The 144,179-nt window shown below is 46.9% G+C and overlaps 1 long non-coding RNA gene across 1 annotated transcript; it reads right to left on the bottom strand.

Moving 5' to 3' along the window:
* Nucleotides 1-58,103: 58,103 nt before the first annotated feature.
* On the bottom strand, nt 58,104-127,566 carry LOC136383316 (uncharacterized). The gene is made up of 3 exons (XR_010747389.1): nt 127,515-127,566; nt 76,533-76,574; nt 58,104-58,346 (listed from the first exon to the last, which is right to left on the bottom strand). It is a non-coding gene; the product is annotated as an uncharacterized lncRNA (long non-coding RNA).
* Between the last annotated feature and the right edge of the window lie 16,613 nt (nt 127,567-144,179).

Below are 144,179 nucleotides of genomic sequence, written 5' to 3'. Positions count from 1 at the left end.
GTCCGGGCTCTGCCTCCTACTAGCAGGAGAGTCTCAGAGCCTCATATTTCTTATCCATATTATGAGAATTATGTTCAAAATTCCATGCAAATTACCAGTGCTGGTGGTAATCATATATATTTAGCATTTCTGTTTAATATGTACCATTCCATATTGAGTTGTACTTCTCTCAGTCAACATACAACAAGCATTTTTGGAGGGTCTTCTCTGGGGAAGACATGATAGTCCCAGGAATACAATGGTGAGCAAAATTTCAGTCTTGGTGCCTCCTCTGTGGGACCTACAGTCTAGCTCTTTCTTGGCCTTATATCAGGACATAGAAGACCTGCATTCACTGCTCCCCCACCCCTCTACTTGTGAGCTTGACCCTGAAATGGGGTAATAGTTCCACCTTACTAGGTGAAAGGCTAGAATTTCCTGACCTCAAGTTCAGTGTTGAGAGCACATATTCCACAGCATTCTGCCTTTCACAATCCTCCCCGCCCCACCACACTCAGGCAGATTAAGAGAGGACAGTTAGAAGTTGACTGAATAACTGTCTGGGTGTGAGTGCATCCCAATGTCACAGGATTCTGTTTAAAAAATTTTTTTTTTGAATTTATGGGGGTGACATTGGTTAATGAAATCATATAGCTTTCGAGTGTATCATTCTGTAATACTTTATCTGTATACTGTATTGTGTGTTTATCACCCAAAGTCAAGTCTCCTTCCATCACCATTAGGACATTGTCTTTTGATATCTGGTCGTGTTTTTGACACTTTGCTGTCACCTCAACTCTCCCTGTCCTGGTAGTCTGCTCTGTGTCACTGCCCAAATGCCTCCTTTCTGAATAGGGCCAAGGGGCATCCCCTGGATGAAAAAAGAAGCATCTGTCTCCATCGTCCACGACTCTGGCAAAGAAGCAGTGTAAGCCTGTCTCTGGGGAGAACTGGGCTGCAGCATCTTTTGTTGAACGAAGCACCTTTCCGTAAAGAAACAGCAGCAAGATAAAATGACACGTTGCTAATGATGTATTTTATGGACTGCCATCTGTCTCTGAAAAGGTCAGAGAAAAATGGCAACTTGGTTGCAAGTGATTGGGTGGTGGTGGCGGCCGGGGGACAAATGGCTCTCATCGGAACATGACAAGGAGCCTCGGTGACATCATATAAATGCCCTAATTGGGAAGTGGTCAATTGAGCAGGCCTGACGTCTGAATTTGATGTGTCAATAAACAAGCTCAAGGTGAGATGCTGGATCAATACCGCAGGACAAGAACCATCCGGCAAATTTACTGCAAAGTAATTGGGTACAAAATGACTCAACTCAACCTTCACACTGCAGAAAAGCAAAAAAATGGTTGGCCCACCAGCAACTGTCCCTACATGTCAGTGGTTGCTTAGAGTGCTTACCGCCTGCTAATGGCCCGGGGCAAGGGAGCCCTAAAAAGGAGAGTGCCGAGCCCCCTTTATGAGGATGCTGACTTCAGCACAGTCTCACAGTTGGGGAGTAGAACCTAGATGCTTCTACCAGGACAAAATGTAATCTTAAATCTAATCTAATATGGTAATTATAGTTATTATATATCTACTTTTTCAACTCTGATTAGGTTGCAGAGCATATGAGGCATGGAAGACATCTTCCTATCTCTACCTCTGCCTCTAGCTCTGGCCCTACTCCCACTTGGGACCTCTTCATTGTGCCATCTCCTCACAACCCAGCGACCAAAGGGCTCACCCCTGGCACACCTGGGGGCCTTGGGGACCCCGTGGTAGGTCAGCTTCCGCCCTGATGGGTCAGTGCCCTGCCCTATCTGGGGCACAGTGCGGGAGGAGTTGAGGAGTCAGGGGTCATCACCTATACCACTGAGCTCACCTGGCTGCCCCTCTCCAGGGGCAGAGAGTGCATGGTGCCATATCACCGCCATCTAACTGCTGGGAGAGATGGGGGCTGCTGGCTGAGGTGAACAGGGTCTCGGGGCGAGAGGAGACGGGAGACCTGAGCTCCGGGGAGAGGGGCAGTGTCTGTGGCTGACAGTCTGCTCAGTGATGCTGTCGGCCTGAGGCAAGGCACTGAACATACTCCGGGGCCCAGTGGCCACCTCAGTGAAATGAGGGTGCTGGGGACCACATGGGCCAGTTCACAGAAGGCGTTTAGAACGTACCTGGCTCTCACGTGGTGAACTTCTGAGACAGCTTGTGTACTTCATTCAATACTTCTCTTATTTTATGCAAGCCTCACAGCAACTGTGTGGGAATTTCATCACCAGTATCCCCATTTTTATGATATGAAGACTGAGGCTGAAAGGGACTTGCCTGCGGTCTCATGGCCCATCTGTGCTAGTGCCATCTGGGACTGATGCTTCCCCTCTGTGCCCAGTTTGTTCTCCATTGTTCTGCTGATCTGCAGGTGCCAAGGAGGCATGAGGGGTGGAAGCAAACTTGAAGGAAAGGAGGACCAGGGAATTGGAGAAGGTGGGCCAAGACCAGAGGTGGACCACTGACCTCTTGGTCATAGGTCCGATCTCTCTGATTTCCAAGATTGGAGATGCCAGGACAGAAAGGACAGGTGGGAACAGCAAAAGCCAGTTATTATCTCAAAAAATATTATCCTTCTGCTTATGTGGATTGTTTAGCACAGAACCTGGTATTTATTTGGTAAGAATTCTGTAATTGTTAGCTTTTGTGAGATCATGATCATCATCACCATTATTATTATTACTATTTTATATTGTTAAACTTATGTAAGAGTAAGACAGAAGCTAAGTGACAATTATAATGATGCCGAATGGGCATGTGCAGGGAGCCAGGGAGCAGGCTGGGAATTCTGCAGGATTGGAGAAGGCTTCTGGGAAGAAGCAATGGGTCTCTGGCCTCATCTCTTACAACTTCCTGCCAACTCGCCATTCCTCACTTCAACTTCACTCAATTCTGAAATCCCAGACTCATCATCCTTTTTCACCGGACCCTCATTGTCTTCCTTATCTCCTTTCCCTCACCTGGTTTCAATCTCTACCTTGACTGCAACCTCACAAGAGACCCTGAGCCAAATCTATCCAGCTAAGCAGGCCCCAGATTCCTGATCCACAGAAACTGTGAAATAGCAAGTGCTAGTTGTCTTATACCACCAAGTTGGGGGTTCATTTGTTACACAGCAGTAGATAACCGATACACTTTCACATTCTCTCTTGACTAGAATGTTCATTATCATTCTAGCACAAGATTTTGGACCCAAGAAGTAACACAGTAAATGAGAGCAGTGGCCAGTGGCTGAGCGAGGAAGCCGGGAGATCCAGGTTCCTGGCGAGGTTCTGTCATCACTGTGCTGGGGGCCTTGGTCAAGACTCTTCCCTCTTTGTACTTCAGTCTCTTCATTTTTGGATAAGGGGTTGGACAAGACAATTGCTCAGGTGATTTCTGGCTTTAACTTTTAGTGGACGTTTGTAAAAATGCTTTCTGATGCACCCCAATTTGGCAGTGGCAGGCACCAAATTTCACGATGATATGTCTAGTTGAGGCCCCCTCCTCCCTCTTCCTCAGGCTGCGTGTGAGGCCAGAGGGGACTGGTTTGATCACCATATCGAATCCTAAGTGGGGCAAGAGAACCAGTCAGAAGATGGGTTGGGCCCTTACAGGCGACCTCTGACCTTAGAGCTTTGCCTGCCCCTTCCAAGCCCCTGCTTGCCAGCTGGAAACATTCTATGCTCTCCCTGGCTCAGTCCTGGCCTCAAGCTTCAGGTGTCCTGGGCTCATCAATCACCCTAGTTATTTTCTTCTCTGACTTAAGAGGATTATCCAGACTGGCTGTTTCACTTGTCAGTATTATGCTGTGACGCTTCCCTTCACCAGCCCGGCGGGGCCTGAGCACTGGGAACAGGCAGGCTTTCTCTCATGTCAGATGGCGCCACCGCCACCCTGTTCTGATGTCTGAAATTTGGTGATAGTGCCACAGGATCTTGGCAAGGAGGGATGGGACTGAACGAGGGGCTGGAGGTTCCTGCACGACAACCACGTCTGGATTTCCGATCTGTTTCTTTGGTCTTCGTCTGTATCATCACATACTTATCCCTCATTCTGTCAGAAGGGAATTTAATAAGAATTGGGAGTGTCCTTGTCTCTAACCTGTAGGAGGGGCCCACAGGACAGAAGAGTCATGGCTCCTACTGTAACTAATGTGTGCCTAAAACTGACACACCGGAGACAATGATCAAGAGTTCAATAAAATATATGAAGTCATGTATCAATGAAGGGAAATTTGTGCACTTTATTTGGGATTAAGTCGGGGTTATGGCGTTATCTGTCCTGGAAGACTTTCTGGAGGAGGCAAGGGGAATATATTCTCTCCAGGACGAGGAGGCAGGGGACTCCTGTCCTGGGGCCAGTGTGACTGCTGGGGGCCTCCTGCACAGCACTCCCCACGCCTGCATTGCTGGTGCAGAGCCCAGAACCTCTCTGGGCTCCACAGGAGGTGGCTGGCTGGCAGGCTGATTCGTCATGGAAGCTTTGCCTGGGGCCATTACCTGGGACCACATTTCTTTAGGAATAGACAGCCTCCCCAGGAATTTCATTTCTGCTCAAGTTTGTGTTTTCACACAAGACTGACTTTCCATCCACCTTCAAGTGTCCTTCCCCTTTCCCATTTCACGCTCCTGTCCCTAAATAATGTTTGCATTTTCTATTAATAGGACTGTTTTGATTGTGGCTGGTCCGAGCTGACCTACTTTCTCCAATTTTTTATTCCAGAAACGGTGCTGCCTGACTCTCGTAGCACCGTCTACTATTCATCCATTTATTCCACCTGTGGTTCTGGGGCTCCTGCTGTTTAGACTGCGAGAAACACGATAGAATACAGTCCCAGGCCTCGGGTGGCTTAGCCTCAAGTCAGATGTACACACCACAGTGATCCGGCCAGGTAGGCAGTGCCGTCTGAGTGCTGGCGGCAGCACTGCCCACGTGTGAGCACATCCCCTGCTCAGACCAGGCCAGGGGCTCAGCGCTGGGCACACCCTGGGAAGCCTCAGGAAAGGATGGGAGTTTGGTCAGGTGTAATATTTTTCCAGAAAGAAGTTTCTGCAGGAGTGAACTTCGCTTCCAATTTATACCTTCATAACTCTTCAAGGAGAGGAAGCAAGGGCCCAGGGAAAAGATTGTTAGCTGGCTTGCCACCCTCTGATGCCCCCAGCCTCGTTGCCAGAGACAGGTGTGCCTCCACTCTCTCCACCTGCCTGTCCCGCCATTTGGATTTGGGTCGCATGTTTCCTCCCGGTTGTCCTCCCCAGACCAGACTCATGCTCACCTCTCTACTTCCGCTCACGTAGTCCTTCTGCATGGAACTCCTTTCCCCTTTCCTCCATCTCTGTAGTAGATTTAAGAAACAGCTCACTTGCTTTTCATGCACCCCTCTTTTTCCACACTTGCACACTTCCCTGCCTTGCTGAGCAGGGCCTGGCTGTGACTTCTTGGACTTCATGCAGACAAACTGTGTACCCCACCTCTTTGATGAAGAGCTCAGCCATGTGACTTGCTTTGGCCAAGGGGATGTTAGCACATACGATGTTAACATGCATCCTTGCGATTCAGCTATGGCCATGAGAGCATGCCCCAACTGACCTGCTTGTGCAAACCAATGGTGGCTGTCCTTTATTGCAACCTGCAGCTAAGAGCCAAGCCCAGCCAAGCCCAAACTGGATCAGTGTCCTATAGTCATATGGATCAGAGTGAATAAATATTGTTTTGGGATGGTTTGTTATGTAGCATTAACATGGTAATAGGTGACTGATAAAACCACCAATAACAGAGTCTCTGTTTTCCTATCACTTTAGGATCCCAAGTTGCTTCCCTCAGGAAGCACTCCCAGATTGACCATGCCTACATCTCTGTTCATCTGCTCTCTGCCACTCTAGCTCTGATTCCCTTTCTGTTAATCTCGGAGGGCACTTTTTCCATCTCCCACATGGCCTTCCTGCCTTTCTAACTGTGCTGTGAGCTTGAAGAGACAGGACTGGGGTGAACATGTCTCTCTCTCTCTTTTTTTAGTGACTGTGTCACTTTAGGTCCCAGGCACATAGCAGGCTCCCAGTGTCATCCAATGCCTCAAGAAAAGCTTGTGGTGGTTCTAACATCTCTGGGTTCTTTTCCAGGGACTGGCTGGGGTCCCAATGTCATTAAACCATTTAGTATCTAGCCCGTGTTTCTCGAATGCACAGAAGCATTTAGGTGCAGGCTGGCTCCCACAGGTGTGGCATTCAGGGCAGTTAGGAATATACCTAAACACTTGGCCTGCTGGCCTCATTAGCCATCTGAGTTTCAGCACAGCTATTTCCACTGCTGGACTGATTCTCAGGAAATACAATGTACCCAGGGTTACCGGGCTGCATGCCCGTCTTTATGGGTGTGGGGAAATAACCATTTCCTAGACAATTATGCTGTGGCTGTTCTCTGAGGAGGCTGGTGTCCAAAATCATTCATCCATGTCATCGACACAGTATTGGAGTTAGAGACAACTTCCCCTCTTGGCACATCCCTGCCATGGCCCTGCCATGGCTCTGCTGCTTCCATTGACCGATGGTCCCCAACTCCCTCTAACACACAACACACATGTCCTTGCCTGCCAGAGGTCTCCAAGGCCACATCCTCTGGGAAGCCTTCACTTCACCCTCAAGCAAAATCTGTTCTTCGTTTTTTTATAGGCCTTAATTTATTCTTCTTTTTGGACACTTAGAATTACATTGTATTCTAGATATTTGCACAGACACCCTTGATCTCCTGCATACTGTGAGCCCCTGCGGGGGCGGGGTCCCTTCAGTGCCTAGTGTATTTCCGGGTGGGCAGGAAGTGCTCAGTGCTCCCACGCTCACTCTCCGGGCTTCTCGTCCCCGTGCTGCCCACGCTTCCCCCACGCCAGCGTGGTCCCCGGGCAGTCTGGTCTCCTTGAACTTTTCTCCATCTGGTCCTTTGCTTCTGAGCTTCCCTTTGCCATCCAACTTCTTGTCACACATCCCACTGTCTCCAGGCCTGGCTAAATGCCTACCAAATTGCTAGTAACACAGTTTCAAGTTCATGATTATTACCTGGCATGTCCCCTCAATGCCCTAAAACAAAGGTAAAAGTTTCCAGTTCCCAAATAACACTGGTGAAGGAGAAATCACAGTGTAGGGGAGGGGCTGAGGGATATCATAAAGGGGTCTTGGCCATATCGCACCTTCAATTTCATACCAGTTGGCCTTTTAAAGACAAAGTACACCGTCTGTGTCAAAATGGCGTCCAGTATCCCAGTCAGAGCTCTGGAAGCACATCCCTCCCAGGGGAGGATGCTGTAAATATGCCGTGGCGGCTTCCCAGACTAGCGGACACTCCTGCTCTGCGTCTAGTTTTCTCCGAAGCCTTCCACCCAAGGCCAGGGTCCAGGGTAGGAGGATAAGGAACCAGGGGAGAGAAACTAACAACCCCTACTCCCTTCTTCCTGCCTTCTCCCACAACTATTCACGTGTTCCCTGTCATGTGCTAAGTAAGCCCCACGGGTGTAGAGTGGTGAATGTGGTGAAGAGACCCTTAGACAAGGCTGTTGTATCCATTAAGAATTGGGCTCAGCTCTGCACAACAGAAAGCTCAAGAGACTGTAGCATAAACAAGGGAGCAGTTTATTTCTCTTGCTTTTGAAAGAAGTCCAGAGGTAGCAGTATCAGGCTGGGATGATGGCTCGCCTCCCAGTCGTCAGGGACCCAGTATCTTTCTGATTTCTGGCTCACCATCTTACCTCATGACTGAAATCCTCAAGGTGGCTCCTCACAAGATGGCTGCCAGAGCTCCAGCCATGAGGTGTATGTCCTGGGCAGCAGAACGAGGAAGGGACAAGGGCAAAGGGAACACCTTCCCGCTGAGACTGTGGGCCAGGCTCATTTGAGTAAAGAGAAAAGGCATTTAGTGGAGGGTTTCTAAAGGGGCAAGGGTCAAAGATCGGTGTATGTAAGTCATGGTCACACTTGAATGAGAGGACTGAAACTGATGGGTGGGATTCCACAAAGACTTTGAAGATTTGCGGACAGCAGAAACCCAATCCTTGTGTTGCAGAAAGACTCAAGTTATGATACTTTGTAGATGGTGGAAGGAACTAAAAATATAGTTTCCCAGAGGGTTGAGATGAATTTCTGGATGAGGGAACTATTGAGAGATATTAAAGGATGCTGGTTGTCAAGGAGGTAACTGTTCCTCCCTTTGGAGCCCAGGGCAGAGGCTGCCTCCAGGCTGAGGATGGTTTTTCTAATGATAATTGCAACAGACTTCTAGATTGCCCGCTGGTGTGACCGGCTAGGAGGGAGGGCTGCCCATGGAAGAAGCTAGCTGCTTCCAGATACAGGCAGATTTCTGGGGCTGACTTGCCATCATGTAACGTAAGGGCTGGTGGAAGGGAGCCTAGAGACCATGAGGGAATTCTGTCCTTTATAGATAAAGTAACTGGTGTCCAGAGCTCAAATGTGTTGCCTCAGCTTACCCAGCTAAAATGATGGTAGAACCAGGACTAGAATGTAGGTCTCCAGGTTTCCAAGAATTGTGTGGAAACATTTCTAAAAATAGTGGAGGGGTGAGTAGGCCCCATGGGACATAGGGAGTGGTTAGGAGGTAGGGGTGAGCTCAGCCAATGCCAGACACCCCCTCTCGGGTCAGCATCACCCGCAGCGGCATGGCTGTCTCTGCGTCTTCCGGTACCTCCACTGCAGCTGAAGTTCGCCCCAGGCTCTCGAGAAGGAGGACACCCCCTTGCCGGACATTTTAATATCTCTTTCTTCTGCCTTTCTCCTTTGCTCTCCCACCCGAGCACCATCCCCCTCCTTCTGCCTCCATCATATTGAATCAGCAGGGTGTGAAATATAATAAAGCATTGTACCGTTCAATCTGTCGGCTATTCCTTAAAGGTGTACTCTAGGTAAATATCCCCTTGGCCTGTGAAAAATGAGCTTACCTGCAACAAATGACTTTGATGAACCTCAGGAGCCGGCCCTCTATCATTCTTTTCCAATTGGCTTCCCCAGCCAAGCATGGTTTCCCCGCACAAATTTGTCTTGCTGAAGGAAGAGTTTCTCTAATTCACTTCACTCCCAATGCCCCGCTTCCCCGCCTGTGTGTCCCTTTATCCGGCCACCACGCTCAGAGTTGGCTTTCTTCCAGAAGCCGAGAACTCTTCGTACAGTCATCATCAAATGCCTCACCAAGTTGATCAAAGTCAGAATCCAAATTAATCAGTCCTTCCACGAGCCCTTATTGGATGCGGCTGACTCGGTACGGACTCACTCAGGGTTTGCGAAATGGTGTCTGCCTGTGAGCCACCACTTCCTAGTCGGTTACTTTGAAAACCGGGCGACTTCGGCACCTCAGTTTCCTCACGTAGGAAATGGAGACAGAATACTAATACTCGAGCTTCCTCTTTCATTGGGTTGTTGGAGTATCAAATAATTTTGTACATGTGAAAATGCTTTGAACAATGTCAATCAATATCCACATATAAGCCTTAAGGCTTATTATTATTATTATTATCATTATTATTGTGGCTCTAAATTCTTTAAGGGGTGAAAGAAAAGTTTGTTCATCTATTCAACAGAGTTTACAGAGTGTCTACTGTGTGCCAGGCATTGTGAGAGGCACTAGGGTTTAGTTTGAGAATAAAAGAAAATTCCTGCTCTCATGGAGTTTAATTGTATTCTCTTCAAACTGGTTGTAAGGACAAAACCAATAAGAATTAGGACAAACTACAAGACAAAAATGTGTACTGTATATTGATGAAATAATAATGTATCTTTAAATTTAAGTATCCGTTCTCTGATTACCTACTATGTTATGATGTGTAATTTCAATTAATATCAACTAACTATACAAGCAAAGTATTTTCTTCTCTCTCTCTTTTTTTTTTTTTTTGTATTTTTCTGAAGCTGGAAACGGGGAGGCAGTCAGACAGACTCCTGCATGCACCCGACCAGGATCCACCCGGCACGCCCACCAGGGGGCGATGCTCTGCCCATCCGGGGCCTCGCTCTGTTGTGACCAGAGCCACTCTAGCGCCTGGGGCAGAGGCCATGGAGCCATCCCCAGCGCCCAGGCCATCCTTTGCTCCAATGGAGCCTCAGCTGCAGGAGGGGAAGAGAGAGACAGAGAGGAAGGAGAGGGGGAGGGGTGGAGAAGCAGATGGGCGCTTCTCCTGTGTGCTCTGGCCGGGAATCGAACCCGGGACTTCCGCACACCAGGCCAACGCTCTACCACTGAGCCAACCGGCCAGGGCCTTCTTCTCTTTTTTTTTTTAGCGAGAAAGAGGAACAGACAGGGACAGACAGGAAGGGAGAAAGATGAGAAGCATTGACTCATAGTTGTGGCACCTTAGTTGTTTATTGATTGCTTTCTCATATGTGCCTTGACTGGGGGGCTCCAGCTGACCTAGTGATCCCTTGCTCAAGCCAGTGATCTTGGGCTTCAAGCCAGCAACCTTTGGGCTCAAGCCAGCGACCAGGGGGTCATGTTTCCCACGCTCAAACCAGTATTCCCGCGTTCAAGCCAGATGAACCTGCCTTCAAGTTGGCGACCTTGGGGTTTCAAACCAGGGTCCTCAGCATCCCAGGCCAACACTCTATCCACTGTGCCACCGCCTGGTCAGGCCAAGCTAAGTATGTTTGCAGCAGTGAACCCTGAGGCTGGGGGAGGGAAATAATTTTCCTTAGGTCATGACAGAAAGCTAGGATGGAGGCTGAGGCTCTTGGACTCCCCTGGGCTGCCTCTCAGCCTTGGGTCTGCAGACCGAACTTGCTCTGTGAGTTCAGTGTCCATAGCGCTCATGTGGCTGTGGTGGTCAGAAGAAACTCCAAAGAGTTGCCTACCACTTAGCTTTGAAGGGAAGGGAGACTTCGCAGCCGTGTGGTGGGCTGAGGAAGGCAGTCCTGAGAGGCGGGGAGCTGGGGCTGTGGGAGAGATTAACCTAAGATGGGAGAGGGAGGACGGACAGAGCTGGATCATGGAGGGGCTCCAGGTAAAGCCCAGGGGAGCATTCCTGTCCAGATGAGGGAGGTGGAGGGCATCTTGTTGTTCAAATAAGAAGTGGACCCTTTTCTTGCCCAGCAACATTATTTCTCAGCTCTCATCACAGAAACATAGGTAGCCTGTCACTAACTAGCTGAGTGATGCTGGGTGATGGTAATTCATGTTCTGCCTCTGGGCCTCAGTTTCCCCATCAGTAAGAGGAAGGTGTTGGAAGGGAGGGATGCTGAGGCTCCTTCTAGCTCTGAGATGCCTTGATTCTGTGATTCCATAATGAACTCAGAAACATATACATATGCGGATCACAGCCATGTACCTGCGAGGGCCTTTTTCCTTCTCTGCTGTTGTAATTTTAGATGAGTGCCAAATGCCTCTTTATTCTCCAATATAAAAACATCGAGAAGATTAAGCCGCAGCCTGTCTCATAACAATCAGGGCATCCAATTCCAGCTTTCTGATGAAGCCACCACTGTTACAAGAAAATTGGAAAGTTTAATATTTGCAAAAAACAAACAGTCCCCTCACCCCCCTTGAATGAAGCTGAGTGAAGACTTAGAATCTCTCACCTCAGGTTGTTGATACCTGGAACTTTATTTTGGGTCATCTGAGAATCCTGGAAACATGCTGTGGTTACAGCCCTTGTTTGGGAATCATGTCTCCCTTGAGGGTTGGAATCAAGTGATAGACCTGTGGCCTCTGTAAGAGGTTGAGTCCCTAGGGTTAAACCTTAGAGAGAACTCACACAGCTCAGATTAGTTACAAAAGAAATGTGAGCCGCCCTGATGGACCTCGTATGTAAAACGATGATTGATGATGATGATGAGATGGATTATGGTCCGACACATTTAGTGCTTGCTGTGCACCGGGCAGGGTCCTCAGCACTTGCATTAATTCATCTAATCCTGACAACCCTCTGAGGTGAGTGCTATTATCATCTTCATTTTGTAGAGGAGGAAGTGGAGGACCAGAGAGGTTAAGAAATTTGCCCAATGCCACACAGCTAGTCAGAGATGCAGTTGCAATCGGAATCTGGCAGCCTGGCTCCAGAGCACTGTTCTCCCATGATGCTCTACTGCCCTGTCAGATTCCAGCTCTTGCTGTCAGGAACCATGTCCCACCTCTCACCCTCACTCGTCTTTCTTCTTCAAGCAGCTCTGCATCACATACAAGCTGAAGGAACGACTTACTCACTTGGGTATCTGACCAGTAGACACCCTGTTCCACCACTGTTGGGTACTTACTAGTGCCAGGTGCTAGGAATGAGGGATGAACACAGGCTTCCTCAGGGAGTTTCATGTGCCAGTGGGAGGAGACAACAGGCACAGTGTGCGGAGGGCAACATGGGCATGGGCAGGGAGTGCTGCCCTTTGCAAGAGGCAACACAGAACGGGGCACCCTCCTGCCCCCCTTGCTTCTCGCCACCAGGTCTGCTCTCTTTCCTCGTTTCTCCCTCTGGCAGATGCATCTCCTGTCTACCCAACACCAATTCAGCTCCATCCTCTTTTTCACTGCTTTAAAACCTTCTTCTGTGGGAGTGGTCATTGGCTGAAGCTGTGGGGGTCAGGAGGACCACTCAGGGAAACTGAGCTGAGTGAGAAGAGAAGGGACCTGACTCAGAACCTTGGGTGATGAGCTTCCACCTAAAGAGTAAGCAGACCGGGAGGAAGAAGAAATTGGAAAGAAGTGTTTTGAGATAAAGAACCAAGATTGTGCAGTGTTAGGCAGTCAAGATCAAAATTTGGATGGGGGTGTGTGTGTTGAATCATGATGGGACTGAGTGGAGTGGAGGGTGAGGAAGGCCCTGGGGGTTCAGGAGTGTCACTGGCAATGCCAATGAGAGCAGTTTTATTAGTGGGTGAGGTGGCACTGCACCCAGATGACAAGGGATTGAGATCTTAGAGGAACAGAAATTCCAGGCAGTGAGAAATTTTCCCCTAACAGGAAAGAGGGATTCAGGATGTTAAGATGATGGAGAAAGCATTTCCCAAAACAGGAGCCAGCTGAGCACGCTTTAGGACCATAAAAATAAGGAAAGCCACTAACATTCACTACGTGACATCTTTATTCTAAGTGTTTTATAGATGTACCCCCTTTCATTCTAATAACTGTATGAGTTGGTGCTGTTATTGTTCCAACATTCAGACATGGAAATGGAGGCACAGAGAGGATAGGAACCCGCCCAGCTGCTAAGTGGAGCAGGGACTCAAATCCGTGCAGTCTGACTCTGCAGAAGGGGAAGGATCCCCTGGGGAGAGAGATCGCAGATCTTCCAGAGCTTGGGGATGATTGATCTAGCAACGGTCTGGAAGAGAGGGGAAGGGATGGGATCAATAGTCCAGGTGGAGGGGCGCACCTTGGCAAAGTGAAAGAATACGTCTTCCTTCGAGACACGAGGGAGGATGAGAGGATGGATGATAATGATGCAGACTCTGAGGCAGAAGGAAGAAAGTCAAGGCAGTACATATTAGATGACCTTGATCTTCCCAGGAAAGTAGGGAGCAACCTACCCTAGTAAAGCTGGTCTTCTTTCTCACCCACTTCTTTTTATTCCTTCCCTGCCCAACCCCCTCCTCCTGTTTTCACCTGGAAGAAACAACCCAGGTCCTAGCCTCTCATTTAAGTTGGACATTTATTTGTAAATGGGGGATTAGGCTATTGTGAATAAACAGAGGAAGGGGAAATAAAACATTGCCTGAGGAAGGATTCTGAGAGTTGGGGAAGAATGTGGACGTTTGAAAGAAGAGGTAAGTACTGTTTTGATTTTATTTCAAGGACCACTAAGGGGGGCTGCCAATCTTGGAGAGGCATGAAGTTTTGTTTACTGCTCCCAAGAAGGAGGGAAACATAGACATTTGGAGTCTGTAGGTTCAGGCTCTGGAGTTAGGAATGACTTTTGTGGTGGGTGAATTAGAAAGCAGAAACATTTTTAAAAAATATTTAACTTTTCAAAAAATTAATGCATGCTAATAACAGAAATTTAGAAAGTAAAGAAATGTATACAAAAGCTAGAACATCATCATTACTATTTTGGATTTTTTTCTTCTATCATTTTCTTTATGCAATAAAAATTTTGAAATTGTACCCTATTATGTTCTTCTGTATAATTATAGGTATTTTCCCATGTCCTTAAACCTTCTATTAAACCTACTCAAAAGATAGAGGCTGGGCAATTAAAATAATTAATTGGTAGTTCTTTTAGTTACATGGTTCATAAATGCAAATGTGTTTTTTCGTTGTTGGAGAGTAATGCTCCACAGGGAGTCACTGCATTCATTAGCTCTTTCCCTGGTGCTGGACAGCAGTCTGTCCCCAGGGGTTTGCTCTGGTGTCCATACTCTGAGGAACATCGCTGTGCACAAAGCTTTGTGTGCAGTTTGACTATTCCCTTAGGATAGATTCTTAGAAGCAAAACAACTGAGATGAAGGGTACGACTATGTTAAAGATTGTTTCTAGAAGGTTGACTTCTCTCTGTTGGCACCCCACCCACAGGGGCATGAGGAGAGTGTAAACCTTGGGAGTGTCCCAGATCTGGAAGGCTGAGGTTGGGAAGGACTGCACTGACAGGCTGATTTGGACTTTGAGCTCGGAGCCAGTTGAGAAGCTGTTTGTTACTCTGCTCTGGGTAGGAATGGCCCTGGAGCAGGTGCCCTGGGCTCAAAGTTAGAGACCCAGAGTAAGTCTTGCCCGGCTGGAAGCAAGGGCAGGGTGCTGGGGCTGCCCGTCAGTGCCTGCTGCCAGGGAAAGCAATCCTGCCCCCGCAAAGGATCAGCATCAGCTGATGTGCAGCGGCTCTTTCTCTCACAGTCATAAACCTTCTGAAAGTCTAGTAAGTGTGACAAAGTCTCTCCCTGGACACACACGTGCATGCGCGCAGAAACCCAGTCTTCAATTTCAAGGGATTCATTGATCCACAGGGGTCTTGAGGTTGATGAACACTAGGTTAAGAACTTCTGCTTTAGAGACCATTGCCGTTCTGGCCTCCTTTACAGATAGGTTAGCCCTTTGGGGAGCTCTTTCTGTACTAGAAATTTCAAGCCATTTTCAGGATAAACGTACTGGTCTGAGTCTGCCCTTCTCAGCCAAAATCCTGCATTGATAGTACCTTAATGTGAATAAGGGGGGAAACTTTTTCTAGTTCTCAGAACTGGTGGTTAGGTACAGCATGTGGATAAGTGAGGGGAGAGAGCATAGGAGAGAAAACACACACGCATTCACACGTATTCTTAGACATACACCCCCACAAACACACACATATTCCCATGTATTTATATACTTTCACACACATACACATCACTCTCAGATCTATACACACATACATGCACATTTCACACACCCACACCACACATATAGATTCCCAGGGTCACGGGGACATTCCTCCTGTCCCCCTAGCTTCAGACCCTCTCCTCCAGGGCATCTGGCTCAGTGCTGGGACTTCTCTTTGCTCCTTCCCTTGGTCTTGGCCTAGAACCCCTCCCCCTTTCCCCCTACGGTACATAGACCCTCCTGAGTTCGAGCGAATGTAAAAGAAGCACAGGAGGAAAGTGGTAGATAAATTTAACAAGCATTAAAGTTAATATATAATTTAAATATGTATAAAATTATTCCGCACATCGATTAGAAAATGGGCTGTTGACCATTTCAAGGCAACAATCAATTTCAGAGTTCACAGGTCAGGTCAAGTTTCTTTCTAATGATCTACAAAAGCAGCAGCATTAGAGAGATAATGAACTCCACGGGCTCACAGACGTGATCTATGGCCGGGTGGCGAGGCTGCCCAGCGCAGCCAGGGCCGGCTGCCGACCAAGTTCTCTGTGGGCCTGTGTAAAAGCTTGGCCGGGCGACAACCTGTGATGTAATCAAGGCAGCCTCTGGGATGACTTGCCTTTTTTCCGAAGCCCACGTGGTTGCCGAGCCCTTGGTTGTCAATGGGCAGATGCGGTGGAACCTCGTGAATGCGGTTTGCGGGGGCGGCTCTGCAGGTCTGAGCAGCAGAGGTGGGCGGGGCCTGCCCGGGGCTGGCTGGCTCGCGGGAGGGTGTGGGCGGGGGAGATGTGACCTCACTGCTGGTCTGTTCCGGGGCTCAGGCCACAGCTTGTCGACAAGTGGGGATCCCTCAAATCACTGAGTGGTTTTACAGCCGGAGGTGGAGGACTTTTTCCAGGGGTATCCTTTGGTCCCTTTATAAAACTGAGAGGGACCAAGATTTGGGGAGAGGGAGGGTGGAGACGGTGGAATGATACCCTGGCCCATTGACAGTGTGAAGCAAAGGCATGGCGGGCAGCGAAGGCTGGCCCTACATACATGGCTTCCAGGCCCCTTCGGAGCCCGGGAGGGCAGAGGGAACCAACCTGGCTTCTGTCTTTGAACAGGCTCAGGAATCCCAGTCTGCCTCTGTCATTTCCAGCTCACATCCAAAGGGCAGGTGGACTCAAGGCAAGAGACCCTATACCCCAGAGCTTCCAATTTCATCCCGTTGTTCTTAAAAGGCCTTGAGATCTTCTGATGTAATGAGATTTCCTAAAACTGTCTGCGGGACTCACTACACCTGGGTTGGTCCAGCCTCCCTGCTGTGATCTGCAGGGCAGTGAGGAAGGTGCTCCCTCCCTCCCAGACAGCTCAGGCAGCCGGTTCTTGATGCCTGCAATTCTCCCATTAGGGCCACATTGACTTTATTAATCATCACATTTTCTTTCTTTTAAGATGTCAGTCTGTCCTGTAAGTCACTGGTTTACATGTCCAGAGTAGGTCAATCTGGTGATAAGATGGGAGGGAGAAATGACAGCTGAGGAAATGGGGGAGCCAGAGACTAGCTGTCTTCTATGCCATGTCAGGGTCCCCCGAGGGTATGCAGTGGCCACGAGCCTCTGGCAACACTCTCTGGGAACCAATGAAGAAAGTGGGAGGGAGAAGAAGGGAAGTGGAAGAGAGAAAGGAGAAGGAGATGGAAGGAGGGGAGGGCAGGTTGAAAAAGAAAGTCACTCCCAGGCTGTCTTGGTCGCTTTCAAATCTCCATTTGTACATGCTGCTGCCTGGTCCTTCCTGCTGCCCTCCCCCTGCCCTGTCTGTCTGTCTTCCCTCAGATCTCCTCTCTGCTCATGGAGTGCTCCTGAGCACCCCTCTATTTGCACCCCATCAGGCCCTGTACGTGCATGCACACGATCAGTGGGTGCCGTGATCAGTGTGTTTCCCTCCCTGCTTTACTGGAAGTTCTCTGAAAGCAAGAACGAGTCTTTTTGCCTCTGCATCTCTGGCACGCTTAGTGAATGGCATCCCATGGTTGGTGCTTAGTGAATATGGAACCAAACACAGGCAGGGCAGCCTGAGGCTGGGTTTCATTCTATTCCGCAGATGCCCGGCCAGGCCTGGGGTGAACAGATCACACCCACAGAAGCCAGAATTGAGGTCATTCTTGAGGGGGCATGAGGGCAGGAGTCCAGATGCTTCCAGAGGGCCAGGCCCCAGCTAAATGACACGATATGCTCTCCATCCCTCTACAGCAGTGGTCCCCAACCCCTGGGTCATGGACCAGTACCGGTCCACAGAGAAAGAATAAATAACTTACATTATTTCCGTTTTATTTATATTTAAGTCTGAACGATGTTTTATTTTTTAGAAATGACGAGATTCCCTCTGTTATATCCGTCTAAGACTCACTCTTGATGCTTGTCTTGGTCACATGATACATTTATCCGTCCCACCCTAAAGGCCGGTCCGTGAAAATATTTTCTGACATTAAACCGGTCCGTGGCCCAAAAAAGGTTGGGGCCACTGCTCTACAGCACATTCCAAAGGATGGAGTGAGGCTATAAACACCCAGACAAGTCTGTTGGGAAAAGAGCACAGAGCGGCAAGCAGCCCACGGTGTGTGAAGCAGAAGAGGCCTGTCCCTTCTGTTCTGTGCTAATGATGGCAGCAAGGATGGTGGTGTTATGGTGTCTAGAAGCTCAGGAGACTCCAGATTTCCCCCTTGCTCCACTTGGCAAGGCTTCTTCCTGCACTCCTCTGTCCTCTTGAGGCCTCGGGGCTTCAGGCCCCCATCCTCAGGGGCAGCTGTGACCCTGGGATGCACACCGAGTCTAATCCCTGCAAGACAGACCCAGGCAGCCTCTAGAACAGGGGTCTCAAACTCGCGGCCCGCCGAACAATTTTGTGCGGCCCGCAGACTAATCCACGAAGTTCAAAATATTTTGGATAAAATTAAGTAAGCCTAGGGGCCTACTTGTATTTTTCATTTCTCTAGCATCCTAACTAGATATTAGCTTAGTTAAAAGCAGTTGTGATGCGAACTACAGTTTCTGGTCATTTTGTGACACTGAGTAAACTGCATGTACGATTGTGCTTGTTGTACTGATTTTTTTTTTGTTTTCAACTGCAGTGAGAAAAGTGTTGCGTAACAATTGCCTTTTGTAGACCTAGTGAGGCCCGCGGAATGGCTGTGATCTTGCTCTGCGGCCCACATGCTGAGTTGAGTTTGAGACCCCTGCTCTAGAAAGAAGTGTGGGAGAGACAAGAAAGCTTTTAATAATCCTGAAAACGCTGGAAACCAACACCCAGGATGGCCCTCTGGAAGCAGCTGCTATTGAGGATGTGATGTCAGGGCACCACAGAGGGATTTATTGTAAAGTTTCCACTGAGAACGGCAGCTTTGCCCCCTCCCCATCTCCCTCCTGTGCTCGCCACCCCTCTGTTGACGCTACACATGCTGGGGAGAGGTGCTTCGAGCTAAATGAAGACTATGCGCCCTACAAAGTGGTGGGGATGACACACACCAGTGGCTTGGCTCGTTTATGGCCATCGTTACAGGAGGTGTAAAGAACAACCCCACAAACAGGTTTGTAACTACCTTCTTCCCTCATTAATCTTGTGAAGTGGAGGAAGCAATGTGTGCACATTGCTGAGTTAATCAGGCATGTAATTAGCACTCAGGTGCTCCTGATTACTCAAATTTAGCTTTAATGCCCTAAAGTTGAGGGAGCTGCCTCATTGCCCACGATCCCCAACTTCCCCTTCCTCTCTCCCCTCTCTCGTGCCCATGGAATTTGATGTTTATGGCATTTGTGAACGCTTACGGAAATTTATGTAACTGTTCTGAGCGCTGTAAATCATGTTCTGACATGGAAGTCCATGATCCTGGTGCTTGGATGTCAAGGAGCCTGTGGGAACCAGTTGTGGGAGAGGTTGGCTTTCCCTTCTATTTCAGACTCTTACATGAATTAAGTGGCGATGTATCCTGTTGTTAATTCAACGGTAGTGGAGCCTTGGTTATAAAGCCGTCTTTGTAATCTGTGTGGGGAACTTGTCTACCAGGTGACACCATGTTCCAGCAAAGTGCTTTTGCTTCAGACACAGATACATGAGGACTTAGATCACAAACACGCCTCTGAGGTTGTCATTATGTAGACGGGGAAACTGAGGCTCAGGCTGAGAAGTCATTTGTCTATGATCACACAGGTAATGGTAGAGTTAGGACTTGTCACTGTTTAAGGCCATGTGGCCCTTACTAGACTCTTTGAGTAAGATCTGACCCACCCATTCTAAGTTCTAGTCTAAAAGAGCCATTTTTCATTATGTGAATAAGCCCAATGAGGCGGGAGCTGATACACCCATGGAGGGGTCATTCTATGGGGTTGGGGTGTGGTGGAAGAAGAGATATTTGGGTTTTGCTCTAAATAGAAATGTCTTACTGTGCCCGTAGGAGCTTAAAGGGGAGAATATGAATGAGTAAAAGTAATGCATGATAATGAATGCTTCGGGTACAGAGAGCATCTTATGCATGGGTGTGGGGAGTTTAACCATTTAAGACGGCATAGTGACTATTCTGTGCTGTTCAAATTATGTCTCCTAGAAAGAAGACAGAGACAGGTGGTGAAAGCAAAGCCAGATAGACTAGTTTTTTGTTTTTTTTTACTACTTCATCTCTTTTGGACAAAAATTACCAAGTGACTTTGGAGTTTTGGTTTCTAAAGCCAGCTACCCCATCATCTAAGTGTGAGGCTCTGGCCTCAGTCTTTCCTTCCAGACTAATATCCTACAACTTCCTTGTAAATGTCTTCCCAGCAGGCAAGCAATTACAGACAGACCTTGGAGATACTGCAGGCTTGGTTCCAGGCCACTGCAATAAAGTGAATATTCCAATTAAATGAGTTACATGGATTTTTTGGTTTCCCAGTGCATATAAAAGTTACATTTATACTATCCTTTTGTTTATTAATTGTGCAATAGCATTACATCTAAAAACAATGTAGGCACCTTAATAAAAATACTCTGTTGTTAAAAAATGCTAACCATCATCTGAAACTTTAGCGAGCCATAATCTTTTTGTTGGTGGAGGGTTAAGTCTCTTCCATGTTGATGGAAACTCAGTATCTACAAAATGCAATAAAATGAAGCACAATAAGCCAAGGTATCCCTGTAATTATCCCAGAGCATGACTTACCCTCTTTTCCCCTACCATTGTCCCAGTCTGTCCCCTCAGTTTTGGAATGCTCCTTACTAGCCCAGCCTAGTTCAATTCAAATCTCACCTGTGCCAGGAAGCCTCTTCTGACTGTATTTTGTGGAAAGAACCCCAGGGACCTAGAAGACTTCATTTTCCCAGGATTTCGAATGGGGTTGGCATGACTGCCTTTCCCTGCTAGCCAGGGAAAGGCCTCTGAGAGGCACGTATTAGGGAAAGGGTGGGAGTAGAGAGGGACCAGAAAGATAAGGCCAGGACACAACTTTGCCAGGTCCAGACATTTGAATTTGAATTAGTACTATAGAAGTGTTTCCTAGAAAGAATGGTAGCTGCTGACAAGGGGCTTCTTCATGGAACAGAGCTATTCTTAATCAGCTTGGTATTAATTTACATGCGTTTATTTGCTCACTTCTAAAGGGTATAAGAATATGTGTTTGGCTTATCTCCCTACTGCAGTTATTCAGAGTTGGAGTTTTCAAAGCTTCATGGGTGGGCCCTGCATGCTGGTGCTCAGATTTCTGAGCAGTGACTTGGATTTTACATGTCTGCTATTACAAACTCCTCTCCTCTCTTCTTTCTTGCCCTGAGCTTAGATCTGGAGGCAAGAGGCGATCAGGCAATATCAGTGATGGGAGATTGCTTGACCCAATGCAAAATAATGCCATGCATGCCCCTAGGTAGCCCACTGTGTCTGCATCTCTTTAGAAATGTACAGTGTTAGAGCCATTTAATTTCACCAGCTCCCGGGTCCCAGGAGTTTGAACTGCATCAGAAAATTTCAGTGTGGTCTGAGATACCCAGAGCTCCCGCTTTCTCCTGTTATGACGTGCAGCTTCTGTTCTGTTTTTATGTAAAATGATGACAGCAGAGTTTCACTCCACCTTAGGACAGGACACGTCTCTAAGCCTCTCTTCTCTGAACAGTATGTGCCCAAAATTTATTGTTTGGGTGCTCATTGATGGCCCTGGTCTCCCATTCTTAAATCAGCTCCTTTCGCTAAAGCACACTCTTTAATTAAAAGTATCCTCCAGACACTGTGACGGCTGCTCCTTCCCTGGTCAGCAGCAGCACAGCCAGAGGAGAAGCGGGGAGGTTGAGGGAAATGGCTGAGGCCCATCACTAATGCTCGCCTATTCCTACTGTCCAGTCGTGGCTTCCCTGTCGGTGAAACAAGCAGGATTAGCGTTTAAGTAAAGCCGGGGTAGTAATTACACTCTGTGTGACGGGGATGGCAGAACAAGCAGATAAATCCCTGGACAATTATTAAAATGGCCCAATGCATTACACAAATTAGAACAGGCTGGGACTTTTGGGGAGAAGGGAGGGGAGTGAAGACCCAGTGTTTAAGTGTTCTTGTAAGCCATCTAAGATATTAATGTTGCAAAGCTCCTTATGAATATTTAAGAACGTCAAATGGAGCTTTGCGTGGCCCCGCACCCCCACAGAAGCCTGGAATACAGCGGAGCCCACTTCAAGGCAGAGCTCAAGTCCCCGCAGACTGAAGGCGGATGGGGCAGGGTTGGTGCGTTTGCAGGGAAACGCTTCTCCTGGGCCAGTGTCATGTTGTGGCATTATATCCACAGTGAAGAGGATTTAGCTAAAGGCTCAGACAACTTTTATGGGTGGGACTCCCTAGGGATGATTAAAACCCATTTCCTGCTCCCCCGTGATATTAGAAGGTGGATGTTGTCCCTGACTGGGTTTTGACACAGAACCGATGAAGTCTTCATTTACCCAGTCTGCTCAAGGCCAGGCTGCACAGACCCTCTTGGAAGTGGAGTCAGGGGACCACTCAGCTCACCAGGCAGTGATTTTTCAGAGCTACATTCGGGTCCCTTTTAGGCCATTCCTCATAGGAGACAGCTGGCTCCAGGTTCTTCCCAGGACTGAACCGAGTCCCCAGATAAAAGGGCTGAGCTGCTCTCCTTGTGGTGGAGTTGTTCCTAGAAACCAAGTGAGGCGGCATCTTTGCCAGGGTCAGACCCAGTGCAGTCTCGTGCTGAGACTGGAAGTGTGGGCTCCTCTCCGGTAGGTGGCTCGAGGCAGAATCAGGGAGTCAGGAGAAGGGTATTAGGTAAGGACTCAGAAGGTTTTGGTTCGGGCTTCAGCTCAGCCCATGGTCTTACACTTGGTCCCACTTTTCTCACCTGTCAAGTGGGAATAATATTCTCGGTAGGTCTGCCCATAAATGGAATGATGGATGTGGGTACATTGAAGGAAAAGAGTGCTGTAGAATGTCAATCCTACATGTGAACAGTACTATCCATCTATTGTTCTCTTCTATTTGCTGGTGGTTCTGCTTTACCCCACTTCATTCTGCCTCCAGCTAAAGGGAAAGAAGGAAACGATCCCGTCCCTGCCCTCTGCCCCCTGTCCTTTGCCATCTGCCCAGCCCTACCCTTCCAGACTCCTGTCCACTTCCTTTCAGGATCAGGGCAACTCGGAGGCCCAGGGCTCTGTGGCACAGGTTGTGCCTGAGTGCAGGGATCTGACAGGACCCCAGAGGCTCCCTTGTTGCACATTCACGTTGGGGTAAGAGAAGGAGGAGACGCCATGCCTGCCGGAGGGTCACGCCCCAGACAGAGGGAAGGGAACACAGCGTTAGGGGCAGATGGACAGCCTACACCAGTGCCCATCAAGGTAAGCCTGGCCACAAAGTGGTCTGGACTTGGTCCTCTCCACAGTCCAGGTGGAGAGCAGTACTTGTCTCAACAGGTCCCAAATGCTATCAGCAGCGCACAGAGGCCATGAGTTAGCAGCGTGTTCATTTGCTCAGAATTGCACAACAAAAGAACTCCTTTATCTCATTATTTTTCACATTTTGATAAAGATTACTGCTATTTATTGAGAAATCACATCGCCGCCTGAGAGATTGATACTCTTCTCTCCACTCAACACAGAGTTCAGGGGGCCGGGCTCTTCTCAGGAAGGGTTTTCTGCCAGGTCCGGACTCTGTGACACCCACTGGAGCCCCCATGGACACTTCCTGCCTGGCAGAACCACACAAGAATCTGTAAGCCATTCATTATCATTAAGTCTAAACAAATCAAGCCCCAAAAGCCCAGAGTCAGCAACTCGGGTTCAGATCATCTCTCCTTACTCACTGGCTTGTGTGACCTTGCACAACTTATTTATCCTGTCAGAGCTTCGGTTTCCTCATGGAAAATGGGCAGAGGGGGATGAATGAAAGTGCCTGCCTTTGAGTTCATGGGAGGATTAAATGAGCTAACACCTGCGAGGTGTTTAGCACGTGGCACAGGTTGCCTGCACGCTAGGTGGTTCTTGTCTCTGTCGCGGGTCTGAGATTTCTCTAGCAGAGATTCAGTCCACTGAGACCTTAAAACTCAGACACCTGGCCCTGGCCGGTTGGCTCAGTGGTAGAGCGTCGGCCTGGCGTGCAGAGGTCCCGGGTTCGATTCCCGGCCGGGGCACACAGGAGAGGCGCCCGTCTGCTTCTCCACCCCTCCCCCTCTCCTTCCTCTCTGTCTCTCTCTTCCCCTCCCGCAGCCAAGGCTCCATTGGAGCAAGGATGGCCCGGGCGCTGGGGATGGCTCCTTGGCCTCTGCCCCAGGCGCTAGAGTGGCTCTGGTTGCAATAGAGTGACGCCCCGGAGGGGCAGAGCATTGCCCCCTGGTGGACGGAGCGTCGCCCCCTGGTGGGCGTGCCGGGCGGATCCCGGTCGGGCGCATGCGGGAGTCTGTCTGACTGTCTCTCCCCGTTTCCAGCTTCGGAAAAATACAAAAAACAAACAAACAAACAAACAGAAACTCAGACACCTGGAGGAAAAAAAATCACCTGCTAAGCCTTTATCTGATACCAGTATTACAAGCCTAACATCATGAAGTATGTGCTAGATAACCTCTATGGAATCTTTCAGCTTTGCGATTTTCTATTGAATGTCTTAGGGCAGTGGTCCCCAACCTTTTTTGGGCCATGGACTGGTTTAATGTCAGAAAATATTTTCATGGACCGGCCTTTAGGGTGGGACAGATAAATGTATCACGTGACCGAGACAAGCGTCAAGAGTGAGTCTTAGACGGATGTAACAGAGGGAATCTGGTCATTTTTTAAAAATAAAACATCATTCAGACTTAAATATAAATAAAATGGAAATAATGTAAGTTATTTATTCTTTCTCTGCAGACCGGTACCAAATGGCCCATGGACCGGTACCGGTCCGTGGCCTGGGGGTTGGGGACTACTGTCTTAGGGTGTCCAGGACCTTTTAGGAAGCAGGCACAAAACAGGTGCCCAGAGGCATAGAAGGGAGGAGTCAGGAAGTGAAAGAAAGCCTGTTGCACGAAGAGGATGACCTAAAGGAGGACCGTGTTCCTGCAGGTTCCTGGGCCCATCTGGTTCCTGCAGAGTGGCCCCGTTAGGTGGGCTTTGTTAGCTGAGGCAAAGGCTGAACAAGCCTGACTTTCCCCCTGAATTACACGTGATTTGCATTACTCTTTGTTAGGCACTGTGTTAAATACTTTGTCATTTAACCTTCACTCACCACAACTATCACCATCCTTACTTTGTATTTGGAGAAACCAAAGCTCAAGGTCACACAACTGGGAAGTGGTGGCAGTCTGAACTAGAGCTGTGCTCTTCAACACCGCTGCCCGCTTTACAAGTGTTTATGGACACGTGATGTTTTCAGCCTGGCTCTGGCCCCAAATTCACTTTGCGCTTGCAGCGCCCATGTGATTTCTGTCCTCTATACCCTCATCATTTAAAAATATTTAGTAGCTACCAGGTGCCAGGTGCTAATGGAGTCTATGGTTGGAAAAGATACTACAGATCCAAAGAGCTCAAAGGGTTGAGTTGGGGTTTGTGCTGGGACATCTGTACTCTCTCAACTCCTTCTTGTATGAGGACCTGCACATATTCAGAGACTGAATACAACACAGTCATGAGCCCAGGGGCCAACGCGTCCTTTCTTCAAATGAAACTAACTGGCTTGCAGGTGTGATGGTGGTTCTCTGAGGATTATAGAATCCCAGATGTACGGAGCTGGAAGGAAATCAGCACTTGAGCCAACTGGGCTGACCAGGCTATGCTAAGGAAGACAAGAAAAGTACACACCTGTAGAGGAAGGGCACTTACACACGTGCACAGTACAGTTCATTTCATTCTTGCTTGGAAAACCCATATTCTTTTCTTTTTGCAATACGAATCCCATTCATCTTAAAAATTTCAGCCTTCATTCATTTCCTTTTCCTTTGAATATGAGGGGCATTTATAATCTGTAGATACCCACATTATTATGCTCTTTTGGTGTTCTCTAATTGTTCCATGGGGAAGACCTTTGTTTCTAGTAGACTCTTGTATTTTAGATGGTAAGTGCTTTGAGGGATGGGGTTTGTGCACCAGCATAGTGCCTGTCCACAATAGGCACTCAGTAAATAAAGGAATGAGTGATTGGAGAGACAATGTCTTCTCTTCTCTTGAATTTTCCATTGGGTCTAGCACAGGATTGAGCATATGGTATACGTTCTTTGATACTACTGACTCTCCACAGATTAATTTTTTTTAAAGAAGCCTCATTCCCAGTACCCAGAGACCATGGAGTATGCTGTATAAGTCCTGATACAGCATACTCCACGGTCCCATCCTATTTGCCAACGATTGGAGCTTGCTAGCTTGTGCCTTCTACTAAGAGAAGTATATGTGATGGTATACCTTCTTGGAAGGCAAAGATGTAACTTCCTGATGGGTCCAGTAGATTTGGGGGAAAACAACCATAAAACACAAAACCATTTATGGAGTTTTTCCTTAGAATTCCAATGCGGGAAATTAAACCAGATTGTGTTAGTTAGAAAAACCATGGAGTCTTCGAGGTGGACTTCTCAGATGTCTTGTAGGCTTTAGATCCCTTCCTCACACAAAAGCTTACCTGTAAGCCTGCAAGTAGAATTTGAAGCTTCTCTGATTGAAGTAGAGTGTGGTGTCCAGACAGCCTTGCATTCTTTCTCCTGGATAGGCTCTGAGAACCTCTAGAGCTTCTTGGAGAATACTTTGAGACTCAGTGTTGCTGTCTGAAGGGGACAAGCATCGTTCATTTTGTTGACTCAGCATCTAAACAGGCTTTCCATCCTGGGGGAACATACTTTTGGGTCAGGCTAAATTTAGGACTGTGGGAGCACTTATCAAAGGTATTTAATTCAACATGCTAGCTCAATCATCTCTAATATAAAGATTCTGAATCTGAATATTTTTTAGGTGGCTTACTGAAATCTGGAGTCCATAATGGCTCATAAGGAATGAAAATAAGATACCAGAAGAATTTGATATAAAGAATCAAAAGAATTAGGTAGACAAGAAGGTTGAGATGGATTTATCACATGCAACCTGCTCACCCATCCATTAACTGTATTTCCTAAGGCGGCTGGAAGATGCTTCCTTTACCAAGCCACTGGGAAATCTCACAACGGGGTGTGCCAACATCTTTGGAGAGAGTCATAGCAGCTCTTATCTTTATGCTGATAGTTCTGTAGCTGAAATGGGATCCCTGATTTCATTAGGGATGCTAGGATTCCCAGGGGAAGAGACCAAGGAATGACACTTAAAAAACCTCCAGAGGCAAGGTGGTGCATGTATTATTTAATGTTCTTAATTGCAATAGGATCCATGCTGGCTGACTTAAGCAGAAGAGAGATTTTATAGAGGCATATTAGGTACTATAGAATGCACTGGGGGAGGGGTGACTGGAGAGCAGAGCCTGGGGCTGGGGGTGGCTTGAATGAGACACAATGGCTCCTTGGCACTGGTAATGCTTAGGACTGGATACCAGACACCCTGCACTCTCCTCACATGCCTGCTGGATGTCAGCTCTGTGGCATTTGGCCTCCTCTTCATTGTATTCATGTCCTAATGCAGTGTTCACACACACCTGTCTGATTTGTCAGAAATGACGCCACAGACCTGCGATCTAACGGTGAGAACTTTCAGCTGGTCACATTACTCACAATAGCGAATTTTGTTTTGTTAGCAAGGAAAAAGTGGAGAGTGGCTATTGGGTAAGCAGCTAATTGTCTAACACTGTGTGGACCCATAGCAGGCAGCAGGCTAGCACGCTCTGGGTCTCTGACTCAAGTTTAGGAATGGTTGAGGAGCTGTTGTTCTCTATACTCGGTGACTCCAAAGGGGGCTTTATTTTCTAGGTCTAGCACTTGTCACTTGTTTTTGGTTTGTTTGTTTTGATTATATGGCCTAAGAAACTTCTTAGAAGACTATCCTTACATTTCAACGCAAAAGGCTTCATATTCAATTAGCCACTCCAAAGGCAGTGATAGGTGTAGAGACTGTCCTGATTACCGTGAGCCCAGGCACCTCTGCAATGACTTCATACGAATATGGAGTGTATACTTGGGGAGTATATAAAAGTATATACCACAAATCCTACTACTGCCTGTCTTCAAAGAGATCTGGAGTCTTTTACTAAGATAATGGTGGGTTGGTGGGGAGGGATACATTTATATCTCTTAGCTATTTCAGTGGCTCTGAGCTAATTTCTGGGATCCAGTGTATCACGGTGGTTTAATGGTCAGAGGGATATATTATGAGAGTAAGGGGTAAATGGGATTTTGACATCATAATTGGTCCAGTGGACATCAAGGTTAATTTTATATTATTTTTTCAGTTCCTGACTGCCTAGTTGGAATATATATATATATATATATATATATATATATATATATATATATACACACACACACACACACACACACACACACACACACACACCAGAAAAAAATATTACATTCATTCCCTAATTCCCTTAAGGGTTTCTTTGTTAGAAAGTGCCAAATGGAAGACTTAAATTAGTAAAACAAAAGCAATAGCCTATCCCTGGAGGAAATGATTAAAGCCTCAAAAGGTACAGGGATGGTGGTTCCTATCACAATCTCATTTAAATCACTTACGTGTCCAATGCAGTAAGCAGATATTTCTTAGGGAATGGCAGTAGATTATTATAAACGTGATGAAGTGGGCTCCCATCACAGCTATTCCCGATGTGGCTGTCATACTGAAGAAAATCGCCCAGCCTGACACTTAATCTGTAGCTATTTATATGGCTGTTGGCTTTTAAAAATTCTGTTCCAATAAGAAAGCACAGTTTGCTTTTACCTGGAAAGAATTGCAGTATACTTTATTGCTCCAAGTCTCCATCTCTATATCACAATTTGGTCCATGGAGATATTTAATCATCTCTTCATCCTACATCAGGTTGATTCAGCATATTGACAACATCATACTGATAGGACTCAGAGAACAGATGTACGTATTGCAGCCACCTGGATAAGATACACGAATTCCAGAGATGGGGGGCTGAATTCCATGAAAATATAGGCACCTCATGATCAATAAACTATTTAAAATGTTTTTCTTTACTATTTTTTGCAATGTATTTTAAATTAAGTTTTATATAAATTAAATCAGTATATATTTTTGCTCATAATAATTTGTGTGGACATTGCCCATTTCACTCCTACCTAAAATGCCACAATCTGCTTAGCTGCGCTGTCCCATTAAAGCTTAGGTTGTTACTGGCTTTTTTCTTTATTCTAAGTACTGTTGCTATAAATGTCTTCATATAAATTGCTTTTTTTTTTTTTGGTTTGGGTTATTTCCTCAGGGTATATTCCCTAAAATGGAATTACTATGTCAAAGGGTATGAGCAGTTTTATGGCTTTTGTTACATATTGCCCTATTGCTCTCCAGACAGATTGAACCAATTTACAATGCTACCGACAGCACACAGGCATGCCGTTTCCCCACAGTCCACCGACTGGGTTTCATGGGTTTTATTTATTTTGGTAAAATTTAATATCATGTAATGACACTGTAAGTTGTATTCAGCTGCATTTCTTTCATTGTTAGGGAGCCTGTGCCTCACACGACAGGACACCATTCTTTGTGCTACAGTTTGTTCATATTAGCCCTGTCTCCCTGACAAGTTTGTCAGCCTGTTCGTGGCGAAGATTGTGCGTCACCCACATGCCTCTGCATCCAGTCATCATCTAGCGAGTGCTTATCCTGTCCCACTCCAGGCACAGTGCTAAGCTTGAAGGATCCCGGAGAATAAGATATAGCCCTTCTCATCGAGGGGCTCTCCTTGTAGTTCGAGAAAACAACAAGATCAGTGATTATCACTAAATGGGACTTAAAATGTATGCAAAGTGCTAATGGAGAGAAGCGGGGCACAGGAGGGCTTACCTATGTTGTCCTCAGAAGAACCATGGAGTACTTTGAAGAGAAACTATGTTTGTGTTCAGATATACCACTTAGGGAGGGTGAATCAAGCATCAGAAGGTAAGTAAAAGTTAGCGAGGGGAAAAGGAGTAAAAGATGAATTATGCTCTTCAAGAAGAGGGATCAGCATATGTGAAACAAAAAAGGTAAGAGTACTCTGTGACCTCTAAGAGAAGAATGAGCCCGGGCATGCTGGGAGAAAGCTGTCAAGTTAAGTGACTCTGATAGGATGTTTTTGACTCTGAAGCAAAGAAAGCTCTGACTGACCTCATTGAGTGAGATAAAGTTGTCATCTCATCAAGCAAGAACTTCTGTGGTAGGGCTGCTCCAGGGATGGCTCGTCCTATGGCTAGACAGCGCCATGAAGGACTTAGGTTCTTGCCATTTTTCTGCCTTGCCATCCTAGCGGGCTTCCTTCATGGTTACCAGATGGCCACATCACTGTCCTAGGCATCTTTGGTAGACAGAACAAGGTGGGATAGAAGAAAAGGGACTATATCTTTTTGTGTCTATTCTGAAAATCAAGGAAACCTTTCCCAAAAGCTCCACAGAGGACATCCCCCTCCTTGGCACACACTGGCCATACGCCCATCTCCCAAGCCAAGAGCCATCTAGGAAGTGGCATAGCCTTGACTGGCTTATATTTTTTTAGAACTTATTTATAAATGGAGACTCGAATCACCTTCCTTGAGGGTTGGGACTGAACAAAATCAGAGCTTAGTTAGCAAAGAAGAATGAGGAAAGGGATTTAAGGAAATAATATTTGTAACACCTATAAGTCTGATGATTTACTGATTTTCCCCTCTGAATTATTTCCTATGGAGACCTTATTATTAGTCAGTTTTGAGTCATGTAGAGTCTCACTAGTAATAAGAGAGTCATAACAGTACCTCTCAGACCCTGCTCCTCACCCCCAGTAAAACAGAGGATGAAAAGAAATAGAGTTGTTAAATAAATGTTCATTGCCCGCCCATTTTGTGCCAAAGACAGTGCTAGGTGTCATGGATGCAGCGCAGAATAAGATACAGTACCTAGTCCCTGCCACCAAAGAGCTCACGAGGACTAGATTGGAATGGGTAAAGGGGGTTTCATACACTGATATACTGATAATATAAAGTTACAAACACAATGATCAGAGCAGTCATTTATTGAGTATCTGCTCTATTCTACCTAGAACTTTACCTAGTTTTTCATGTAAGCTTTACCACTACTCTATTTCTTTCTCCCATTTGCCATGGAGAAAAGTGAGCCTCAGGATTAAGTACCTCGTCCAAGTCCTCACAGCATGTACAGGCAAGAGCAGGAACTCAGACTGAGGTCTTCCGACTTAGAGCCAATTCTCTTAACTATCCTGCTATCTCATCTCCGTGTCATTAGCCCAAACACCAAAGTGTCATGCTCATTTTGTCAAGGGCAGGGCTCTGATCATTCTGCAAAGTGCAACATGAGTTGAATCATAGAAAGCCAGACCAGAAACCAGATGAACAAGGTTGGGGAGGCCTTCTAGCCATGGGGAAGAACACGTGCCAAGGTTTAGAAGCATAGAAGAGTAGAAGGTAGGGCACATTAGGGATTGGGACTGAAGAGGTAGGTGGACCAGATGGAGATAGGCTAGTATCCTGGGCTTAGAGGTTTAGATTTTTTTTTTTTTTGTATTTTTCTGAAGCTGGAAATGGGGAGAGACAGTCAGACAGACTCCCGCATGCGCCCAACCGGGATCCACCCGGCACGTCCACCAGGGGTGATGCTCTGCCCACCAGGGGGCGATGCTCTGCCCCTCTGGGGCGTCGCTCTGCCATGACCAGAGCCACTCTAGCGCCTGGGGCAGAGGCCAAGGAGCCATCCCCAGCGCCCGGGCCATCCTTGCTCCAATGGAGCCTTGGCTGCGGGAGGGGAAGAGAGAGACAGAGAGGAAGGAGAGGGGGAGGGGTGGAGAAGCAGATGGGCGCTTCTCCTGTGTGCCCTGGCCAGGAATCGAACCCGGGACTCCTGCATGCCAGGCTGACGCTCTACCACTGAGCCAACCGGCCAGGGCCCAAAAAGACATTTTAGAGGTAAAATAAGAGGATCTGGTGATTGATTAGATTTGGGGTGAAAGAAAAAGAAGATTTGGTCCTGGCCGGTTGGCTCAGTGGTAGAGCGTCAGCCTGGCGTGCAGGAGTCCCGGGTTTGATTCCTGCCCAGGGCACACAGGAGAAGTGCCCATCTGCTTCTCCACCCCTCCCCCTCTCCTTCCTCTCTGTCTCTCTCTTCCCCTCCCGCAGCAGAGGCTCCATTGGAGCAAAGATGGCCCGGGCGCTAGGGATGGCTCCATGGCCTCTGCCTCAGGTGCTAAAATGGCTCTGGTTGCAACAGAGCATCGCCCCCTGGTGGGCAGAGCATCGCCCCTGGTGGGCAGAGCATCGCCCCTGGTGGGCGTGCCGGGTGGATCCCGGTCGGGTGCATGCGGGAGTCTGTCTGACTGCCTCCCCGTTTCCAGCTTCAGAAAAAAAAAAAAAAAGAAGAAGATTTGAGGGTGAGTCTCATATACCTGATTAATGATGTTGTATATTCAGGTATCTCTGTGTTCAGAAACTCAACTCATGTTAACTTAAGCAAAAATAAATGTGAAGATACCTGTAGCTGGGAAGAAACTGACATAGCTCCCAGAGCTGAAGGAAGAGCTGTAGGGATGGAGCAAAGGCTCAGTCAGGCTAGAGTCTAGGACACTCTCTGGCTCTCACATTTGCCTACAACTGCTCAGCTCTTTCCATGTGCCAGGAAAGATGACGCCTAAAAGCTCCAAATATCTTTGCAGCTTTCCATCTTTGCAGCTATAGGCTCACCCCAGACCAGTCCCTATACCCAGGGAAATGAGGCATTGTAGAGGTCAGGCCAGGATAAGTTTCTCAGTCCTGCGGACAGAAGAAAGGATATGGTACAGAATGCATTGGGTCACCCAAGATAATAGGTTCACTTCAGATGCTGTTGGCCAAGAAAGAAGGCAGTGAGGGAACAGCATTAATTGCCTTTCAATCCAGTTCTGATTTGGATGTATGCGATTCACAGCATCAAACTACCCAGCCAACTCCAAGTGCCATAATAATTTATTGAAATCAACATGCTGGTGAGACAGGAGCCTGACAGACAGCAGATGGCTCCTACACAGAAAGGCTAATCAATTCCGACAAACAACAGCCATCATAAAAGAGTGCAACATACACAGCATGCACACACATCTAAACAGCTTGGAGACAAAGGCTCCTGCTTGGCCCAGCCAGGAGAGGGAAACAGCCTGGGTGAGGCAGCATCGTGGGGAAAGCCTGGTCACTTTAGCCCCTCCCCAGCTCACCTTACCTCCTGCGGGTCACCCACACAGATCCGCTCCACTCACACTGACTCTTCAGGCTTCCTCAGACCCGCCTTGGGCTTGCCTACCTCGGTGCCCTTGTTCACGTCCTTCCCTCTGCCTCCGTCCATTCAAACATCCCTCCTCCATCCCCAATATTGATTGAGCACATGTTCTGTGCCAGGAATGGTGCTAGGTATTGGGTGGTAGGTTTATACAGGTAATAGACCTGGTCCCTTCCACAATTACAGCTCAGGAGCATGACAGACTAGTAGAGACAGTTCATTGTTTCTGTTAGAGATCAAAATACCCACAGTGCTCTGGGGCATAGTGGTTGGGTGTCTAGCCCAGTGCGTCCCAGAGGGACAGGGTTGTTAAAGTTTGTCTATGAGTTAACCTCAGAACAGAGAAAGGAGAAAGGGACATTTCAGAGGGAGAGAGGACAGCATGTTTAAAGGTCTAGAACTGAGAGGAAGCATGGAGCACTGGAGGAACTATGCAGACTTCAGCGTGACTGTAGGGTTTTTAGTTCAAGGAAGGCGAGGCAGGAGGGCGTGAAGGTCTTGCTGGGAATGCCTAGGATTCTAAGCTTTGTCTGGGAGGGGGGATGTTGGAAGGTTTAATGGAGTTTAAGTATTTTTGAAAAATATCAGACTGATCGCAGGAAGTGGATGGATTGAAGGTGTGTGAGGACAACAAGGACACAATTGTAGTGATCCAGAGAGTTGATAGGTGTTACGAAGACCAAGGTGACAGGACTAGGAACAGAGTGTATGGAGTGAGGGAGGTAAGTAGGGTAGGGGCATTGAAGGGGTAGGCAAGGGGGCGTCAGCGAAAACTCAGAGGCCTCTGGCATGAACCACCTGGTCTCGATGCAGATGTTGTTGGGAAGGCAGAGAAATGGTTTCTGCCCTTGCCCCCTTTCCTATGGAATCCCCCTCTTTCTTTCCCCCTCCTGGTCTGATTCCTGGATGGCCCAGGCCTGAGAAGATTCCTGAATGCAGCCTCTACTCCATGCAACAAAATTTGTTGAGGAAGGGCCTCTTCTGTACCCAGCACAGAGCAGGGTCCGATGCAAAGCCAATCTCTCAGCTATCGATTTCACTTTTCATTCTATCTAAGGCCCAACTTCAATGACAGCTGTCCTTCACAGTCTTCTGTTCTCGCCTCCACCCAGTTCCCATGGTTAGACCTCTATGACATCCCATTTCACATGCAAGTATCGGTATTTGTTTCACATCTGTTCCTTCAGATAGGCTTGGAATTCCCACCCTTGCTCTTCCTTATCCCTCTGTTGTGTGAGCAGTATTTCATAGAGTTAGCACTTACCATTCGGAACCCTAACTTCTCTGGCTGGGTAGCACTGTTGTTATTTCTTAGCCACGAACAGTTGCTAACATTGGGGTCAGACACAGACAACTCCTCTGAGGTTTTTAAAGCTTATAGTTGTGGCCTGTGGCTCTTAAGACTCTGCCTGATTACCTGATGCCCTCAGATGGGCCTGGATGGATTGAGGGAAGGCACTTTGACCTGGAAACGTGATGCTTTGACGATGCCGTAGGAAGCAAACACCCAGCTCTGCGCTTGGGAACGAGACTTGTGCCTTTAAGACCTGTCTTGGGAAATCAGCCCGAGCAACATAATTGCAGTGAGATTACCCCAGATCACACCCACACATTCATTATGAGATTCCTTATTGACACCTTGACAATTTGTTTCTGAAGACATTATTGCATATTCTTCCCTCTGGAATAGATACAGATGCATATAGACACATGAGCCCAAACATAATGTATATGCATATCAGTGCATTTTTATTATATAATTATACGAGGCTATGAATCAGTTTTCATTTGGAACTCTTGCTTTTATAGTTCAAGAAGTTATTTAAAATCAAGAGATAGAGTGGCTAGAAGAACTAAAGATGAAGAGTTGGGCTGGGCGAGCCAGTGAGCTTGCCCTTGCCCTTTGGGAGCCGCTCCTCCGCCTGCCCCCTCAGTCCTCCTGCCTTCACTATTACATGTCTCGCTACCAGGGGGGACTCAGTCCTGGGCAGCACCCACGAGAGGGGGGTAACCGTGGAGCAACTCCAAGAGGAACCTCCTCAGGGTCAGAAGGTACCATCTTGGGCCCCTGTTGACCCTTCTGTTGGGTCTGGGAAGTCTTATGGCCACACCAATCTGCATACACTGACAAAGGGACGGTTGGCTGACTCATGTACCACTCAAAGTCCATGAAGACTAAGCAAGGTACCTTAGAGCAGGGCTGTCGAACTTTTTAAAGTCATGACACACATGAAAACAAGAATATCTGTATTGCACATTGTAGTAAACTGCAAAGGATTTGGGTGTCTCTTTGGGGCTTGGGGAAAAAACATTCCATTTTCTTTAATTATAAAAAATGGAAAATAAAATACAGTGTATTAGGAAAGCCATTGTGTGTTTAATTAGGATAAGACATTTTCCTGGTTTTAATGAGATACCTGAGCTTGCTTCCTTGCACGAATGTAACCGTTTCATATCAGGGTTTATGTTTGAAGGGGCGACACCCCTTGCCTAATGAAGACTCTTCGAGTGATGATCTCTACAAATTCTTGGTAGTCATCCTTGATGAAGAGACTGTGCACAAGTGGATGATAAAAAATTTAAAGCCATTTTTATAGCCATTAAAGGTTCATAGCAGTTGAAATTATATTTAAAGAATTTAACAGCCTTCCTTTTCTTTCATTGACAAATGGAGTGTTGAAAATGTTCGCAATGATGCAGGTGGGTTTTAAGTCCAATGGAATTTATTCACATCAAGGAGTCAGAAGAATGTTGGCACTCAGATTTGCAGAATGTGGATGTGTTGCTGGAGGCTTTCCTTGGCAGCTAGCTTGGATGACCCTTGAAAGGTACAACACTGCACACAGATAAAAGTTTATGACATATGAGTTCAATCCAGGGCCATTGGCACTAGGCCTGCCATTAAACTCTACCCAGCATCTCTGCTCCTTTTTCTCCTCCAGTTGCAACATTTTGGGCTTCACATGATGCCCCTTGGTATAGGAGCTGCGTCAGTGTCTCTATGACGGTGGCCTGTGGGGCTCACAGCCGGCCGCTGGAGCAGGTGTCCTGCTGTAGGGTATCTCCTTGGTTATTCTCACTGCAGCTCTGAAATGCATCATGGGTCAGATGCTGCCTGTCCATGGAGACCGCAGGGTAGACTGTCAGATCCCGCCCACCTTGAGTGGCCTTCTGAGGAGCCACAGACAGGTTCCTTGTGGCCATAGGAGACCCTCACTGGGCACTCTGTCTGCCCAGGCCTTGCTCTGCTTGCTGTATCTAATGCTCTGTGAATCACATCCCTGGACCTTTGCGCATACTTTGCCCTTCCTGACGTCTTTCTCACCTTCTGTCCTCCTTATTAAATCTTACCCGGTCTGCAAAGCCCAGCTCAAAGCTCTTCTCTTCTGCCAAGTTCTACCTGACTATGTGTCTAGAGCCCCACCTCCCTTGAACTTTAGAGTCTTTGCTGGGGCCGCCCTACACTCCCAGTAATTTGTGCTGCATCTTAAAATCTAAATGTACTCTGTGCCAACTGAAGAGCAAGCACCCAAGTACAGCTATTGCTCCAGGAGCCCTGGTCCCAGGACTCTAGCAGAAGAGACCAACTCCTGCTCATTCCTGTCCAATGTCTTTTACATAGGAGGTGCTCAATTTATACCATCTGATGGATTGATAGGAAGCAACCTGCACATAGTCAGAATGGCTCATAATGATGCTCTTTAATAAATTCTAACAAAACCAATGATTTTCAGCGCCAGATTTTTGCGCAGCATTCTGGAAATACCAATGACTTCTCAGAACACAGAGCTTGAATTACAATTGCCAAGACATGCCAATGTTCCTTTTCTCTCCTTGTTGAATTGTCAGAGAAATGCTTGATTCAATATGATATTATAGGCTCATTAGAATTTTTTAAATACCCCTTACCAGCCAGTCTAGCATTTTCATTCTGTCCAAGGGACATTTCTGCAAAAGGTAGGACTGTAGAAATGTGAGTTATTTTTACAAGGAGAGAGTCCTCCTTGTAACTGACTCTCCCTGGAGAAGACTTTGCCAACTGGACAGTGGGAAACACCGCAGGGCCAGCGAGGTGATGCTTAACAGCCCAGACAGGGACCCTTTAGATAGTGGATCTTGAAGTTCTGAGGCCAAGCTTGCCTGGGTTTATTTTTCTTAATTTACGTTTGTGATTGACTTATGATGTGCACTGGCACTTTGAAGAGATTCGAATAAAACACAGTGAGGGTTCAGGAGAAATGTAAATGGCCTCAAAGAAAAAGGAAAGGAAAAGAAAAAAAACAACGATCATCTTTTTTAATGGCTGTAAAATGTGGGAAGGATAGATCATGAGCTCTCTGCATGAGGCCCTCGTCGGATCTCAATCCAGTGTTGTAATTTAGACATGACTTTTTATTTAATTTCTGACTGAGAAAGGGAAATTAGAAAACAGCATTATCTCAGCTGCTTTGTTATAATGAACAATATTTCACTGTGCCAGCCCTGGAGTTACCTTCAGAACTTCTTTTATGAGGCGGATGTTGACTCCGGTTCTAGGAGAGCTTGAATTTTCCCACACACTGGTCGCTTTGAGGAGCAAAAAACGGAAGTATGGTTTTTAATTAGGAGCTGGTTTAAGGGCCAGGCAGCCCGCAGGCTGCAGGTAGGGGAAGGGAACAGAAGACAAGACCAGGCGCTGGAAGGCACGAAAACCTGGATTATTAGGCTGCGTTAGACTTCTTTACCTGTAAGTAATGGTCTGCTTTTAATATCCCAGCAATGTTTATTTATTTAATTTTTAAATGGGAGGGTGGGCGGATTTACCCAATCTGTAATTAACCCTTGCATCTGGCCAAAGCATTTCTGCCTTCTGCCCCTTCCACTCCCCCTCCTGGGCACTAAATACATAATGGTCTGATAAATATTTAAGCAGTGATGAGGGAGATAATGCAAGTAATCCATTAGAGCTGCCTGCCTTGCCTGGCGCAGGGTGTTCATGGGGGGTACCTGGGTGCTAAAGTGGACAGAGTAAGTGCTAAGATCCCAGACTGAGAAGCAGGCTTGCTGACTGTGGGGCCCTGAGTGCCGAGCCTGGCTGTGGGGAGATCCAGGGGCCTTTTCTCGCCCCTTTGCCCTTCTTGCTCCTTGGCCCCTAGCCCGTGGGTCAGTCTCACTGCTGAGTGGGATGGAGCGGGGCCTCCATTTTGGATGGGGCGGGGTAAGTGTGGGATGACAAGAGAGTGGCCTTCCCCAGCGAGGTGAACTGGGATGTCCACACTTTGGCTATTGGTGCTTCAAGGGCAGCCTGGTGCAAACCCTTATAACCACAGCAGTCCCAGGTGATGCCAGTTGTTATTAATGGTGCTCTTTTTCACCTTCAGTGCTCCAATTTGGACAATAAGTCATATGGTCATCCCACCTATGACCTTCTAATAACATGCTTCAGACTGATGGAGGGGGACAGGAAATAACAGCAGCAACTTTCCCCATATAATGCACACCACAACTAGGCGTATGCATGAGTCAAAACCCAACGCTTAACTACAGAAGCCCTTCACTCAGACACTCACATGTGCGTGTGTGTGTGTGTGTGTGTGTGTGTGTATGCACACACACACAGAATGTTGCCTCTTGGCTTCTCCTAACTCCACTTGCATCTCACTTGTATATCCCTCCTGGTTCACTGCAGTCTCTCCCTCAGTTCCCACATTGGTAAACAGGCCTATCTCTGTGGGCTGCCTCAGGGGATACTGTGGGTCTGATCCATCAGGCCTCTGCCATAGCTCCCAGCTCAGTGTCGACTACATCTGTAGAATAAATCAGTCGTGATTGTTTGTGGTTATGTTAAATCTCCCTTATTTTCTCAGAAGGCCTTCAACTTCAGCAAATAATTTTTATCCCTCTTTATCCAGGGCATCATTAATAGACCCAAATACACACCCACACAAACTCCCCTTCATACACATATAAATGATCATATATGAAAACACAATACTTCATGCATACTTGCTTTCAATACTGCCTCTCCACCCTCAGAAAATAGAAATATCAAGTTCTTCATTTTTTATGAATTCATCTCTGCTAGCTTTTCTTGTATGCTTTCTTTGGAATAAGGAGTAGACAGTCAAGAGTTCAAGATATTCCTTACTGTCTACTCAATCCTTTTTGTTCCCTCTTCCCTTTCACTCATCCTGTCCTTCATTTCTTCACTCACTGACTCATTAATAATCAGTATCTGTATACTATGTGCTGGGCTAACCTGATTCCTGGCCTGACTTCAGACAAGCCCTTCCAATGCCTCAGTCTCCCCAGAACGAGGAGGAGCTGAATGTTACATTGCTGGCCCTAGAAACACCACCCAACACTTCCCTCCTAGACAGAGCTTCCATAAATCCATGTGTCTGCCTCCTCCCAGCTCCCAGGGGGTAAATCTGGAGCATGAGGAGGGAGGGGGCCTCCAAGGGCTTTACACCCTCAAGCCTATTTGTGTATTGATTTCCCTCCTGCCCCCACCCCTTGGTCAGCCTGTGCCTAATGCTGCTCAGCTCTAGTCCTCTGGGGAGAGCCCAGCTGCCCTTCCCTTCAGGGTCAAGGGCCCCTATGGCCTTGACATCAGCCTGCTCCCTACAGGAGTGCTCTTGGGGCATTTAATTCATGTCCTCGGTCCCCACTTCCCAGCAGTGAACCTGCCTGGACACACAGGTCTTCATGCACTGCCAATGACTCAGGGGTTCACCCAGCTGCTGATCCTTTTCCTCACTGCTTGATGCAATAGCATTATTCACACACATACACACACACACACACACACTCATACAGACACGGACACATATAAAACTTGCATGTATATAGCTATGTACAACATAATGCATTAATTAATTCATGCATGCAGTTTGCAAATGCAGTTATTAAAATCAACACATTTGCATACCTATAAACTTTGTGTGCACAAAATTGTGTATATACACACACATATATATGCAACACACACATAAGCATACACACCCTAAAATCATAGAAAACAAGAGACAGCAGCCTTCCCACATCTTCAGGATTCCCGTGTATGAATCACTCTGTGACATGCCACACAGAATGCGAGGAGTGAAAATGCACGTGTGTGTAGAGATGTGCACACCTGATATCGTGGATGCATGCCACTATTTGTCTCTGTCTTTAATACCCTTGCCCCTATGTTTCAGTTGGCATCGTAGGCAGCTGCTTGCAGCAATTAATTTTTTTTAAGACTGTTTTTAAAAATAGTTTTAGGTTTCTAGCAAAACTGAATAAAAAGTACAGAGATCTCCCAAAACCCCCGTCTCCACACATGCTTAGCCTCCCTGTAATCAACATTCCCCACAGAGAGGTGCACTTGTTACAACTGATGAGCTTGTCACATCATAATCACCCAAACTCTATAATTTATCTTAGGGTTTATTCTTGATGTTGTACATGTTATGGGTTTGGACAATGCATAATGATATGTGTCTATCATTAGAGTGTCGGAGAACTTTCACTCCCCTGAAACTCCCCCATGCTGTGCTGACGCATCCCCCCCTCAACCTCTGGCAACCACTCATCTTTTCATTGTTGCCATAATTTTGCATTTTCCAGATGCCATGTAGTTGAAAGCATACAGTTTAGTTTGTAGCCTTTTCAGGTTGGCTTCTTTCACTTAGTAATATGCATTTAAGTTTCTCTATGTCTTTTCATAGCTCATTAGTTTATTTCTTTTTTGTGATAAATAGTATTTCATTTGTCTGGATGCATCAGTTTATCCATTCACTTACTGAAGGATATCTTGGTTGCTTCCAAGTTTTGGCAATTCTGAATACCCTGTGTGCCAGTTTTTGTGTGGACACCTCCTTTGGGTAAATACCAAGGAGTGTGATTGCTGGCTCGTATGGTATGAGTGTACTTAGCTTTGCAAGGAACTGCCACACTGTCTTCCAAAGTGTCTGCGCCATTGTGCACTCCTATCAGCAAGGAGCGAGAACTACATCCATGCCAGCATTTAGTGTTGTCAGTGTTCTGGATTTGGACATTCTAATTGGTGCACAGTGGTATTTTATTGTTGTTTTAATTTGCATTTCTCTCGTGACATATGATGTAGAGCATCTTTTTTTCTTCTTCTTTTCCAAGTGAGAGGAGGGAAGATAGAGAGACAGACTCTCACATGCATCTTACCAGGATCCACCCAGCAACCCCCATCTGGGCCAATGCTCTGATTATCTGGGACTATGCTTGCTACTAAACTATTTTTAGCACCTGAGGTAGAGGCTCTATGGAGCCATTCCCAGCACCCAGGGCCAATGTGCTCGAACCAGCCGAACCATGGCTGCAGGAGAAGAGAGAGATAGAGAAAGAAGTGAAGGGGGAAGGATGGAGAAGCAGATGGGCGCTTCTCCTGGGTGCCGACTGGGAATTGAACCCGGGACATCCACATGCCAGGCTAACACTCTACCAATGAGCCAACTGGCCAGGGCTAGAGTGATGCATTTTTGCCATCTCTATATGTTCTTTGGTGAGTCGTCTGTTAAGATCTTTGCCCCATTTTAAGAGTTCTTTGTATATTTTAGATAACAGTCTTTTATCAATGTGCCTTTTGCAAATATTTTCTCCAAGTCTGTGGCTTGTCTTCTCATTCTGTTGACATTGTCTTTCATGGAGCAGAAGTTTCTCATTTTAATGAAGTCTGGCTGATCAATTGCTTTCTTTTTTCTTTCTTTCTTGGATCATGCCTTTGGGGTTGTATCTAAAAGCACCCAAGGCCATCTATCCTGTTCACAAAAATTAGGGGATATTTTATCACTTCATATTCATTTTGAAATATCCCCTAATTTTTGTGAGCAGTATAGGTTTTCCCCTATGTTAGCTTCTGGGAGTTTTATAGTTTTTGTACTTTACATTTAAGTCTATGATCCACTTTGAGTTAGTTTCTCATGGGGGCACAGTGTCTTCACCAAAGGTAGACTTCCCAAGTAACAGGATTTTAGGTATTAAAAAGAGGGAAGTCAGTATTCCCTAGAATCTCAGCCCTGGACATGCCCTAGTAGGGTTCCCTTCCCAATGCAGACACCAACAGTTTCTTTCATGGTGTCGAAGAAAGCTCCACCTGCAGCCAGAGGGGACCCATTGCTACGAACCAAAACCAAAGGACCAGAGAGCAGGCATGGGTCTGGAGCCACTTGGTGAGGTCAGGAGTTAGAGAAAGTTTTCTTATATGTCTGCCTGTCGCACCTGGATCAATAAACAGGTTTTTTTTTTTTAATTGTTATTCATTTTACAACTCAATAAAGCTTAATTATAAGGAAGCAGAAAGGCAAGCAGAAGCCATGCTCACATAATATCGTATTCTTCGCAGCAATTCCTGCGGGGCCCTCGTACTTGCATTGCAATGTAGAACAAACCAAATTACGGGGACTATTCAAAATTCATTTAAAAACATCATTGAGGAGCATCATAATAAAAACACAATGAAAAAGACAAGCTTGGGTTGTTAATTTGTAGAGCCGTGCATGTTCACGGGGTCTGTGTGCGTGTATACTGGTGGGTGTGCGCGCATGCACGTGGCCTAATTAGCTTTACTGGGAACAGCCGGGGGTGAGGGCTGGCTGGACTGGCACGAGGGAGCCTGGCAAGGGCTGGGCACTGCGGGAGAGTGTCTGCCTCTCCGTCTCCTGCTTGGGAGCGAGGTGATGTGGGGACTTGAGTCCCAGAGCAGTGTCTGGAGTAACTGGGATGTAGATGGAAGTTGAGGGGTGCCTGGGGGTTCGGCTTGGAAGAGGATGTTCAAAAAGTGCAGATTCTGCCTCTCACTCACCTGGCCTGCTTGCCCCATCTGCAAACAAAGAGCCCGAGCTCTGATTAGCTCTCATCCCAACAGAGAAACTAGGGAGGTGCTGGTGGCTCAGAAGCATTTAATTGTGTGCCAACTGCCACCTTGCCAGGGGAGCCATGCGCCTGTCACTCAAACCCAGCTAACCCACATGCAGGTGCCCACTCAGCCCGGGTTCTAGATTGAGGGCACCTGACCCAGGTCCTGGCACCTGGTGTCTCCTTGGACTTGTCCCTGCAGCCTCTGTTGAGTTCTTCTTGGGCTCATCTTACTCGACTTCTAAAGCTGGCCATGTCAGCGTTTTCCTCACTAGTTTCCTGCTTCCTCCCTCTCTCCCCACACCTGGAACTGCTCTGGCTTATCCTTTTGAAGCCTAAATCTTAACATGCTGGAGCAAGACTAGTCCCACCCCCCCCATCCAATTTTGCCACTTTTTCTATTGTGACCTTGAGTCCTTTGCTTCAGGCCTCAGTTTACTCACCTGGAAAACAGGTGTCATTAAGTATGCCTTCCCTCCCTCCAGGAGTGCTTTCCAAATTAATTAATTCTCTTAATTAATTAATTAAGTAAGTAAAGCGCGTTGAGATACTTAGACAAAAGGTGCACGAGAAGTGCAAATTATTATTTATTCTTAATGAACCTTTCTTTGGAGATAATTTACTCCCGATTCTGAAGGGAAGCACAGTGCACCCCAGGGGAGGAGGAAACGACAAGGTTGGTTTTCTTGTTGGTTTGGAGGAGTGGAAGGGGAGGGGGATGATTGTATGTGGTTATTCTCTCTGTAGGCTAATAGTGGGAGAATGAGCCCCGCGTTCTCTGCACCACCTAGTTGTGCTGCCTGAGCTGGGTCTGTTAACCCGTGAGAGCGCGAAGGCAGACAGCTTCAGATAGACTGGTTTCAGATTGAGTCACGGTTTGGTTTTAAGGCTGGGAAGTCACTAGTATTAGAAAGAGAGAGAGAGAGAGAGAGAAGAGAGTGAGAGGGAGGAAGGGTGAGACAGAGACACACACAGAGGGGGGAGAGAGAGAGAGAGGAAAGGTGTGTTATTACCTGTCGCGGGGACTGAGGAAAGAGGAGACATACTAGAAGTCTGCGTGGGGGCTGTTGGCTGTTGCATGTGTATTTTCCAGCCAGGTCCTGGCCCTGTCGGCACCACCTAAGTTCCCTCCCAGCGCTGACCCTCTCTCTGACTTTCCTCAGGCCAGGACCTTAGCAAAAGTATAAAGTCTGCACTTTTCTTCCATGGGGTTCCTGCCCCCCTGTTCTGTCACCAACCCGATCTCAGATCATCTGAGACCGCCTGTCCCCAGCCTGGCTCACAGCCTGCAGGTCCTCTTTCCCACTCCCTTTCAGTTCCTCATCTTGGGAAGTGCAGCTGGGGTGGGAGGGAGAGTGGGAACGGAAAGGGCCTGAGACCCAAGGCAATGTACCAGGTTTGTGTCACCTTGGGGGTGTCTGCTCCTCCACAGAGCAATTTCTGTACAAGAGGACAATTGAGAGTGCAGTGGTCCTCTGGTTCCTTCTGGGCCCGGAAACGGGCGAGGGGACGGAGGGAGGAATGGGAAGGAACTTAAATTATTTCCTCTCTGCGCTTTTGTATGGTTTGACATTTTCCCAGCGAAGATGCATGCTTTTGATTATCACATCCCCTTTCTCAAGAAGATGAGCAAACAGCCCAAGGAGGGCGCTTACGGCATCGACCAGAGGACGGGGGTCGTTCTTCTCCTTGACAACCCTGATTCTCCCGACGCCACCGGCCTGCCGTGGGGGCTGCTCCTGGGATGGTCTGTGAGGACAGGGGCTTGGTCAATAGGACCAAAAAGAGGGGACATGAGCTGCCAGCAGCAAGCGGGCAAGAGCCTAGAAATGCAGATACGAACGTGCCTCCTGAATCCCTTGCAGATGAGCGGACTTTTGTAAGACATTGAAAACTTTCCTAAAGGATACAGAGGGGGCTGGGGCATTGGGTGACTGTGGTGCATGCACGGTGTGAACTCCACAAAGCCGTGGAGGATATGCTCCATCAGCAGGGAGTGCGCCCCGCTCTGAGCTGGTGTCTGATCGCAGCGCAGGATGAGAGCCAAGAAGCAGGACCACTGCGTGGGCTCCGGAGGCAAAGGGCCCACGTTTGAATCACAGTTTTGCTACTGGCTTGCTGGTAACCTTGGAGAAGTTTCTCAAGCACTTTAAGCCTCAGTTTTCTCATCTGTTAAGTGGGGCAACAGCAGCGGCTACCACACAGAGATGGTACATTAGGGCAGCGGCTGCCATATGGAATGTGCTATACGTCCATCCAACCATATGATTGCTCTTCCTATGGTGTAGTGTTCCTGCAGGCAAGGGACCCGGCCCGCCTGGCCCAAGCTGAGTATGCAGCGCGAGCTTAGGCATGCTGGTGCTGACTTGGGGAGGGAGGAGGGCGCCTTCCTGGGGCACCTAGGAACCCGCCCTTCTGAGGAAGTGCGTGTGGGTGTCCAGGTCTGTCGAAGTAGCAATTCTGCACAATGCCTACTTTTCAGGCTGTGCCCCACAAGGTCCCCAGGACCCCAGCCTGATTTCTAGAGGGGCCCATGGCTGCAGGCAAGTAAAGAACAACCAAAAGCTATAGGTCTTGGCAACCACAATTGTTGTAAGACACAGCCCCAGGCAGGAGCCACTGCCTCAGGAGTGTGGAAGTGAGCAGGGGGCGAGGGCCAGCTCAGGGAATGCACAGGGGCTCCCGGAAGGCACACCCACCCCTGGGCTAGCCAGAGATGCCCCTGGGAGTCTTTGGCAAAAATCTGAGGAGGCAGCATTTGCCAGAGGAGAGGGCAGGATCAATGCCAGAAAAAATGGTGCACTTGTTAGAAGGAACAACAACAACAAAACCCCACACAATGTTCTGTACGATGCTGCCTGCCTTCTAAGGGGAGTGGGCCCTGTTTCCAGAGAGGCCCTTGGTCCTTACACAAGGTTCCTCAGACTCTTGGCTGAAGGATCCTTTATTTTTCAATATGTCACAGACAGATATTTTTGCAAGAAGCAGTAAAAATGGATTACTAGAAAAGTGAAATAAAAAACAAATGTGCAACATACAAATCCCCCAAATCCCATATTTTTGTTACTAAAGTCAACATACAGAAAATGACTCTGTCAGGTTGCTGGAAATTTCTAAATGTTCACTCTCAGTTACTGTACTAACCCCTTCGCAGACCGGTGTGGGAAGTTTGCGGCCTGGATTGGGTTCCGGGTGTCAGCTGGACATGGACTCATGGAGGTGTGCGGTGCTTGTGGCAGCAAGTACTAGGCAGGGTGGCTGCCTCTGGGCGGAGGGAGTGAGCAAAGAGTAGGTTTGCTTGCGTACACTGGGGGGGGGGGCTTAAGGGGGTTAGAACATATAAATTTATTGTCTCACATTTCTGAAGCTAAAAGACCAAAGTGAGGGTGTCCACAGGACCATGCTACCTCTGATGACTCTAGGGAAGGGTCTTTCCTTGCCTCTTCCAGCTTCTGGGGGGTCCTGGAAGTCCTTGCTCCTTGGCTTGTAGCTGCATCACTCCGATCTCTGTGGCCATCTCTCCTGTGTGTCTCCAAATCTCTGTTTCCTGGAAGGCCAGCAGCCACTGGGTTTGGGGCCCACCCTAATTCGGTATAACCTCATCTTAACTTGATTACACTTGCAAAGACACTATTTCCAAGTAAGGTCACATTCTGAGGTTCTGGGTGGACGTGAGTTTGAGGAGGTGGAGACGCTATTTACTATATAAGCTGGCACAGGTAATGTGGATGGACCCAGAGACTGGAGGCAGAGAAGCCCAGGAGGGCAGGAAAAATATTAGGGACCGGCTTTGGACATTGAACTTGGGAAAGTCTGGGCCAGTTATTCCTGGAGGCTCCCAGGGCATGGAAGTCCTGGCTGACACCCGGATAGTCTGGTGGTAACCATATTTGTTCCCCTGGGCCGGGGGGCCGGAGGAAGCTCTGCTTATAGGGGTAGGACAGGAATTCCTGTGGTCGTTGGGTTTCCTCTTCCACAGGTTCTGAGGATGCAGAGTAGGGTGAGCAAGTGGGGTCTGAAGCACCCCCCCTACCCTGTGTGTCTAGGAGAGCCTGGGCCAGCGCCCTGGCAGGAAAGGCAAGGGGCTGTTGGCCTTTCTTGTGTGTGAGCGGAAGCCTAGCCCAGTGGTCAGAGTGCCAGCATTAGCCTCACACTGCTGGGCTCCAAGTCTGGCTTTACCATGAGAAGCTTTGTCACCTTGGGCGAGTCACTTCCCTGTCATTGCCTCATTTTCCTTACCTGTAATAGCTCCCACTTCTATGATAGTTGTGAATAATAAATGTGACAACATATATAAAGAGCTTGGCACATGATAACCATTCAAGAAATGCTATCTATTACCATTTTTAGATGGGTCAGGGAAGTGACTGCTATCCTGAACTGTGTCTGTTAGGAAAAGAGGTGTTTATTTATAAACACCAAGCATTATTTTGAGGGATATGTTTACATAACATGAATAGATGTTTTTGAGAGGCCAACTTGTAATTGATTTATTAAATGGACATATTAAGCTTTTATTGAGCACCTACTACTTGCAAGAAGTAGTGGGGAATCCAAATATATTTAAGGGAAGACCACTGCTCTTCAGACAAAGAAACAAGGGGAGGCATCAGCCTTTTAGAAAAGAAGTTCATGCAATTTTTTTCTTGACACAGGATATCTTAGGACCTGCTGGCCATTGGTTGAGAAAAAGAAGGTGCATTATTTTTCTGCGTGTGAAGCTTCACCCATAGTGCTGCCTTTGATTATTTCCCTAAGACTCTATTAGTAATCTGAACTCTTAAGCCATTTCTCTGTTTCAATAAAGAAAAGTCTTTTTAGCTATTTTTGGAAAATATCTTGCTTTATTTCATCCCATGATGATTCCTAACAACAACAAAAATATGAGTTGTAACAAAACTGGATTACTAATAGGTAACCGTAGCATTGCTTAATCTGGCTTGCTATTAAAGTTTTAATAGAAAATATCATTTGATCGCAATTTAGAAATAAAATTTGTTTTCCATATTATAACTAATCTGAATGATAAGCCCCAAAATGTCTAATATGCTTAGGTATTTCTATTAGCACAACGACTATGCTTTGGATGCGTCTGGCATACTAATTCAAAGTCTCATTGTCTCCTTGTGCCTTATCGGGTGCTCACTGACCTCACCCAGGCAGCCTCCACCAGCAATTAGTTCTCAGCTGTACTAGCCCTTTGGAGTGCCACGATAATTAAAGTGTTATGCCTCTTTAAATGAAGTTGGCTGCTGGTGCCAGCCTGAATTGCTCTCAGAAGAGTGTCCCCTTTCTCAGTATGTAGTCTGGGGCCATGGGCAGCTCTGCCATCTCGACTCTGGGTTGGGATCTGGAGCTCATTTACTCAAAATACTTGCCATTTCCAGACCCCCAGGTTTGTCCTGCCTTAGCATAAGGAGAGAGGCTGGGTGCTTGCCTTCCCTCACACACATCTGCCATCCATCCATCCATCCATCCATCCATCCATCCATCCATTCATTCATTCATTCAAAAAGTATGAATTGATGGTCTACTCAGTGCCAGCACCGTGTTAGGTGCCAGAGTGACCATGGTGATTAAAAACAGGGATAGTCCCTGCTCTTATAGAGTTGAAAAATCATAATAAAGAATGCACAAATATGTACGTACTCTGGAAGAGAGAAATATGGTTCTAGATAACCAATAACAAGGGAAGCTGTCTAAGCTGGATTGGGGGAAGGTTTCCTGAAAGAAGCTGAAATCTGAAAAATGAGAAGGAATTATGAAAGAAAAGCTGAGTTGGGGATTGTAGAAGGCATGTGCAAAGGCCCTGTGAGCACAAGAAAGCCAGAGCAAATGGGATTTAGATGGCTGGGGAGTGGGAGTGTGTTACAGAGGAGGCTGGAGGCAGCCAGCCTATGCTGAGCCTGTGGGCTGCACCGGGAGGAGGCTGCTATTCATCCAGAAAGCAGTGGGAAGGTCCTGAAGGGTTTTAAGCCATGTGAGCAGACGTGCACTCGGTGGCTTGGAATGACCCAGAGCAGATCCCACTCTGAAATCTCAGGTGCCGATAGCAATTCTTAGACCGTGATCTCTGTCCAGACCCCTCTCTCTCATTCCCTTGAAATCTCCGACCTCTTCACCCCCATAATCTGAAAACATGTTTAGGCCGTTCTCATGTCAGAACAACCAAACAAACCCAAGCCCGCCCTCAACCACACACACCTGTGGAGGAGTTGTCCGAACTGACCCTCTTGCCCTTCACAGCCAGGCGTTTTCCAGTTCTTGCTGCCTCTTTCGGTCATCGCCTCCCACGGGCCCCTCGATTTCCTGCAGTCTGGCTTATGCCCCAGCTGTTCCATCGAACCTCTTCCTGCTGGTCAGCCCTGATTTCCACAATGTTGGATCCAGTGGATATTCTGGTCCTTACTGGCTTGAATTTTGATGTCATTTCACACTGCTCATCATTCCTTCCTCTCTTGGTCTGTGAGGTTCCACGGTCTCTCTGTTTCCAGCGACCTCTCAGGCCGCTCCCTCTCACCGTCCTTAGCAGCCTGCCTTCATACCCTGGAGCTGTCAGCTCCCCAAGACTTGTTTTCGGTGCTCTGCTTTCTGGTCCCCAGGTAGCTTTGGGGCATGTCCTTCAGACCATGGCTTCAGCTGTCACAGATACGTCCTGAATCTCTAAGTCCACACTGATTACTCACCTCTTGCCACCTGCAAGAACTCCTACTTCTCCTGAAACCCATCTGCCATTGCCTGTCTCAGTAACGAACACCACCAGCTTCTACCTACTCTGGTCTGTACCTTCCTGCCAAGCTGTCCTGGCCAAGCACTCAGAAAGGTCTGCAGCCTCTGTGTCTCCACCATCACTGCCATCATTCAGCCCACCTGTGGCCCATTCATCCGCTCACGTCCGGGCCAGGCCCCCTCCTCCCCGGCCTGTCCGCCCTGAGTGCCCCAGTGCCTCACAAATTCCCCCCACACCTGGGAGCCCCCCTTCCCAGAGCCCGGCTCTCTGATTTTAGGTTTTCATCTTTCCTCGTAAATTAATCTCTCCTGCTACCAAATCATGCCTGGTGCCCTTCCCTGAACTCTCCCCACTTTGCCTTACTCTGTTGGGTAATGAGATGTCCACAGCTGGCTGTAATCTCTCAGGTTCCAGCCCAACACCAGAGACTATTTCCTCCCAGCTCTGTGTCTCGGACCCTGCGCACGCACACCGAACATATCTCGCCTGTTTTACTTATTTCTCTGCCACATCCCATTGCAGACCCATCTAATCTGTGCTCTGCTCTGGAGCTGTGTCTCTCTCAGTGGGCGGCCACTTTTGAGCCCCCCCCCACCCCCCACTTAGTGAATCCATCTCTGTCTTTATGATTAGTTTCGCCTCCCTGCGTGAACACTTATGCCTTTCCAAGTTGAATCCCACTTGGGGCACCTTCCCCAAACAGCTGTTTTCTCCAGGTCACAGGTAATTTTTTTCACCTCTTTCCAGGCAGGGGCATCTGTCAGGTTTATTAGATGTTTTCCTTTAAGTGCTAAGAAAAAAGTGGGTCTCTCCCGACCACACTCACTTTCATTAGAAAATGTCACCGTACTTCTTTGCCTCCACTGTCTGGGAGCCCAACACCAAGTTCTGTGTCTGAAGGCAGCCACTGTCCCTTTGTTGGGTGGCTGTCACGTTACTTTTTCCCCTTATTATGTGGCACTCAATTATTATTTCTAAAGAGGCTAATATATGGGGTTTTACACTGTTAGTGTACTGCAAGTGTTTATTTAGTGCCTGGACAGTTATATGCTTTCTTGTCTTCTCTCTCTTTGAATGCGCGGCTCCTCTTCCTCCATCCTCTGAGCATTAATGGAAGTTGGTGTAGACGAGGTTCTGAGAGCCCATCTCAGCCCTACAGAGCCACCAGAAACTATAGTCATTTAGATCAGGGCTGGGCTCTTGGGCCACACCCGTAGGCGGAGCGAGGGGGCCAGCAGCAGCAAGGTGCTGGTCCAGTCCCGACAGGGGGGGGGGCAGCAGGCAGCTCCACCATGCTTGCTTCTGTCCCTCCTCGCTGTTTACCCCCCCCCCCCCCCCCCCCCCCCGGCAGGTTCACTTGCCTGAGTGTCCGACTTCTCACTCTAAAAGGGGGAGGGGTGATAAAGTCTTCAGGATTGTGAGAAATAAACGAGACAAAGTACATCTTAGTACTTGGCATCTGGGGGACACTCAATTCAACTTCCTCTCATTATTTCTTGGAGGGTCCCCTGCCCGTGGATACGCATCCCCTTCCCAACACTTCATGTTATGTGGTCTGAAACCCCACCAGTAAAGTCTAGTTAGCTGATTAATTTTAAAAAGACAAACGTCCCTGTGGTGTTTATACTCAGACTGTCCCGGGGAGCAGGGTGAAGGTGGGGGAGGCACATCTGATTGGAAGGTCCGGAGGAGGGGAGTGCCCTCCAACTTTGCAAGTTTAGAGCAGCGTCTCAGGAATGTCATTGTGTCTCTGGTTTCCCGGGGCTGGCTGGGTGTGGCCTGAGATCCCACACGTTGCATTTTGGGCAAGCTCCCGCCTTGCCCAGGCTCCTGCTCCTGGGGCCTGCCCTTAGGTGGGGAGGACTGTCAGACTGTTCAGATCCTGGTTGAAACGCAGGCTCTGGGCAATACGGGGGTTGGGGGTTGGGGGGCTCCTCCCTTCCCAGCACCAGGATACCCTGCCAGGCTCATCGATATTGCTATTATTTATTTTTGACTCAGAACTTCATCCAAGTCACTATTCCCAAGCACTTTCCTGAAATCGAGAGCTATTATATTCACTGCTTTCCTTTTATCTCCTCATCTGGCATTTGTTTAGATGAGAAAAAAAGCAATTAAATTTGTCTGTCATGATTTGTACTCCATCAGCGCCTGCTGTTCACTGCTTGTCACTCTGTCCTTCAACAGTGACAAAGGGCTTCTCTTAATGCTACACCCTTGGCTTGCCTAGGGGGTGACTTTCATTTTTAAGTTTCCAGAAAAGGTAATGTGTAGGCCTCTAGTTACTCAGCTAAATACACCATTCTTTGCAGACATACGAATATGTGCTCACCAAAAAGGCGAGCATCCAGGAATGGTGTCACCGGTCTTGTACGAGGCCCTGCCTGCCTTTGCCTGGGAGGCTTGTCCCTGGAGAATGTATTGATTAGACAGATAAAGCCCCGGCCCCTACTCATCTAGCCCCTCACGGCTGGAGATACTGCCCTTGAACCAGGGAGTTTGTCAGAAATGAGGACTTTGAGGTCCAACCTACCCCCGACCTGGACCTACCTTACGAGAACCTGCATTCTAACCCTCCCTCCCCAGAGCTGCACTCCCACGGAAGTTTGAGAAGCCCTGTTTTGTCAGCCTTTCTGTTGCTCACACAGCTAAACAGCACATTTCTAACCTAATCCTTATTCCGTATTTTCATGAGAACAAGATATAAACTGAGTTATAAATTTGTATGTAGGTGTACACTGATCAATTTTCTTTTTTACGTATTTAAAAATATCTTCTTGTTTTGCAGTGTGGATGCTTTTATAATTTTTTTTTTCAGCATGATGACTTTAGGTAGTTAAACGATATCTACAGTCAGGCTAATGAACATATCATATCCTCACACAGTTAAATTTTTTTGAGACTGGATTTTTAAAATATAAGATACACCCATCGCTGTTAAGACTGTTCTTTCAACCTTTAAGACATTTTTGAACTCTGCATCTCTTATGGAAATCATCTATCACGTGACCACACAGCCTTGGCCATTCTTTCTGCCTTTGCCAGGGTTCTAGCTCGAGCCTGCCAGGCCCGGGCTTGAGTTCAAGTGAACCAGCACAGACTTCTTCAACATAGTGCTGGATAATTATCCTAGAAAAATAAGTTTTATAAAGTCAAATATTCTTTTAAAAATTGTTTCCCATTGATTTAAAGGAGAGAAAGAGAAAGAGAGAGAGAGAAACATCAACTCATTGTTCCACTTAGTTGTTCCATTTAGTTGTGCACTCATTGACTGCCTCATATGTGCCCTGATGGGGATTGAACCTGCAACCTCAGGGGCAATGCTTTGTCCACTGAGCCACCTGGCCAGGGCCTGAATGTTCTTTAAGTGCTTAAGAAGTCTGGGCAACTGAAGGACGTAAGAGTTAACATCTGCATTAAAGTAGAGACTCGCTTTATAAAGTGAATACCTCTCTTGCCCATTGACATTCAGTCAGGGTTTGCTTCATAAATGGAGGATTTACCTGTTATACATCTTGGTTATACTCAAAAGTGAACAGTTATGAATTCATTTATAAATTCCGCAGTAGGTATGAATTATTTATACGGTCATAATCTTAGATGTGTGAAACTGTAACTCTGTTTCTTTATAAGAGAGCGCACCTTAGTTCTCTATCCCTCGTCTCCCAAGGCAGGAAACAAACTTACCCTTTCAAGATGACCAGCCGCGTCTCATGCAGACAAGGTCGGTTTGGAATTTAACCTCTGTGTTGCTCTCTTCTTCCTGGGATAATTGATTTTTTCCAGGGGGCTATGAGGAAGGACCCTTGCTGACTCTCTTGTAGGTCTGGGGTATTGTCCTCTGCTCCGGCTGCATCTGTAGCGCACGACCTTGGTCCCCATGGTGGCTTTCAGTACTTAGGTCAATGTTACTGACTTTCTCCTTGTCCCAGTTGCAAAGCTCCTTTGCCCCTTTCCGGCTGCCCTCTGGGCTACATCTACACCTCTTTTGGAGAAGCTTGAAAATTTGGTGGCTTTCCCCCAGCCTCCCAGGATGAAAAGGCTCCCACCAGTTATCTGACCATCCAGACACTCACTCTCAGCTGTTGCTGGTTTTCTACTCAGACACCGTGTAGGGTGAGGGGCACCTGGTCTCCTGGGCTACACTCTGGAAGGCAAACAACATTCTCTTCTGTTCTCAGACTTTCCGGTGTCCATCCTAGATGGGTAGAAACGGTGCAGCCCCCCTTATCCCACAGCTCCAAGGAGCAGTGCTGGTGGGCTCAGTGTCAGAGACCCCTTTAAGCCCCAGTCCCATCTCCTTTGAGCTTCTCCATGTCTGAACCTGGGCTGGGGGCAAGGGGCTAAGATAATAGCTTTTACCTTGTATTCGTCTTTATTCTGTGTTTAAACATATTCCCTTTTCCAAGCCCCTTTTATGTGCCACACAATGTTCTCTCACAAAGCACTTTGCTTTCACCCCTCTATTTCTGGTAAGGATGCTCAATGGTATGTCCTGAAATTCTAAGCTGGGCAATGATGCTCTGTTCCTGATTGTGTCTATCCTCCCCGGAGGACTGGGTACCCGGAAACCTGTCCGGGTGGCAAAGACAGGTAAGATGAAACAAAAGCACCGGGAGAAGAAACTGCAGTTATTGTTTCATATTACTATTCACCATAGTTAACAGTTATGATGGGGAGCATGGAGCAAAACATCCCACCAGGTAGCTCACTGCCAATGGTTTGTAAATAGGCAGAGAGGTAGCTAGTGACGCTGTCAGCCCTCGAGGCTCCTGGGATCTCAGAGCCCCTGGGGCTACCAGCATTGGCTGCAAGCAGCCTGGTGGGGGCTCCTCTGAGCACAGCCTGAAGGAAACAGTTTCCAAAGGGTCATCCTGTGATCCTTACCTGTGGCAAACACAACCCCTGTGCATAGTGCCTGTACTGGCTCTTCAGGGGTGCTGAGTCATGTCTACGTCTGCAAACAGTCGTCCACTGTGTGCTGGGGGCATGGGGAGCTGCTGGAGGACTTGTGTTTCAGACATTCAAGGAACATGCATCGTGCGTAGCCCAAGGTGTGTGGGGGACATTGGGTGGGTCCCTGGAGGGGACCGGGATGACGCGTCCTGCGGCTGCTGCTTTGTATGTGTGGGGTTCCCTCCTCCATTTGTAGCCAACTGCGGGGCGACTGCTCTAATACTGCACGTGCAGCTCTCAGATCATGTCTCATCATTATATTGAAACATTTGATATGCAAAAGTTCAGTTCAATTAGAAATCCAAATGTAATATCACAAGATATTCCAACAGTCTAATTGTCAATGAGAGAAAAGGAAAAGCTGTTAGGTTTTTCAAATATCATTTCAACTGTTCTAAGTTTTTTAGCTGTCTGTAAAAAAAAACTGATTTAAAATTTTTATGACCTACTTGTGTGAACAAAGTTTCTGGTGAGCGGCGGCCAGCGAGAATTTAAAGAGACCATCATTAAAAAGTATTGATCAGGAACTGTGTGGAGCCATTTCAAACATAAAACTTGATATGAAAACATTATGTTCACAGAAGCAAGCTTGGATTCCTCATTACAAATATAAAAATATTATTTGAAAATTTTTATGTGTATTTGATATTTAATGCCTTTGCCAATACTTATTTTTCTTACTGTAATTATATAATATAAACAAAAAGTAATAAAGATTTTTCACCAGGCTCCGGAGGAAGACTCCCAGGTTGCTTCCAGTCCATTTCAGTATGCTGCGCAAACGTTACTATTTTGTATCTGCGCCCTGATATAAGTAAATTTGGGAGGCGCCATTCTGCTATGAAAAAATGTGAATTCTGGATGCAAACCAATTATGGTTCTAATCTACCGTCTGCCATGTGCTGCCTGTCTGACTTTATGCAAGTTACTTAGTGGTCCTGAAGCTCAAATTTCTTGCATGCTAAACGGGGAAGCAGCCCCAACTTCCAGGACAGACAAGACCCAAGAAACAGCACTGGTGCCACAAACACATCTCTGCACTTCCGTGACCTTGAACAAGACCTCTTGCCATTCTGAACCCCATTTTCCCAGAGCCAGGGATTGAGATGCTGTCCTCTTGGGCCAGTGTGATGGCATGTGGTCCCACTGCCTGTTCACAGGTCACATCAGCGGCCAGACCTCAGGGGGGCCAGGGCCGGGTCACAGAGTCCCCATAACACCGCCGCTCCAGGAAGAGGGAAAGCTGGCACCCAGCGCCCAGAGCCCAGCACCCAGCAGCCATGCACTGATTTAGTATTCAGAATTCAGATTTATGGAGCCGCCTTCCTCTGTCACATCATCCATCAGAGACAGACACTCAAGAGATGGAAGGGGAAAAAATTAAAAACCTGTTTATTGCTCAACTTGCTCTAGGCGTGTTTTAACTTATTGTTCAGCTCTGTTCATTTCAGTGCTGCAATTTGAATGGCTTTCTTAGTCGCTGTGGCTAACATGGATACACATGGATGGGAGGATGGACTCATGTAGATCTCTTTATCTCTGGCAAGGTGAGAAACCACCAGAAATTGTACAGGCAGTGCACTTTTTAAGGCTCAGGGTAGGTGGGACTGTGGCACACGCCTGGCTTGGCCCTAGCTCGGTGGCCCCCTGGTGTGGACCCTTTGCCGGCAGAGGGTGCCACACTGCGGGTATTCGCTGGCTATGCTGCATTGGTTCCTGCCAATGACAAGGGAGTCTGTGGTCAGGATGAGCTTAGAATGCACAATGGCAACAGGCGGCAAAGACAGGCAGCCTGCTGCACAGGGAGGGGGGAGGGAGGAAGAGAACAGGGATGATTTGGTCACATCTAATTTTTAAAGAACAAAATCGGGTCATCTGGGTGTTTTAGCAAGCACTGAAATGTGGCTGGTTATAAAGAATACATTGGAAACAATCTTCCACCAGAATCTGGGAATCCCAGGTGAGATCTGCCTTTTCCACCACAAAGTGGGGCTGCCAGGCTCAGGCTCCTTGGGCTTGCTCCTCCTTCCCTCGCTGCCTGTTGTGTGACCTTGAGCTAGCCCCTTGACCTTGAGCTAGCCACTTCAACATTCTAGGCTTCGGTGTCCTCATTTCCCTCGTCTGTAAAGTGGGGATACTAACATCCCTGTAACTGTGATGTTTAATGACGGTCCTGGCACACGGCTGGTGCCCAACATATGTTAGTTATTTTTATAAATTTGCAGTGTCTACCTCCCAGGGCTATGACACTAATTACTCGGGTGTGCACATGTCCATTTCGAAGGGTAAGAGCTGTCACCACAGAGTGGGGCTGGCTGACACTGCCTCCCCCAAGGGTACAAGTGTGTGTCAGACCCTGGCCCTTAGGCCGTTTTTTCCCCTTCAGCAATATGAAGGGTTTAGTCCTTTCCCCTCAAAACAGGAAACCATAAAAACCCTCCTGACCCTCTGACCCTCCTCCATCCTTTACGTGATCGCTCTCCTCCCCTTCACACTCAGGTCCCTGTCTTTCTGCCCCTTTATCCCCAAAACCTGGAACAGACCACCTCCTGCTCTCAAAACTTTAAAATGGAAAAATAGACAGAGGCAGTCTTTAGTATGCGAAGCCCAATGAGTGCATCACAATCTGGCTCACATGTCCACCCAGCCAGGCTCAGCTCCCACCTCTGCATGGCTCCTTCCCAGCCTGTGGGCTCCCGCCCTTCAGGGCACCTTGCAGCCCCATAAGGGTTCAGCTCGTGATGGTCTCTGTCCACAATGGTGTCACAGCCTGGATCATCCAGCCACTCAGTTTTCCTTATTCTCACTTACTCTTTACACCTCAGCTCAGACGGCACTTCTTTGTGACTTGCATCCATATACCTCATCACTTTATGGGCAGCGGTCTTTCTGTTTGCATTCTCCATTACTCAACTCGATGGCACGGAGGGCTGGGGCTATTCTTAGTCGCCACATTTTGGGTTTCCAGTACCTAGCTCAGTGCCTGACACCTAGTAAGTGCAAGAAATGTTAGTTCAATGAGAAGACCAAGCCCTGTGCTCAAGGAACCTGGAATGAATGTGAGGGACAGAAGGTGAAAAAAATAAGTCAGTCAGGGGCAAGTAAATGGTCCAGAATTTCTGGACAGAGAAACTCGTTAGGAGATCTCTGCAGTTGTGTGGGGAAGAAATGGTGATGGCCAGATACTAGGAATGCAAAAATAGACAGTAGAAAAATTTTATCCACTCAATCAGTCAACATCCATTTATTGAGGTCCTACCATGTGCCAGGTTCCGAGGATAAAGCATTGAACAAAACAGCTCCAAATCTCAGCCCCGTGGAGCTTACATATCTAGTTGGGGAGATAACAAGATGGATAAAAACTGTATCTATAACATGTACTCGATGATGGTAAGAGCTGTGGAGAAAATGAAGCGGGGAAGGGGGCGACACAAAGCACAAATCTTAAGTGTACGCTCCTTGCAAGTCCCATCTGCCCTGGCTTTCCCAGAAGCCTCTTCTGACCTCTTTTTGCCTGCAGTGACTTCTTCTCATTGGAAGAGAGTCCTGGGCGCCGAAAGCCTGCTCCTTCCACTTGGCAACTGACACGCTCTCCTCTGTGTCATTTCAAAGCCCCTTCGCGCTAGTAGAGGTGTCTACACCGGGTCTGAACTCCCCTGCAGACAGGGGACAAATCCTAATCTTCCGTTCCCTGCACTCCTGCAGCAACATACTCGGCTCCTATTAGGTAGTCAATAAATACTTGTTAATTTGATTGATTGCATGATTCATAAATAAAAATTGCAAGTGAAACCTCCAGTTAAAGTCTCTTAAGGAGTTTTTCAAGGACTGATTACTAAACACTCTACAAAGGGGAAAACATCTTTAGAAGAGAAATTAGGGCACTAACTATTCTGACTATGATGATAAAAATCAGAAGTGTGAACTTCACCATATTCTCCCTGAGGAAACCGGGATCTGGAGAAGAAAAAGTTTGCCCAAGATTCTATAGTTATGCTTTTCTTTGACTTAGTTTTCTTACCTGTACAATGGGGTGAATTACTACCTAAATCACTTATTCAAAAAGATGTTGTAGGATTTAATGAGTGGTGGATGAATTTTTAAAAGACGGACATTCAGCCCCATAAAACTGTTCATTTCCAATTCATTGCTCCTCTTTCCTGCCAGTGGAGGCAGAGGGCTCCCCAGCCAATGGCCCGTTCACTAATGCTCATCTGCCTCCTCTCCTGTTGGAAAATGAAGCCCTGCCCACCTGAGAAGCCAGAGGTATCTGTGATGGGGAAGAGTGGCTTGGGGTGCAGGCCGTCGCCCCCTTAACCAGCTCTGCCTCCCTGACAGCTTGCCTTTTTAAAATTTAATCTCCTACCACCCTCGTTAGCATCTGGTTATTATTAGACCATAACCACAATAATAAGTATTCCAGTTGTATCTTCTATTTGCAGAGTGCTTTGCAATCATTTTTATTAGTTAGCTGCAGCTCAGTTATCCTGGAAACCAACATACACACAAAAAGGAAGAAAAATGGGAAGGGGTCAAGGTAAAGCATCTACAAGGCAGTTCAATTTGTCTTTGACCAGCAGGATGCCGATGTTCCCTTTGGGGGTACTTGGAGAAGTTAGACTAAGGATAATCTTCAGTAAAAAGAAAATCTGGATTCCCAACCTGAGCACCTCTGTTTAGTGGGAGCCCCCGAATCGATCTGTGGGTGACCTGCCTCCTGTTGCCTGGCTAGAGTGAGTGGCAGAGTGAGCCCTGAGGTTTGGGGTGCAGGAAAAGCCTGTTCTTTGTCTTGCATCTGGGGCAACATCTGAAGAAATCGCCTTGTACATAAGCAAATGTATGACTCTCTCTCTGGGAGATCAGTCAATTACAGCAAATTGAGCTATTTCATTTCGGCTTGCAAATGGCTTTCAGTTACACAAGTAGACACATTAATCTAATAACTAATGATCATATATTTCACTAATCATACAGCCCTGCATGTGGTATAATATCTAATTATATTTAATATTAAGACATCTTCACATGTGCATTTTTACCAACTGTCTAGCTCAGGGAGCTGTGCAAGAGCAGAGTGGAGGAAGGGTTCTTAGACAGGGCGGAGGAAGGGTCCCAGAAGCCAAGGGCTGCCCCTGCCTTCTTCAGAGGGCATGAGGGTCAAGGCTAACCCTTGGGAAGCTGTTGTGATAAAAAGCTCCCCCGCTGGGCAGACCCATTGGAAAAGCCGCCCTTGCCTGCTTGGAGCCGGTGGAGCCAGTCACCAGGCGCTTGGTTGGGCTGAACCAGCAGAGCATGTGCTGACTTCAGCCCCTACTCAGGTACCCTCCCGCAGCCAGGTACCCTGGGGCTGCCCTGGAAGAGCTTGGGGCAGTGCAGGGAGACGGAAAACACAGCCCCCTGCAGGGCCAACTCTGGCCCTTCCTGCTTGGTCTCTTCTGAAAGCCAAGCTGCAAACAGCAAAGGACTTGAATAAGGGGTGGGGGTGAGGTTACTGCAGAGCAGAGCAGGGATAGGGCAGGAGGAGAGACCCCAGAAGCCGGCAGGTTCTGAGCCGAGTGTCTGTTCTGAGCTTTGGGTCCTTCGGTATCCGCCTCCAGCTGTCACCTCCCCTATTTCTGGCTACATCCCTGGGACACTGGTTGTCATGGACTGAATTTTGTGTCCCCTTCAAATTCATATGCTGAAGACTTAATCTCCAACTCCATGGTATTTAGAGGTGGTAGCCTTTGGGAGGTCATGGGTATATATAAGGTCATGTGAGTATGGTCTCCATGATAAAAGTAGTGTCCTTAGAAGAGGAAGAGAGGGGGAGATCCCTCTCCACATGCATGCCCTGAGCCCATATGAGCAGGCAGAGAAATGCTGGCCCTCAATAAGCCAGGAATAGAGCATCCTCAGGCACTGAATCTGTCCATACTTTGATCTTGGACTTCCAGCCTCCAGAACTGTAAGAAATAAAGGTCTGTCATTGACCCAGACATACCCAGTCTGTGGTATTTTGTTATAAAGCCTGAGCAGAGTAAGTCCCTGGTCATCCGCCTGTGACTCTGTCATTGAGGTGACTGGGGTTGCTGTCCTGTGGACCACTCTGGTCACCTGCACCATCGTTTCTTCAGGAAATGACTGAGATGACAGGTCTTCTCCCAGCCATTCTGGTGTTCTGGACTGACAGTGGGCAATTCTCTAGAAGTTCAGGAGGATCAACCAACTACAAGCCTTGAATCCAATCATGGACAGGCACTGACCGGCTTCTCAAATTTAGAAGAGATGAAGATGAGTCTGCCACCCAGTTCAGTGTGTAAAGAACCGTGTGGACCTCACCTCTCTGCACCTTCAAGGCTCCTAGGAAGCATCTTGGCCCCTCGCTTGGGGCCAGCTCCACCCTCTCCCGGGTCTTCCTACCCTCCCCATGTCTCCTCTGCTGGGACCTCGGGTATTATGAGATCCCCAGCTACAAGCGTCCTGCTTCTGTGCCCAGTTTCCTGAGCACTTTTATTGTTTGCGAGCTATGCAGGAGCTGGTGAGGAGATCTAAGATCGTAGTGAGATGATGAGAACCAGGGAGCAGAGAGCCAAGTCCTGCAGCCTGCCATGGCAGAGGACACAGGGACCACAGAGAGAAGGGAGCACCAGCATTAGTTAGAAGTCACTAGCGCAGAAGGTGGTGGTTGCCCTTGACCATGAGGGCAGGGCTCAGGAGGATGTAGCTCTTTTTCAAACCTTCAGCCAGGACTTGGACATCAGGTTTGACCCTTGCTTACACCCATGCCTTTCTCTGTAACCTTGGACACATCACTTCATGCCTTTAAACCTCAGTTTTCTCAAGCTAAAAACAAGAGGGGTAGCATGGCATAGGGATAGGGAAGGGCCAGCCTGGGCGTTGGGCATCCTGGGCACTAGAACCTACTCTGACTTACTCCTGGACAAACCACTTCCCCACTCTGGGCACTAGCTATCTGTAAAATAGTAGAGTTAGACTGGGTCAGTTGTGTTCAAACTGTATTCACTGCCAACCCCAGGGGTCCACCCCAGGTGGGAGGTGAGGAAGAGAGAAGGCCCTGTTGACGAGTGCAGTGCCAGCGGTCGAGGCCAGGCATGTTCACGCTGAATTTGGGCAGACGGCAGAGGAACTGCAGAGCCAGAAAGTGTCAGGCCATTCTTGTTTATTAAAGGTTCACAGAGACGGGCCAGCAAATAAGCAAAGGAAAACCTCTCTTCACAGAGGAGGTCAAGGGACCAGGAACACTGCCCCTCACGATGGCCGCTGAGGGAATCAGGGAACCGCCCCTCTTGGTGGTGGGAGAGCGATCTGGGAAAGTCGCCATCGAGGGAGAGCACCCGTGGCTTTTCACAGAGTACACACACAGGTGGCTTTCTGCCACGCGCTCACGCACTAGTCATGCAAAGTGCTCGCAGCCAAACAAGTGAGCAGCCTCACCCCACCTGTTTCCCGGCCGTGGAGGACTGGCCGCAGAGCAGCCCTACTTGCCTCTGTTTAGTGTGTCGTGGTGCCACATGAGGTGTATTTTGGGAAAAGGATTCCACTGCTCGGGCAGGTTTGGACACTTCCCTATCAGGGGGACTCCTTTGGCTCAACCCCTTCGAGTCTCTGGTTTTTGAGAACCCCAACTGAGAAATCCCCACAGTCTGGCCCCCAAGGAAACTGACCCCAGCAGGTGAGTTGGATGCTAGGAGTACAGAGTCTACAGGAGGGGCGCAGGGAGAAGCAGGATGCAGACAGGGCAGCCCACATGGGCCACGCTGTGGAGTCCGAACTCTGCCCACACAGCAAGTCTTCAAAGAGTTTTAAGCCAAGAAGCATAGTCAGAGTTGAAATGAAGACAGAGATTCAGTCCGAGGGAATGGTCCTGTGAGCCAGGACACTCTTGATGAGCACCTCCCCAAAGCATCTAGAACAGGGGTCCCCAAACTATACGGCCCCGCGGGCCACATGCAGCCCCCTGAGGCCATTTATCCGGCCCCCACCGCACTTCCGGAAGGGGCACCTCTTTCATTGGTGGTTAGTGAGACACACAAAGCATGGCATCGCTCACATACAGTACTACTTCCAGTGACGTGGGGTGCACGCCTCACGGCTCCAGAAGCATGTCACATCACTTGTTACATCTAGCAGTGACAAATATGGAACCGGACATTGACCATCTCATTAGCCAAAAGCAGGCCCGTAGTTCCCATTGAAATACTGGTCAGTTTATTGATTTAAATTTACTTGTTCTTTACTTTAAATATTGTATTTGTTCCTGTTTTGTTTTTTTACTTTAAAATAAGATATGTGCAGTGTGCATAGGGATTTGTTCATAGTTTTTTTATAGTCTGGCCCTCCAATGGTCTGAGGGACAGTGAACTGGCCCCCTGTGTAAAAAGTTTGGGGACCCCTGGTCTAGAACAAACCTTTTCCTGCCCTTCCTAGGGGAGAGAACGAGGTGGAGCAAACTTCAAAGAAAGGCAGAACTGACAGTTAAACAAGGAGGCCTGGGTCCCCCAGCAGGGGCTCAGCTTTGAGGACACCCCTCCCCACTTCCCCCTGAGCCTCCTACAATGAGGACAGGGAGACCACCTCTTGGGGGCTTCCCTCCTGCACCAATCAATTCTCCTCAATTACCAACAAATCTAAATGTGATTTATCTGTGAGAATCATTCCAATATCAGGCGAGAATCTATCAATAAAAACCCCCAAGGCAATCTTGCTCAGAGTTGTCAATAGAAGCTCTAAGCACACAGGCACAGCAGCTAGCAATCAGAGGATTTTTGCCCCCTCCTCCCCCCCTTTTTGGGGAGCACTTAATTAAGTCGACCAGAAGCTGTCAAAGATAATTTTCAAAGCGCATGACCTCAGCAGCTGACATTTGATAATATTACATTCTACGCTGATTGAAATTGATTTTCCCCCTTTTTTGGGGGGGATGGGGGGAAGGTGGGAGTGTTAGGTCGTGGAAGAGGGAGGCTTGGATCCTTTTGGCTGTGGTCTTCTGCCCAGGGCCAGCAGCCAGTGAGTTTACCACAAACAGTCTGGGGCTCTCCTGCCGTCAGTGGACCAGCGCTGGGCAGTCCTTGTCCAATAGGGTCACCATCCAGAATTGGGAGATGGAGCTCTACCTCGGAAGAAAAGCTTCCGGGATGCAAGAACCAGAAACTAACACACAAATGGGAAGATGATGGTGTTCCATGGCCTGCGTTTGTTGGAAAGATGGCGGCACTGAGTGGAGAAAGCACAATGAAAGATACAGACTGCTGGGTCCTCGCTTCACATTGGCCAGTCAGTCTATGATGGTGACAAGGTGTCTCCTGTCGAGGTCAGCTGTGGCCTTGACTTTACTGCCATTAGACAAGCTCACTCTAGCATCTGCCAACATGCTACTGCCCCAAACCCCACTAAGAGCCCACCGGCAATCATGGCAACTCTAGTCTCTGAAGCCCCCTCAAGCCCATGCAACCACCCACCACTCATCCCAAACGTTTTCAGCTCGGTGTCAGTGTCAGGCTCAGGCTGGTTCTGTGTCCTGTCGTGGCTGTGGGATGCTGCCCGTGTGGCTCCCTGGCTTTCCGATCTTTGCCTCGCTTTGGTTCCTCACAGTCACCAGCTGTGTCTTATGTGTGGTTCCAGGTAAAACGAAGCTCTGGCCTCTGCTCTGACTCTATGGTTTCAGGTGGTTTTTCTGCTCTAAACAGCTGGCCAAGGCCAGAAGTTTAACCTTCAGGGAAAGTATTTTGATAAACTTTTAAAGAGTCCAGCTATTGATTCAAAACTTAAGTGTAATTTTCAGACCTGACCATTGGTCCTCTTCCCTCTGCCTTCCTGGGCTCAGGGTCCACAAAACTGCCAAAGCCTTTTGTCTTGGTTTTCCTCAACAGTGCGACAACCCACACCCCTGTGCTGATCCCCCGATCCTCAACCAGTTCCATGGGGCAAATGGAACAGGGGGCTTGGAACTTTCTCTAGTTTCAGCCTATCGGCCTTATACCATTGCAGTAATTGATGAAAAGCTTAATTAACCTTCATTTTGGGCTTGCTGCTTTATGGGCTACTCTGACACCTGACAGCTCAGCTCCCTCTTGCTGTCTCCCAGCTCCTGACAGCGTTAATCGATGGGCAGCACTGAGTGGATGGAGGTTGTGGAGGAAGCTGTCCCAGGTGTGGGCAAGGGAGACAGGTACAGAGGTGGGAAAACCTGGGTGCTCTTCCTGACGCTCAGCGCTCGAGGAGCAAAGCAATGACAGGCTCACAGCAGCAGAGGGGAAGACGGGGTTAGGTTTGACGGGGACAGGTACAGAGGTGGAAACAACCTGGGTGCTCTTCCTGACGCTCAGCGCTCGAGGAGCGGAGCAATGACAGGCTGCACAGCAGCAGAGGGGAAGACGGGGTTAGGTTTGACAGGGTAGGAAACAGGGTCCACAGACGTGTCCGGTCATAGTCTGACCTGGTTTTAAACGGGGAAAACTAAGCGATAGTTCACAATACTGTACTGACTATTTTAAGGTTGCCAAGAGGGTAGATCTTAAAAGTTCTCATCACAGGGTTAGAAAAATTCTGTAACTATTTGAGGCGATGGTTGTTAACCTAAGTTATTGCGGCAATCATTTTGCAATATAGACCTGTATCATTATGTTACCTTCAGCTTGTACAATGTAACACATCAATTATATCTCAATAAAACTGAAAAACAAAACAAAACAAAACTAAGCCGTTTGGAGTTTGAGCCTGGTGTTAAAAGGCAGTGTGGGACAGTGGGGACGACTCGCTGTGTCGGTGGGCAAGGCACGCCTTCTGGAGCCTCCATTCCCTCGTCTGTTCACTGGACCTTCGGAGGCGTTTGTGTGAGCTGCAGGAACTAGATATCGAGATACACATTATGACAACAACAAAGCTTTCCTTCCTGTCTTCCTTCCTCCCCAGGGGATTGGCTCGTAACTTTTTCTCGTGTGGTGTCCTTCCCCTGGTGTTTCTTTCCCAGGAGTGAAGATGGAAATGAGGGTACTTTTATGATAATAGAAGAAAGTAGTGGCCCCAATGATCCAGAGCGGAAGGTGAAATCAGCTGCACAGTGTGATTTTAGTTTTACTGAAATAAGTTCACTTTTCTAAATGCATCTTTTAACTAAATAACTTCTATGTCACCTAACAGCATCTTATCTCTAAATGAGACAAGAGGCCAATTCCAAACACGTTGTTTCCAGGCAGGGACTATATTAGTCAGGATGGGCTTGGAGCAGCTATAGTAAGAAACAGCCCCCAAACTCTCAGTTTATTTTCTGAGCAAACATGTGGATAACGTGGTCAATCTAATCACAATTTCTCCAACAGGTGTTTCCAAAACCTCTCAGGCCGAGGAGCCCTTTGTTAAGGAGCATATCTCAGGGTTACTGAGATGTGGACCACACTTTGGGAAATGCTAGTGAGCCCTGTGACTCAACCACCATGTGAGCTCCGTAAGGGCAGGGCCTGTGCTGTGTTCATCTATGTTCCCCATTGGCAACTAATGCAATTTCCTGCATTATCTGATGCTCAGTAACATACTGGTGGAAAATTAAAGTAGGTAGAGAATTGCTTCTATTTTCCGTGGTCACCTCAAGTAAGAGATTATTTTAAAGGATCTTGATACATACACTGCTCACAAAAATTAGGGAATCAGGGAACATGCATATACTCCAGTACTTCCAGCCTTTTGTATACTGCATTTCCACCAATGAAATAAAAGTTGGTTTTGCATCTCATTTGCATAATCAAACAACTTTCTTTGACTTGTTGTTTGCTTTTCTGATGTTCTCTTGTTTAATAAAAAACCCAAATGTTTCTTTTTTTATCACTTCATATTTATTTTGAAATATCCCCTAATTTTTGTGAGCAGTATATATTAGTCCAGGTTCTCCAGAAAAAACACCAGTAAGGTGTGTGTGTGTGTTCAAATAGATAGATAGATAGATAGATAGACAGATAGATAATTGGTTTCAGGCATTGGTTCATGCTATTATGGAAGCTTGTTAAGTCAGAAATCTTCAGGGCAGGCTGGTAGGCTGGGGACCTAGAGAAAAGTTGCAGTCCAAATTCAAAAGCAGCATTCTGACTGAATCCCTTCTTGTTTGGGGGAGGTCAGTTTCTCTTCTATTAGGCTCTTTCCCTGATTAAATGATAACCACCTGCATTATGAAGAGTGATCTGTTTCAGTTAAGGTCCATCAATTTACATGTTAATTTCATCCAAAACACACTTTCACAGAAGCATCCATAACAATATTTGATCAAACATCTTGGCACTGTGGCCCAGTCAAATTGGCACATAAAATTAGCCTTCACAATACATATGATAAGTTCATGTAACATTAATTGGGGATGTGTTTGCAGCAGGGACCCAACTTGAGTCTCCAGAGAGTCACAGGTGGCTGATCATGTGTGATGGGCTGTAATGGGCCCAGCAGGATCCATAAAATGTTCTGTGACAGATACAGAAGTTGTGTCTCTTAAAAGTATTCATAACCATGGCCATATAGTTCAGTTGGTTAGAGCATCGTACAACCATGGCCATATAGTTCAGTTGGTTAGAGCATCGTACAACCATGGCCATATAGTTCAGTTGGTTAGAGCATCGTACAACCATGGCCATATAGTTCAGTTGGTTAGAGCATCGTACAACCATGGCCATATAGTTCAGTTGGTTAGAGCATCGTACAACCATGGCCATATAGTTCAGTTGGTTAGAGCATCGTACAACCATGGCCATATAGTTCAGTTGGTTAGAGCATCGTACAGAAGCACAGAGGTTGACAGTTCGATCCCGATTAGGGTACATTCTGGAACAGATTGATGTTCCTATCTCTATCTTTTTCCCTTCCTCTTGCTAACATCAATAAATATTTTTTTAAAAATATTCACAGTTTTGCAACAGTGTCAATATTTATACATATGACACAATTAGCAAACAATATGCAATGGTGAGCAATATGGTTCTAGAAGGGGTGATGCCGACCAAATGCTATCAATGGCAAAATAACGTTACAATCAGTGTGGTCTGAGGCTTACCAGGGACAGCTCCATGGGTCTATGGGATGGGAAATGAGGAGGAGGGTTTTTAGGCAATGACTCAACAAGAACCCGGCACAGGTGTGGGAATGAGCTTGGTGTATTCATGGACATGGAGGCAACTGGGCTAATCAGACGATGGAAAATTATAGGAGGGTAGGGAGACAGCGCTGGAGGTGAAGTGGGGTGGGGAGGAGAGCAGGATTACAAGTGGGAAATTTCTTGTGGCATCTGATGGTTGAGTCCCTCTAAAGGGTTAAGGGGGGGTTGCTTTACCCTCTTGAAGCACAAAGAATAGTTCCCTTCTTCCTCATGACAAGAGCAACCTTACCTTACTGATTTATTCAAACCATATTTATAGGACACTTATTATGTTTTTGGTCCTGGGGACATTAAAATGAATATAAAATACCCGTGATCTCAAGGAGCTTCCTGCCTACTGAGACTCACAACAGAAAATGGACTATGATCATGACAGTGTGGGAAACGTAATGGGGAGGCGGGTACCAGGTGGAGATGGAAGAGCGTAGCAGGAGCACGCACTGCAGCCTGGGGTGGGGCTGGGGGCCAGCTCCTGGATGGAAAATGAGCCGGCCGAGGAGGAGGCAGGGTAGTAGGGTAGAGAGACTCCTGTTAGATTGTGAGTTGGGAGGCCTAGCCCTTCAGTTGTATTTTGTCTCTATCAGCTGTGCAACCCCAGAGAAATTAACTTTCCTTCTCTGGGTCTCAAATGGCTTCATTCCAGACAAGGATGAGAATGGCCAATGACCTCTAAGGTCTCTTCCGGTTCAAAAATGCTATTATTGTCAGAAGATAGTTCTTCTGAGAGGGATTCATGTGGAGGTGCTTAAAGAATGCATATGTTTAGTTAATTTGGTCGCTCAGCTCAGCTTCGTGAGTGCAAATGATGACTGCCCCAAGAGGGGCCGGGCTCTATTAAGAGCCTGGGGTTCGTTTTGCTCGTGCTTAAAAATACCATAGGAAATTATCAGCAATGCATGCGAAACCTCCTCTCACCCAGACCCAGGACAGATGACAAAGTGATAAGTACAGCGAACTCCCTGGGGCAATATTTCTTCCCAAAGCATAGATATGGGTGAATTATTGCCATTCTTAATTGCCTAATGATTTTTCCCCTTTCATGTAATCTTTTTGGGGAGGTTGTAGTTTTACCATCTTGCAAATTCATATTGGCAGAGTGATATACATTGTGGAATAAAACACATTGGCCAATCCATCAAAAATCAGGCTGCCATTGCCTTCAGTTTTTTTGGAGAGAAACTGTAAGAGAAGGAGGCAGAATGAGAGAGCCGGACAGGGAAGGTGCTTCAGTGATGTAGGCTGCCGCTCCCCTGCTCCCCTGTGGTGGGCCAACAGTTCTCCTGGTTGACCCCCCCCCCCCCCCCGAGATGGGCTGAGCACTCCAATTTTCTCCAGGCTCTTTCCTGCCGGGTTCAAGTTTTGGTTCTTTAGGGTGTTCGCCTTATTAGCCATGGCTGCCTGGAGAACTCCAAAGGCAATTAGACCAGGGAGTGAGCCATTCAGGGGATTGGTAATGGGATGTGGCTTTTCTCCCTAACTTAATTGTTTGCATTTGACCAGACATCATTACCAGCTGATGGCTGCTTGGTGGCCTTAGTGGAGCTCTGAACACGTGACGAGGACGACCTAATAGGAGAGGGGTTCTTCAGTAACGTTGATGGTGAGGGGTGTTTTCCCAGACTTGTGTGTCCTTTGAGACATGATTTCTGCTATTATGTTGCCTCTGTTGCTCTTTTTAGGGATGTGAGGACCAACCACAGAGGCTGGAAGACTTGGCGACATGATGTCCCTGCAAATCCTTGACAGGCTTTAAGCAGTTCTAGCCTTCACCGCACATGAGGGTTAGCTGAAACCCCCTAGGCTGAAGGCTCTTCCCCAGACCAATTAAATTTGAATCTGTGGACACAAGACCTGGGCATCAGTAAGGCTCCGAGTCACCGCGAAAGGGAAGAGTCTCACCACTTCTTACTTGGAAACAATTATCTTGAATTTCTTGATTGAGATGAATGTAGGTGAAGGGAATAAGGATGAAAAGTCAGGAGTGTGGGGAACCCTGCAAGCAATTTCCTCAACAGTGTTAATGAGACCTACTATGTGCCAGGCACTGGACTAGGTAGGAATACAGCTGAAATAGACAGTCACTGAGTTCACAATTTCCTGGGGGATACAAACAGTTGGTCCCAACAGTGAGTGTGTCCGGAGCCCAGGGAGCACAAGGAAGTTTCCAGTTATGTGTGAAGAAAAACCAAAATCTAAAAGGTGAGAGGGGAGGGGGAGAGGAATGCAGACTGATCTAGGCCAGTACTGCCAATTAAAATACAATAGATCATAAGATAATATATAATTTATATTATATAATGTGGTATAAATTACATAGGTAACTTAAAGTTTCTAGTAGCCCCATTTGCAAAAAAATAAAAAATAAAGAGAAATTAGTTTTAATAGTGTATTATTTTTAACCTAGTATATCCAAAATATTATCATTTCAACATGTAGTCAATATAAAAATGAATGATGAGCTGTTTTTCGTGTTTTTATACTAAGTCTTCAAAATCTGGTGTGCCTTTCATAATAAAAGTGCATCGCAATTCAGACTGGACACATTTCAAACATTCGGTAGCTAGTGGCTACCGACTTTCACCATTCAACCGGTCAGTGCTGAGTTAGGAAGAGGAAGTATATGCTGTGATGTGCTGAGAGTGTGGGAGACCCAGGGGCCATGTGCAGAGCGAAGGGTATGGCCGGTGTGGTCTGGAAGAGCTGAAAAATTTGCAGCTCCAACTAACTGCAAAATGAAAGGGTAGAGAGCTCTTAACTCAAAGATACTAAGAAACTTAAGATGATGATAATGGGGCAGCAGATGAAGCTGGGGGTGAGACCCAAGCCACTGGGCAGGTTGCATGAGGTTACACTGGTCTTAAGAGTGGCCGGCACTGAGCTAACCAATTTGATCCCCTCTTCCTCCTCCCTTGGGGATGGAGGCCCTATTCTGGTCCACTATTCTTCTTTCCTAGTGCCTGGGGAGGGCGTTTGATCACAAATGTCCATGTGTAGAACAGGAAGCTTGCTCAGGATTCTTGGAGAGACAGGCCTCCCTAACGAAGAGATAGGTGAACCGGACCTGTCTTGTGGTTTTGTCTGTGATTAGGTCAAGACCTGAAGCTTGAGCTGCTGTAACCTTTGTGTGACCTAACGGGAACATTCAGGAAATTTCAGAGGGACCTGACCTTGTGAAGCCACTGAATGAACCAGATCTGCGGCATCCTTGCAGCTGGACTTCTTGTTAGGAGTATTAATTAGTATCATTACTTAAGCTGCTGCTGGCTGGGCAGCCAAAAACAATTTTATGGACACAGTGAGAGAGAGAAACACAAGAAGGCAAACCACAGAGGACCTGGAAAGCTGCACCCCCCCAGCTTCTTGTCTGCTGATCAGCTGATGTTCTTATTCCCTGCTGTCCTCCAGCCAGATTCGGGATTAGGTCCCACATTCAAGATGGAGAATGAACCTGTTTGTTGGGAGATTTATGTTGCTTGTCTTCGAAGTGTTTGCTGGCTGTGTGGTGGAGGCCAGAGAACTGCCTCAGAGGAACATTTATTGGGTAACTAGTCCAGGACTGAATATACAATATATAGGAGGCATATAAATGCATGATCATGTCCCCTCTTGTTTCTTTTCTGGTGGTTTAATCACAGATTTTATTGAAATAGCCAAGGTGCATGTGGTCTGTTTGAAGTAAGATGCCAAGGACTGATCTTGCTGGGAGAGTGGAAGGCTTACAAATGGGTAAGACCCTTATTTAATTCAACAGAACTGAACATCAGTGCTTATTGGAAATTATTGAATTCTTATTATATACTGCATATAGTTGAAAAATTGACTATGATTTGCTCCAGGGAGGGCAAATAGTTTCAAAGCAAGGTGCTAGCAAAAGGCTTAAATGTGCCTCTCAAAAAAATAATAATAATAAATAAAAAAGAATCCTGCTTGGCCAGTAAAGAGGTGTACAACTTTACTGAGAATCAGGAGAATGAAAATTAAAGCCACGTGAGTTACCAACTACACACCCACTAGATCAGCAAAAGTTTAAAAGTCTGAAATAAAAATAAGTGTGGGCAAGGATAAGGAGAAATGAAAACTCCATTGGTAGGAGTGTAAAATTTTATAAACGATTTGCAAAAAGTTTGGCATTACCCAGTAAAATTAAAAGTATGCATGTCCTCAGTAATTTCATTCTTAGGTAAATATATCTGAAAAAAAATAGATAATAATGCTCATAGCATTATTCCAGCATGCCAGCCAAAATCCTGGAAACATCCCAATGTCTATCAACAATAAAGTGCATATATAATTTATGGTATAGTCACATCACAGAATATTATACAGCACTGGAAATGAATGCTTTGGATAAGTTAGTTTTCCCCTTCTGGCCTGGCTGCTTCATAGTGATGGTCTGAAGCCAATAACCTCTTCAAGCCTCAATTTCTTCATCTGAAAGCAGCAATGATCATGACTGCCTTATAGTTCGGGTGTGAGGTTAGTTAGATGAGTATGTTACACCCTTATGTTGTTGGAGCTAGTGATCTGAATAAGAATGCCCGCAGGTCTTCCGGCAGCTTCCTCCACTGGGCTCAGGGAAGGCTGTAAATAGACCACCAGGGAGGTTGGGAAACCCATCATGCTGATTCTCTGAAGGTGCTCAGAACATACCAGGTGGCTGTGCACACTGGGATCAGGAAGGGGTTGAGCCAGAGGGAACGAAAACTCAATGGGAAACCAGGAGACACATGGAGAAAAACAGAGGCAGAAGCAGCTTCTTTTTTGGAAATCAAGTCCTAACAAGGCCATGATGACGCTATTCCAGCTGAGCCCATGCCTCTTGGATTCCAGGGGTCACAGCCTGGGAAGAACGTATGAGGATGTGATTTAGGAAGTGTAGAGCGAAGACCAAAGGATGGTCAAGTATGTGCTGGGCATCCCAGAAACTCCTCCTAAAACAGAAGAGGAGGAAGAGAGAGCTAACCCCCTCAGGGAACGGGAGCAGAGGGACTGGTGGAGAAAATGGGACTCATCTGGGCAGCTGGAAAGCGGGCAGGGGGGGGGATTTCAGGCACCCCATGGACCAGGAAGGCAGGTGGCTTAGTCAAAGCTATCAGCTGCTACTCACTTGGGATCTTCAACCACACTGCAGTACCTGGGGGGCCCCAAAGTGCCTGGTCCTCAGTAAGAGTAGACTGCAGAACCCAGATGTCTGCAGCTTCATGGCCTGGGGAGAGTCCAAAGTCCACCCCCAGATTTCAGTGAATTCCAGGGAGGTTGCATTCTGAAGATCACTTTCAGCTCAAAGCTTTGCTACTGCTGCTGATTTAGTTCCATTTGTCAATCATTACACTTTTCGCTCTGCTGTCCTCGTTCACAGCATGTCAACCCAAATGTAGAACACAACCCTTTCCCTTAAATTTGCAGGTGAATGACTTAGACCAGGGGTCCCCAAACTTTTTACACAGGGGGCCAGTTCACTGTCCCTCAGACCGTTGGAGGGCCAGACTATAAAAAAAAAAAAAACTATGAACAAATCCCTATGCACACTGCACATATTTTAAAGTAAAAAATACCAAAATGGGAACAAATACAATATTTAAAATAAAGAACAAGTAAATTTAAATCAACAAACTGACCAGTATTTCAATGGGAACTATGGGCCTGCTTTTGGCTAATGAGATGGTCAATGTCCGGTTCCATATTTGTCACGGTTCCATATCTGTCACTGCTAGCCATAACAAGTGATATGACGGGCTTCCAGAGCCGTGACACATGCATCTCGCGTCACCGGAAGTACTACTTTGCTTTGCTTTGCCGTGCTTTGCGGCTCTGCCACATACAGTACTCCAGTACACTGACCACCAATGAAAGAGGTGCCCCTTCCGGAAGTGTGGCGGGGGCCGGATAAATGGCCTCAGGGGGCCGCATGCGTGGGCCGTAGTTTGGGGACCCCTGACTTAGACACACAGTTGGCTCATGTATTTTCTCCTGTTTCCTCCGTGCTAACTTATCCAATCCTTAGAAACTCCTCTTTGCTACTGAGCCATTTCTCTATCACCAGGAAGACGGTGGGGGCACGGGACTGGAGTTATAAAATGTAGGTTTTATTACTATTCAGGATGAACAGACCAACAGAGCAGGAGACAATTGGCATCAAAAAGTTTCCTTTAGTTCCCAAGAGGCGGGGCCTCACCAAGCCATGTAGGGCCACACGGGGAAGCCCCAGGGTCACTCAAGAGGCAGAGAGAGTGAGAGGAATCGTGAGCAAGGGACTCAATTGTGGTTTCTGTGGGAAATACAAGGCCAGGCAAGATAAGTCTGTTCAGGATTGGCTAGTTAGAATAAATTCAGTAGGTCTAGGGACTGTCCCTTGGTGTCTGATACCTGGAGCTACGGTACTTAGGGCAGGGGTAGAGTGGGTCAGAGTATAAGAGGGCCCAATAAAAAAGTCAGTTGAGGGATATGGGCTCTGGGTTAGATTGCTTGAGCAAGGTACACTCACGGGTAAGTTGTTTACTATCTCTAGCAATCAGCTAACCCTGTGGGGGCAATCCCTTCAGAGTCAGGAAGGCCCAAATGTCAAAGGACCAGAGGTACAGAAAATAACAAGGTATGGTTAATAGAGTTGGGATGGTGGCTTTAACAGTGGGATCCTCCAGGACACCCTTGCTGAAGTATAATCCTCCTCTTCTGCATTGCTTATCACTGTGTCTGTTGTCTGCAGTCCTCATAAGCTCTTTTCATCTCCTGCTTTGCATGGAGGCTCTTGGTGCAGAAAAAAGCTAACACAATAGGCCTGAGACTATTTTTTTAAACCTTTTTATACTTTTTAAAAGATTGTATATTGTGCTGGCTTCAGGCGTACACCTCAGTGGTTAAACAATCATGTACTTTACATAGTGTTTCTCTCCATACTTCCAGTACCACAGCTGGCACTGTATACAGTTACTATCAATAGGTGGATAGGAAAGCTGTGGTACATACATACAATGGAATATTACTCAGCCGTAAAAAGGAATGAAATCTTACCATTTGAGGCTACTATCTTTTAAAAGGCCTGCTTGCAAGGTTGCCCCTTGGCAGATTATCCAGGAACTTGGATTTCAGGAGGGTCTCTACCATTCCCAAACTGCTAATGCAAGCAATAGGTTTTGTGCTGAATACCCGATTTCCTTCTGGAAGTCTGGAATTTTGGTACATGCTAGGCAGAGCGTGTTTATGTTACCAGCCCTCAGTAAAAACCTGGAGCATTGAGTCTTTAGGTGCTTGCTTGTTAGACAACATTTCACCCATGTTGTCCCAACTCACTGCTGGGGGAATTGTGTCCTGTGGGACTCCTAGAAGCTGACACCTGGCTTCCCTCACACTTCACCCTATGACCTTTCCCCTTCGCTGATTGTGCTTTGAATATTTTCACTGTTACAAGCCATGACTGTGACTGTGTCTTGAGTTTTGTGAGTTCTCCTAGAGAATCATTGAGCCTGGTGACGGTCTCGGGGACCCCTGACACATTAGTATACCAGTCTTACTTATCTCAATTGGTCTGTAAGCTGCTATGAAGCAGGCATTGGGCATCTCGCATCTTGGCAAGAACACTCGATGAAGAACCAGAACATCTGCTGTGAAGCTTTGCTTTTCTCTTCCCTAAATTTACAGTTTTGGGGGAGTCAACCACCTTTACTGAGCTGTAGTTTTTTCATCAAAAATGGGTCTAGCAACCCCCACTCCTACTTCATGGTGAGGTTCAAATAAAACATGGATTGTGAAAACATTCCCAACTCCTAAGACATGATATCAATGAAAGATAATTACGAATCTATACACTCCTGCCATATCTTGGATAAAGCAAACATTCAATTAGTTTCTACCAGAGAGACGAATCAATGCAAGTTATCTCGTTCTCCCTCTCCAAGAGCCATGGCACCCGGCAGAATTCTGGACATTAGAGAAAGAAAATCAACACTTACTTTTTAATCCTCAGGACGAAAAGTGAAAAAAGAAGAAACCCAAACAGCTGACCCCTGGGTATGGTGTTCTCAAGTGGCACCCACCCCAATGACCCTCCCCCACAGCCCCCTAATTGCCAATCCTAGGACATGGGGCGGGGGTGCTTTCAGCGCCTCCTAAACTCCGTGAAACCATTTGCTTGTGAACTCCTCCACTCATCAGCCTCTTGTCAGCCGCCACCAGGAGGAACATGAAGGCCTTAATTGATCAGGCCAGGCAGTAGCCTTGAGAACTTGATTCAGGTATTGACTTCTGAGGAGCCAGTTTCGCTCCGGCCTCCACAGTGAGGAGCGGCTGCACATCAAAACTATTAACCTCTGGCCTGCGCAGTTGGTGAGGCAGCCCAGCAGCAGTAATTAGGAAGTCAATCGGAATCGCCTGTCTCACTTACACTGGCATGTCAATCAATAGCCGCAGTGACAGGTTCATTAGGCCCAGGCCATGCAAGCCCAGCCTGTAACAACCTCATAAAATACAGCAACGACTCGGGGCAGAGAGAAATCCGCCCGAAGGACTGGAGTGGATGACAATATGTATTGATTAGGGCTCTAGCAATTTATGAAGTGCTACTTGTTGGCCAACCTTTCTGACTCAGTGCTAAATTTTCCCAAGTAGTTGCAAGATGAGACCAAATATTACCCTTTCAAAAAAAAAAAAAAAAAAAAAAACCAACCCAAGAGGAAGGGAGCTGTCATTTGACAGGGCATTTTTTACGTTAGTTACTCCTGGCAAATAATCTTTCAGGGTAAAACTTCAATAGTTACTTAAGGCTGGAGCGGTACCTTTGTCTCTGTGACCGTCAGATTTTGAAAGAAGGCATCCATCTGGGGGAGGAAAAATATGATTTGACGTGTGATTAGGCAAGACTCTACCTTCGGAGAGACAGGGTGATTTAGGCATTCATTTCTTCCTGGCATTTTTAATGGCTCATCTGGGTTGTTCCAGGGGGACAGCTGACACCTGGGTTTTCAGAGCTAATTTAAGAGCTCAATCCAAAGGGAGGGTATGTGTGCAAAAGGGTCCCTTCGGTCTCCTTCCCGTCCTCATGGATAACACTGCTTGACCACATTTGCCAGAGACCTTGTTGCCTCTAGGCCTGCTGAATGACAGGCCGGTGATTCTGAGCCTCATTCTGGGCTGTGGCCTTGAAAACAGCACAAGGCGGGGTGACGCGCTCCCTGCTTACCCAGACTTACAAGGCTGCTCGCCCTCAGCCCCGGGAAACAGCCAGAGGCATGTAGAACGGTGAATGTCTGCTTATATTTGCCTCTGTCTTCAGTGATCAATGCACATTTATTTATACCCATGAATTCATTATCAAGCTTAAGGCAGCTTTATATGATAAGACTCCGAAAACCCATGACAAGCCCCAGAACTAGTCCCATTTGGACTGTCCCCAAAGGCATGGCCAGGCAGTAAGGCATGGGTACACTAAAAAGACTGACTGTTGGTCAGAATCAGGTAAGGACGGCTGAGTCAGGTGAGTTATGTCAGTTATGAGTCAGTTCATGTTATGTCAGTATTAGACCCTACACCACTGACTTTAGTTTCTTCATCTATAAGATGGGATAAAAGTGCCCCGCTTCTTCAACATGATTATTGTGAATCGCAGATAAATCATGAGACAGAAACATTTTTTGGAAAGTACTGTGTAAGTGTAGAAGCAGATTTAATAGAGAGGCCATCGACTGTGTTCATCCCGCCTCCCAAGTAGAAGGAAGAAGGTTCCAAGTGGTTATGTGTCAGTGAGATTTTCTCCCCTAACAACTCACAGGCATGCGCAGATCAATCAGCCCGCAAACATTTATTGAGCCTGTAAGATACTACTGTTGATCTTTACCTCCTCCTCCTCCTTCTCTGGTTTCAGTTACAGGAACTTGGTAACAATGGGGAGAAGGGGAATGCTGGTTTTTCCCAGCTGAGTCCCAAGGCACCTCTCTTTATACAAATCCAATTCCTCAATCAGGAATTTCTTTTGTCCCGTAGCTGCCTGGAATCTGGCTTATTCGCCCCTCCCAACTCTAGTCCTACACCACCACCCTTGTATCCTCCTAAACAAACACACAGTTGGGAATTTAATTACTAGGCATTGCAAAAACAAACAACACAACAAAATACATTAAAAAAAAAACAAAATAAAATAGACAAAAACAGCAAAATTCAGACGTGTCCCACCTGAGTTGTCCTGCCTCTGTCTGGGCTGTTCACTGGGGCCAGGCCAGCCTTTTTTCCATGGCTTCCTCCAGCCTGTTCTTTCCCAGGGCGGGTCTGATTCTTGCCTCTGGATTCTACGTTGATGGGATGCCCAGACTGAGGCTTGTAGTGGAATTGAGTGGAAATAGCGGCCAAGGCCAAGCAAGGGATTCTCAGTGTCTTCTGGGCCCCTGTGTCTAATTTAGTATTTGGACATGAGTTCCTGGGCCAGCCCCCTGATAAGGAAGAACGTCTAGTCCCCTAAGGCTCTTCCCCTGGACCCATAATTATGAGACCTGAAAAAGACCCTCTCTAATCTTAGACCAGTTGTATGTGCACAGTTTTAATTTGATCATTTTTAAAGTACATTAACAAGCTTATCGTCAGGGTTGGTTCTACCTATAGGTGAAGCGTGGCCTCTTGTATCTGAGGTCCTAAGCTGGTTTCTGGGTCTGGATTTACCAGGGACAATGCAGCCTTGATGGGCACCACCTTTTCCAGGCCTATCTGTATGGCCTGGGGCTCTTCACCAGCTCTAACAGATCCTGTCTCTTCCTGTTTCAACATCTCGCCCAAGTTTCTATTCCTGCTCTGAGAGGCCTCTTGTTTGTAGCTTGCTGGCCAAGCAGAGAATTCAAAGATAGGAGAGCAAGCCCTCTCTGTTTTAGTAGCACCCGCTGCTCATCTTCCAGGGCTCATTCCCTGCTCTGTCACTTGGGAGCAGGCTCTGCCTTCCCTCCCTAAGAGCCCCCCATGCAACATTCTAAACAGGAGCAGCCTTTACAACCTGAAAATGTGCAGCAATAGAAGATCCTTTTTTGTCAGGGGAAAAACAGCCTCAATTGTGCTCTCCAAGCTCACCTTTAATTTTCTGAAGCCCTTTCATACCATGGACCTCACTTCCTCCTTTCAATGTCTCCATGAGGCATGGATGGTACGTCATGTTCATCTAGGGAAAGAGAACAATGGGAGCTGATGTCCCCCACTGGGGCCACCATCAAAGTAGCAGACGGGCCTATCTGGATACTCAAAAGAGGCCAGCTCTCATCTCTGCCTCCCAAGTCTGTCACCATCTCCAACTAGCCTTAGTTTTGACCTCTGTGGAATGGTGCAACACCCTTATTTTTTAATATCACAAAACCTCCAACAATGTAAAATCGTGAAAGTTAAAGTAATGTTAGATTAGGATGTTTCCGTATGAATTACTCTGTTGCTTGTATTGTATGCCACAATAGCAACATGTTAAGTAGAAAATCTTATTGTCTTAATCATCACTGTATCTCAGTGCCCAGCATAGAGCCACAGATGCAAACCTATTATTAGGAACCGATCTTTATAAGGAAAGAGGGATAAAGTAGAGAGGAGGTTTTGATGTTTTTTAAGAGGTCACATTATCTAGAATTTCTTAGACTTCACACTTACTTGCATCCGCTTAGTTTGTCCTGTGGCTCAGGTATAATCTGAAAGCTACCATGGCTATGCCTTCAGGAAGGTACCCTCCCTCCACTGGAGTCACAGCCCTCACCCCTAGGCCATGTGTTCCTGCTAGCCCATTCCCATGTAGAGGCAGGCCTCTGCAAGGTGCCAGAGGGGTGTGTGTGTGTGTGTGTGTGTGTGTGTGTGTGTGTGGTGTTGTGTGCGCGCGCACCAGAAAAAGGAAGGGATGGAAGTGCCCCTTTGCTGGCGGCACTCAGATGAAGGGAACCCAGCTGCCCGCCTGCTGTACCAGGAGCCTGCCCACTCCACAGTGACCATACACATCGGCTCCAGCAGGGGCAACTCGGGAGCCTGAGAGATGCTGGCCTGTCCTTTTCTCAGCACAAACATGCTGGGGGAACCTTCGGAACGTGCTGGTTTGCAGCAAGGCCTGCAGGAGAAATCCTCGGGCTCCCAGACAGAGCAACCAGCCAATAACGACTTTCCTTGCACCTGTGCCTGTTGCAACCATTTTTATCATTTTGCCATGCTTCATTGACCGATGGATTTTTTTTCCAGCTTTGCACTTTTTTTATTACTATTATTTTTATCTTCATCATTACCTCCGTGCCTCTGATGGCATTTAGATCTGAACCGCCTATGAACCTTCGAGCCTGATCATGCCATGACAAAAATATTGTCGTTTACATTCTGTGCCAAAGTATTATATAAAAACACATCAACAAAAAGGAAATTCAGGAAGCTGGGAGTAAAGATATATAGTCAGCAAAGTATATAACTTCTGGCATATTACTGCTTAATCCTAACATAATTATTCTCATCCTTTTATTTGATTAACTTCTAATGGTTCCTCTTGGTGTTAAAGGTCCCACTCTGATCATTTGATTTTAGTGTCTGCTATAATTACCGATAATGTTCTTTGCAAGACAATTTAATGATAACCGCATAATGGCCTATATGAAGAAAGCTGCAGGGTTTCAAAGCTTTTGAGTAATATAAAATACATTAGACTAACACAAGCTATCAACATGACAAGGAATGTTTGATTTACACTCAGGACTAGGTTATAGCATTGTGGAATTTTTTTCTCCCCCCCCCCCCTTTTTTCTTTTTGCAGCCATTTACAATAAATGATAGAACAGCTGGACAATATGCAGCTTGCTGATTGCAGGGAAAAAAATGCATCGCAAAGTTTGGGTGGTGCAGAGGCAGCCAGGAAAGCTTGAGGGGAGCCCCGTGCTTGGTACAGAGCTGGGACAGGGGCCAAGGACCTGGACCCTGGAGACACTGACCAAATTCGCCCTCCCGTGGGAAGATCAGCCAAAAAGGAATCCCTTTGCCTATCTCCTGCTGTACCGGGTCCCGGCAATGAGGGTTCTCTCTGCCACAAATATTCACCAGGTTTGGAGTAGCCAAAGTCTCATTCAGTTAACTATTTTTTGGATCCAAATATTAACAATTCTGTTTTCAGTTACTTAGTCCCCGTCCCCCGTCCCCCCCCCCCCCCCACTGTCCAAAACAAGCAAACAAGCAAGCAGATTGGAAAACCAGCCTAAAAACAAAAGACCCATTGTGTCCAAACCCCAGTGGCCAGCAGAGTTGATACTATCTTCTTCCTGGCCTGGCCCCTCGGCAGTCTTCCGTATTTGGGAGCCCGGCACACATGCCTCTTTCGTTTGAAATAAAGTCATCACTCACCACTCTGGCCAAATGCAGCATAATTGATGGTGTGAGTGGATGGAGCAAATTTCCTGTCAGAAAAAAAAGGTTAACCGTGGACATATTACACCAGAGTCTCCGATTCCAGGATAATGGCATTTGGACAAAAGTAGGGCCTCGTCCTTTTTATAACACTTTATGCCCCATTAATATTACTGCAAGTCCCAGGACCTGCTTGTTCGGGCACTTAATCAAAAGCAATGGGTTGAAAATCATGTTCCAGCTCTCCTCATATTTGATTCATTCCTCCTAGATAGGAAGAAGTAAAAAACACATTACAGGCACCAAAACAGCACATGCATTATACGCTAAGCAGTTGAGAAGGCTATCATTGGGTTTTATCCCTTTGGGTACTTGGATGGACAAGTACTTTCCCATTCATCCATTCAGTGGACTGAGGCAGCCATATTTCATTTTTTTTCCTTCCTCTGACAGACAATCTGTTAGTTTTCCACAGATCTCTCTTTTAAAGACACATTCATGTCACTTATTTTAATCGTAGGCTTCAGGCAGCAAAGCTGAGAATGTGTGTTAGCATGCACACACACACACACACACACACAACTGAAAACCCACTACTTGGATGTAGCTCCTCTGAGAACCAAATCTAATAATAGAAGAACATTTCTTAGGGGAAGAATTAATTTATACACTTAATTACTCGGGATCCACTTCAAGCTCTCTGCCGGAACGCTCCTTCTTTTGGAGAGAGTTTTTAACTAAGCGCCAGGCGCTCTGGCAGACCCTGAGGAGGGCCAGCCTCTCGCAGATAGAGGGGTCCGGACGTGCCGCCCCCGCCACCGGGGCCACTCGTCACCCTCCCGGAGGACGTGCGGCATCAGCCGCGGACCCGAGGCCCCGCGCCTGTTAGTATTGATCGGGGTCTGCGTGAGAGGGGTTTCGGCTCAGTGAGCTGCTCTCTCGGCTCCCACGCTCGCCGGGGCTTCCGAGTGGGTTTTCTGCTGGATGGCTCAGCACCAGTGCAACTGTGAAAAAATAGAACTGTTTCTTCTGTCTGTTCAAAATAGGGCGACAGCCAGGCCCCTCTTCCTTCAGGAGGCCTCTGGCTGGGGGATGGGCTTTTTTCTATCTAGAAAATTCATTTTATTCATCAATATTTTGACAAAAACTAGAGGAAAGACATAATCGATTATGAAATCGCATGGTATTAGGGGAAAGGTTATGTCTGCTGGCTTAACGAGGGAGGAGAGTTATCATCTGCTTCTGATATCATCAGAAAAATGGGTTGGTAAAGTTTCATCATGGGGCCAAACAGGACCCGGAGGCTGCCCCTGCCAGCTCTGTGGGTGGGCTAAGAGGCTGGAAATCCTAAACACCAGGGTTCCCCAAGTGCGTTCTGGCTGCTACAGAAGGGAGCACCCCTGTCCCCTGAGAACAAGCAGATACAAACCTATAATCATCCACATTGAGGAGGGATGGCTAGGGGTTCTAGAAATGTGGGCAAATGGAGCAGTTTCAGGGAGAGGAGAAACAGCATGGGACCCAGGACCCCTGATTCTGAGTGGGGACCTGTTTAGCCCCCTAGTGTATAACCACCCGATCAGCCTGCCAAGGGGCCTGCATATCCCTCTACTGTGTCAGTATTCCACGTCAGCCATTGTTTGCTGAGCCCTCCTAAGATTCACAGCTGGTACCTGGGATGGGGAAATGGAACACACAAGGAGCGTGTCGTCACAGTAAGAAGAACTTGGATTCAATCCTTTAGCAATTTCAGACTAGTTTGCTTACATAAAGATATGCTGGAAAATATCTTTTTAGGATCTTACATCCCATTCAATATCAATAGCAACTCTATATACTACAGAAATAATTCTTTTTAAGGCTTGAGAAAATCTAGAGGAAAATTAAATTGACCATTTATCAAGCCTCAGGAGAGAGGTATGAAAACGATTTTTCAAAGCTTAGATGCACTATAGAAGCCCTCAGAGGAAAAGAATGACAGATTTGAATATATATATATATATATATATATATATATATATATATATATATATATATATATAAAACATTCTTGTATGTTTAAAAAAAGAGGAAAACAAAAGATTGGGAAAATATTTATAGTTACTCTGACAAAGGTTAATATCTTTATTATTTAAATCTCAAGACACAATAATAAGCTAAGAATAGAAGCATAATTTATAAAATAGAAAATACAACTTGTAAAAAGAATAAAAAATGTTCAGCTTCGCTAGAAGCAACACAAATGTAAATTTAAAAAAAGAATCATTCATTCATAAATGAATCTTTTCCTTAAATGAAAATACTTAATATTGACAACAGTGCCCTGAAACTGGTTTCTCCTGGTGTCCATTCCTGGTGGTCTTGTGAAGTGATAAAACCCTTTCAGAAAGCAATCCAAAGTTATAACAATGTTCATACCCTTTGACCCAGGAATCCCACTTCTGAGAGTCTAATCTGAGGAAGTACTCCAAAACATGGAAAAGCTAACGTGTAAAGGTCTTTATTGCATTGTGGCTTACAACAACAAAAACTGAAAACAACCCAACACCAAGAGGTGCTTGATTCACATCCACTCAATAGAATATTAGTCTGAAAATGGTAGCCATGTGGACAAACGCTCTCTTTACCATTAGATGAAAAAGTAGTATAGAAAACTGGATGGAAATTATAATTTCCAGTATGTGGGAAACATGCACATAAAAAAAATCCCACAAAAATTACTGTACACCTATTAGAATGAATAAGACTAAACACAACAAAACAACTGACATTACCAAGTAACAGCAAGTTTGTGAGGCAAGTGGAGCTCCTAAGTTGCTGGTGGGATGGTGGGACTGTGAAATGGTACAGCCACGCTGGACATAGTTGGGCAGTTTCTTATCAGATTAAACATACAGTTACCATATGACCTAGAAATTTCATTCACGAGTATTTATACAACAAGATGGAAACATACACCCACCAAAAGCTTGTACATAAATGCCTATAGAAGCTTTATTCAAAACAGCCAAAAATGAACACAACTCAACTATTCATCAACTGGTACATGAATAAAATACTGTGGTATATCTATAGGGTGGAATACTAGTCAGCAATAAAAAGGAATGAGCTACTGATAGATGCAATGTAGATGAATCCCAAAGGCATTATCCTAAATGTGAGAAACCAGACATAAAAGACTAGATATTATATGATTCTAATTATGACATTTTAGGAAATGAAAAATTACAGGGACACAAAACAGATCAGTGTCTGCCAGGGACTTCATATGGATGGAGGGCATTGATTATGAAGGAACACAAGAGAACTTTTTTGATGGGCCTATTCAATATCTTGATTATGGTGTTAGTCACATGACTGTATGCATTTGTCAAAATTCATAGAACCAATTCCTCAAAGGTCATTTTCTTTTCCTGTATGTATAGTTACACATCAACTAGCCTGGCCTCCACCTCCCAAACAGCTATCCACAGTTCTGGTAAAATAGTAAGATTATGGGTGAATTTTCTCTTTTTGCTATTTCCCAAAATTTCTAACACAATTTTGAAAAAGAAAGTATATGACTATATTTGTTATTGTCGTCACTAGAGAGAGATAATCTATAAGCAGGGGCATATTTGCCTAAATAAGTATACTTCTACTTCAAATAGCCACTGAGCAGAAGCAAGCAATGAGAAAATCCTTTGCTAATTTTGAAATTCTCCTACCCAGAAGCTGGTCTCCCACCAGCTCTACCTCTCTTTGAAATTTTTAGAAGGACTACTTTTCACCTAGCCTGACTTTAGGTCTTAAACCAAGTAACAAGTGGCAAAGGAACTATATGTGTTTAATTTAGAAAATAAAAGACTTGGAAGTAGAATGTAATCCAGGAAGACAAGGTTGGTTCAACATATGAAAATCAATCAAGGTAACATATATATAATTTTAATAAATAGAGGACAAAAAACACATGATTATCTCAACAGACATATGTACAGAAAAGGCATTTGACAAAATCCAACACTCTCTATGAAAAAAAACACCTCAAACTAAAAATAGAAGGGAACTTCCTCAATCTGATAAAAGACATCTACACAAAGCCCACAGAGAACATCACACTTAATGGTGAAAGACTGAACTCTTTCATCCTAAGATCAGGAACGAGATAAAAATGTCCACTCTTGTCATTTCCACTCAACATTGGGCTGGAGGATCTAGCCAGAGCAATTAGGCAAGAAAAAGAAACACAGGTCATCAGATTGGAAAGAAAGAATTAAAACTATTTCTATTTGCAGATAACATAATCTTGTATATAGACAATCTTAAGGAATCTACAAAAAATTATGAGATCTAATATTTTAATGAAAACATTCTGAAATAAGATAGTGGTAAAGTTATACAGCTTTGTTGCATTTGATAAAAAACAATGAATTCTATACACTAAAGGGGTGAGTTTTGTGATACAGGAATTATTATCACAATAAAAACAAAAGGAATAAAATACAAAACTTTGGAAAAGAACTAAAGGAGATCAGGAGATAAAGTATATGTCAATCTCAGATGGCCTGTGGGACTGAAGAATTGAACTGGCATCATCAGCTCCAGCATTTTCTAGCTATTAGATGCCCGGGAGCAAATAATGGAGGTTGCGGTGTGGGCATTGTCCAGGCCACCTCTGTGTTGACACCACTCACAGACACACATTACTGATTATGCCCTCATTACAAATATTTGGATATACATTTTTCTTTCCTTGATTACAAAATTTTAAGTGAAAGGTCTATTCCCCAAAGCATCAACACAGTGACATGGACTGTTGGACACATCTGTTAAATGAGGTCAATCATAAAGCAGGTGAAATTTATTTTTGGTGCATCCTCCTCCTACAGCCGGGTCTCAGGGGCTGTATGAGGCTCCTTGATCTGCCCCTTGGCATGTCTCCAGTGACCCGAGGGTTCTGGAGGTGAGGTAACTTAGTGTCTTCTTACTTAGGGTGACTCTCTGTCACATCAGATCAAACATTCCAAATGCACTCATTAGTACATGTATACAAGAAATCTCATTTATTTTTAACTGTCTGCGTTGAGTGTGGGTAACTAGTTGACAAAACGATATACTTTGCAGAACATTCAATTAAAATTTAATTAATTTTTGTTTTGCAGTTTTCTTATTTTATTTTTTCCAGGTTGCAAAAATAATTTTACAGACTCTTGCAAAAGCACTCAACCCAAAGCGTTGTGTTGGCCAAGCACCATATTGGACTACAGGTCCTGTTTTGTAGACTTTATCGAGGACCAAATTGGAAAGTGTTTTGGGAACAAGGAGTCCCCTCTCTCCCCCTAAAATCTCTCCTCTAAAGCAGTTTGATTACTCACCCATGGTTAGACTGGGTCTGTTTCTTTAAATGGGAAGCAACCTCAGAAACCCCAGCGCCCACCCTGATGCCATCCCTGGGACCCTGTGCTGCCCAGCAGTGGCGCAGGAGTGAGGCACACAGGCATCGACAAAGATTAGGAAAGATCTATGAACAGGGACGCGGATGCATTCTCCACTGCTCAACTAATCAGCTGGTTTTCACAAGCACTTTATTCCCCCATCGTATCAGCCACAAATACCAGCTTTAATGCTCTGGATCAACCCTGCACCAGTCAAATTGATTATATTATTTGGTTTGCTTTAGGAAGAGAAATGGAATAGATCTTTGCCCTCCCCTATAAAAAATAAAAAGCTAAAGAAAGAACAAGTAAAATAACCGTTGCTGGTAAACAAGCTTGCCTGCTGGGTTCAGATCATATATACTTTCAGATCATGCTTTTGAGAAATTAAATGACTGTATCAGTGTGAGTGTCCATCTCCAAACCATTGGGTCATGATGTCATGAGTCCCAGAGAGAAGGCAACGGACTCACTGGTATCCTGGGCCTCTGTGGTAGGAAGTGAACCATGGGAAAGATGGTGGCTTTGATTAGAAAGAAGAAGAAGCCTGGAAAGAAGGCTAAGGGGGTGGGAGCATTAGCACATACATATCCTGGGCCAATCTCCCTAGGGTGCAATGGGAGGACTTCCTGTGAGTAGTGGGGTGGCACCCAGAGGAGCTGGTCCATTCAGAGACATGGGCACATGTTAGCTGGGGTTGGGAACTATGCTGAGGGCATTCCTTCCTTGAGAACTTGCAAGAGGAAATGTATGTGCAGACATGGATTGGGGTCCCACTGGCCCTGAACCATGCGACCACATGGAGAGTCCTCCCACCCAACTGGAACGGACCAGGGAAAACAACTGGTCTGGTCCCTTCTATTTATTCAAATAAGGAAACTGAAGCTAAGAAGCAAAAGTGACTGACTTTAGGCCATGTGGTAAAGTACCAACAAAGCCTGGACCAGAACTCAGATCTCTTCGGTCCTGTCCAGGGCTCTTGTCATGTGGTCATACATGATTCAGGGCTGGCGGGACCCCACAAGCCAAGTCTGCACAAATAGCTCGGTTAAGAAGGAATGGAGTGTGACCTATCTGTCTCTACATAGTCAGTCACTGATTTTAGCCACCGGGGCCCCCCTAAAAGATGCAAGTGTGAGAACCAAAGTGACTACACTAGGGACCTGTCCATGCACAGGCCCTTGACAATGGGTTAGCTTCACCAGGAACAGGAAAGCAGGACTGGGGCACCAACTCAGGAGAAGGAGCAGACTTTCCTGGGGGCTAATCTGAGATCCCATGAGCCTGTCCTGCCCCTACCAGGTCCATTCCAGGAGCAGGAACCCTCTAGTCCTGTCCTGGCTGCAGGCCAGGTGTGCCCTCAAGCAGTGACTTTGCATCTCTGAAACTCCATCTCTCACTTTTGAAAATGGATGGGTCAGAACAGATAATATCTCCCAGCCCTACAGTTACATGGGTGTCCAACTCTAAGGTTGCCTTTGCTTTCTTTCTTAAAATAAATACCTCAAACCCTCTCTTGACTCCATTTCATTATAGCTACTAACTGCCTCCCTCTCCTTCACATGACAACTTTCTGTAGGACTTATTCAAATCTCTATCTCCACCTCCTTTCCTCATATTGCCTTCTGCCCCACTTGGATTCTTATCCCCACTATGCCAGTCACCAATGACTTTCATGGCACCTAATTCAAAGTCATGTCTCTGTTCTTACCTTTCCCGCCTCTTCAGTGGCATGTGATACAGTTAATCATGTCCTTCTTGAAACATCCTTCCCTTGGCTTCTTGCATATTACACCTTCCAGATTTTCCTCCTGTCTTACCTGGACATTCTTTTTATGCCAATTCCTCATCCTCTTTTCATTAACTTTCAAAGTTGGGTGCCACAGGACTCAGTCCTTGTTCTATATCTACACTTCTCAAATGTCTCATCCAGTCCAATGGCTTTAAAAACCCACCCAATGTCAACAGCTACTGAAGCTATATTCCTAGCTGAAGAAAGCACTCCAGGTTCTTGCCCATCCCCCCGCTTGTAACAGTCTTCCCCTAGACCTACACATGGTAGGCTTTTACTTCAGCGTCACGTTTCCTGCCCATCAAAGTGAAATTATCCTACACATCATCTTAAGTCTCTGCATAGTACTTGCCATTATCTGACATTTTTGTGTTTATTTATCTATTCACTTATGGTTTGCATGCTCATTATTAGAGATATAACTCCCAGCTGGAAGGAATTTTGTCTATTTAATTCACTGCCATATCTCTAGTGTCTAGATTAGCATCTGACACATGGAAGGTGGGTGTTCAATGCATATTTGTTGAATGAATGAATAAATGAATGCATAATAATCTCTGGGCATAGAGTTTGGGAATCTCTTTTTCAAATGTTCAGCAACTAGGGTTGAGAATTACTCTACAAGAGCTCTAATGTATATCCTGGGTAAATTGAAGCAAGAATTTTCATTTCTGAAGATTGCGGTGGGCAATGTTTACCCTAAAGGAATAAATCTCTAATGGTGGAACTGCAAGGCCTGCGACCAACATTGAAAAGCTATAGTTCAGTAGGGCCCTTTGCCTGTGTATTCTAGTAGCAAAGAAGACTGTTGTCTTTGCATCCCCATGTTGCCCTGCCCTTAGCTCAACAGCTGGGAGATAAAGTGTCTACTGTCTTCCTTGAAAGGAATCAATAGTAAGAATGAGTACTTGGCTCTTTCCAAAAGGTCAGCTTGACACCTGATTTCTCAGGCTGCTTTCTTGATCCCTCCTCCCCATTAACAGGGTAACCTTCTCCTGCCTGGCAGTCAACTTTCAAAGAACAAATTTGTAATCCGATTTTGAGAAATATTGTGGGGATTAAGATGGTATCTCTGGGTCCATTTGGTTTGGCCCCTTGAAAATGGAACATAGGGCCAAAGCAAAGGTCAGTGACTACCCAGAACAGGCATCTGAGAGAGTTGGTACAAAGAAATGTAGTAGAATGGTGTATTAGCAGTAAGATGCTTCACAAATGGGAAGGATTCTCTCTGAGTGCTCACACATGGCTGTATATGCCCAGCAGTAGGCATGTAGAGGCATGAGTAAACATTGGCACATGTGCTCATATGTATGGTACATGCATCAGTGCATTTGCTTGTGTGCTAGACAGTGCTTTGCCAGGAGTCTATAATCTAGTAACCATGTGACTCTAAGAAGTCACTTAAATTTCATAAACTGGGACTGCTAGCCAAGCCCTATGCATCTTCCACGTTTGTTGCTAGGATTAAATGAGAGGATGGGGGAATGTTCTTTGTAACTGGAAAACTCTCAATATTATATTTTCCATGTAAGTTGGGTGCATGTGTGCGCGTGCACACACGTCAATAGTTGCATGTGGCTCTTGCTTATGGGTGAGGGCAGGGAAGAGAACCTGGGGGAATTCCTATCAGGCTTGCTTCTCTTTAACTCAATACTGACTATGCCTTTCCCAGAAAGGGGGCATTCAGGGGACAGTGCCAACTCCCCACGCCTTCCTCTGGCTCCCTGCACCTGCACCTCTCTCCCTAGCAGCTGGGCAGCCTTAGAGCACGGGGGGCTCAGCCTCTCCCTTTGCAGCATCTCAGCCTTCCTGCACAGGGATGCCCTGCTTCAGGAAAACCTGATGTACTATACAGAAGTCCCAAGCACAAGCGAGACAATTAACCTGGAGGCCGAGGGTTACCAAGCTGGCGGGCTGGGATCTTACGATTTGGAAAATATCTGGGCCCCCAGACCCAGCGCCCCACCCCCATCCGGTACCTCCCACCTCTGGCAAAGCCGCGGGGAGGAGACGGATTATCTTTTTTTCTTTCTTTCTTTCTTTTTTAATGAATAGGACGGGCTGTGGGCGCCTGGCAGGCCCCATCTGTCCGCTGCCCCAACTCAATTTGAGTCCCATTCACGCGCCTTTGTTTGCCTCCCTTTTTTGATCAGCAATCTCGTGGGGGGTGGGAGTGAAAAGGCTTAATGTTCTGGACCGCTTTGCGGATCCGCGACCCCCTCCCGACCGCCCACCCCCGCTGCAGCAGCGGCAGCCGGGCGATCGGAGGTGAATGTCCTCGGGCAGCGGAGCCAACACTGGCCAGTCCTCTTTGGGGGACAGGGGGAGGCGGGAGAGCCGCGCCCGGGAGCTTGTTTGCGATGTAGGGGGCGGGGGCTAGCTGCTGTTCCCGGGTCTGATAAAAATGCACCTTCAGTGGTCAGATGCCTCTTTAAGGGCAAGTGCGGCAGGGTTAGATGGGAAGGCCCAGGCACTTCCGGGTAGGTCGCAACTACAGAGCTGGAGGTGACACCACCGCAAGCCACTTGACTCCTTTCAAATAGAAAAGATAGTACAGCAACCCCAATTAAAGTTTTGCTTGTAACCCACAGCCACAGCACTAAAATTAGTTTGGAATTTGCAGATCAGAGGCATCATTAATAAGCAGGGGGTTTTTGTTGTTGTTGTTTTCATTTATTTTTAATTGTTGTCTGAAATGAAAAGGGATCTAGGGTTCAAGGCTCGAGGAGGAGCCACTAGCCCATTTTACAGATGACCCCACCAGGGATGAAAGAGTCCAGGCTCCTGGGCTCCTGGCCCAGTTCTGGGGTCAAGGTCATGGGGGAATGAGAGGGTGAACCAACCACTGCCCCAGGACCCTAGCAGTCTGAAGGCCTGGACACACAGTTGTGGGCTCAGCAGGGAAGAAATAGCTCCCTGCCCAGTGGGAGGGGGCGAGAGTGGGGCTCAGATGCGGAGTCAGATACAGCAGTAAGATGAGTCCACAGGCCTCTACCACTGCGGGCCCAGCCAGCCAGAGGTGGGAAGGCACATAATCAGGTTTTCTTGAACCTTGCTGTGCAGCCTGGCGTTGTGCGCAGGGCCCACCTCTGCCCTGCAGGGGCCACTAGAATGTGACTCTCCATCTTTCCTGGCGTGCAGTTTTACAGGGGTGACCGTTAGCATGGACTACAGACAACTTTAGGCTGTTTGGCTAACCAAAGACGACCTCCTAGCAACCCGTCTTTAAGGAGTTCTCATTCTCAAAGAAATGTAAGATGTGGCCCCCAAAACAGGATGAGATAGAATGTTTGCGGGGCCATAACAGAGCACAGGTATTGGTCCATGGGAGGGGGACACAGGTTCCAGTGGATGGCAACGGGAAGGTTTGGGGGGAAGGAGGCCTCTGAGCCTGTGTATGTGGAGGAGATGGGGCCTTGGGGAAGGGACAGTTGTGACACACAGTTGCAGAAAGACAGGTGAAGTAGAAGCCAGAGCCAAGTACTGTGGACAGATAACTGGGAAAAGGTCTGTGAGGCTGCACCCCAGCCGACGTGGTGGGGTGATCTGGGATAGGGCAGAGCAGCAGCTGGAGCTCTGGTGCTCCACGAGGAGTGTCGAGGTTAGGGGTGTGAGCATTGGTTGGGGATCCACTGGGTCACCCGGCATTACCAGGAGCTGGAAGGAAAATCACAGCATCTGCGATGATAAAACCAATGCATTCAACATGATCACATTCTTAGGAATTTGATCAGCCTGAATTTTTTCAGTTGATGATGTTACGCTCAAGTGGAGTTCTTGGGAAGATTCTACATTAAAAGGTGACCTTGCCCTTAAAAAGGTCCCGACTTCCCTCGAAGATCTCTGTTGTGGGTGTTGATAGTCCTATTTTCTGCTGCTTTGTTTAATATATAGTGTTTCCTTTATTCCTCCTACCTCAATGCCCCACTCATATTTCAGGCTGGGACCTACTCCTAATTTAGAGCTCTCTTTCTCCCTTTTGCCAACTTCTATTATGAATCTACCTTTGCCACCCAGCTTAGTGTATCCCAAGGTTCTCTTTACCAAGCCACAGTCGCAGAGCTCCAGGGAAAAGCAACCTGGTCTCATCTCTGCAGGCAGAGGAGAACAGAAGCTCCATCTCCACACATGCTGCAGATGGCTTTTCCAGTCTACCTGAATCATTCATTACCAGCTAGAAGCAGCGGTCATTGGGACTTGGACGTGAGCTGCAAAGTATAGAATTGTGACAATTCCAGTGCCATGCGGACTTTTCTGGAGGTGAACTTGTCCTGGACTCCTGCTCCCTGTGACAGCTCCTAACAGACTGAACTGGGGTTGGGTTGCATTTTTCAGGGATTTGGCATGGTGATGGGGCCACTTGGATTTGGTGAACATGTTAAGGACACTACTCTTTTAGGATTCTTGCTGGTATTGGCCAAGAGTTTTCTTAAAGGCTTTAATCACTGTAAAGAAAATAGAAGACTGGATAAAGAAGATGTGGCACATATACACCATGGTATACTATTCAGCCATAAGAAATGATGACATCGGATCACTTACAACAAAATGGTGGGATCTTGATAACATTATACGGAGTGAAATAAGTAAATCAGAAAAAAACAAGAACTGCAGGATTCCATACATTGGTGGGACATAAAAACAAGACTAAGAGACATGGACAAGAGAGTAGTGGTTGCGGGGGGGCGGGGGGAGGGAAGGACGGAGAGGGGGAGGGGGAAAGGGAGGGGCACAAGGAAAACTAGATAGAAGGTGACGGAGGACAATCTGACTTTGGGTGATGGGTATGCAACAGAATTGAATGACAAGATAACCTGGACATGTTTTCTTTGAATATATGTACCCTGATTTATTGATGTCATCCTATTAAAATTAATAAAAATTTATTTATAAAAAAAAAAAAAGAAAGAAAAAGGTCCTGAGAGTGAGTGTCCTCTGAGCCCTGTCTGCTCGGAGGAAACTTCATGGACCCTGCCTTTTCGATGTTGTTCACACCTGCCAGAAACCAGACTCACAGGCACCAACAACAGAAAATGTCATGAGATAAATATGACCAGATACCATACCCAATATAATCTGGGACCCAAACCCATGCTACAGAGAGTGCTATAGAAATTCGGAAGAGAAAGTTCTGTGGGTAGATTAGCAGGACGGAGTATACAGACAATATAGGATTTGATTAATCCTTAAAGAATGTGTGATAATTGGAAAGGTATACGAGCAAACAGCATATGTGCTTCTAGTTAATTATTTATTTGTATTCCTCTGCTTATTTACTTGTTACTTTCAGAAATTAAAAAAAAATTACAGAAAAGTACAGAGAATAACATAACAGAGGTTTGTGTACCCATCACCCAGAATAGATGGTTATTACTTTTTTTTTTTTTTTTTTTTACAGAGAGAGAGAGAGATACAGGGACAGACAGACAGGGAATGGAGAGATGAGAAGCATCAATTATTAGTTTTTCGTTGCGTGTTGCAACACCTAGTTGTTCATTGATTGCTTTCTCATATGTGCCTTGACCGCGGGCCTTCAGTAGACCGAGTAACCCCTTGCTTGAGCCAGCGACCTTGGGTCCAAGCTGGTGAGCTTTTGCTCAAACCAGATGAGCTCGCACTCAAGCTGGCGACCTCGGGGTCTTGAACCTGGGTCCTTCCGCATCCCAGTCCAACGCTCCATCCACTGCACCACCAGCTGGTCAGGTGATGATTATTACTCTTGTGTCAAATTGGTTTCATTTTGTTACATAAAAGAATTACAATTGTTGGAGTAGAACTGACGTCCTCTTTGTCTCCACAATTCCTCTCCTGTCAACCCTTTCTGTGCCCTTCAGCCAAGTCACCACCATCATGAATTTGGTGGATATCTATGACTTCATTTTAAATACCTTTACAAACATCTGTGTATCTGTGAACAAATGATAGCAGTGTTTGTGTAGATTTTGAATGAATATTAATGTTGTCAAATTGAATAGATTGTTGTGAGTTCATTTTGGTTTGTTTACTGGATTATATCTTGGTGGAACAGCTTCCTTTTTACCTGCACCCGACATTCTATCACACGAATGCTGCATGGTTCTCTCCTGCAGTAACACTGTCATCGGAAACGATTGCAGGAGAATACTGTCATAGTGAACGCGTTCACTCTACCCCTTGAACACATGCATGAGAGAGTATAAGTCAGATGGCTGGGTTCTAAGGAATGCATAGGTTTAGACTTATGGTTATACTTATTTATACTACTCATTGCAGTTGGTTTTAACCAGACTTAATATTTTTTAAAAATCTGATGAGTATGAAATGGATTGTATTTGAGTTTCTAGAGATACGTGTGTTTACAAAGCATATTATATCAAAATATTCTACTTTTAAGCAGAGCTGCAAACCCATCATGGTTTTGCTGAGCTGGCACTAGTATAAAAAATATAAACATATTTTCATTTATTAATTCTTCTAAGAAGATTTTTAAATTGTTGGCTTTGGAGAAGGATAAATGAAAGGATTATTTTCGAATAGGAAACATGTCCTTCTGAGCTATGGATAGAAACTCAGTTGGATTTTGGTTATTGCAAATAGGTGCATAGCATAGACCAATTCACTGTATGATTCTGGGTCTCAGAATATATAGATATCTATTATATCTTTATCTATATATATTAAGAATTATCGGTGCCATCTGACAATTGCATACCCATATATCCAATGCGCGCACGCGCACACACACACACACACACACACACACACACACACCAGATAGATAGATAGATGATAGATAGATAGATAGATAGATAGATAGATAGATAGATAGATAGATAGATGTGTCATTGACTGAGAGTGAAATTAGGAGTAGGGCTGAGCACCTCAGTAGAACCAGCTATAGCTTAGTTCTTATGGGCACAGAACAGGTAGGTAATAGTCACCAGGCCAGCATTATGCTCTCCTGACTGGGGTGACTTGTTGGTGCTATTCTCTGATTTACCTGTAATCAGATTTCCACTACTGAAATCCCTTCTTTCTGCATTAGACCTTTCATAATCACAAAAGGGGTAAGATCATCTTTATTCTGTTCAAGTATAAGTTACTGCCATTTCCTTAAAGAGAAGATAGTTTCCATAAAATGAGACATGGGTATTTTTTTGAGTGGGGACAGTGGGCAGAGGAGAGAAGGAGAGGTAGTTCCAGAGCCGGGTGGCCAGGAGTTGGACAGTCCCGGTTATTTCAGGAGGCGCAGAAGTTGGAGAGCCCATGCTGAGGAAGGGGTGTTGCTGGTGGCTTTGAGCAGAGGGGAGAGGATAGGAGTGGCACATAAGGGTGCATCGAGGCAAAGGAGATGCTGAACACCGCCGCACCCATGACCTCAAACGTGAAGGCTGTTCCCCTAAGGGACAGGTACAGACCACCCTCCGCGGCTTACTGCTTATTCTAAGTGAAAGAAAAAAATACCTCAGCAGAGTTTAGATCTCTGGTATCCACAGTTCTCTGTGGTGCACACGTAATTTTAAAACAATTAAAACAGCTGGGTGGAAACGTGAATAGCAGGAGAGGGCGTGTAATTGGTGAGACTGTTATTTAAGTTCACTGTCCCATCAGAGGGAAGTCTTGCCCGAACTCACACTTCCTGGCAGCTCTGGCATGTCCCTTTCTTTCCGAGTGTGTCCACATCCATTATCTCCGTTGATCCTCACAATACCCCGGTGAGGTGAGTTGGAAAGATATTGAGGCTCCATTTGGCAGGGGTTAAGTGGCTTTGCTGAGGTCATATATTTTAGCAGCAGGGCCAGCCTAGAGCCTGGGCCTCTGGGCTAGGACATCTGGGATGCCACCACCACCACCATGTGCACGCAAACACACACACACACACACATACACACACACGCACGTGCACAATTTGAATTTTGTAGCATTTGATTCACAAGAGGGCAAGGACCATATTTACACTTCTGTGAATCCTCCCTTTAAAAAAATAAAATAAAATGTAGTTACTTTCCAAGTTGAGCCTTTTCTTCCCTTCCAGGCTGGGCAGGGTTCTTGTGTCCCTCCCAATCTCTACTGTCTGGGGTGAAGGGCATTTTAGAATCAAAGAATTTTACAATGCAGAGCCTCCTAATTGTCACCAATCAACCCATCTTGGACCTCCGAAACTGGTCTGAACACTGTGTGCCGATATAAATACGAACGTTATAGCTGCCATTGAAAGACCTATCATGGTGATTGTCAACCCTTTTTACTTCATGGCACTCAAAACTAATTACTAAAATTCTGCAGCAGACCAAAAACATATTTTCTGCCGATCCGACAAAAAGACTAGGTATAATTTTGATTCATTCACACCAGACAGCTATTGTTGTGTTGGCTGTTATCAATTTTTTTATTTGACAGTCTAAGGGAAAAGAGGTCAGTGCACCTTACTAAATAGTCAGATGTCGCCTGTTTTAAAAATTCTTTTTTTTTTAATTTTTTTATTTTTTATTTATTCATTTTAGAGAGGAGAGGTAGAGACAGAGAGAGAGAGAGAGGAGAGACAGCGAGAGAGAAGGGGGGGAGGAGCTGGAAGCATCAACTCCCGTATGTGCCTTGACCAGGCAAGCCCAGGGTTTCGAACCGGTGACCTCAGCATTTCCAGGTCGACGCTTTATCCACTGCACCACCACAGGTCAGGCCTGTTTTAAAAATTCTTGAGGCACATCGGTTGATAATCACTGACCTATCATGCATCAGTCACTCCACTGGGAGAGGGTCTCTAGCTTGCACAACTGTCCCTCATGGAAGTGCTGCTATCCCCAGCACCACGCACAGCCCTCCGGAATTTACTGCCCGCTCTCGGGACCTCCCTCTCTCTTCCCTCCTCAGCCCAGCCTCTGGAGTTCTCCCATGATCCTCATGCTGTCCTGCTGCCTTAGCCCTCCTGCCCTCTTCACACCTGCTGCTGCCATACCCAAGTCTGCCAGCGTCTCTTTTTGGTACCTTGGGAAAGAACATGAACCCAGAAAGCAGTGAGATAGCCTACAATCAGCTGTCAAAAATTAGGGGATCAGGGAACGTGCAGATACTCCAATACTTTTTCAGCCTTTTGAATAGTGCATTTTCACCAATGAAATAAAAGTTGGTTTTGCATCTCATTTGCCTAATCGAACAACTTTCTTTGACTTGTCATTTGCTTTTCTGATGTTCTTGTTTAATAAAAATATCAAATGCTTCTTTTTTTAATCACTTCATATTCATTTTGAAATATCCCTTAATTTTTGTGAGTAGGATAAAAAGAACCAGGGCTAAAACAGTGGCTATAGAAACAGATGAACCTCAAGACCACTGGGAGATGGGGTACAATGTTCTGGATGGAACAGTATGGGTTCTGCATTCCCAGAAAGCAAGGTCAGAGCCACTTCAAGGAAGAGGTTGCCTGCAGACAGGCTTTGAGTGTGGGAGGATTTCCATATAAAGAAAGGGGGTGGGGGGAGGCCGAGGCCATCAGTCACGTACCCTGCCTCTCCCTGTTTTTCCTATCCTGAAACCCCCACTAGTTTCCTCTGGGCCTGGGGCAAGCGGCAGACCTCGGGGAATCTCCCCAGGCACCCTAATCACATGGGGTAATAGCCTCCTCACTCATCCCGCAGAGAGGAGAGATTCAGCATCAGCCACTCTCTCTGTTTCCCTTTTCTTTCAAAAGCCAGAAAGAGAAGGAAGATGAGGGTGGGGCGGCAAAGGAGCTTCCTTTAAAGCCCGGGCTGACTGGCTCGGAGAAGGATAAATGACTCTGATCGCGTCGCCGCTGGTGTTACACAACTTGTCTGTGTTGGCTTGAGACCTCAGTGATCCCCCTCTAATTGAAATCACTTTCCCCTGACCTCCTCCGTAAGCCGGGAGCTTGTTGCTCTCTCGGCCAACAAAGGGGCGGCGGAGGTCGGGAGAAATCCTGGCGGGGCGGCCGAGCCGCGTGCACGCCGCATCCATCTTCCCGGTGCCCGCGCCCTGGCCCGCACCCTGGGCCGCACCTGCTGGCTGCCCTGCTCCGGAGCGCGCACCCGCCGGCCCAGGCTGGCGCTGGTTCGCAGCGGGGCTGGGGCTGCCCCCTAGAGGGCACTTTGTGGAGGCCTCTAGATGGGCCCTACAGTTGGGGTGCCCTGCACATCTGGTGGGGGTAAATAAGGCTAGGATAGTGGGCACCCAGCCATGTGCGGGACAAGCCCACATTTGCTTAGTCGGTAGCGGAGGAAAACCTGCTTATAACGATCTGAGCCTAGACTCTGTTTCACACATAAATCAAAGTATTTTTGCTCTGTTATAAAATACTCTGGTGTTTGCAAGAAAGCAACTATCACTTAAATAAATCAAGGGAAACAGAACCCTTTTTCCAGTTCTTCTCTTTCAGAGTTGTTTACAACTTAGGCACATGACAATTCTCAAACAATGGCGATTTAACTGTCTGGATCAAAAGAACCACCTCTCTCTCTGTCTGTGTGTCTATATGGATATATAGAGAAACAGGGATATACGGTATGCACACATATGCATTCATATACATACAAACACACACACCATATATACTTCTAGTCGTTATTTGAAAATGTCAAGAATGAAGTTCCAATAGCATTCAGTTTAATATCATTTATTCTTGAATACAAAGTTACTTATTATGAGTAGGTCCAAGAATCACTGTCCTCTAGTGTAGATATGCCTGAATTTACATATGGAAATGCACATTATTTGATTATAAATTACTTTTATTTTTTCTCTGTACAATTACACTAAGAATTTGGGTTGATTATTTGAAAAGGCTTTCAGTGTTCTAGATTGAAAACCACTGCTGTTACCTTTCGGGGTCTTAGTTTCCTCTTCAATAAGATAAAAAAAAAATAGGGACAATAATGAGATGTCTAAAACAGCAAAAAAATGTCTCACAGATAATATCTGTCGAGAATCCAGGCCAGGGTTCTGCTGTTGAGAGAAATGTTGATTAAGGTCCCCAAGAGGCCCAGATTACAGATGTGGAGGGAGAGAGCCTGAGAAGGAGAAGGAGAAGATAGTGTGTCTGGGGGTCCCAGGGGGTAGGGGAGAGGAGGAGTATATCTGTGAGTCCCAGTCTTCGCCAAAGGCCATCATATTATTCCAGGTGAGTTATATGCAATTCATGGAGCTATTTTTTTCCTCTTAAATGATCGAACAATTAACAAAAATAAAAAAATAAAAACACTTCCATTACCACTTATTGACCATTTACTACATGCTAACATTGTCACAGAAATTGCAAATCATGTCTTCTTTCATTCTTACTTCAACCCAGTAAGGTAGTCATTGTAATGCCGACTTCACAAATGGTGAAACTGAGGCTCAATTAGTAAGCAAAATTTAAAGTAATCTATTTGACTTCAAAGTCAGTATGGTACATTATCCCTAAAAGTTTGCCAGTGGGCTTGTTTTTATTTTTACAGATTGGTGGTCTGCTGTCTCAGGCAGCAAGTTCAGTCTATGATACTTAGCTGAGCCTAAGTCCTAGATGCTAAAGGCAAACAGCGGAAATTCAAGCACAGAATTGAACCTATAGGAAGATATCTATATACTTTTGAAAGAAATAAAACAATATTTATATAAATGGAAAACATACCATCTTCTGGACTATAAGGCTTAATAGCATAAAAATTTCAATTCTCAAGATTACTGCATAAATGTAATGAAATTTTAGTTAGAGTTCAAATGGATTTTTTCTTGCATTCAAGTATCTAAAAATTGATATAAAAATAAGTTTCTGAGAAAAACCAAAAAAAATTAAAGAATAATTGGGGAAAGAAAACTTGATTTCTTACCAGAAATAAAAACATTATTTATAAGGAATGTGACTGACATCCAAGTAGAATGGAAACCCCAGAAAAGATGCCAGTGGAAGAAAGGTGGTCTGTGTGATAAATGGCGCTGATAGTCTGCTCAGAAGAAAAGCAGGGTGGGATTCTCTGCCTCACATCATATTTTAAATAATTTCACCAGGATTAAAGGTTTAAAGTAATAATAAAACCATAAACTTATACAAAAAATCAAGGAATATATATAATATATGTATATATTATGTATATATTATGTATATATTATATTATATATATGTATATATATATCCCTTCTAAGGGCTATGGTTGTAGGACAAGGTAGTGTGAGAAGAAGAAATCTGTAAACCACGTCAGGAAATTTAGAAAATATTTTTTAAAAAGGTAGGCATATTTGGTTATATAAAAATTAATGTCACTTTCTTATGGTGGAAGATGTCATAAAAAAGCAAAATAATAGATTGAGGAACATAGTTTCAATGCAGATGACTAATAAAATGTTAATATCTAAACTATACCAAAAATTTCTTAACAAATGAGTAAGAAAATGACAACAAATAAAAAAATGGGCAAAGAATGTGAAAAGACAGGTCAAAGAAGATCAAATTCAAATGTCAATAAATACGTGAAAGATCTTTAATTTCTCTAGTAGTCAGACAACTACAAATGAAAGTTATAGTGAAGGATAATTTCTACTATAAGACTAGTAAAAATTAAAAAGGGAGGTAACCTACTGTGGGTAGAAACATTGGGGGGAAAGAGCCTTTTATGTATGATTAGAGGAAATGTAAGTCATCACATGTATTTAGAAACAACTAGGTAATGATTTTTTAAATGTGAGATGCACATACCCTTCAATCTAGCAACATACTCCTGGGAATGTGTCCTTTAAAAAATAGTTCCTGTAAGAAAAGATACTTGTTTAAGGTCAAAGATGTTCACATCAGTACTGTTTGCAACTACACCGACTTGAAAACAAAATTAATGTCCATAAAAAGAGGAATAGTTGATTAAATTATGGGATATTTATTCTATAGAGCATTGCACAGTTTTAAAAAAAAGACTGCATTGGATATCACTTCTTGTTGACTTGGAGAGATTATCATGATATGTTTTTAAGTTTTAAGACTATGCCCCAAATAAAATTATAATATCAAGTCTTTGCTTTCAATGCACACAGCCCTAAACACACTAAGGCAGCCCTTCCCCTGGAGAACCATATGTCTCAGTGATACAGATTTGAGGTTGAGATTGATGGAGCCAAGTGCATTTAGCAACACAACATGTGTTCAACATCTACATATGACAGCTTCCGAAGTAGGCACCAGGGCTACACCAGTAACTTAGATGCACAAGATTTTCACCTGCCGGGAGTTTTCATTTTAAAGCAGGAGACAGGCAACAAACAGATACATAAACGAATAAACACCAGGTTGAAAGCCTGTCCTTCTGTGTTAGATGCTTGCTGAGAGGGCAAGATGAGGACCAAAAATTGTCCATTGGATTTGGCAGCAGAGAGGTAAAACTGGGGACCTGGACAAGAACAGTTCCAGGGGTGGGTATTGTGGACAGAAGCAAACAGAGTGGGGAGGTGTGGAAGTGGAGATGGTCCCCACAGGATTTTGCTGGAAAGAGAAGCAGAGAGATCTGGTGGCATCTGGCGCAGGATGCGAGGTTAAGAGAGTAGTTTTTTCCTGCTTCTTTTTTAGGGAGAAAGCTAGAGCACATTGGTGTGTTGATGGGAATGGTCCAGGAGAGAGGAGACATGGGGGAAATCTGAGCAGGGGGTAGGGACTGGACCAGCCCACAAGTGGAGGGCCAGCTTTAATGCGGGAGGACAGCTTTTCGCTGAGACATAGTGGAAGAGAGAGAGATGGTGCAGTGTGGGTCAGACTGAGGGTGGTGGAGGAAGATGACGGTGTTCCCATCAGCTATTTCTCTTTTCTCACTGAAGTATGAGGTGAGTTCATCAACTGAGAAGTGATATAGAATATTTGAAGAGAAAGAAGAGTCATCCCCAAGAGTGGCTAAATGTACTTAAAGAGAAATAGAATTCCTGGGCAGTGTTGAGTTGAAGTTTGTAATCATAAAGTCTCATTAAAGACTATAATGAACTTGGAAGCCATCAATTTCTCCTGTGAGAAATGGAGATAGTAAGACCTAGGCTCTCCTGGTTCCCTATGACTCTGTCTGTTGCCACCGGGTACTTACTGGAAAATTCTGAGACCCATGATCTTAGTCTATCTGGTGCAAATAGACTAAAAAAAAAGAGCCTGGGGGAGCTGTCAAGTCTAATCCAATTGGGCAAAATATCAGAGAAATCTCAGATGAGTTGTGTAGAGTGTATCGTCTATTCACCTGTCTGTCCTTCTGTCTGTCCATGCCATTCAAGGAGTCTCTTCTCTGTACCATGCGTGGCATGCTGGGATAACATCCCTCTCATTGTTTGATCACTAGTTATTTGGCAATTTGGTGAGTAAATTTGTTCAGTGAGTGTTTATTGAGCATCAACTATGTGGAGTTGAGCCTCTTGTGGAACATCGTGGAGAAAACAAAATGCAAAAGCAATTCTCTATTCTAAACCCCTGACAGTTGAAACAGGAAGACCATTTGGTGTCACTTTTTAATAATTCAATGTAGAAAACACGGGTCATATTATGGTGCAGCCAGGAGGACCTCCTAGGAAGGAGCTCGGAGAAGGAGAGTCTGGGTCCACAAGGATGTTTCTGTCAGGGAGGCAGGGCGGCAGGGCTTGAGTTAGGCCTGATCATCTCAGCTCTCATTTTCAGAGGGGAGGGAAAGACCCAAACTTGAAGAAATAGTGCAGTATTAGAGTGCAGTCATAAACATAAAACATTAACATGTAATTCCCTTATGCTTTTGAAAAATTACTTCATAAATGCAAAGTAAAATATTTTTCCCTTTTTATTACCTGACAATTACATATTAAGAATTTCTTTTTATGTTTAAAAACATATGCAAGCCAGAGAAGGCAGACGCCAAAATGTAATTGCTTTCCTTCTATAAGAATCAGATGTCATTTTCTTCCAACTCAACTCTGAAAAGAGATAGGAAAAAGCAAATTGTTGTATACATTAAATTTGGAAACATCTGATAGCTTTCCTCAATTAAACTATTTAAATGGAAAAAGATTGCTGTACAGCTCTATCATAGCCCACTGAATAAAACCTCAGCTGAGGCAAATTGGCAATGGCAGGCACCGAATGCATCAGTAATAATGAGATCGGACAGCTCAGTGGAGGTCATTGGTAATTGTTATTATATGCAATATTGCACTGTCAGAAAAGAAAACCCACTCCGTAGCAAGCAGAGCCATCGCCAGGGATTGCATGGGATTGCCTGTGGCCACCTAGCCAGGGTGACATGAAAAGTGTCAGGAAAGCCTAAACCCCTCAGGCTGTGAGCTATTCTTCATCCAAGGCCTCTTTCCAGGCTGGCTGAGTGCTTTCAGCGCCAGAGGGCAGAGCACTGCCCATCTTATCAGCCAGCCTACAGCAAGGTCTCAGGGGCAGCACTGGGGCACCTGGATGGGGGCAGGGGAGAGGAGGGGGAGAAGGATGACCCTGAGAAGGGAAGTGGGTTAGAAGGCAAGATTAGGCTTGAGTATTTGTTATGGTTTGGCTTGAGGCTGGCCCTGATTCAAGGCATTGAAAGTTTTCTCACCAACTTTCCAGATGTGAAGAAGAAGAAAGAACATATCTCTTATTCTCCAGGATCTCAGATTTCCATCTTAAAAGTTCCAAACTGATGGAATGTGCTGGATGTGGTTTGGGCTGCCTGGGACCTAAGCAAGCCTGCCTGACTGCCCGTATACAAGCTCTACCAGGGTCTGGGTGCTGAGCCCGGCTCTGGGCATCATCCAGATTAAGTTGACCAAAATCAGGTAATACATAGTCTTGTGCAGGTGACAGACATGCCGAGTGGTCTTATGCAGTTGTGGACACTCAGAAATATATTTGACTACACTGAACTCCTTATAAGACAGGTTCATGTCTAATGTGCTGAAGTCTGTAGTGCATCTTTGCTCATTGCAGCATCTTGTCCCCTAGATATAATTATGAGGTCACTTTGAAATGGGACAAGCTCCTTACAATGACTGTGCTTGCTGCCTGAGGGTTCTGTCTATATTCTTTAGGGCTCCTAGTGTGCTCAATACTATGGCACCACGTTAAGGAGGGAGGGAGGAAGGACCACGAACAGCCCAGGCCTCTGACATCACGGAGCCCAATGACCATAGTTAGAGTAAATCCATCAGAATCAGGCTTCTTGTTCTCAAAGACAGCTTGGAGAGTGTTCATTCATACTGAGCAGGCTTCCTAAATTTGTTCAAAGAAAGCAACAGGTAGGACACTAAATAACCATATAGGGACAGGGGAAGGGGTGCTGGAGAAACACATCAGCATGGTGTCCTAATCCAGCCTAAAGGAACACATCTCTCTGAGCTGTGGGGTTCTCAGTGACAGAGAAGGGTCAATGCAAGACTGGGACCTGGATGGCTGGGCTCTGGAGTCTAAACACTCTTTTAGGCAACCAGCTTCCTTTTCCCCACTTAACCACAAAACCCACCCTACTCCTTGACTTAGCTGGAAGTAATAAGGATAGAAGCAAACATTTCTATAGGGGTTTATATGTGGCAGGCACTACTCAAAGCACTTTATGTGTATTGTTTTATTTATTCCTCACTGAGGCACAGTTTCCACATCTGAAGCTCATTCTTTCCTGGTAAATGTGTGACCTCTGTTATGGTACTTTTTTATGGGTGGACGCAATGTGGTGCCTTAGCACGTGCTCCGGCGATTACAGGACAGCATACATTATGCCACATCTGTTCATGCCTCATCTCCCCTCCTCACCTAGAGTCCCAGAAGAGGGAACGCTGGCTTTCCATCTTCGCAACCCCAAAGCACCTTGGACAGTGCTTGGTGTATAATAGATGTCCGATCGATTTCTGTGGAATGGATAAACTGACCAGAGTGACGTAGTGAAGTGTTTTTGGAGGGCCCACACACTGGCAGGATGGATTGCAGGAGGAGAGGCTGGGACCCCCATAGCTCTGAACTGTGCCCTGTGTCCAGGAGAGTGATCTGCTTGGAGAACTCGTGGCCTCTGAGGCTCTCTTCCTGACTTGCAGGTTGCACCTCTCTCTGGGCTCTTGGCCCCAAGTTTCTCTGTCTTTTCCTGTTTCCCAGTTTTGCACAAACGTATTTCCTGCCTAAAAGAGACCTTCCATGAAATCAAGAACTAGCTAGAGACACTCAGCTCTCTGACAGTGCGGCTGCTGTGAACTTTTGTTCTTAGTCTTAACATTTGGTTCATTTAATTAAAGGCTGCAGACATCACAAGCACCTCTCAATTATCAAAGGGCACTTGAAACAACTCACATACACAATTAACCTTGGGCCCAAAGATAAAAAGAAAGCCAGCACAATATGGTATTTCACTGTTTATAATCATTGGTCAACAAAGTTTGCAACTGAGCCTGAGGCTGAAGCAGTGACAGCCCAGCGCCGTGGTTCGCTGCCCTTGTCTGGTCTCTGCCAGTGACCACATGGGGCTTTGGCCAGTTGTTCTTCAACGGGGAGGCTGCCTTAGAGTGTCCAGGGACCATGTGGGTTGAAAGCAAGCACTTGATATTATACTTTTATTTGGGGCATATTCTTAAAATTTAATTCCTAAAAATTTAAACTACGGAAATTAAAACTTGAAGAAAATCTTTCTGGTTGGTGGGAAATCATCCAAGACAAAGATTTTCATGATAGAGAAGATGCCCCTAGGGGACCATAATAATCTCTAGAGGAAATGCGGGAATGTTAAACTATCCAAGGAGGGCATGGATTAAGAAAAGATTGAAAACCATCACTGCACCCACATCTCAACTGCACATTGCCATGGAGATGGGGGCCTCACCTATGGGGGTGCCATAGAAACCCTGTATGGAAGAAACAATAGTTCAACAGGTACATTTATATAGCCTGCTTGCCTTTCTTCCTTCTTTCACTCCTTCCTTCCCCCCTCCCCTCCCCTCCCCTCCCCTCCCCTCCCCTCCCCTTCCTTCCTTCCTTCCTTCCTTCCTTCCTTCCTTCCTTCCTTCCTTCCTTCCTTCCTTCCTTCCTTCCTTCTTCCTTCTTTCCCTCCTTCCCACTTATAATACTTTCCTGTTACCTATAAAGTTGAATTCACACTCTACAGGTCTAATCTACTAATATTAATTGATGATGCTCATTAGTTTGAGTAACTGAGGCTGTAGCACTTACATTAAATATTTACAGTAAAAGAATAAAGACTTGTTCACCAAGATGAAGGTAAGAGAGTTGCAAATTTTCATCAGCACCAAGAAAGTCTCCTGCTGTTTTTCTCCCCTTCCTGTTCAGACTCTCTCCCTTCCCAGGAACAACAAAACCCTAACACCTGCCTGCAAAGCCAGGTCCATGTGAGGGTTATCAGAGTGAGGAGTCCTCATCCAACCCGCCTACACACACGACGACAGAATGGGATATAAAGTGCAGATTTTAAAGAAACTGCCAACTAGATGCAATTTGGAAAATTGTTTCTAATCTTTATTTCCTTAATTTTTAGTTTTAAAAAATTTCAAATACACAAAATATTAAAAGGGTAGTAGTATGATTGCCTGCACCCAGATTCAACAGTGATCGCCAAGTTGCTATAGTCTCTCTCTCCATCAGAATCATTTGAATGCAAGTCCCAGATATGTTGATTCTTTATCTCTAAATACTTCAGCCTGTGTCTCCAAAGAACAAGGACACATCCTCCCACTTAACCACAATGCCATCATCATGCCTAAGAAAATTAATAGGAATTCTCTAGTATCATCTAATCAGGCCTTATCTCAATTTCTCTATTTCTGGAACTATATAATCCAGCTAAAGGTCTGCTAGTATTCTTTTCTAAACACATGGTCTGTGCATGTGATTAAGCTTATGAAGTGTGGTGGGCATGTGTTAAGTATGAACACACATGCATTTAAGTGTGTATGCATGTGAGCATTCATGTTGTACAATCACGTTTGTGGTGTGTGTATGTGTATGCATGTGTGTGTGTGTTACATGTATATGCATGTGAACTATGTGGTATGTACATGTGTGTGCATGTATACTGTGTGCTGTGTGTGTATGTGTTCGTGTGTGGTGTGTGTATATGTGTGTATGTGGAGAAGGGAGATGCTGGGGACCATCTTTGAGAAAAATAAACCAAGATGTGCTAGAAAAAAGATGCTTCATTTTTTTCCGTCCAAAGCATTTGAAGAAATAACAGTTAAGCTCCAAAAACTGTTCAGTGCAACCAATCTGGCTAAGGAGGCTGAAGCTACAAATGGTTTTGTTCCCCTCGATAGATTGATTCAGGTGTTCCTCTCCTATCATCTTGGAAGAGCTCTCTCTGAAAAGGAACACGCACAAAGGTCCTTTCTCTCCTCAAAAGGGTCAGCATCATCTTCTATTTTCCTCGCCGGGCTGCAGCTGACGCACAAAGAAAGGTGTAATTACAATGTGACGCGCGCTGATCGCTGGGACCTGGAAATTCTGAACTGCTCACTTGGCTCAGAATACATTTCAATTTGGTGCTGTGAATTTTACATTGAAATTAGTTTTTTTTCCCCTTAAAACCCTAGAGAAAACAGCCCCTGCACAGGAGCATTAACAAATTGCTTTGCAAATCTAGGCTAAAGCGAACATTCAATTTGAGGAGGTCAAATCAAGCTTGGGCCCCAAAGCCCAGAGCCTGGGCCCAGCCAGCCGAGTGGGCTTCGGGGTGGATGCGGCCATGGATTTGGTCTTGCCTGAGCTCGTGCTAACCCTGCCGGGGCTCTCTCAGTGCTGACTCCCTTGGGGCCCTTCCTGTGCCCACATGGCCAAGGTTTGGGAGGTCTAGGGCAGGAGCTACTGAGACTAGACGCCCTCTGGTGAAAAGTCCTTGCTCCTCCATGTGGTCACTTAGGTGGCAAGGACCCACGAAGCAAAGACTAGGCAAGTCTAGGCCTGGACTGCTGACAGCATTTGCTTCCACTCCTTCACTTTATAGAGCAGGACACTGAGAGCAAGTTTCAATGGCTTGTTCAAGACTTCCCAGCGGGTCATAGTAATCATCAGAACAGTAACATTTATGGAGTGCCAACAATCTGCCAAGCATCATGGTGAATGGTGTTTCATTTTCCAGGTAAAAGATTTTTTTTTTAACCAATTTCTCATTTTCTAGATTAGGAAACAAGCACAGAGTGGTTAAGTTGCCTAAGGTCACGAAGCTGGGATCCGCACCTGGACATGCTCATTCAACGTTCTTCATCAGTAACCAGCACTCCTGTTCAGTTCCTGACCGACCGTCTGCCCGTCTGCCTGCTGCAGTGCCCACCTCTGAGTCATCCTAGCCACACCCACCCCTAGCCTTGCCATCCCTCTCCCATCAGAGACTGCCATGCTAACATGTCAGCCAGCAGACTCCCCCTCTGAACAGAGGGAAGCCCCCGAGCGACAATGTTAGGGAAAGGGCTGAATCTTACCAGGTGGCCCTGACCCAGCGTGTCTTAGACCTGTCCTTTTTGCTTTGAGGCCTGGGCCAAGGAAATTCACGTTGTACTGATTGTCTGGTTTCTTCCACATGAGTGGCTCTGGGTCCTCACTGTCCACACTGCCATTCACACCCTACTCATAATCTCTGGTAGGGCTGGAGTTCCCCAAATCAGACACTGTGGTCTCTGTGATGCTATTTTATGCCACACGCATTTACAGGAGGACATACTGAGGCCCTGTGATGTCCAAAGAGCTGCCTGAGACCAGATGCCTGAGGCTCTGGCCAGCCTTGAGTCTGCCTTTTAGAGTCACATAGCCCAACACGACCAGGCCAGTGGTACCTGGGGATGTTGTAGCTGGAGGAATCTTGGGATGGGCACAGAGGTGGCCCACCCTGAGCACAGCTTTTCTAGAGCAATGGAGATCAATCAGCTCCAAATAAACATCCCTAGCTGTTGTAAACCCAGTCCCCAGGGCCCTTGCCACGGAGCCTGGGGCAGCTTGGGGACCCGGATTAAAATGATACGTTTTCAATTTGGCCTTAAATGAATTCACCAAATCGGCATCTTTGATGTCAAGTGGAAGTGAATTCCACAAATCTCAATTTATTTTATGGGGAAGAGTTATTGATTTTTTTTTATCGTCTGCTTCTTCTTCTTCTCCCCTCCCAGCTGCCAACCCTCTTCCACCTGGATTGAATTGTTTGATTTAAGAGCAGCAGTTCTGAACAAGGAAGAGGTGCCTCTCCCCTCGTTGAACACCTCCCCCATCGCCGTGCGCAGTGTGCATCCTCCAGCAGCGAACACCTGTGCAGCAGGAGCAGCAGGGCCGGGAGGGGCCCTGGCCAGGATTTCCCTAGCTGGAGCCAACACAGGTGCCCGCACTCGCCCCTTGCCCACACTTTCTCTGCACGTGCTCACACTCTGCCAGTTCGGGCCTGCTTATGAATTGGTAAAGGTCAAGTGTTCTCGTGCCCTTGTCCTGTGTTTTGTCACCCACCTCGAGGCCCTGGGCGGCTGTTCCTTGTCCCTGCAGCATGCCCACAATCCATGGCCTCGTCGGCCAGGCCTTGTATGTACTTCAGACCCCAGCCTGTCTGTTCAGCCATTTCACCCTCTGGCCTTCTATTCCCTCTGGAACCTTTTTTACTTATGGAGGTATTTGTATCCACAGTGCCCGGTGACTATTAGGAACCGGGTACTTGTTTGCTATGCCCAGGAGGCCTACGCCGTGACAGGTAGTGACACTGGCTGAGTTTTCGCTTTGCTGCACCCTCCCCGGGGCGCCAGCGTGAGGCTCTCCCAATCACTCTGGCTCCAAGCACTGCTGTTGCCCTGACTCCAGATTTCACACACCTTGAACAGAGCTATTGATTCCCTCCTTGCCCACCGTCTGCTCCTCCTAGTGGCGTGCTGTCTTGGGAGATAGCTCTGCCATTCTGTCACGTCACACCCACGCACCCTCATCTAGGGCATCAGCAAATCTTAGTGGTCTTAGCTCATGGCAGACAGGATAATGGTACCCAAAGATATCCTGATCCAAATCCCTGGGACCTGTGATGTCACCTTACATGGGAAAAGAAACTTTGCAGATGTGATTAAAGTTAAGGATCTTGAGATGGAGACATTATCCTGGATTATCCAAGTAGGTCCAATGTCATCACATGAGTCTTTAAAAGTGAGTAACTTTCTCGGCTGTGGCCTCAGGGAGAGATGACAGGGTGGGAAGGGTTCAGTGTCCTGGTGCTGGTTCTGTGATGGAGGGGGCTATGTGCCACACCTGGAGAGTGGCCTCTAGAAGTTGGAAAAGGCAGGGAAATGGATTCTCCCCTCGGACCCCCAGAAAGGAATACAGCCCTGCCAACACCGATTTTAGCCCAGGAGAACTGAATTTCTAACCTCCAGAACTATAAGATGATAAATTTATGCTGTTTATAACTACTAGGTTTGTGGCAACTTGTCATGGCAATACTATAAAACTGATGCAGACCTCCAGAAATACATCCTGAAAATGACCTCTTTTCTACTACCTTTGGTCCAAGTCACCCAGGCTCCTGCCAGAGCCTTCCCACTGTATCTCTCCTCCACTCTGGTCACCAGCCATACTCAACTACCTCCTCCCCACACCCCACAGTCAGTGGTCTACCAGGAGCCAGAGTGGTCTTTTTATTTCTTTGCTTTTTATTCTGAAATAATTTCAAATGTATAGAAAAGTTGCAGGAAGACTATGAAGAACTCTAATGCCCTCATCGCTCATGTTTACCAATTTTCAACTTTTTTGCCACATTTGCTTGGTCATTTTCTCTTTTTCAGATCACATGATGTTCCTGCTTCTAATCTTTAATGGATTTCCATAGCACTTGGAATGAAGTCCACACCTGCCTTCTCATATGTGACCCTTTTTGGGCCCCAGCCATCTCCCCAACACCTTGTGCTTCCACTTGTCCCGTTGCTCACTATGCTCAGGACCCACTGCCCTTTTCCTGACCTCCCCCCAGGTTCTCCTCTTGCTATTTCTTGTGCTTCCACTTGACCCGTTGCTCACTATGCTCAGGACCCACTGCCCTTTTCCTGACCTCCCCCCAGGTGCTCCTCTTGCTATTTCTTTTGCATGATACAGCCTTCCCTCCTCAACATTCAGGCCTCAGTTCTCAGGTTATCACCTCCCAGACTTCCCATGATCATTCTACAAAAGTGGCCCCTGCCCCAACTGCTCCATCACGTTACCCTGTTCTATCTTCTTTACAGAATTTATCAGTGCCTGAAATCATCCTATTTATTTATTCTCTGCTTGTTTATTCATTTCTTCATTTATGAATCACTCTTTGGGTAGGATTCTGTATGTCCACTTCTCATCCTCAAATTCTAGAACAGTGCCTGGAACGTGACAGGTGCTCAACAAGTATCTATCGGCTGACTAATGTTCTGTAACACACCACTGAGCCCTCTATAAGTTACTAGCTGCTTTATAGGTGAGTATCTTTTCTTAAGGGCAGGACATATTGTTTCTTTCACTTTTGAAGCTGTGCCTCTCCAGGCTGGGCGTGCACAGGACTTTGGGGTTACTGGGGAATTTTCTTTGCAAGTGTGAGCTCCTCAATGAGGAGGGTCTGGACATCCTCCCCACACAACTGATAACACTTAGCATCAAACTGTGCAATCAGATTGGTACCCCAATCATACCCCCATTCTCCTATACCATGCTTTTATTTTATATTTTTCCAAGTCCTGTTAACTTTCTAATATTGTCTATTCCTCTCACCGTTATTGTGAAATGGTAAATAGGACACAGAGCATTAGTCCCATTTCATAGTTGATGAAACTGAAGCAAAGACAGGTGAAGTGGTTCACCCAAGGGCACACAGGTAATTAATGGCAGGACAAACCCCCTGATCCCTCGCCTCATGTCTCTTCCTGCAGACCACCTGCAGCTGGCTCTCTCCCCTCCCCTTGGGGACTAAGGAGCCCAAACCTGACATTATGGGCACAAAGCTTTTAGCAAAGGAAGGGAGGGAAGGAAGCGATGTGGTTAGGTGAACTCTGGGTATGTGTGTGTCTAATTGCTATCATTTCATTTCCTTCCATTCATAGTCATTCATTCACTCAGGCAGACATTCATTCAAGGTATGTTCATTGAGTGCCTCCTCTGTCCTGGGCTTCCTGTTTGGCCTACAGGAGGACACTGCTCACAGGAGCTAGTTCTCACATGCAGGAAACTCACCTACCATCGGTGATGCGAAATGGTTGAACTCTAGTTGGCATTTCTAGCAGGTGAGAGATCAACTCCTTGACATAACTTGATAAACTGAGAAAGAAGTTATACATAGCCACAAATAATCAACGAATCCTCACAAAACACTCAAATCGGGATTGACTCCCTCCATGCTACCAGCTCTTGGCTTCTCTGATAAGAGAACCCGCTGCCCTTCCAGGGATGGGCCAACGATCCAGGCTGACCTCATCACAAAACTTCTCCGCCACAGCGACCAGTCCAAGGGAGGGCTGGTGACCCAAACCTGGACAGTCAGGGTGCTTTCTCTGGATTGAAAAGCTATTAAAAGCTCTGTGTGAGACAGAGAAGCTCTTTCTGGTGGGAGAGTGAGCCCATAACCACATCCCTGCCACTGTGTGCAACCAAGAGAACAAAGCCAACAAGCACAGCCAAAAAGTGGAGGGAAAGAGTTAAATGATGACTAAGCCCCTGAATGAGGTGTCCCTGAGGGTTACTGTCATCATCAACTCAATAGTCCTAACTCTTGCTTTTGTGGAACTCCACTGAATGGCCAGTGATGCCAATGGCTCCCTTTGTGCACATGGCCATGAAAGCCAAGAAGGCCTTCTTGTAGGTCTTCAAGCACGGGTAGAGGTAAGGCTCACGATCTTAAAGTAAGAGGCTGTTTGGAAGGAGCTGTTTTCCAAACCAGGTTATCAGCAGGGTTGTAGGATTGTGTCCCATAGTGTGCATGTACTATCTGTCAGTTGTATTCTGCTAGGTAGATTGTATAGGAATGTTATCTCAGTGAGACCTAAATATGGAATGGTTTAATTTTCTAACCATTGCTTATAACCCTTCTATATTTAATCTCCCATCTTCATCTCTCAAAGAAAATTTAGATGCTATGACTTCCAAATGACCTTCAATCACTAAAACTCTGTCCAGTTTAAAATATGACTTCAAGCTTCCTTTGCATTGCATCTCTTTGATCCTCCCCAGGGTAATCTGAGAGACACCCTGACTCCCTGTGTAGTATCTGTAGTGATGATGGGTGTGAGGGGTGGGTGAGGTGAGAGGCTGTTTGTGTTCTGAGACCACCCAGGCTCCTTCCCTCTTCAGAAACCAGCTTTCCAAGGGGGCAGGGGGCAGGAGGGGTCACAGGAAGTGGGACCAGTGTCCCTTTACCCAACAGCTGCTTGGGTGTTTGGTTCTCTGTTTACCCCAGATCAGCTGGCGATGTCTGGGTAGCAGGCACTTGAATGCTGCTTTCCCTGGGCCCTCATGTGCGCTGTCTGGGGTCTCCTGGGGGCCTCTCAACACACAGCTCTCTGAACTGGGGAGTTTGGTCCATCTCTGGGCTTCATGCTTTCTAGCCCCTCTGGCTGTTTCATTCAGGGAGACAGGAGTCTACTTCCCAGCCTCTCACTGCTGGGACCCCTCACAGACAGAAAGTCAAATATGCTCGCATGAAACATATTCTCTCCCCTCTACTGCTTCTCCTCCGCTTCCTCCTTCCCTTGCTTACACTATCGAGTTTTCACCAAAGTGGCTCACAAACACGTTTCCTGGCTTGTTCTCTGTGACTATGTGTTCCTTCATCTTTAACTATTAAAATCTCCAAGAGTCAAGGGTGTTCTACTCTTGAGGAGCTTGGAGTTCTGTTGGGGAGGTAAGAATAACACAGATGTAACCATTGAAGACCCAACAAGACAGTCGCCACATCAAGTGCTCCATTGCCTGTAGGCAAAGGCAAACAGACAGTGCTCAGAGCAGATTAAAAGACGGTCTAGCGCCAGACAGCCTGGGTTCAAATCCGGCTCTGCCACTCGTTAGCTGTGCAGTCTAGGCAAGTAAACGTCACCTCTCTGGGCCTCCTTCTCCTTCCCAGTAACACCAGGATGATAAGAGTACTGCCCTCGTGTGGTTTCTGTGATTATTCAATTAGACATTAAAAAGCAAAAGTTAACAGTAAGTTTTAAAGATCTTATTGGCTTTAGTCAATGATTCACAAAATGGGCAGCATCCCATCTAGCAGATAGAAAGGAGCTTTGAAGAACTGTACAAAATGAAAGACTTTTATAGCCAGAAGGGAGCAGGAACAAGGAAGTTACAGTAGGCAAAAAGCAGACTGCTTGTTGCAAGGTCACTTTCCTTAAGGAAAGTGTAACTTCCTTAGGGGATGTTGGGGTCTACAAGGTAGATTACCTCACTAGTGCTAATCAGATGATTCCTGATTGACTGCTAAGATTCATTTCTGGGAGGGCCAAAACTGTATTTAAGTCACAGGTTGATGGTGTGGGCTTATCATAAATGACTCCATTTGGGGCCCATTGTCTTGTGTTTGACAGTAATACATAAAAGCACTTAGAACAGAGCCTGGCACATATTAAGTTCCTGATAAAAGGACGATGATGATGTACAACAAAGGCCAATATGGTTAGGGTTGCAATAAGTTGATTCTCTGAAGAGTGAACTTGGTAAGATTGTCTTTGGGATGGGGTGATGTCACCAAAGGGGAGGAGACAGAGCCACTGGGTGCTTGTGGCAAATGTGCTACCCTTCTCCGATAGAAGTGGAGTTGCCATGCAAAAGGCCCTGTGTGCCCCAGTGGTCCAACTGGGAAACATGCCAAGGTGGTGCGAGGAACAGAGCAGTGCAAAGACACCTGGTGGCAGCCACAGTGGCAGCCTGTGGGCATGGCAGCTGCGGTGTCACAGCCCTGGCTCCACTCCTAGACGTGGAGGTGTGGAGGGGCCTCCTGCCAGGGCTTAGGGTGCTGGCTTGGGGGTCCAGGTTGACTGTGCAGTAGAGAAAGGCCAAGTTATATCTTAAAAAAGAAAGTGACATCTAAGATTCTTTCACGCCCAGAAGGTAAAGTTGTCTTAAATCACAATAAAGCGGGAGCCAGGGAAGGCTCCCGCGGGTTGGGGTGGCACTTCCTGCAGGCTTCTGATGCCTGCCACCATCCAAAGCTGTGACTCGAGACCGTGGGTGTTTACGACGGCCCGGTGCTCCCTGGGCGCAGCTCTGTAGAGAGCCAGCCCACAAAGCTTCCCACAGCATCTGCCAAGAATACACCCGACATAATAATTTCTTTGACCTCCACCGCATGAGTTTCTGAAAAGAACAAAACAGCATCATTCCCTGGCATTTACAGTTTAAACCTTTCCTATTCAAGTTTCTAACAAAAAAAGCCACCAACCCATTCTGGTCGTGATTAAAATTCATAGGCTTGCTGCAGAGAACAGATGCAGAAGCAATTTTAGGCTAGTCATATCCCAGGTCTGCAAAATTAATTTGACAGGTTTGCATTAAAGCACTGATCAATATCCACTTTAGAGCGGCAGAGGCTAACTGAGAAAAAATAAGTGACCGGAGTGTTACCAGACGAGAAAAAATGAATCTTTGAGACTTTTTTCCCTCTAAGCTTGCACCTACATCAGAAGTCCTGACCTCAATCCATTGATCGGCTGCAGTTAACATGACAAAAGGCCCAGCAGATAGACCGTCGCGGCCTACCAGGGAACAATCACCCGGATACACTAAATGTTTGACGGAGTGACTAGACTGCGGAATTAGTCTTGGCTTTCCAAGGGCGGCCCAGCCCAGCCTTCCTGAATCCTCCCCCGCCCTTCCTGAGGGCCAGGGGCAGAACTTTTCCTGAACTTCTTCCCCTAGATGGCTGGGGCTGCTGTCCCTGGGAGGCTGCGGGCTGGCTCAGTTCAGCTATCTAAACATGGAGGCAATGAAGGCCAAACCTTCCTTGAGATAGCGTTTTAAGATGGAGGCATGCAGCTAATGTCAGCGGGATCCTTCAGAGGCTTGATTCACAGGGGGCCAACTCTGGGAATGCCACAGAAAGCTGGTCACTGCCAACACTTGGAGGAAGACAGGCTTTGCCGACTATGATTCCATCATTGTGAAGCGCGTACGGAATGGGCTTCAAAGCCTTGGCGGTTCTGTCCCTAGGCCTCGTTGCCTCCCCACCTTTTCTCCACCCATGGCCAACTGAGGGACCCACAAAAGGTGGGGCCTGTGTCAGGAACTGGATACACAGAGTGTCTCCCTGAGGCCAAGGAAACAGCTAACACACGGCAGAGCAGGAATCATGGCCAGCAGTCTGGCTCCGAGTCCACACTCTTCATTGCCCTCTGCTCGGCCTCTTGTTAATGTTCTTTAACATTCAGGAGACAGGCAGGCACAGCATTGCCCTGTGGGGAGGCTCCGGCAGAGTTCCCTCAGCTCTCTTCTGATCCCCAGGTTGGCGCCCAGCCTTCGGCATTTCACGGGTATGCTCCTGATCATGAACCGCAGGCAGTCCCTAGGCAGGCGGCCAGAAGCTTCCCCGCTGCAGCCTTGACCTACAGAATAAGCAACCTGTGGACTGGTGGCTGCGGAGAGCTGGTCCAGAGGCACAACGCTAGGAGGCCTGGGAAAGGGACCGCCTGCAGCTATTGTGTTCACAAGGGTTGTGTGTGCAGCAGCAACTCGGGGCTGCCTATCTTAGCCCAGATTCCAGTCTGTCCTCCGCCATGTCTGGCATTTGGATCTTGTGTTCATCACTTACTTATCCAAGAAAGGTTTCACCAGCTGCAAACCCAGGAAATAGCACCTGTTCCACCATCCATTTGGGCCACTCGGAGTCTAATGATGTATAATGTCTATGGAAGAGCTTTAGAAATTACAGAGTGGCAGGCAAATGTGAAGTCTTCTTGGTCTTTGTACTGTTATTGACAGTGGGAACACAAGGGCTGTAGGTTATGATGCCAGGGCCATTGTATTCCAGTGAAAAAAAGTGTGTGCTGCCTGGCCTTTCATAACCAGCCTCAGAAGTTACATGGCATCACTTCTGCTAAACTCTACTGATGGATGCTGTCAGAAGTCCATCTAGATTCAAGGGGAAGGGGCGTAGAGTTCCACCTGTCAATTAGAAGAGCATCAAAGAATTTTGGGTCTATAGTTTGGAAGCATCTTAACTTCTCTCAAACTCAATTTCCTTATCTGTAAATGGACATAATACTTATCTTGTAAGATTGCTCTCAGGCTTAGATTAGAGAATGTTTTAAAGTGCTCAGTGAAGTGACTGGCACCTCTCAGTAAGAGTCTACTTCTATTACTTCTATTATTGTAACATTAGCTAATTGAGCGGTCACCAAATATTTTCAGACAGTCTTTGCACTAGGCACAAGTACCTGAGACGGGGATGAGCTGGGGACAATAAGGACCTCAGCCCCTTGCAAGTGTGTTTAACCTCTTTTAGCTTTTCTAATTGTGAAATGGGAATACAAAAGAGTATCCCAACAGTGAAAATCTACCTGTTTGTTTGTATATCTGTCCATCACCTCCCTTTCTACCTATCTTCTCATTCATCCATCCATCCATTCACAATCCCTGCCAAGTCAAGTTCTAAATGCCAGGGATACATAGATGAATAAGGCCACCTCGGTCATCCAGTGATCCTCCTCACTATCTACTGAGGGCTGAGAGAGAATATTTTGGTACAAGGGTATGCTTCAGCTACCCTTTGACTCTGTGCTGGTAGACATACCATGTATACAACCTTGACATCTTACTATCTTCTTATAGTTGAGCTGATTAGCTGTCAGTTTGTATTCATTAACTAATCCTGGTCCATCAAATGAAGGAGGACTCATTGAGTACCATCTAAATGTCAGACACTTTACCAAAGAGCTGATGCTCAGCTTTCTTCCTGAATCTAGCAAAGAAGACGTTATTAGCCCCAATTAATAGACGAGAGAACAGAAACTTCAAGACAGTAAGCAAACTAAGAACATTCAATTGGTGGGGCTGGTATTTGAAACCAAGTCTGCCTGGCCACAAAGTCCAGGCTCTTTCCTGTGAACACCCTTGGCCACGAGCCCCATGATGCTAAGTTCATGTGCAAACAGACACATTCATTCTGAAGACTGGTCTTTCACATGCAGTTGTGATGCTTCTGACTCACCAACAGGAGAAAGATCCCATGTTTGGTTGCATTTCCCCTGAGTGTGAGCCTGGTTCTGCACCCCATACCCCACCCCCTCACACAGACAACGTCCTTTGTTGGCAGAGAGGCATAGTCTCCAAACAGCAGCTGGTTTCAGTTGAATTTTCAGCAGTAAAGCTGAGTTCTCATGAAACCATCCTCACAATTCATCTCCGCTGTGATCAATGACTTCTGTTAATGTGATTTATTAGCATGGGCTGTGGAGCAGCGGGGCCCCTGGGCCGTGGACAAAGCAAAACTCATGAGCTTCTGGGGAATACACCTCTGTCTTCACTTGGTTACCCTAGTTGTCCACAGACATCACCTGTGGGTCAGGAGCATAAAGAATGTCAGCCCAGAGCTGTTTCTGCCTGCCTTTCCCTGGGACTGTTTCTTCTTTGTCAGAACCCTGGGGATCAATGGACCCCAGTGTCCTGCTATCTCAGTCCGCCAGAGACCCTGGAAGGCACCAAACACAGTTCCCAGTTTTCCGGGGGATGCAGATGCCTGCCTTGGGGATGCATATTGTTATAATCATCATTTAATAGTCTGATGGAGCCATTAATTCAATTACTGGTTGTATTTTCCTACGTGTAGCCCCATATCTGTCAGCCAGTTAGCAGAGGTGTTCATCTCAGGGGCTGAAAGAGATGCAGAATGTGGAGGTGCGGTCAGTAACAGGGTCAGCCTGGGGAGGTGTCTACCCATTAACCTTCCATTTTGGCAACCAGACACAGTGTGGGCCCTGGAACTTGTCACTGTTAATACTGTCACCGAGGCACAGTGGCTGGGGTTCGTCTAGCTGTCTCAGTGCCAGTATCGCTATTGCTCATGCCACAAAAGCAGCCAAATAAGATGTGAGGAGTGGGAACCTGTTAGGATTGGGAAGTGGAGATGGGAGAGCAGAAAAATTGGAGTCAAAAGTATGCAGAGTGGGAAGAGCTCTGGACTAAGCAGAGGGAGGTACAGGCCCCGGGGAAAGCCTCTTACATTTGCCATGCACTAATTCAGACACACGGCATTCATTCAGCAAGCAAGCATTTATTTGACTCTTTTAGGATGTTCTACCCTAATTCTAGGGATCCTGTGGGGACATAAACGAAATCATGTAGCTCTATCTGCAAATCTAGCTGTACAAGAGCACAAATTGTCATAATATCAGGTCGATTGTGTTAAATGCCCTTAAAAGCAGGATCCACAGCAGGTAGGGAGTATTCAGAGGAGAGATATATTACACCAACAAGAACAAATCATAGAGAACTTCCTGAAGGAGGAATCTTATGAAGAGATGTTTGTGTGAAAAAGCAATTAAAAATTTCACCTTTCCTGCATATAAAATGCCCGTATGACCTTCCCCAGTTGTAGCTGATTCTGCCCCTTTTGTCAGAGCAATGGTTTTGGTATCCTTGGAAAATGTCCTACACACACACACACACACACACAGAGAGAGAGAGAGAGAGAGAAAGAGAGAGAGAGAGAGAGAGAGAGAGGAGGCCCCTCTGGATGGGGGAAGGGCTCTAGATGTGAAGATGGACCCCGGAGAGTGTGTGACCTCCAGGCAAGGGCTCTGAAGCCACGGCACCTGTGTTTCCCAGCCACATTCAGGTCCCAGCAGCGGCCAGCTGCGTCCCAGAGCCATGCTTTTATTCATTATAGAGAGTGGAATAGCAGGTGACCAGTCAACGTGTCTCCCTTTTTCAGATGAGAAGACAAAGGCACAGAGACATTAAGACATTTGCCTGAGATGTTGGGATGTGGCCAGCTTTATTTGTCTGTGTGACTCAAAAACTCACCAAAAGATTGTCTGGGCCAGAAGTGAAATTTCAAGCCCCCCTCCCTGAAACACCTAGTCTTCCTCCTCTTTCAACTGCGGAGTGCCTTCACCATTACCTGTCCCAGTCCCTACCAACACCTGCTCTCAGGAAAAGCCCCACCCGAGGCCAGTCTTTGGACGCAGAGAGGGAAGTTGCATGGTTTCTCACACACATTCCACAGTGCACACCCCCTCGAGGCTCTTGTAGGAGCTGTGCCTGTGTGATGTGTGCTTGAGTGTTGCCAATATCTATCTTCCCCATTCGCCTGGAAGTCACCAGTGTTTCCCCAGCACAAGAGAATGAAAAGGTATGTCTCCTGGTCAACAACTTTTAGGCCTCTCCTGCAGGACCAGAAAGATGAGGGACCTTCCACATAGAAATCCTGCCTCATAGGTTTGTTTCTGCTTGTGTTGGGGGAGGATGTCAGGTGGGAGGTGTAGGATTTAAAATCAAGTTTCTGGCCCTGGCCGGTTGGCTCGGCGGTGGAGCGTTGGCCTGGCATGCGGGGGACCCGGGTTTGATTCCCGGCCAGGGCACATAGGAGAGGCGCCCATTTGCTTCTCCACCCCCGCCTCCTTCCTCTCTGTCTCTCTCTTCCCCTCCTGCAGCCAAGGCTCCATTGGAGCAGGGATGGCCCGGGCGCTGGGGATGGCTCCTTGGCCTCTGCCCCGGGCCCTAGAGTGGCTCTGGTCGCGGCAGAGTGACGCCCCGGAGGGGCAGAGCATCAACCCCCGGTGGGCAGAGCGTCGCCCCCTGGTGGGCGTGCCGGGTGGATCCCGGTCGGGCGCATGCGGGAGTCTGTCTGACTGTCTCTCCCTGTTTCCAGCTTCGGAGGAATGCAGGAAAAAAAAAAAATTTCTGCCTGCCAGAGAATGGGGTGATTTAGGGTTAGTCCTCTTCATATGCAGGAGAGATAGGACCCAGCACACTTCCTATTGACCTAGAAGGACCCTCTGAATGGCCAGAAGTTCCTTGTTGGCTTCCAGATCTGCTGGACTAGCTTTACCAAGTGCTCCCTCTTCCACTATCTGTCACTTCCAGAATGTTCCTTTGATTGTTGTCTCTCCTTGGGTGGGATGGGTGGGAGAGGGTGGCTGATGGTTGAAGGGTGGGGTTTCTTGATAAAATTAGGGCTGCTCTGGTTGAGGTCCCTTGTAGGGCAATCTTTGAAAACAAGGTTCCAACTGATGAAATCATGAGTATTTCAACTGGTAGGGACCTCAGTCCCCTGCTGTGAGTAAGGAACCGTGGCTCCATTTTACAAATGAGTCAACTGATTTCAAAGAGTTGAGGACAGTGTGAAGCTACAAGGACCACTTCTGACCTAGTGGCGAGAGCCCTGGACAGTCATCCAGCATGAGCCCTGTCTACCCATTAAGTTGCCTCTGTTCATGTCCCAGTAGAACATGGAGGTGTAGTCGCTGTAAAATATGAATGGTTCTGACGCACCATTTCCACTCTTTCTGTAAATAAAAAATAAATGCCAAATAACTATGTCAGGCCCAGTTGTTGGATGGCCTCTCTCCTGGCGCTTAATTTTATTTCACGACATAAAGTAAGGGAGGTGGGGGTGGGAGGCAAGAAAGCTGACTTCTGTCAAAGTACAGTCTCGTTGGTTAACACCTGAGGGGAAATGACTGAAAAGAACTTAATTCAAAAATCCTTCAGGCACACAGGAGCTTCTTCCAACCAGTAAGAGTCAGACAGCTATGGAGAGAGACATCAATAAATAATCCGTCGGCTTAGACTTTTAAATGGGAATCCCACCACCACCACCCAAAGGTAAACTGCATCTTTCCCACCAGCCTCGGTCTGAGCGGGACTTCATGCTTGTGTGGACGGGGGATCTTTGCTTGTTGCAAATGCAGCCTGACCATTCTTTCTGATAAGATGGATATATCCTTGTCATAGATACTTTATGTATATATACTCATATATCCCCCACATGTCTTATTATCTGTCTATCTATCTATCTAATCTTCTACATGTCCTTTTTTATTTCATATATATATGAAACCCCATGTAGCATTTTTGTTATTTGGTTTCATCATGTTTTTGGTCTAAGCCACAAGTCCCTTACACATCACCCCTTGTGAACAACTGGGTGGGTTCTGGAGCAGAGAGGAGAGGTGCTCTCTGGAGCAGAGAGGTCCTGGTGCCTGAGCTCAGAGGAGCGCCCCTGGGTTCTGTGGGTGTCGTGGACTAGGGGCCATCCCAGGGCATCCAGGACCAGCCCCCCCCCCAGTGTTTATGAGGGCCTCTGAAACTCAGAGCCAGCACCCACTGCAAACACTGTTTCTTACCGCTTGTCATTTTCTCCAGCCTGTCTACACCCTCAGCCCTCTGAAAGCAAACCGGCCTGCAGGTTTTCCTTTGCGTGCAGGTCAGAGACACTGCGGGCTGGGCTGTTCTCTGCCTGCAGAAAGCACCCATTGTCTGGAATCAGGAGAAATGGCAGCCACACACCCCTTCCTTGGCCTTCTCGTGGTGGTGGTGGTGGTGGTCAGAAAGAAAGGTCAGAGCAAAAAGGAGAGGCCAAATGGGGGTGTTGTGAAGTGTTGGGGGCAATCTTGCATGCCTGTGCAGAGAGACAAGCAAGAACAAAAGGAAATTGCTACATCTTTCCCAAGAGCAGACAATAGAGAGACCCGGTCCATGGTCGGGTCTGAACTACCTGAGGACTCAAAATGACATGCTCCACTTGACTGACAGTGAGAAGGCCAGTGACAGATTCCCTGTCCCTCGAAAGTTCTAGGGTCTGTACATAGGAAAGATCTTGTACTGGATGTGTGCAAGCTTCATCTTTTCAACAAGATCACAAGCTCCTGGAGATGGGGACTGGGGCTCCTGGTAGAATTCACCAGATCCCACTCAACACTGCACACGGAAGGTGCTGAAAAACTTATGTGGAATAAATAATAACAACACAATTAAGATACACTGTCCTTGCTACAAAAATCTCTTTATCCCAAGGTGGAGCAGGTGGGTGGTGGTATGGATCTTCCCGGTTCTGACAGAAGGATCCAGTGCCTACTGGACCAAAATGAACATCGGTGGCTGTTCGCTCAGAGGAGAGGGAGGTGAGGGAGAGAGAGAGCTGGTGTGTTCTGCAGAAACCTCTAAACAATCAAAGTCACAAATGCCTCTTATAAACACACCGTGTGAGGCAGATGTTTACCCGGGACAATCCAGAGACAAAAAGCCAGTAAAAGCCAGAGAGATTCACACTCCACAAACAGGGGACTTCCTGGGGGAAGGAGTGGCAGGTAATGGGATCTGCTAATTTCTCTTCCTGATAACTACATCACAGACCACGTCTGAAGAGATTTTTCTTCCTATTGAAACCTTATTTACATACTGCTTCCTATTTCAGGCAGAGTGGCCGTTGTGTTGGCTGGTTTAGGCTAGCTTCTCAAACCTTTATGAAGCACCTGGCGAGGAAATAGGCAGTCTCTGTGGGAACAGGGACACATTTCACAGGGAACTGTCTTCCCGACATGCTTCATTCAGGAGTGTGTCCCGATTCTGATCAGTGGCTTTGCACCAGGTCAAGTCTGTAGAGAAAACAAGCACTGTGCCTCTTTAAAAACAGCAAACACTCTTACCGTTTTTACAGTGTGGCTGCTTTCTAGATCATTCATCATTAAATTATTTTTAAAAAAACACAACCATCTCCACATCATGACTGTCTTTGCAATGATGTTGCTATGCAGGGCTTTCTTCATTATTATTTTCTCTCTTTAGACCCTTTCCAGGCAGATCAAAGGGCTTAGGACTGGGAGTGAAAACTTCCAAACATTGCCCCCACTTGGCCGCAATGTCCTGTGTGACTCAGATATTAGTTCCCCTTTCTGGGCCTTGGCTTTCCCATCTCTCAAGACTAGAGATGTAGAGGTCCCTGCTCCCCTGGCCAGCTTGGAAATGCTCTCTGTGCCGTTTCTCCAGGAGTGGGCAGGGGTCTGTGCCTGGCTCTTCATTCCTGTTTGACGTGTGTGTGTGTGTGTGTGTGTGTGTGTGTTTTCAGGAGGCACGTCAGCGTTTACTGTGAGGCCTTCATCACACCTAAGCAAAGTCTACTGGTCCATTTTCCTCCACCAGCGGAGTCAGGCACTCCTGGGTCTAGCTCATGCCTCAGAGTGGGAGCTGCTGACCAGAACTGACCTCGGAGAACTGAGGTCAGTTTCTAGCAGAAGCCCTGTGTCCTGGCAGCCATTCTCATCCCTCCACAGGCCTGCACTTTCTCATTCTTGTGTCTTCAACTAGTACCTATTCAATAGCAGTTATGGGCCAAGCACTGTGCTGGACACTGGGAATGCGACAGAGGCCAGCGTCGGGCCTGGGCTCCAGCCTCCCTGAGCTTACGGCTCCCCGGGGAAGCAAGACCTAACCCAGAGACTCACACCAATACAGGGCTCCCACAGGGAGGTAAAACAGGCGAGCCTGGGGAGGTAACTTGAAGAAAGTGCTCTGAAAAGCTGGGAGTATTTACCTGTTACCACATTCTCCGAAGGTGGGGTGGAAACGGCCTCAATGAGAGGCCAAGCCTTTCAGTGGAGCCAGGTCAGCTCCCCTGCCCACTCCCTGGGAGGCTGGAGATTCAGAAGTCCCTGCCTTAAGGCGGTCAAGGCCTGGAGGAATCAGCAGGGGCCTCACTGTTTGGTGTTTTCCATGTGGTCTGCAGCCAAGTGTGGCGTGTGGTTGGCTGGGGGGCTTGAGGAGTGAGAGAGGCAGCTGCTGGGGCGACCACAGTGTGCGTGGCCGTGGGATGGGGGTGGGAGGAGGCGGGAGGGCCCACGGGGCTCCACTTGGGGCCTTCCCTGGGCAGGCGCTGGCTTGTCTGTGAGAGTGAGCAGGAAACGGCCCCAGGGCCGAACCCGATTTATTCACTGCCTGGGCTGGGTCGCAGCAGCCTGTCCTTTGCTCAAGCTTGGTAAATCCTCCGGTTCTGTAGTCATTTTTATTAGCAATTGCCTCCCCCCCACACCTCTTTGAAAATGTGGTTCGACGAAAATGAAATTTCAGATGTGTGTGTCTCAGCATTGATTTTTCTATTTGTAATAACACACCCCGCATATCTCCTTTGATATCAAGAGGATAAAATGTCCCTAACATCGTGCTCTCCATTCTGGGGTAATGGATAAAGCCTGTTTATGAGATGTCATTTATTCCACAATAGACAGTAAATAAAAGCCATTTCAAGCTTGGGTTAAATCAAAGCTTGCTCAGGATTTCAGCAGATTTGCAAATCACCTCGGGGACCTTCATCCATTGCACTTGCCGTTTCCCTCCTTGTTATCGACTCTCTCCCGGCCTCTGCCAGGCCCCCCACTCTCCCCAGCCACCCCAAAGCCCTGACTGATTTGGAAAGACAATTGGTCTGGCTAAGGACCTAGCCTGACATTAAAAGTCCCTTCTTCCACTCGGGGAATAAAAGATTTGAAAGGCAGGAAGAAATTGAGGTTACCCGACAAAAGCCAGAGCAGCAAAGGGAAGGAAAAGAAGTTCGCAGGAAAATAAGATGCAAACCTGAAATGGGGTAAAGATATGAAAGGCACACGAGCTCCTTTTAGTCATGTGTAAATTGTATTTCTTTTATCGGCCAGGGACCCTGTGTGTTGGAGGGCGAGGCGGAAGGCGGGGGCGATGCACCGCCTCCGGCATCCCTGCTCTAACTCAGGCTCTGCCTCACGTCTCCCACCGCTTCCCCGTGGCAGCACTTCCACAGTGAACCGAGGCCGCAGCCTAGTCTGGCTCCCCCATGTTCTAGCCAGAAGGCTTAGTCAATTTAAGTTCACTGACCATAAGACTCATTACCCCATATTTAGTTGACCAGTTTAGATTCAACAACCATGCCAAAATGATGTGTCCAAATATATAAAATATTTGGTTTGTCATCTCCATTAAATATTTACAGAGCAACCAACAGCTTTGGATTGTAGTGTGGTTCACAACATTGGGTGCCTTAATTTCCTTGGAAGGATGCGAGATTCCTGTCTGGTCATGTGATCTGCTCTGACCAATGAAATGTGAGCGGAAGTGGCCTGGAGCAGATGAGCAGCAGACCCTCTATGGACTCCTAATGTGGGCGAGCAAGACATCTTTGTTATTAGAAAGACACTCAGATCATTGTGATTAGGCTAAACCGATGAAGCCAATTCCTACAGGTAATTTCAAGAAATTGTAGGCATGTTATGTGCCCTTAGGTGGCTTACAGTTTCATTGAGGAGATTATCATCTTTGTCCAGTGACAAATAAGTGGTGAAAACAGCAAAAGCTGCTGAAGCTACAAGGAGGGAGAATGGAGTATGAGCTGAGGGGCTCAGGGAAAGACTGAGGGAAGAATGGCTTGGGATTAACTCACAAGGGACAAGGCACAGAAGTGTCATCCACCTGTTGGAGGACAGGTCTGCTGTGCTCAGGACTTGGGGCATTCCTCTTCTGGTGTGACTAAATGAGAACTTGTCCCATCCAGCCCCGTTATTCCAGGCCTTGGATGGCTTCCGTGCAGATGACTTGCTAGTAGTGACATTGATGACATCAATGGTGAAGATATTTGGGGATAGATGTGCTCTCTTTAGTATCGCTTGAATCAAACTGTGGGAGTGACTGTCTATGATTCAATGTAAAACCAGTGTGGATGGGGCTGGCCCCTGGAGGTAGCCCACAGGGTCCTCAACAGCGCAAGCCTCCTCTGCTCCCTTCCTCCCTTCGCCTCCCTGGCATTGTTGATCTCAACAGTCTCGGGAAGGAGGTGCTGTTTTGCCCATTTCACAGATCTAATCACCAAGTCTTAGAAAAGTTCACTATCTTACCCAAGGTCATGCAGTTGGGAAGTGGCCAGGCCAAGACTGGAACGGTTTCCTGTGTGGACCATGGCTTTGCTGCCCGGGACAGTGCAGGCTCTGCACCAGGGCCCCAAGGGGCCACGTGCAGAAAGCCAGAGAGGGGCTCTGCTTGGGGAGCCATCGGGCAGTCCGGCAGCTTGGCCGTGAGACTGACTCCCAAACAGGCTGCAGAATGGGACAGTAGTTAAAGATCTCTATAGAAATTATAAAGGAAAAATGGAGCAAGAGTGGGAAGGAGGAGGAAAGAAAGAAGGAGATGGAGAGAGGAAGGACAGGGGTCAGGCCAGGCAGGCCAGGCAGCCTCCTAGTGCACCAGGTCCCTGGAACACTCGCCCTGTGCCTCTAATTTCTTGCAAGTGGTGCCTGAGTGCACACTGTTACAGTTAAACTGTGTCAGCAGTTTCATTAGAACCCAGGTTTTGATTTATAACCCTTCCTGCAAAAATGTGCTCCTGGCTGAAAGCTGGCATTGAGGTCTTGGGCCAAGAGAGCCATTTCTACAGAAGACTTACAAGGCACAGTCCTGGAGGGAGGGTCTTCTCTAGAGTCCAGCTCTCCAACCTTCAGAAGAGAGAGAGAGAGAGAGAGAGAGAGAGAGAGAGAGAGAGGTGAGAGAGGAGAGAGAAGTGGGGGTGGAATAGAGGATTTGTTTGGAATCTTAAAGAATCAGCTTAGATTCCAGAAGGAGTGCTCCAAGGGTCAGTTTCTTCATTATAGGCACATGTAGATTTGGGGGAAATTATGTAAAAACTGTTTACCGTGCTTTGGAGTAGCTCCATCTTGCACACACCATTATGAATAATAATAACGATGATAAAGAAAATGATGGGATGCTCATATTCCCTCATGCGATGAGGCTTTGGTCTCCTTGCAGAGCTCCCACATCCGTGGTCTCACTGAACATGCTGCCCTCAGATAGAAGAAATGACTCCCCCATTTGAACAGGACAGGCCGAATGCTAGGCTGAGAGATGCCACACTAAGTTCAGAGCCCTGCCACACCAGCATGCCATCTGGACGAGGGCTTCCGTGAGCAGAAATGCAAAGTTGATCTTCATGCCAGCAGTTCATTTTGGTTTTTTCAGTTTTATTTGAGAATAATACGCATCATTGGAAACGGGTCCCATTCTAAGCCACATGAGGCTTGAGAAAAATAAATGTGAAAATAAAAGTACTATTTAATACACACATCATTATTATTATCGTTATTATTATTATTATTGCAAAACAGCCTATTTGGAGCCACCTAAAACCCTAACAGTGGATTAATATCTTTAGAGAACCAGAAAGCATGCTTTTTTTTCAAATATCAATTCCTGTCTCCCAAATGGCTTAATGATCATCATCATTATTGTCATCATCATCCCTTCATTAATTTATTGCTTTGTAGATAACTTCCCATGAATTAGCACATTTTCTACTTAAACATCCCCATTTAACAGATGAGGAGATGGAGGCTCCAGAGCATATTCAAGAGTGAAAGAACGGTTGAGACTCAAACTCTGATGTCCAGCACGCCCATGACTACGCCGCCTGCACCCACTTGCTGCGGAACTGCTTTGCTGAGTGAACGCTCTGAAGCCCCAAACTGCATGGATCAGAAACGAGGGAAGGGTGCCCCATCAGGGGCAGCACGAATGCAGCCGAGCCCGGCACTGTCAGGACAGAGGTTCAGCAACAGGCCCCTCCCCGTCTCGCCAGCACGTTCACTGTGCATCCCGTGCACGTGGAGTCGGGGGCCTCCTGCTGGAGGCCTGTCCCATAAAGCCCTGCCCCAGGGGCTGGGGGCCAGCCGAGCCCCATCCCTCCCACCGAGCAAGACTTGGGCTGTCACTGAGCTGTTATTTATGAGTCCCCCTTGCCCAATGAGTGGCCTTGAAGGGGCCCAGGCTGGGCCTGCTGTCTGGCCACACTTGTCACACGTCATTAGATGTTTGGTTGCTGCTGACCCCTCTGCCATCTGGCTGAGTGGCCTCAGGGTGAGGGGAGGCAGGCAGCAGCTCCTGTGCAGCCCCCTGTCTCTGGTGTTCGGGAAATGGAAGGTCTGCGGAGCTGTTGTCTAAGCCACTGAGGGGCAGGCAGGGAGCGGGGAAGCAATGTCTAAGACGGGGCCTCCCTTAGGCCTTCCCAGCCTTGGCACTGCTACCGTCGGGGGCCCGGTCATCCTTGGCTGTGGGGCTGTCCTGCTGTAGGACATTTCACAGCAGTCCTGGGCTCTACCCTCTAGATACCAGTGGCAGCCTGCTCAACCGAAAATGACTCCAGACAATACTGAGTTGTCTCTTGGGTGTGTGTGGTGGGGAGGGGAAGAAAAATCAATCCCTCTTGAGCTGCTCTGATTGTGAGGCACATTGACAGTGGGGGACTTAAGCTAGGACTGTGGCTGACCTGCACGTCCCCCACACAATAACCATGTTCTGAGCAACACAGATAGATGGCGAGCCTTTTATGAACAATGTTCTGTTTAATCCTCAAAACCATCCATTGTGTGGTTGAATTCCTGTCCCCGCTTTGCAGATGAGGAAACTGCAATTCAGAGGGTGCAGTGATCTGCTCTCTAGGACTCTCACCTGGCGAGTGGCAGAGATGGGTCTGAAGTCAGTTGGTCTGGCGTCCGGCTGGGGTCTTGCTGCAGCTTTGCAGCTGTTTCTGGTTAAGGGCTGAGCAAGCCCAGCATGCTGGGCCTGAATCTTTCAGGATTGCACAGCAGGTCCTCCCGTTTCCACTGCCCACGCATGACTCCTTTCCCCATGGCCACCTTCCTCAGGGCTCTCTCCTCACCCTGCAACAGTATCTGACATGCAGGACCCTTGGTGGGGGGTGGGGGGGCCTCAGTATCCCTCCTAGGGAGGCTGACCTTGTACAAAGATCCCTAGTGAGGGAAACCCACAGCAATGTCACTCCAGGTGACATTTCAGTTGCTTAACCAGGTTGGTGTAGAACTCTCAGGTAGGGTATTTTAGAGCCCCTTAAATCACAGCACACAAGCAGGGGGATTCAGTCCCAGCACAAGTGAACTATTTATATTTTAAAGATTAAAAACTTGGTTAAGTGATTGCCATTTTAATAGTTGTATGTTAAGTCTTTAATTATAAGTGACTTCAAACTCCCTAAGTCACACATTTTGAAACATCTGTTGTATTTGTCATGTAAAACAAACCTGTCCCCGGAGTGCCTGACCCCAGAAGTGTTTCGTGGGTTCTGGAGTAAGCATTAGGTTACATTTAAGCCAGTCAAACGGTCCAACCTTAACTGCATGGCCCTGAACTCTTCCCGACCTCTGTGCCTGACTTGTGTGTTCTGCATGCTGTCCAGCAGCCTGGGAGTCCCTTGTGGATCCTGCTCTGGGTGCAAGTTGTGACTGAGAGCCCGGTTCATGGACTCAGCCAGTTTCTTTGCTTCTTCCCTTTGGCGCAGGCGGCTGATCTGAATTTCAGGGTGCACTAGCAGCTCTCATTTCTCTAAGTCTGATGAACAGATGACCTCCTTTGCCAAATAATCTGTAAACACTGCTGATTTCTGCTTCTCCTCCCTTCCAGACATGCCAACATCATTTAATAACCCCTGTGCTACAGAACCACACAGGCCACAGAGGTCACAGATGTACCAGTAGAGTCAGAAAGGGACAGACATTGCACTGGAGAGATGCAGAGAAAGGCTGGAAGCTGGCAGCCTCCACAGCAGGGGTCCCCAAACTTTTTACACAGGGGGCCAGTTCACTGTCCCTCAGACCATTGGAGGGCCGGACTATAAAAAAAACTATGAACAAATCCCTGTGCACAATGCACTTATCTTATTTTAAAGTAAAAAAACAAAAACGGAAACAAATACAATATTTAAAATAAAGAACAAGTAAATTTAAATCAACAAACTGACCCGTATTTCAATGGGAACTATGCTTCTCTCACTGACCACCAATGAAAGAGGTGCCCCTTCCAGAAGTGCAGCAGGGGCCGGATAAATGGCCTCAGGGGGCCGCATGTGGCCCGCGGGCCATAGTTTGGGGACCCCTGCTCCACAGCTTTCCTGGAGCCAGACTATTCAAGGAAACCTTCTTTAAAAAGAAATTCAAATTTGTAGTAAAAATTATTCACATCGGCCCTGGCCGGTTGGCTCAGTGGTAGAGCGTCGGCCTGGCGTGCAGAAGTCCCGGGTTCGATTCCCGGCCAGGGCACACAGGAGAAGCGCCCATCTGCTTCTCCACCCCCTCCCCCCTCTCCTTCCTCTCTGTCTCTCTCTTCCCCTCCCGCAGCCGAGGCTCCATTGGAGCAAAGATGGCCCGGGCACTGGGGATGGCTCCTTGGCCTCTGCCCCAGGCGCTAGAGTGGCTCTGGTCGCAACAGAGCAACGCCCCGGAGGGGCAGAGCATCGCCCCCTGGTGGGCAGAGCGTCGCCCCTGGTGGGCGTGCCGGGTGGATCCCGGTCGGGCGCATGCAGGAGTCTGTCTGACTGTCTCTCCCCGTTCCGGCTTCAGAAAAATACAGAAAAAAAAAAATTATTCACATCTATGTTCAGAAGTAGGGCCGAGTACACTTGCCAAGGCCAAATAAAAAGGACTATTGAGTTATTTCCAGGATTGTGGGGGCTGGGAGATCAGGGCAAGACGCAAGGAGGAGTATGTGTGTGAGTGTGTGTGTGTGTGTGTGCACGCGCACGTGCATATGAGTGTGTGTGTGCATGCGTGTGCACGTGTATGTGTGGCGGAGAGGCTGCTTACTTAAGAGGAGGAAAGAGAAGGTACATTGGGGGTGGGGGGGTGACCACAGGTCTAGGACAGGGTTCAGGGATGGTGTCTGGCTGCTAGATCTGGGCCCTGAACACCAGGTGAGGCAGGGTGAACTCCATTTGTTTTCCTGGCTGGAAAGGCAGAAGGCCAAGCTTTTGAGATCAGAAAGTTTGCTCAGCCCCATCCCCTCCCATGGCCCTGCTTGCCATGAGAGCTCACGGTGCTACAACAACCTAAAGATCTTCCTGGGTCATCAGAGAAACATGTGGGTAATTAAGTGGAGTTCCATGATTTCCAAATTGTAATACTTTTAAAACATGGATATTAATAACACCATCTTCTTGTGCTATAATGTATATAAGTAAACACATCTTCATCAACCCATTTATTTGGACCACAGTGTTGTGAAATGGGAAGGGATGTATGAGTGTGTGTGGATGGGGCACAGAATGGGGGAGTGGTCCCCCAGGCCCAGAAACATGTCCCACGTGCCCAAGCCTACAAGGAGAGTCAGCATAGGTCTCTGGGACCTGAAGCAGTTGTCTGTCATCATAATTGTCAGCCCAGGCTTTGCTGGCAAGCAGAATTCAGGAAGTTTCAGACTGAAAACTGCCTCCACCTGCAGCCTCAGCCCAACCCCCCTACCAAACAGATACCTGCGGGCACCCACAGCACCCCAGCTCTGTGGGGGGGGGGGGACGTGGGGCAGGAACAGGAGGTGGTCACTCAGGGCTGAAACCCATCAGCAGGACCCGGCCACATAAAAGGAGCCAGGGCCGCCAATTTCCATTTTCATTGGAGTGGATGGTGCTTAGTAATCCAGAAGCTTTATTTAAGGGCTGACCTCTGACCTGGCTTGTCACTCCAGTGGCGGGTGCCTGATAGCCACTTGAAATCAATAGCTGGCATGAAGGTCACTTCCTAGAAAAGCTGGAGCTATCAATGTGTCAGTTCCAATGAAAGATTATAACCAACCATCAGAGAAGTTCAAATGTGGCTAAGAGCTCATCTGAGCCTGGCTTTTGCGGGTTATATGTGTGCACGTGTGATTATCTATGTGTGAGTAGGCATGAGTACATAAATATGTATATTTATGAAACAGCATGTGGTGTGTGAGAGACTATGTATATATGTGCTTTTGTGTGTCTATATGAATGGGCACACTGGTGCATACAAGTGTGCATTTGTGTATACAGGTGTTTAAGTGCATGTGATAATGTGTTGCCAGGAAGCTGTGTACATTTACCTTTATGAACATATGCATTTTCATGTATGTTTATGTATATATATATGTATAAATGGCATGTAGCTATGTTAACCACATGTATGCCTACATGTGCATGCATGATGCATGGTTCTGTGTGTGAACACCTACATGTTTGGTATAAGGGAGTAAAGATGAGTTTGATTACATGCACACATCTTACCATGGCCTGCAAGCTTGAAATAATCTGGCTGCTGTCTACTCTTCCAGTCCTACCTCCGGTCTCTCTCTCTCCCCTTACTGGACCCTCACTGGCCTCTTTTCCCTTCCTTGTGGCTGCCAGCATCCCCCTCAGAGTGCTGGCACATGCTGTTCCCTCTGAGGCGTGTCCTCGTCTTACTCTTCCCATACTTGGCTCTTTCCCACCATTTCATTCACAATTTAAACATCGGCGCCTTAGAGATACCGCCCTGGCCACCCGACAGGTGTGCCTGCCTGTGCTTCATTCATGACAGTTGTAGTAGTGAGTGGGCATTTCGGTTCCTTGTTTCGTTCGTTGTTTGCTGTCTGCCTCCGTCCAGGCCCCCCTCTGGTTCTGAGTGCCTGAGCACCCCCTGATGTCTCTAGGCTGGGTGTTCAGCAAGAGTCTCTCCCGAGAAAAGAAGAATTCATCTGCTGAGGAATTCCACACTAGTCCTGTGACCTTCACCTCCTGGGCCTCAGTTTCCCCAGCTGTTAAGCAGCAATGCACTTTCTATCTACTCTGCAGGCTCAGATGAAATAGATTGAGAAGCACAAACTTCCAGGAACGTGTGATATATTTCTGTTTGATAAGGGCTCTTCTTCCTCAGAAAGAGATTACAGAACAGGGCAGCAGAGACAAGCCAAGGAATCCCAGACGAGATTCAGAATGTTTTCCTCCAAGGCATTAATTCATTTTAGATACATTCCCAAATCCAGAGGTTCCCCCAGGCTTCCATCAGCCAGGGTTTCCATTTCTTGCCTGAACACCTATTTTCTAGAAGGTGTCCTAGTCTCTTTCTTTCATGAATGAGTCCATTTGGGGAGGGTGAAGAGTGTATATAAATGTATTTCCCCTTAAAGAAAAAAAAAGCATATAAAGAATGAATCAATGCTACCCAAAGAGTATGGTTTGGTCCACGTGGTTGCCATGGGAACCTGGAGTGGGTACCAGGGCTGTCTGAGCTCCACAATTGTAATGCAGCTCTGGACTTGGATTGGGGAGCTAGATTACTGTCTTCACCCCACCACTGCTGAGCTGTGGGACCTTAAGCCATCATTGGGCTTCACTTCCCTCTTTTTTTTTTTTTTAAAAGCAGGATTTTTTTTTATTATTTATTTATTTATTTATTTTTTTACAGAGACAGAGAGTGAATCAGAGAGAGGGATGGACAGGGACAGACAGACAGGAACGGAGAGAGATGAGAAGCATCAATCATTAGTTTTTCATTGCGCGTTGCAACACCTTAGTTGTTCATTGATTGCTTTCTCATATGTGCCTTGACCGCGGGCCTTCAGCAGACCGAGTAACCCCTTGTTGGACCCAGCGACCTTGGGTTCAAGCTGGTGGGCTTTTTGCTCAAACCAGATGAGCCCGCACTCAAGCTGGCGACCTCGGGGTCTCGAACCTGGGTCCTCTGCATCCCAATCCGACGCTCTATCCACTGCGCCACCACCTGGTCAGGCGGGCTTCACTTCCCTCTTATGTAACATCAATGAATCTAAGACATGATAGGAGACTTCCTGCTTTGCATGTGTAAAATTCTAAGTCACAGCGCTTCTCTGGGCCTCGGTTTTTCCATATGTTAAGTGGGAGCTGCCTCCTGATCCACACTAAATTTTGAGACTGGATTCCAAATAACTTCTCCATCCCCAGTTCCACTGGGTGGGAAGCCCATGCTCTTTCTTCTCTCTGTGACCTGAAATCACAAGCAGAAGTCCATTCAAAGTCATGAGAGAGGTTAGTGAAAGCGTGCTGTGTTCCAAGTCAGAATCCTCTCCATCCCCTGAGTTCAGGCCTCTGTATGCCCTCAGACACCCAACATGATTATCCCCTGGTCCAAAATTATTCTTTCTATCATTCACCCCCCCCCCCCCCCACTGACCAGTTTCCTTCTCCAAGTGTCTAGTAGTGGGCAGCCGTCAGGGAGGAAGTCTTTTCTATTAATTCACAGTAAGATGTGAAGTAGTGACAACCAGCGCTAAAATTGTACTTGCATTGTCAAAGAGCATGCCCAAAGGTACAAAAAGCACACAATTCCTTCGATTTGTTTGACAATCGTAGTTTTAGAAGTTTTACTCAAATCTGGGTTTAGTCACTTAGGAGCTTTGACCTTATTAAAGTTATTTAACCTCTCTGAGCCTCAGCTACCTCATTGGGAAAATAAAGATGATAATTAGACCCCAAAACATCAGGTAAGAATTAACTGGCTCCCCAGCCTAGTCTCTAAGTGATGACAGGTGCTGAAGAATAAATGTCAGTTCCTTTGGAAAGATGGGAGTTGCCACCCACGGAGATTTCAGAGCTTGCTCAAGAGCACTGCCCGGTGGGAGCCAGGACAGACAGCTCTGGCCAAGGTGCAAAGCCCTTCTTTGCAGGACAATGGCATTGACTTTATCCAATGCTAAATGACTGGGGCGGGTGGTGGGGACTTGGGAATATGGACAGTGGGAAGGGGCTGGTGGTGGCCACATGGGCCTCGTCAGGGAGTCTTCAGAAAGTAGCATCCTCTCCTCACTGTGGCCAGGGTGGGGAGATTAGTGGCCCAAGGGAGCCTTAGGTGCATGTCAGTGCAGTGGGCGGAGAGAGGTGTGGTGTTGATGTGCCAGGTCAGCCTGTGCTGGGTTTCTGGCCATTCCCCTCTCCAGGGGGCTGAGGGCCAGGCTTTATGAGGAGTGAGAGGAACCATCCATCACCCGTTCATGCGGCCAGCTCAGATCACTGTGCTCATGCAGCCGGGCAGCCGAGGGCCCCAGTACCCTCTGCAGGGCTCCAAGCCTTAGTGCCGATGGGGAAAGCTGAGTCCCTCTTGAAAAGAAACCATCTCCTTCCAAGCTAAGGAAGGAGCACTTCCTTGCCTCAGCCACAAGGATCTCTTTTCTCTCTCTTGTCCTCAGAGGGCTGGCCTTTCAAAGCTGCACTGCTGGGAGTGATGTCGTAAAGCAAAGACCCCTTTCATCAGCTCAAAGTTTATCTTTGCTTTTACCTACTAGGTTTGCTGAATATGGAACCCAGTGTTTTTCTTACAGAAACCTGGGCTGAGAACTCACAGCAGAAAACATTATTTTTCTTCACTCTAAAAGTAAAACACAATTGAATGACAAGATAACCTGGACATGTTATCTTTGAATATATGTATCCTGAGTTATTGATGTCACCCCATTAAAAAATAAAATTATTAGAAATTTAAAAAAAATTTTAAAAAATAAATAAATAAAAGTAAAACACATCTATTGCAAACATGGAACCCAGTCTGTGTATTTCCTTCTACCATTTTTCCATATCCGCTCCTGCAGGTGCGATCTCAGTTTGTTTGCTGCCCCTTTTCCCACATGCAGAAACATTTTCCATATTATTATAATCTGTTTATACATTTTCTTCATCCCTTCTTTTTTCCTCCAACATTTTACTATGAAAAATTTCAAACATACAGCAAAGACGACCATATTTTACAGGCAACACATGTCCCCATCTAGACTCAGCCATTATCATATCTATATTTACCAAGGGCCTTTTGTTAAATGTAGGGACTCAGGGATGAATATAATAGAGCCCGCCCTCAGTAATCGGAGTGCAGCATGGAGTGGGCAGGACCTGGGCCAAGGGCCCTCTCCATCTTAGGCTGATAGGTGTGCATGGTGAGGTACACACACCTTTTTTGCTGGCGGACAACTTTTCTCTCTCTTCCCTATGAAAATGATACTGAGAAGAGCATTTTCAGGATACATGGTCTTGATTCTGCATTGCTTCTTTAAGTTAGAGTCCCAAAATTGCATCAAAGGGAATAAACTCTTAAAAAACTATGATCTATACTTTTTGCCAGGGTGTTTTCCAAAAAAGATTGGGCTAAAGTGTTGTATTTTATATGCAGGGTGATTGAAGGAGGCCCAAGCCTCCCTTTAGGCTTCCAAAGCCAAGGGCTCTGCCTGGCGCCAGGCAGCCTGGGCCGGAAGCTGAGCTCTCCCGCCTGTTACCTGGGTGAGGTTGAGCAATAATCATCAAGGTTGAAAGTTTTTCTGAAGGAAAGGGTTTACTGAGTCACAGGCTAGCCGAAAGGACCAGGTCCTGGCATTTTCTACTCTCCTCCTCCTCCTCCTCCTGGTCGCAGGCCACGAACTTGATTTCACAACCTACAGGTTGATGGAGAGCACAGGTGCAGCCAGGAAAGGCTGGGTGCTCTGTGATACACTGCAGATTGTATGAGCCACAAAGAGCTCAGGGGAGAGCGAGCACAGAGGGCGGGAGCAAATCAGGAAAGCTTCCTGCCAAGGAAGCAACTAGAGCTACCCTTGGGAAGGGGGGCTGGTTCTGTTCGGTTCAACAAACTTTTATACATCTGCTACAAGCCAGGCTCTGCATTGGACCCTGGAGTAGCACAGGAAAGAGAGGAAATGGACTCCCAAACCAGGGGCACATGAGTAAAGGTGGAGGGTGGGAATGCTGTGGCATCTGGGGGAGGGCTGATGAGGACACTCCTCGAGTGGAAGGTGGTCAGTAGGGCCTAACAATCACACCTGTTGTTTGCCCAGACCCACAGCCTTTTGGACACATGCACAAAAGCACACTGCTTTATTCGTCAGCCACAGCAATGCGGTGAGGTATATGAGGCTCACTGTTATCTCTATTGCATAAATAAGCACACTGTGGCCCAGGGACCAAAGACACACCACCGATAAATGGCAGAGCCAGGCCTGCAGGGTACAGCTGGCTCCAGGCACCATACTCTTTCTAGACCTGAGATCCAGACTGTCTGGATTTGAACCCTGCTCCCCAGGACAAATTATCTAACTTCCCTGGGCCTCCACGTCCTCATTTGCAGAATAGGATAATAATAGTATTGGTACCTAAAGTCCTTGTGAAGTTTTATGAGCAAAATATGTAAACATTTTAGAATAGTGCCTGGCATGTAAACAGTGCTATTTAGATGTAAGCTTTTGTTATCAAACAAATATTTATCGAGGGAAAGAGAAATATTGAACACATAATTACACAAATAATTTTATTATAACTGTGGTAAGTAATGAAGAGAAAAAGGATGCTATGAAATAGAATAACAATGGGCCCTGCTATAAACTCAAAGATCAGAGAAGGCTTTCTGGAGGAAGCAACATTTAAGCTGACTTCCAAAGTAATGAGTAGGGCTGAGCCAGACCCCAAAGGAAGACACAAGCTTTCTGGGAGGGATGGGCATGCTCAGGAGGCTGTTTCATGAGATCAGTTTAGCAGCAGTCAGAGAACCGTCACTGCCCTTCTGCTAGAAGAGCCAAATCAAAACCCCAGAAAACCTTGTCTTCCCATCCGTACATCTCTATTACCTGGCTGCTGCTCAGGCAGTGTTTGTGGAGTCCGTCACTTTGCAGACATGGGTACAGATACCCTATGGCTCACATTCATTGGTGGGATGTCCGGTAATGGGGAATGTTTGCAAACAGAAGGGTGGATTCAGCTGGTAAGATGCCTCGCTACGTATTACCATTAGAATAGTCGGGTCTGAAGACATGTCATCAGCACAGTGGTCATCCATTCCCATCCAGGCCACTTAGTTTGTTCCAGAGAACAAGTTTATTCCCATGCCCCCATCATGATTATCCAACATGCCTCCTTTCACTTCCAAAAGTGTTGCGATTAGGATGATAAATTATATGTATGTCTTAAGTCTGGGGCACACAGGAACATCCTGGTAGCATGACAGAGATATCCAAAGGTGCCACTTTGTAAACTGATAGTCTATGTAAAGAATTCCCAGTTCCCTGGGTTTTCAGCCTCTTGGTCCCTGCTACAAAGTCCCCCCTCTTTCCAGAGTTATTTCCATCTCTTAAAGGGCAACTCACACTTATTTCCACCTTGGGATACCTCAACCTACAGGTCCCCTTGGGCAGTGCCCCATTGGGCAGCAGGAAGGAGTGGGTAGAAGACAGAAGGGACCTTGGCAGGTGACCTGATTAACTGTTAGCCCTGGGTCCGCCATACCTGGCTCACTGACCTTAGGCACGTCCCCTCAAATGACCAAACTTGAGACTTCCCTTTATTGCATGGGGATAATAAAGACCTCACCCTGCCCCCTAGTTTACAAGAGAGAAGTGCTGTACACAAGGAGGAAACTCTGGATGTCCCAGAGTGGGACCCCTGGCTATGGTTTGGAGATACTGGTGATGAGAGAGGTAGCATACTAATCAGGCTAATAATCATAATGTTTTCAAAAACCAAGGCTGCTCCCTCAGAGACTGGACACTGATCCGAAGCCTGCACCTTTCTGTCACCCTGATGGGGACTGCCACCGCCAGGATTAAGCGAACTGTCAGCAAAGAAAGAGGGAGTTACAGGGAACACATGTACAGAGAAGAGGGTTGTGTGGGCAGAGGCCACAGGATGTGACTCCAGGCGCTGCAGAAGGCAGCGGAGATCCAGAATCCTGGTTGCCTCTGACAATTTTTTTTTCTTTTTGGAAGCTAGAGATCCCATGCCAGGCCCCTTAAAGCAGCCGCGACTTTCCGTGCAATAAAGCAGCAGTGAGAAAGGCTCAGAGTAATTAAGTGGCTGACGCACAGAAGAAACCGTTACAAAGAATTGACTAAATTGCCCATTCATTAGCAGCTCGGCATGGAAGGAGAATTACAAATAGACGGCGGAGCCCGCAGTAATTCAATCTAACCTTGTACTTACAGAAAACAATGAGATAATGAACAGAAAAATTACCAGGCACATATTGTATTTTGTTGAAGGGGTGGGAGGGGGGCCGGGGGGAGGGGGGGGGAGGGGGAGCGCAGGGACAGCCTGGCACATGCAATGCTAATGGCTTCGCTCAAGCTGAGCAAACGTTTCTCCAACACAATCATAGTTCTCAGTCTAAGGGCCTCTGGGGAGCTGAGATGAGGCAAGATCGCGAACAAAAAAATGTAATTTATAAGGCGTCTGTGGACTGGAATTTATCATCGGATCCGCTCGCCGCCGCTCAATTGATATGTAGTTGATTTCAAACAACACCCCCCGGGCGCCCAGAGGGAACATTTTTTAGATTTTACGCTTGGATATATCTGTTTAACTCGCCATTTACCAAAACAACGGCTGATGACAGCACAAACCAGTCACTCTGGAGAAAACCCGCGCACGCTCTCATACACACGTGTGTACACACACACACACACACACACACACACACACATCCAAGAGCAGTAGCAGCAGCCATAATAACAGCAGACAAACCCGCTCAGCCCAAAGGAGAATGCTGCAAATCTAGAAAGGGGGAAGGGAGAAAGAAAAACAAATCTAAAGGTTCGGCTTTTAGTCGTGGCTTTGCAGGACTAAGTGCTTGTAGTTGGTGTTTATAAGCTCACGTGCTGGTTTTCATGCCTAACACCTCCCACCTTTCTTGGTTGGGCAGCTTAGAAAGACTCAGTGCTGTTCTAACTGACCTCTTCCAGGGTCTCAGGCATTTTCAGTCCCTGTCTGGAATCAGATCTAGCCTTACCTGGGATCCACAGACCCTGGACCTCAGTAGGTGGGAAAAAGGGGGTCGCCATAGCAGGGTGTGAGCAGGATTGATGGCCTCTTCCCCGGGCTGCTGGCACCTCCACATGTGGTGTTGGCAAAGGGCAGTTTTAGAAGAATGTGGACAAATGACCCATCATTCCAAGGAATGAGAGCTCATAGGCTGGGTCAACAAGTCTCCCGTTTGGAGGATGCCCACGTACCCGTGTGCGGGTATCCAGGTTGGGCACAGAAGGAGGAAGCATCAAGTACATTTCCAGTGTTTGTTAAAGAAAAATAATTCACCAGCACTTGTCAAAAACAGCAAGATCAGATATATTCTAGACTATTGCAATAAAGAGAGAGACTAAAGTCAACTCTTGATACAACAGGACCGGTTGAGATTCTAGAGCCAGAATGAGGCAGGGTAAGGAGGAAAATGGCAGAAGAGGGACGTGGTTAGCCATCAAGGGTAAAGGACGAGGAGCTTGATGGGATAGTAAGGGTGGGGCTTCTAGGTGAAGGGGTTGAACAGGAGTCTTTGCTAAAATTGGGCTCTGAGGGCCAAGGGTAAGGGCTAGTAGAGAAGAAGACTCAAAGGAGCCTGACTGAAATCTGACCAGGGGAATGCTTGTCCCTGGGTCCAGGGAAGCCGCGTGGGTGAGAAGTCAACTGCTGAGTACTCCTGTCTTCCCGCAGAGTGCCTCAAAGCACCCACCTTGATTCTTAGGAAAAGAAGAGGGACATAGGGACAGTCCCACCTGCAGAATCTGACAAACACTGTCGTTGGAAAGGTGGAAACACTCATTTTGACTGCACACCTTCATCAAAACAAATAGTGCCTTTGCCCTGGCTGGTTGGCTCAGCGGTAGAGCGTCCGCCTGGCGTGCGGGGGACCCGGGTTCGATTCCCGGCCAGGGCACACAGGAGAAGCGCCCATCTGCTTCTCCACCCCCACCCCTCTCCTTCCTCTCTGTCTCTCTCTTCCCCTCCTGCAGCCAAGGCTCCATTGGAGCAAAGATGGCCCGGGTGCTGGGGATGGCTCCTTGGCCTCTGCCCCAGGCGCTAGAGTGGCTCTGGTCGCGGCAGAGCGACGCCCCGGAGGGGCAGAGCATCGCCCCCTGGTGGGCAGAGCGTTGCCCCTGGTGGGCGTGCCGGGTGGATCCCGGTCGGGCGCATGCGAGAGTCTGTCTGACTGTCTCTCCCCATTTCCAGCTTCAGAAAAATACAAAAAAAGAACAAACAACAACAAAAAAACAAATAGTGCCTCACAGCACCAGCTGCCAGAAGATGCTTGCAACACTGAACTGTGAGGACAGCCTAGCAACTCGTCACCAGCCAGAGCTGTGGGGCTGGCAACCACGAAGGACCAGCCAGTAGGGAGCAGTCCAGCCCAATGCAAAGAACAATGCAATGGACAGCCCTACTGAAACCAAGACTCAGGACAGACACCAGCGAAAAGCCCAAATCAGCCCAGTTCTGACTCAAGAAAGCATACAGAGAGAATAAACTGGATTGTATTTTTTTTTTTTTTTTTGTATTTTTCCGAAGCTGGAAACGGGGAGAGACAGTCAGACAGACTCCCGCATGCGCCCAACCGGGATCCACCCGGCATGCCCACCAGGGGCGACGCTCTGCCCACCAGGGGGCGATGCTCTGCCCCTCCGGGGCGTGGCCCCGCCGCGACCAGAGCCACTCTAGCGCCTGGGGCAGAGGCCAAGGAGCCATCCCCAGTGCCCGGGCCATCCCTGCTCCAATAGAGCCTCAGCTGCGGGAGGGGAAGAGAGAGACAGAGAGGAAGGAGAGGGGGGTGGAGAAGCAAATGGGCGCCCCTCCTATGTGCCCTGGCCGGGAATCGAACCCAGGTCCCCCGCACGCCAGGCCGACGCTCCACCGCCGGGCCAACTGGCCAGGGCCTGGATTGTATTTTTAATGAAGCCCTTGGCCTATGCAAGAATTAATGAATTACCCTTGATACAGAGTTAAAGACACGTTTTGTTGTTGTTGTTGTTGTTTCCAGAGACATAGAGAGAGGGATAGATAGGAACAGAGAGAGATGAGAGATAAGAGCATCAATCATCAGTTTTTTGTTGCAACACCTTAGTTGTTCATTGATTGCTTTCTCATGTGTGCCTTGACCACGGGCCTTCAGCAGACCAAGCAACCCCTTTTTCTCGAGCCTGCGACCTTGGGTACAAGCTGGTGAACTTTTTACTCAAGCCAGATGAACCTGCACTTAAACTGGCAACCTTGGAGTCTTGAACCTGGGTCCTCCGCATCCCAGTTCGATGCTCTATCCACTGCACCACCACCTGGTCAGGCCTAAAGACCAGTTTTTACTGAGGGAAGATACATGATCTCACCCTGGCCCCTCAACCCACAGCTTCCTGGAACTCAGTCCATTTTCCCCCTCAGGTCTACTAGGCTTCAGAGGCCAGGGGACAGGAGAAAGCCCACTCTGCATGAGCTGAGCCCCTGATGGGCTGGGCCACAGAAAGAGAGTGCTGGCACAACTGTCTCTACCTGCCAGCATCATTTCCCTGCGGAGTGTCTGCACCATAGACAGAGGGGACCACCACCAAAGCCACCATGACCACCATCATTGTTTGCCACCATCACAGTAGCCGCCACCAATGCCAACAACATAGCCATCCCAACCACCAACACAAACGTCTCCACCAGAACACCACAATCACCACCAGCTCCAGGACAGGATTTGACTAGAGTTCAGTCAATTATTAGCTCTGTGACCTCTGAAACTCATTGAAACTACCTGAGTCTCAGTGTCCTAATAATAGTAACTTGTAGAGTTGAGGATTAGAAGCAATATACGTACAATAGGATATGTACAGTATATGTACAACAGCACAGGATAGCCACACATGTCAGGTAGCTACTCTGAGGAGGGTGAGTTTGTCAAGAGAAGACTAAACTGACGGCTCAATAGTTCACCATTTCAGGGGGAAAGGCAAGTTCTCACCCCGGAGTTTAGGGGCTTTTCGCCAGCTTTGAGAAAAGGCTGTGACGTGACTGCCCAGCGGGGTCTGTGTGGCCTGCCCTGTCCTGCCAGAGGGGACATTATTTTGCTTCCTCCCTCAGTTCAGTTTCCTCTAGCCCTGGAGACACACTGTTAGGAAAATGGTGAATTTGCTGGAGGAGATACCTCTATTCTTGCATCACTTGTTGTAACAGATATTTACAGTATGACAGCCGCTCTCTGCTGCCAGATTCCCCGAGGCCGGGGCATTTTGAATAGAGAGGTGCCGGAAGTTTGCCCGTCCAGCGTCCTCTAACTCTTGCACCATCTTGGTAACTTGTTAAATGATACTGACCTGGGAGTGACCAGAGCAGTCAATCACTACTTCTGGGTGGCATTCTGCATTCCCCTTCCCTCCCTCTCTCCCTTTTCCCTTCTTCCTTTCTGTCCTTCCTTCCACTAGCCCTTTGTCATTAACGCACACCACAGCTGTGTCCACCATGGCCCTGAACCCGAGGGTGCCTCACTGCCCACGTGTTTTCTCTTGCTCTGAGGCATGCACG

Source organism: Saccopteryx leptura, chromosome 11 (assembly GCF_036850995.1).
Source record: "Saccopteryx leptura isolate mSacLep1 chromosome 11, mSacLep1_pri_phased_curated, whole genome shotgun sequence".
Taxonomy (NCBI): domain Eukaryota; kingdom Metazoa; phylum Chordata; class Mammalia; order Chiroptera; family Emballonuridae; genus Saccopteryx; species Saccopteryx leptura.
The sequence above is the reverse complement of the archived record's forward strand: the minus strand, read 5'-3'. Positions and strand labels throughout refer to the sequence as shown.